Raw genomic sequence first — 144179 nt, 5'->3', positions numbered from 1 at the left:
GTTGATGGTGACACTTTGGGACAAATGTTCTCCAGTGCATGAGTATGGATATGTACTCATGAAGCAGCTGCTACATTAATTTAGCCAAAAGAATAGTGAGCAATAAGCTTAACAAATATATAGTGGCTATTGCGTGATATGGCTTAATCTGTGATGGGGCTTAAATCGTGAAAGTGCAAGTTCTTAAGCCGTGAGATGGAACTCCTTGAATTGTAATTCGGTGAGATGGAATTCTGTGAATTTACAGATTTTAACATTTAAAAAAAATAATAATTTTATGGGTCATCTATGTCATGATTTGCAAGCAACAGCTTCTTAAGTGCTCATTTCTTACTTCCAGAGGGGTGATAAGAGCATTGTTATTCTATTATTGATGTGCTCCTAAGTCTCTGTATTGCTTCTTGAATTTGTTGCTGAAATGATGTCGAGGTAGTAGGGAAGACTTTTGATTGTTTGCTTGAACAGACAAGCCTTGTGTTGGTGCTGAATGCATGAGAGTGGTTGAGGGATTTGCTTGTTGTTGCTTGGGCCTCCATTCTTGTCGAACTATAGGTGAAGTTGTTGGGGTTGAAGTCGGTGGTGAGGTTTTCTTCACATTGTTCAATTTTGGCACAACCATATGATGGAATTACTATCATAGTATCCTTGTTGTTGAAGTACATGCACAGGCACCCATCTTTGACGAACACTGTAATTTGGTTGCCGATGTGCTTGGTGTTGAGGCTTTCTTCTTTGTGCAAGGTTAGGGGACTTTGTGATGCGCTTAGGGACCCAAGCTTTGGTATTTCTTTGGTAGTGCCCTTGTGCTTGCAGCGTGTTTTTGGTACCCACACTTGTTACATTGGTGGAGTTCTTTGAGAAACTCGCATAGGTTTTTGTGGACGGTGTTGTGGAGTATTCTTCTTCCTTGGCTTCCGAGTGCTGCATTATTGAGGAAGAGGTTTTGACTGTCGAGGCACCCAAATTTGATAGGCACCTTCATAGTAGCCTTGAGCAACAAGTAGCTGCTTCTCCACCCACATTTTGAGACTTTGTGATGCGCTTCAGGACCCAAGCTTTTGTATTTGGTAGTGCCCTTGTGCTTGCAGCGTGTTTTTGGTACCCACACTTGTTACATTGCGGGAGTTCTTTGTATTTCTTTGGTAGTGCCCTTGTGCTTGCAGCGTGTTTTTGGTACCCACACTTGTTACATTGCGGGAGTTCTTTGAGAAACTCATATAGGATTTTGTGGACGGTGTTGTGGAGTACTCTTCTTCTTCCTTGGCTTCCGAGTGCTGCATTGAGGAAGAGGTTTTGACTGTCGAGGCACCCAAATTTGATAGGCACCTTCATAGTAGACTTGAGCTACAAGTAGCTGCTTCTCCACCCACATTTTGATAGGCACCTTCATAGTAGCCTTGAGCTACAAGTAGCTGCTTCTCCACCCACATTTTGATACTATTAAGATATTGTGATTGTGGGAGTCTTGGTGGAGTTTTCTTTAGGGTTGATGTGGAAGGTTTGGGGCCCTCCTTGACTTTGGCTGGTGCTGAGACTGCAGGTTTGAGACTCATGGGCATTGTTGATGATGATGAGGTTAGAGTCTCTTGTGGAGTGGTTGTCGGATGATGAGGCCTTTGAGCATGTGGTTGTCTCCTTTGATGAGGTTTGTCGATGAAGATGCATAGGATCCGAGGCCTTTCCATTGAGTTTCCTGTTAGAGATAAATAGTTGGCTCTGGGAACTTCTTCAGGAATAGCTATTGATTGCGAGGTTTCGGCATTGAACTTTGTAGGTGAGGATGGGGTTGAGGGAGCAGAGGCTTTATCGGAGTTTGTTGTTGATGCAGATGGTAGGTCATTGTGTAGAGGAGCTTTTGTGGAAGAGGCTTGTATCCTTTTGCGTTCAGCATCATAGAAATCCATTAAAGTTGGATCCTCTTCTTGGCAATATGGTATTGCCAACTTTTTGTCATTGACCATCATGATGACTCTATCGTTAGAGCAAAGCACAGTGGTGCTTGGGTAGTAGCAACAGTCCATTTATGCCCCAAGATTAAATCTACTTCCAACACATACTCAACCACAAAAAACTTGCAAGTAAGGGAGTTAGTTTCATTATACATTGTATATTCAAAGTACCCCAAACATGGCATGTTCAAGTCTTGTGTAAAGTTTATTCTTTCAGGATGGTGGGCCGTGAGTGTTGGTTGACCTAACAAATCCCATAGCTCTAGGGTCATGAGATTGTGTTCTCGCATTGGATAAAGCTGTGCTTGAGCTGTGGTGATTTTATTTGAAATTTCCAATCCAACGAAAATCCTAGGGATCTTTTTAGTAGTAAGATATGTTGGAAGTTCCAGCTCCTGCAAGGTTTCTTCCTCTCTCGTAATAGCAATTGTACATTGTCTGCAGGAGTGTTCAAGGTGATTGTTTGCATGGATTCATCTAATGAATACAACGATTCACTTATCCAAGGTCCACCAAAGATGCCATCATACTCAAGGGATTCTAGGGTAACATGGAATGTAAATTCCATATTGTCATCGATTGTTTGAGTAGTGTATCTAAAGGAACCTCGGACTTTAATGTTTTGTCCATTGGCTCCTCTTGCAGTCTTGTTTTATGGAGTTTGTTATATCCTTGTAAGTATAACTCAGGTTGAGCCATTAAAGGTGCAAGTGCTAATGTGATGCTGGCTTTATCAAGAAGAGCATTCCTCCGAATGAGGTTTTGAGAGATTGTTCTAATCTTGTAAGGTAATTATTGAATTCCTCATGTGCTTTCTCAAGCCTATAGTTCATACAATCTATCTCAAATGACTCTTCTGTAGAAAGTATGTCTTCCTTTTGAAAGGGAAAGCGATACTCTTCTAGGCTTTGAATCTTGGTTTCTCTTTATGAGGCTCAATCACAACCGGTGACCCTGTAGTAAGACATTTAACCAAGCTAAGCATGCTCTCCTGAGCTTGCTTTTTGTGTTCCTCATTATTATCCATTTGGGGTGGCTGGGTGGGTTCTAGTTTCTTGATTGGTCTATGTGGTGCACTGAGCGAAGAGTAAGAACTTGTTTCATCCTCACTTAGTGATGTACTAGAACTTGTTTCATTTTCTGACTTTCTTTGGTTTGTTAGTTTTTCATTATGTTTACCCATGTGACGAGATCGAATTTTCTTTTGGGTTTTTGTATTCCGTGTCGCACATAAGGGTGTTGAGGTTTGTGTGGTGGTCTTTGATATGGATGCTTCTACATCATGTATAGCTTTTGGCTCTTTCGTGTTTATGTCCCCTTTTGGGTTTATGTCCTTTACAGACTCTTTTTCCCTGTCTTTTAATTCGACCTTGGTTTCGATAGTTTATTATCCTTTGTTTTTCGTGGTTTTAGAAGGTTTTGTTTTCTCTTTTGGGTTCTGTTTTAAAGCATGTTCTTCTACCCATGTTGAGGTATTGTCTTTTACGTTCTTTTTGACTATTTGTCATACCTTGGCTTGTAAATGTGTAAGCACATCCAATGGCACTGTGGACAATTGCCCGTTTTGTACACTTAAGATATTAAGAGTTGTATTTTGAAAGACAAGTTGCATTGACACAACTCATCTTGGGAAATCTTGGAACATGTGATCAATGCCGCATCGTTCACACATTGGTCACACATTGGTCACAAGGTGTCAGTGACTATGGGCATGGAAGTATTCCAAACTATGCAGTCTGCCACCTTGTGAGATCCACGACAATAGAAACACTAAAGTGTCCAATTAACCGCTTCTTGAGCAGTTTTTACCCTTTGGACTGTTTCTGTTTGGTGCACGGGAGGTTTTGAGTCCGTTTGTGGATGACGTGGGACACTTTTTAGTATCATGGTCAAAGGTTTTACAATATATGCAGTATAGAAGAACAGGTGCCTTGTATGCACAATGAGGATTGGGATGGTCGTAGTGATTGCATTCAACACAAGGCATTTCGTTTCTCACTTTTAGAGGCATTAAGGATGTTTGGTTCTAAAGGTTTCCTTCCTCTCTTAGAGATGTTGGCTGCTGTATGGTTTTAAGCAAGGCTACATAAAATTCGGGGAGGAATGTCAATTCCAAGATCGATCTTTCTTTTGCCATTGCTTCACTTGGTTTAGATGAGGAACACCTCGTAGCATGATCCTCTTCTAGCATGCTGTCATCTAAACGTATTGCTTCTTTACAACATTGATCGAATGTTTCCGGATTGGATATAATGATCAAGTTGTGTAAGCTGTTATTCTTCAAGCCCATCATGAAACATCTCCTCAATTGAACATCATTTAAATTTTCCCATGACTCACAACGTAAGTCCAAGAGTTTTATCCGAAGGATAAAATCTCTAATGGATTCATTGGGTTGACGCTCAATTGAATAGAGTTCTGTTACTGCACTCCATCAATCACCTTGTCTGGAAAAGCCATGTATAAAGGTTGATTTCAAGGTTTTGAAGTTGGTCTTGATCACCGGCATCAATGCGATGAATCATCGACTAGATTTTCCCTCTAAGCATAAGTTCAACGTATGTACCTTAGTGGGACAGTTGGGATATCCAAAGGCTTCACATCTCTGTTCAAACATTTGATTGAACATTTGATTGTACCTTAGTGAGGCAGTTGGGATATCCAAAGACTTCACATCTCTGTTCAAACATTTGATTGAATTGAGCAGGGTCTGTTATTCCGTCATATTTGCCCATAATTTTAAAAATTTGTACGACCATATTTTTGTATAAATCATTGAGGCTGTTTGTGAGTGCTCTTGTTGGAAGAGACTCAGTGAGTCCTAGTAAGTATATCCAAGGTGTGGGCATCCAGGAAAGGGTTGGTTCTTATAGGGTTTGCGAGAATGTTAGGCAAGGGACCAAAGCCCAGTGGGATCAAGGTGCTAGGGGGTGTAAAACCCGATGACACGCTTGTTATAGGCATGGCCAATGGCATTGGGAGGTGACTTTGTGGCATAGATCTCAATGGCTCGAAGATGTCAGCCATTGGATTCAATCCTTGTGTGATCCCTGTCAATCCCTCTATCGTGGCCATGTCAAAGTGCCTAAATGCTCCTTAATGAGCAATCACATTCTTTTTTTTTACTTTTTATATTCTCCTATAGCCCGTTTTACAGCCTCAAGAGGCTTGGCGTACTCTTCTTTATGTCAAACGGGTGTCCGTTCGTCCCAATCAGCTTAGGCGCTATACGCACGTGAACATGATATATTTTTCCAAAAAAAACGTATACTAGGAACTTCCTAGATGGAAGAGGAGGTCCTAAAACCTATTTTCCATCACTGTCTCAAGACGAAAATTTTTTCTGAGAATTTTTCCCTGTTTTTGTAGCACGTTTTTGAGGGTGTTCCAAATTTTTTTTGAAAAATTCTGTATGAGAGAGTTGTAATATTTTTGGAGTACTACAGCTTTGTTTCCCTGAGTTGTTTGTGATTTTGTTGTTTAGACCCTCAAAAGTAGCCCGAATATGGCTCGTCGTCGTTTTCGTGTTGTTTTTTACAAATTTTCGTGGTTTTTGGGTTGTTTTTGCCTCGATTTTCGGGTCAAATTTTGAGGCTACTGGTCTCGGAGGCCAAAATGGTTGATTTTGACTTTGGACGACTGAGTCCAAAGTCGAAGACTCGATGTCAGCTTTTCGATGAGCCCTAAAGCGCCTTCATTGGATATACAGTTTAGTAGATACGGGCCTCCAAACAGGGGTATTTCCAGAGTTTTTTTTTCTGGCTCACGGCCGGACCTTTTCATGGCCTGCACTTTCACGGGCGAACCTTTTCACAGCCTACACTTTCACGGCCTGCACTTTCACGGTCGGACCGTTTCACGACCTACACTTTCATGGCCGGACCTTTTCATGGTCTGCACTTTCATGGCGGACCGTTTCACGGCCTGCACTTTCACGAATGGACTTTTTTCCGTTCACGACCGGATTTCTGTTTCATGGACAGACTTTTTTCCATTCACGATCGGATTTTCATTTCACGGATGGACTTTTTTCCGTTCACGGTCGGATTTCCATTTCACGAACTTTTTTCCGTTCACGGCCGGATTTCCATTTCACGGACGGACTTTTTTCCGTTCAACGGTCAGATTTTCGTTTAACAGACGAACTTTTTCCGTTCACGGCTAGATTTCCGTTTCACGGACACTTTTTTTCCGTTCACTGTCGGATTTCTGTTCACGGTCGGAATTTTTTCGTTCACGGTCGGATTTTTTATTTTTATTTTTGAAGTCTAGTGGGAAATACAAGTTTCCCTTTTTGGGGGGCGGGAATTTTTTTTGAATTTAAAATGAAAGGGATATGGGCATCTTCCCAAAAAGGTAAGTGGGAATCAAAAAAGTCAACCTTTTAATTACACCCCTTACACCCTTCATAAATGACCCCCAAAATGGATAAATTGACAACTCATGAGCATCTACTCATTGAATGCTCATTAGCCTTAATGAGTTATGTAAAAAAGTGATTAAAGATTAATCTTTTCACTAATCTTTCCCTCTTTTACACTAATCAAGGACTCTAATTAACCATTAATCCCTATTCACATAATTGCGCACATCATTGGATAGAGCAAGGAAAAACTAATCTTTGTGCATCAATAATTGTGTAAATTAATCTAAATTAGAAAATTAATTAGACTCTTAATTATAGTCTCCTCTTTAAGGCAAAATTAAGCAAAGAGAGTCAAATTTATCCAATTGATCAAAAAATTGATGTGATTAGGTGTTTTGATGTATCTAGATATTCTCAAAACACTCAAAAACCTCAATTTTGACTCTTATATGATCAATTTAGACCCCAATTAACACATTTTTTAAATTTTTAGCCTCTTGAACGAGATTAATCACCCTTAATGACAAAAACCAGTCCATTAAGAGAAATTAGTCAAATTCAAGGGTTTTTTTATAGTTTTAAGAAATTTTTTGAAAGATCAAGCTACTCCTAATGCTTTCTAACACTCTAATCCAAACAATTTCAACAAAAAACACACAATTAAACTCAAATTAATGATCTTAGATCTGTGCTTAAACTAAAGAGAGCTAACATTCACTAAGAATTGCATTCTCTTGCATTGTTTGATGCAATGGATGCAAACTAAGCCTAATACAACTATGTTCAAGCCCTAAGAACATGAAAAACCACAAAAACATCAAATTAATCTAAAAATTAAGCAAAAAATATTCTTTTCAAAAACAAAAAAGAGAGCTATTCTACACCAAATCTCACACAAATCACCATCAAATCCATATCTTTTTCATGAGGAACCATTAATCAAGATAATAGGCAATGGGTTATACGTAGATTAGAGGCAAAACGATGGAAAAAGCCAAGGGATGGCTCCCCGGCATGGCACCAAAAATGTTATGGCTCACCTTAATCCTCCTTGAAACACATCCAAAAAGAGATTACCTAGTGAACTGCAACTATTGTGTGAGGGTCTTTCCCAATGGCCGAACTCGTAACCCTTGAGGTCTCCAAGCTCTAAAACTCCTTGAGAAGCAATTCCACCACGTCTCCCGCGAGCGTTGTCACACCGCCGCGTTGCACTACGGGTCCTCGTCCCTCCTCTCATCTCAATTCACTCACACACACTCACTAGCATGCATTAGGGAGAGAGATTAGCAAGAGCAAGACTCAATTGCACAATGGGAGAGTATGTTGTATTATGAGAGAAGTTCACTTATATACATGGCCATAAGTGTTCACACACACTTAAACTGTGGTCGACCGAGCACTTTAGGCTCATAAGAGGCCTAATGCTATTACAATGACTACTCTCATAATATATCCATGAAGTACATCACTTAGGACTTTATCCTAACTTGCTACCACATGCTCTTGAAGGCGAGAATCACCATAAATACTCCGTCACACCATTACGGGCACCCGTCCAAGTTGTAGCTTTGGACACTATTGCTTCATATCATGAATGTATGACCCTTTGGTGTATCTATCGTGACTCCTTGATGTAAGATAATGGCGGTAGCTCTTGTTAATCCTAGAATTGGATTAACAAGTAGCTCGATTGATTTATAGTGATTGAGTTTGGCAAGTTCTAATCATTTCTAAAATTTTATCGTCCAGTTGTATGTGGAGTCGGATCCGTTTATCCTTCGTGCCTCTGGAGCTCGTCATTGGCAGGACTGGGAAAGGACTCCTTGTTGGGCAATTACCTGAAGTCCCTCAGATATGCCCAAGTGCTGGTCTACCATTCAAGGTTCTCGAAGGAGAACGTTACTTCTGTGCTTAATGTATTGAAGGTTCTTTCAAGCTATTTAGGGGGATATCCAATGAGGTGGAAAACAGACAAAGCTTTTCTTTTGGATAAGGAATTTGCTCTGCGGACCTTTGGACAGGGCCCCGGATACCTTTTTTTAAGAAGTAATTATTATTTAGCCTATGCAATGGCTTGTGGGCTGAAGGATCCCAGGATGCTTCCCCCCTATGAAAAACAAGAGCTTGTCCGTTTTCGGCAACCCGTTTCAAGAGCGCTCCCTCAACTAGCTATAGAAGATCCCCCTCCCCCCACTATAGAAGAGCTCGCTCCCCCCACTGTTGAAGAGCTGTCTTCCTCCTCAAAAAAGACAAGGCTTGATGTATAAATGTGATTATAATAAATCATGTCTTCCTTTGTAATTTCTACTTTTCTTAAGTTTTCAATGTGTTGTACTCAAGGTCTCACTTTACTTTTTCTTTTTCTTACATTTAGATATTTATGTAATCACATTTAGCGTATCTCTTCCAATTTGCGACAAATGAAAATTGAAATATCATTATATATGCATAAAAAACTTATTACAAACTCTCCATATGGAGGAGGAGTGATGAGCACATTGCGTAAAACAATTGTGACCTTGAAATATGAACAGTTATAGATAGCCATTCGAGGAGGGCAGCACAACAACCATAGCACTTCGCTCTGTGTGACAGCGAACCATCTCACCATGGAGCGGCCTTCTTTGAAAAATTGACGCAGATAGCTCGAACTTGCACCTTAGTCCATATCCCTTCCTGCATTAAAAAAAGTATGGTTAATTTCTAACAAAATCTTCGTTGACTATAGTTCAAATGAAAAAACAAATATGGACACAAAACAGCTACAAAAACGCGATGTGGGTCGAAAGTCCATGTAGAATGTCCCACATCGCATTGTTGTGGTTGTTTACCGAAACATGAGTTTTTGCATTCAAACATAAGATAGAGCAAACATAGTTTTAATGGTGTGATGAGGCGCTATAAAGTGCATTTTCTTTGACTCCCAAAACAACCACAACAACGTGATACGGGGTATACTTGTTGCCGGTAGAATGACCTAGTATCGCATTGTTGTGGTTGTTTAGCTCTTGAAGTGTATGTTCCAATTTGTTTGAACGTCATTCAACAAACAACCACAACAACGTGATATGACATAGAATCCAACTCCTAATGACCAATATCGCATTGATGTTGTTGTCTTCTTTGTTTAAAGTGTGTTTTGCAATTTTGTCTCATTGCCCTCCTCGGCCTTCTAGTAATTGTTTTGAAATGCACTCAAAGTCAAAACATCACAAAATAATAATAATAAAGGTCACTTACATGTTAGTGTCACCTATTTGTCATGTAGGTCTTTACAGTATATGCGTTGCTCACGTCTCAATGACACCTATATGCGTTGCTCACGTCTCAATGACACCTATATAGTAAAGAAAATTATTTTCAGAATTGTCACATTATGAATTTTGAGAGTATTGGATTTTTTACCTGCTTAATGGAAGTCAAAATGCAGTTCTGTTTGGCTCTTGTTCATGATATCTTATCGTAGACTGTAGTTTTCACCAATAGTTACCGTTAAAATCACTCTATCATTGAGTTTAATTGCAATTTCAATAAGAGCATTCCCATCCATCTCATCCATGTCTTGATCCATTGGCACTAATTTGTTATGTACTTTGTGCATAATTTGATAGTAGAAAGACATGATGAAGTTTTGACTACAAACAACATACCTGCAACACATTGCCTTCATTACCATAGAGCAAATTACATTTCTCTCTTCCTTTGTATCCCATCCTCTGTCAAGGATTTCAAGCATATCCATGTTTTACATGTTTTCACAGACAAACACTGTTTTTGTAACCCGTATTCTTGACTTTGCAAATAAATCCACAAATACCGTTACCGACATTGCGAATGCTACTCGAACGAATCTTGTAGAGATCTATGGTTTGAGATTACATTGCACCTCCTAGAAAAGTTTTTCTCGATAACTTTCACTTATCGTTGCACTTGGTAACTCCCACTCTGGACTTGTGAATTCGAGAAGAGGAGCCTTACTCAATGTGCCAAAAGGTGCCGTTCTTCCAGTATGAATCTGGAAATAGTGGTCGTAAAAGAATATACCTACCTCAGCCAATGATCTTGGAGAGTGACCTTTGTATTGCATGCAGAACATCAAGGATGCCAATTATTGATTCCATTGGTTGCTATTCAATATATGTTAAAGGATATACGTCTGAAAAATTAATCAAACAATCTGATTAAAAAAGCTGTGTTGAGTTAAAAATGAAGCTACAATGAATTAGAAGCTTATAATTCGGTCTGTGTCGTGGAAGATCGTGTGGCCAACCATCCAACCTTAACTCGTTATGCAAATACACATGTTAGACAAGCACCTCTTTAATACTTGATTTGTTGCTTCCGTGTCTGAATCCTTGGATTTTTCCTTTCCAGCATGATATAAAATCATTTACTGATGATTCTCTTTGCTTTCTCTTCCATGATGATTGTAGTAAAATCCAACTCCCCTTCAAAACCATCAGAGGATTCCATGCGTTTTGTGCATCTAGAGTGTTATGAATCATAATAGATTGGATTTGTGAAGATGGCCTCCTGGGGCGCGTCGACATTTTAGTCGGAGGGTTGTTTTGCTGGTGACGAGAGAGAAAAAAATTGAGAAATCACAGGTGAGATGGTATGTTGTCTCGCAAGGAGTGCGCGAGAAATTGGGTGTGTTCCCAAATGTATGCAATGGGCAAGAAAGACAAATTTATTGCTTCAAACGTTAATGTTGACAGCATCTGACATACGGAAGGAAAAAGAAGAGAGAGAATGTCATTTTCCCTCTTTTTTTAGAGCAACAAATTTGATCTTTTTCAAAATTTTAACTCTTTTTTGAAGAATTTCTACGTTATGTAGCCTTCGCGCTCATTGGCTGGGTGCCTATTTTTCCTTTCTCTAAAAGGCCCAATAATGAGTCCCGTTTTCCCCTAATGGGAACACACATTCCAATAAAGTTTAGAGGTTTTTGCCACTTAAGGTAATCTAACATGGGTTTTCTAATGGATAGTAAATGAAGGATAATAGCAAATTGTGTAAGAGTTGACTCACAATCCTTTTGAAGTTTTCTCTCAAACAAGCGCATAATAACCCCTTCACCATTCTTTGATTCCTCAAGTTGTAGAATGTGCTTTGTACAATGCCATATTCTATAGATGACACTGATCCTCAGATTTCCATCGCACACTAGTCTCTATCTTGCCATCAACCAGCTTTCTCACATAATCCTTACCTAGATGCTTCTCAATTGTGTCGATCTTCAACTGTAGCTTTATCTCTTGTCCTGCCTTCCAGATGCATGCTATGCATGTGGCAAAACCTGAGGGCTAGTCACCTTCACACTTTAATGGTTGAATAATAGGATACTTTTCTACCCACTCCACCTGAAATGCCCTCCCAATGTTCCACTGACCATGCTTTCTCTTCTCACTCTTTGAAGTACTAGTCTTCTTCACATCCATGGAACTTGTTTCAATGACAAGAAAGTCATCCCTCGAATTGCATTGCTTACCATCTTGAGATTGCGGCTCATCTTGCATAAACTCTTTTTGTTGTTCAATGGTTGTAGATGATAAAGTAGACTGATTTATTTCATTTGAAAGAGTGTTTATAATAGATGAGCTTGGGATTTCTAGCATAGCACAACCCATATTTTTGGCTGGAAAAAAGTCTACAAATATCGCTTCCCTCTTGATACAGTAGCCTCTTTCTTTCTAGACGACATGAGATATGACGTGGAGAAAAAAAGGCCTTTTTTTCCTTTCAATATCTGTAAAAGAAATATAGTAACAAATTGATTATGCTATGCATTTATCAAGCTAGTTTATTGTACATATTGTAAACATACTCTTCTTGATCTCCAGGAGCTTCTATAAATCATTTACAAACATTAGCATGTAGTATAGTGTACTTCAAGATTTCACAAGTGGTGAGCAATCAATATATATGTCAATACCCTCTAAAGCTTGTATGTAAAAAAGAGCATCTACAAATACAAAAGTGTCTTTTAAGCTTTTGCATTGATATGAGCATTTTGTACTATGCACACAAACATGCACAACATTTAGCAATGCCCTTCCACAAACTTTTTATGACTTAAGCATCATAAACAAAAGAATAGATCAAGACTATAACATTAAAAACAACCCAAGGCCACTGGTGTAAAAAGGATGCCTTTGATAGACTTTAAGGCTTTGAAAGTGATAAACATGCCTCTATAAAATAGCCATCATGTACATGTATACAAGCACGCTCCAAACCATCTAATATAGTAAGCATGTACCCATAGGTGTGCTCTCAAAATTATTTATGTTGAAAACGTCCTAAAGCACATATATTGCTCTCGAAAGCTTCAAGAAATAAGCTATAGAGCCACACATATACATTTCAAGAAAAAGAAAAACACAACACACACAGACACACACACATTTCAATGTCCTATGCAAAACATATAGACCCATTGTAGAAGGAGTACCTTTTGCGCATCAAATGGACCTTGAATGTGAAGGCTTGATTCAACAAAAAGAAAAACACAACACACACACACACACACACACACACACACACACACACACACACACACATTTCAATGTCCTATGCAAAACATATAGACCCATTGTAGAAAGAGTACCTTTTGCGCATCAAATGGACCTTGAATGTGAAGGCTTGATTCAAGTTGTTGTTGCCCAAGTGTCCATGCAAATAGCTGTGGAATCCTTTGAGATTTGACTCAATGAATGGCTTATATAAATCAATGTGAATGGCCTATAAAAGTTGTAAGTTACAAAAGAAACTCACCAAAGCATGATCTTAAGAAAAATAAATGGAGAGAGAGAGAGAGAGAGAGAGAGAGAGAGAGAGAGAGAGAGAGAGAGAGAGAGAGAGAGAGAGAGAGAGAGAGAGAACACTTTGTGTGTGTGTGTGTGTGTGTGTGTGTGTGTGTTTAATCTAGAGCTTGAGAAAAATCGATGGGTTAAAAGAGAGAGAGAGAGAGAGAGAGAGAGAGAGAGAGAGAGAGAGAGAGAGAGAGAGAGAGAGAGAGAGAATATATGAGAGGAGACATTGAATGTGTGGTAAAGAGAGAGAGTGAGAAAAGATTGTGTGAGATAAAGAGAGAGAGTGAGAAAAGATTCTATGCATGCGTGCATGCATGCGTGCGTGTGTGTGCGTGTGTGCGTGTGTGTGTGTGTGTGCGTGCGTGTGTGTGTGTGTGTGTGTGAGAGAGAGAGAGAGAGAGAGAGAGAGAGAGTGAGAAAAGATTCTATGCATGCGTGCGTGCGTTCATGTGTGTGTGTGTGTGTGTGTGTGAGAGAGAGAGAGAGAGAGAGAGAGAGAGAGAGAGAGCTCAGGGACCAAAGGCATTGACGCTTGAGGGAGATCTCTACTAAGGCAAATCTATGTATGCTCCCCGAGACCCTGTATAGTTGAAGGGGCAAAACTTCTCGCTTGTTGCTACATTCTCAAGTAAGAGAAGGGGGATAAAAAATTTAATGTAGGCATACACCTTCACAAAAATTTAGGCTAGAAAGTTCAAATTTTAATTATTTAAATTCGCCCTTACATTTTTTGGGTGCCTAAAATTTGCCATTTGGCTAAAATTCGCCTATAATTTTTACCCTGATCTAGATCTGTCATGCATCTCAAAACCTCGCCAAAGTTCTTTTGGAGCTTATCAATAAGAGGTGCTAGGTACATGTTCATGTTTGATACTTAGCACTTTCCTAACCTATCATGAGTATTTACAAGTTAGTTTTGCACCATCATACATCATGATAAATAAAGAAGAAAAAGATTCATAAAAATAATTACGAGCTATGATTAGGAGACTAAGAATCAAGTGCTCCTTTTTTCTCACCATGATGAAAGGTGGAATATTGTGATTAACCACACCTCAGGCCATGTTGACCATTTGGATGACTATGTGCAAAAAGACTTGATTCCATCAAGTGCTAATCCAAGTCATAGATTACAGGGTTCCTCTTTGAAGACCGGCCATTCTCATTCAATATGTTGAAATGCTTCACAATCTACAAGGATTTGCAACTTTCCATCGAAGCTTTAATTTTTGAAGACCGGCCATTCTCATTCAATGTGTTGAAATGCTTCACAATCTACAAGGATTTGCAACTTTCCATCGAAGCTTTAATTTTTGGCATGACCATATATTTTGTAAGCGATGGACATTTGAACATAAACTTTAGATGAGGTTTAAGAGGGAAATGTCATAGGACTTTTCTTGGCACATTGCCATTTGTGAATTCCTCTTTAAACTACGGCTCATTGCATTTAGGACAAAGTGTTTCATCTTTATATTCTCCTCTAAACAAGATACAATCATTCATGCAAGCATGAATACGTTTGTAATTGTGGACGATGCTATAATGAAGTGATGTTCCCAATGATGAAACTTCTCTCAATCAGATGGAATATCTTGTGCTATCCATCCACCTTTTTCTCTACACTCATAAGAATCTTGGACTAAATGTGGTGGTGGCAGAATATCTTTGTAATAATACTTGTCATGTCCCTCCTTCCTTAATCATTGTAGATAATCTTGTCTAGTTTGGATAGCAGCCGAGCGATGTGCAACATGCCATGTGGGGCAGGACACCTCCGTAGGACATCTCATCACCTTACTATCAGGGGAGGAGTCTGATGTTAAAATCTAACATGGCAAAGGTGGCCCATAACACATGATTAAACTTATAACTATATATTAGAATGAAAAAAAGGCTTGAAATATAATTAAGCACACTAAGAAAGACTAAAGGGCTCACAATAACACAAGAACACACAATTTCTCATTCATAATCAAACTTGATCCAAGTACATGCTTATATGCTCACAATATACTTGAAATATGATTAAGCACACTAAGAAAGACAAAAGGGCTCACAATAACACAAGAACACACAATTTCTCGTTCATAATCAAACTTGATCCAAGTACATGCTTATATGCTCTCATCCACATGCTCCATGCACCCTTGTGCCATCCATGTGTCCATAAATTCCCACATGCCTTGTGCACCCTTGCACTTTCCATGTGCCTACTTTTTGACCATTGACTCCTTCTTACGTTCATCCATTCACATGCCCAAATAACCTTAGCCTTCATCCATTCCTACTTCATGATATTCTAAGGCTCCATCTACCTTTCTCTCACATACATGTGCCCTATATATGACATGACGGGCACCATATTTCAACACCCCCCCCTTGGTTCCCAAATGGGTCTCATCCCAAGAAGGTAATGTGACATACATAGACATGACATTTTTCCCCCCTTAATGGAGACACAGACATACGTCACTTAGCCTATATCATCGGTGGCTAGAGGTGATTACATCATCATGAACATACATTGGCATAATTTCCCATTTCCAACTTGTCTCACTCACAGTGAGCTCAGAGGTTGGCATGGCATAGACATCATCATAGGACATGAAATGAAACATTGTCATATCCACATACATATGGGCACATGTTCACCAAGGGTTGCCCAATCCCAAGGTTGACATACATTGCCATAAACATTGTTGACATCCAACATAGTATCATTGTGACACCATCATATCATGGTACCACCATCATAACATCATCTTACATAAGCATAGACATGGCCTACATCTTGACATAGGCTTTCTTGGAAACATACATTGAAGCATTACATACATTGCTTCACCATAACATATTAAACCATCATCATTGATACATAGTGATGTACGTGGTCCTATGAGGACACCATCTATTGGGGGATATCTCTACTTTGTCACTTTTATTGATGATTACTCTAGATATAGCTGGGTGTATCCATTAAAGTAGAATTCAGAGGTTTTTATGTGCTTTAGGCACTTTGTATCCAGTCATTGATATAAGCATTTCAAGTGATTTTCCTTGTCATTAGAGCTCAAACAACACGTCATGTCACCTTGGGAATAAATCCACCACATTAGAGGTACCAACAAGGGTACCTTCAGGTCAAAGATCAACATCGACGTGGAAACAACACCGAGTAGTGCTCAACATTGGGTTCCAAACATGGACCCTAAATAGAGTTAAAGAGAAAGGCTCCCAAATTATTCAAGCAAGGGGACAAATGTGTAATGGCAAGAGATGACATACAAATTAAAATGTTTGAAGTGGTGAAAGATGTATTGGCATATGTCTACTAGATCTTCACCAACATCAATATCTCGGACTTCCAATCAAAATCCACACATCCAAGGATGTGGGGGAAAATTTTCTACGATCTTTTTTGACTTTCTAGCAAAAGTGCGAGCTTTATTTTTAGAAAAACAATGTTACAAGGGCTAACCATAAGATAATGTAATACATATTTCATCACAAAAATTATAACTTATTTAGAGAGGTTGTTTAGTCTTACTTGTATAAGTGATCCAACCCATATCTTGAGGTTGTTCATGTTTGACATCTTCTAGGCCTTGAGCTTAAGTAGAAATACGTTGTTAGGTAGTGGGGATGAGTGCAAGATAGAGAAAAGATAGAGAGATTGCTTGTGATGCTGAGAGATAGATTGTCCTTTTTGACATGAGATTTTTCTAAATTTCATGAAATTTGCAAGCTTTTCATTCACCGGGGGGAGAGGAAGAAAGAAGAGAGAGAGAGGGAGGGAGGGAGGGGGAGATAGAGGGGGAGGGGAAAAAGGGGGGGATGTGGAAGGTATGTTTGTTGTCATAGCATGAGAGAGAGAGAGAGAGAGAGAGAGAGAGAGAGAGAGAGAGAGAGAGAGAGAGAGAGAATGTGTAAGGTATGCAGAAGGGGAAGGAGAGGGAGAGAGAGCGAGGAATTTAAATATTATGTTCATTTTTCAGAATATGAAGGATAGGGAGGGAAAGAGTGAGGAATGTAAAAATTATGTTCATTTTTTAGAATATGGAGGAGAAGCGAGAGAGTGTGCAAGGTATGCACTTATTTTAAAAGTGTAAAATTTGAAGTTTTTGACCTCATATTTCCATTTCTTGTCGAATTTTGGTTGTTTTGAGTACCAACATGACGATATTCCGATACAAAATGCAAAAATGGTACATTTTTCATGAATGCAAATTTTGCTTGTTTTGAGCCTGCACAGGACGATAGGTACATTTTTCATGAATGCAAATTTTGCTTGTTTTGAGTCTGCATGCAGTACATTTTTCATGAATGCAAATTTTTCCAGTTTTGAGTCATTCATGAAAAATGTACCGCGTGTAGACTCAAAACAAGCAAAATTTGCATTCTTGAAAAGTGTACCATTTTTGCATTTTGTATTGGAATATGGTCATGTTGGTACTCAAAATGACCAAAATTCGATGAGGAATGGAAACATGAGGTCAAAAACTTCAAATTTTACACTTTGAAAACCGCACAGTCCCTCCCTCCCCCTCCACGCATTGAAAATGAACACATCCCCCCTTCCTCCTCACCCCCACGTCCCCCCTTCCCTCTGTGCATAACTTCCACACTCCCCCCTATGTATAATGTCCCACACTCCTCCCTCGCCTCCATGCTATGAAAATGAACATACCGTCCACCTCTCCAAAAAAAAACAAGAAATGACAAAAAGCTCACAAACAAAACTTCTCTGTGTTGATTTGTGAGAGAATAAGTTTTTAACTATGTTCAGAAAAGCTCACCTTTTTCGAATGTAAGAAAAGCTCGCACTATTGCTAGAAAGTCAAAAAAGCTCGCCAAGAGAAAGCTGGTAAAAAAATCATACTCCAAGGATTTCAACTAGGAAGTATGATATCCCAATAAATGCCTTGACTAAGTCAATGAGAGTCAATACAAGGAAACAAAGAAGTATGATAGCCCAACGAGAGTCAATACAATGCCTTGACTGAGTCAATGAGAGTCAATACAAGGCAACAAAGAAGTATGATAACCCAATCAATGCCTTGATGATTGAGTCAATGGGAGTCAATACAAGTCAAAGATCAACAAGGAAGGTAGTCACTGATGATGGTAAGGATTCATGGATTAGCTATCTTAGCAATGTGTGCACAGAAGGTAAAGCTTTAACATTGAGCATACGGGCAACAGCCTCTAACTTATGGATTGATGCCCAAGATGGGTCCACATGGCATCAAGTGTAATTACCAAAGTCCAATATGCTAGCTAGAGATGGATTGATGTTCTACAATACGGGTTCCCAATGATTGGAACATACAAGAGCATGATGGAAAGCCGTTTTTTAGCTCACAGCTTCATGGAAATAGGTAATTATACTGTTAGATGCTCACCATGATGGAAAACCATTTTCAGCTTGGAGCTTCATGGAAATAGGTAATTGTACTATTAGATGCCTATGATGGTACTAAGGTATGCCCAAGGATGTGCTTAGGCCTTATTTGCTAAATTAAGAGCTTAGGGAATTGGGAGTTAGAGACTAGACTAGTGAACAAGTGAGTTATAGCTATAGTAACGCCCATAATTGAAGCTGTATATAAGTCCAAATCTCTACACTCATTACACTTTCACATGCTCATTTTAACTTTGGGAGCTCTTGTGTTTGTAGACATTTATATGGTAGTGATGTGTGGGTGTAGGCTAATAATGGGGCTAGGGCACTTTTTCCTTCCTTACGAGGGTTTTTCTCCCTCAAGCGTGTGTACACACTCTTATGAGTGTGTGTAAGTGACCTTATCATGTCACTCCACTTGTACTTCACTCATTCTCATCAATCTACTTTGAGTGTTATGCTTCCCTCAATCTCTCCTTGCTTATTGTGTGTGTGTGTGTGTGTGTGTTGCTACCTTTGTCTCCACTCCAACAATTAGTATTAGAGCAAGTTCTCTTGGCCCTCACCCCCTCGTTTATCAACTCCTCGATCAACTCTATTGATTGCCTCAAATTGAGCTATCCTCCTAGGTGAAAAATGTTAACAAATTTTTGCACCTTTCAAGACATTTCGGATGCATTTTGGGGCTCATTCACATCATGTTGTAAGGTTTTAGAGCTCATCTAGGGGGAGTGTTAGCTCAAATGGTTTTGTTCAATTTTAGGTTTTCTATATAGCAAGGTGTGTAGATAGGGCCATCATCATAGCCATCTCTATCATCAAAGACATGACATCTTTGAGCTGATCATCAAACAACTTCATCAACATCATCATAATTGTTATCAACTTTTGCATCCTTGCCTAGTAACATCTCTACACTCTACAATTTTTCATACACTTTGCACGTTGAGCTACTAGCAACCATCTTGGTTGCTTTCAATGGGAATTGAGAGTACCTGCATGTAGTTAGGATATTTGCATTTTGTGTAAGAGATTTGTTATTTGAAGACAGACAATGGTAGCCATCTCGGTTGTATTGACAATGGGCATTGACAGGTAGTTGGGATATTTACATTTTGTGTCAGAGATTCGTTATTTGTAGACTAAAATGGCAGGCAGTGATGTATTCGGGATGCTTTTTGTTGAGGATAAGCTTGATGGGACCAACTATACCCATTGTGATCCTATATGTCATTATATCAACAAATGTAGAAAAAGGATGGAGAAGAAGAAGGAAAAAAAATTAGGCATGGCTGCTGATGTGTCAGTGCTACCAAGTGTTAAAAAAAGCTAAAAAACTATGCACAAGATGACTAAATGTATGCATATTAGTGATAAATCAGCATGTCTAATATTTTAATAGTAGTGCTAGCAAGCACTACTATTAAAAGAAGCAAGAAAACTATGCACAAGATGACTAAATGTATGCATATTAGTGATAAATCAACATGTCTAATATTTTAATAGTAATGTGCTAGCAAGCACATTACTTCTTAGTGTGATTTGTTTTTCTCCCTTGAGTCTGCTTCTCAAGGAGGCACAATCATTTATGCAAAAAACTCCTCATATTTAGTGAAAGGAGCTGTTAAGGTTGTGTTCACACTACTACGAATTGTGGGACAATCACTCTCTCAAAAGTCTTGTTTATTCTAAGAATTCAAAGGGACTTGTTGTCAGTTCTCTACCATTTCTAAGGCAAGCCTAATGGTCAAACAGGTGTACAATTCATGACCGGAATAATGGAAATATCATTGTTGTATCTGGTACTCTAAGTTATGGGCTTTACAGATTGGACATGTATGAGATTGAAGTAATGAAGATATCATTCTTGTATCCACCGATACTCTAAGTAATGGAGATATCATTGTTGTATCTGTTGATACTCTAAGTTATGGGTTTTACAGAGTGGACATGTATGAGAGATTGGCACATGTATGAGAGATTAGCACATGTATGAGAGATTGGCACATGTATGAGAGATTAGCACATAATTCCATTTCAGTTATTACTACCATACGTGCTATAAATGACGTAGAGCTATGGTATGCCTGCTTTGGTCACTTAAATTTTGACAGTTTGTTGTGCCTTAAAGATAGTGTCAGAGTTTCCAAAGCTTGAAGACCCTGTCAAACATGTATGTGAGGGGTGTATTTTGGGCAAGATGCAATGGGTATCATTTTTAAAAGATGGATCAGTTAGGGCTATCCAAAAAGTAAAGCATACATAGTGATGTATGTGGTCCTGTGTGAGGATACCATCGATAGGGGAATGTCTTTACTTTGTGACTTTTATTAATGGCTACTACTCCAGGCACACATGGGTGTATCCATTGAAATCAAAGTCTCAAAGAGGTTTTTACATGCTTATACACTATATTTCTATGTTGGAAAATGTGTCTACATGTAAAGTTGACATCCTCCATAACAAACCTCCCTGAAGTGATTATGTGAACATATACAAGGATGGCTGATCAATCCCTGAAAGGCAACAAGCCCAAAGATGTCAACAACCCCCCTGGAGCAATGATGTGAAGGATGGCTGAGCAATCCCTAAAAGCCAACAAGACCAAAGCTTTTTGGAAAGCTTCAAACTTATCATGAGGAAGAGCCTTTGTGAACAAGTCTACCATGTCGTCATGTGTAGGCATATAAACCAAGTTGATCTCCCTTGTAGAGAGTTTCTCATTAACATAATGATAATGCACCTCAATGTTCTTAGTGCGAGTATGAAACACTGGGTTCCTCGTACTACCATTGTGCTCTGATTATTAGTGAAAATAGTAGTGGGATCTAACACCCAAATCATCCATAAGGCATCTCCAACCAGACACACTCAACTATAGCTATAAAAACTACCTCTTGTATTCAACTTCAGAGTTGGAAGTGGCCACTGTTGCTTCTTTGCGGAGCCACGATATACATGAATCACCAAGACGAAAGAAAAATCTACTAGTGGACACTCATGTGACGTAACATCCAATACAAATTTGTAAACCCAATCCAAATTTGTAAAGGCATGCCACTATGAATCACCCCTCGGGATAGAATAATCCGAGATACTTAGTGTAGTGGCGAAAAAGACTACCATGCATGGAGCATGGGCTATGCATAAGCCTACTCAATTGAGAGACCCGAAACTAAATGACTGGCCTTGTATTACATAAATAAATCAAGCAACCAAAAACCTATTGATATAATGTTTGATCAAAAGGCACCTGTCTCAACTGGTGTAGACAAAGGCTTACAATCCTTAATATTAAACCTTTTAAGCAGTCTATGTATATACTTTGACTATATCACAACTATGTTATCATCACGCTGTCAAAAACTGAATGCCCGAGTAAAAATGCAACTAGCCTCGATCTAACACCTCAAATGATGAATGAAATTCCTAAAATATGTTCCTCATCATTAGGGCATGTGTGAGCATCATGTCATCAACGTACAAGACAATGACCAAGAAACTATCGTGAGTCCAAGTACTCTAAATAGGGACTATTGTAGAAACCATGTGCAACCAAGTATGCATGAATCTTTTCATACCAAGCCCTAACTATGTATGAGCTGCAATTTCCAGGCAACTCTCATTGAACCATCCTTGGAAAATGGTGCCCGATGCATTTTGCCTAAAATTCGATGTCAAGTACAAATGCAAGAAAAAGCATTCAAATCACATCAAACTATCAGTGTCCTATCTCGACATCAATTGGCCACACCAAAGGAGAATTCGGGCAAGTAAACCTTAAAGGTGCAAAAATCTAATTAGCAAGACATGTTTCATGAAGTTCGCTACATGCCAAAGTACAACAACGTGTGCATGATCATTCCCTCGTCTCATTGATAAAACCGTCTAGGTATATTTCTTGATGGGCGGACCATGGTGGATGAAATCTTGGTCCATGGTATAGAACCCATCGCCTGGGTTGTCTTAACCATTACATGCACAAATGGGTTGTCCTCAATAATACCATATCCATTATTTTTGACAACTCAACCTTGCCAAGGTAGTCAACCCCCTCAACAATAAACCTTTGCACATAAAAAATCTCATTAGAGTCTTCTCAAGACCTTGATTCCTCTACATGAAAAAGATCCTTAGAGTCTTCCCTTCGGAATAGGTACAAAACCCTTGAGAGGGGTACCACAAACACATCAGAACCTTGATTCCCCAAGAAAACAAAATGAAATGTAATTGTCGAGCGACAAAGTAGAATTAAGAGTCGACGAAAACAAAAAGTTAGAACTGTCACTTGTTGGAGTCATCCACATAACGAAGTGTGGACTGCAAATTAAGGAGTGTAGAGTGTAGAGTGTAGAGTAAGAAGTGCAAAGTGTGGAGTGCACAGTTTGGAGTAAGGAGTGTAGGGTGTGTAGTAAGGAGAGTAGAGTATAAAGTGTGGAGTGTGAAGTATAAAATGTGGAGTGCGGAGTACAGAGTGTGGAGTGTGGAGTGTGGAGTGCAGAGTATAAAGTGTGGAGTGTGGAGTGCAAAGTGTGGAGTAAGAAGTGTAAAGTGTATAGTAATGAGTGCAGAGTGGGAGCATGGAGTGTAGAGTGTGCAGAGTGGGAGTGTAAAGTGTGGAGTGTGGAGTGTAAAGTGTATAGTAATAATGAGTGCAGAGTGGGAGCATGGAGTGTAGAGTGTGCAGAGTGCAGAGTGCAAAGTATAGAGTTAGAGTGCGGAGTGTGGAGTGCAGAGTATCGATTCCAAAGTGTGGAGAGTGCGAAATTATCTGCCGCCGCCGACGATAGAGTGTGGAGTGTGGAGCGCAGAGTGTGGAGCATGGAGTACACAGTGTGGAGTGTAGAGTACAGAGTGTGGAGTGCGCAGTACAGAGTATGGAGTGCAAACTGTGGAGTAAGGAGTGCAGAGTGTAGAGTGTAGAGTGCAAAGTGCGCAGCAAAGTGTGGAGTACAAAGTGCAGAGTGAGGAGTAAGGAGTGCAGAGTGCAAAGTATAGAGTGTAGAGTGCGGAGTGTGGAGTGCAGAGTATCGATTCCAAAGTGTGGAGAGTGCGGAATTATCTGAGATAGAGTGTGGAGTGTGGAGTGCAGAGTGTGGAGCATGGAGTACATAGTGTGGAGTGTAGAGTACAGAGTGTGGAGTGCGGAGTCCAGAGTATGGAGTGCAAACTCTGGAGTAAGGAGTGCAGAGTGTAGAGTAAGGAGTGCAAACTCTAGAGTAAGGAGTGCAGAGAGTGTAGAGTGTAGAGTGCGAAGTGGGCAGCAAAGTGTGGAGTACAAAGTGCAGAGTGAGGAGTAAGGAGTGCAAAGTGAGGAGTGAAGAGTGTGGAGTGTAAAGTGAGGAGTGCAAAGTGAGGAGTACCAAGTCTGGACTGTGGAGTGGAATGTAGAATGTGGAGTGGAGTGTGGAGTACAAAGTGTAGAGTGAGGAGTAAGGAGTGCAAAGTAAGAAGTGTAGAGTGTGGAGTGCAAAGTGAGGAGTGTGGACTACGGAGTGGAGTGTGAAGTGCGAAGTGTGGAATGGAGTGCAGAGTGTGGACTGCGGAGTGCGGAGTGTGGACTATGGAGTGGAGTGCGGAGTGAGGAGTGCAGAGTGTGGAGTGTGGAGTGTGGAGTGTAGTGAAAAGCCCAGAGTGAGGAGTGCAGAGTGTGGAGTGTGAAGTGCAGAGTGCAGAAGTGTGGAGTAAGGAAAGCGATGTGAGGAGTGTAGAGTAAGGAGTGTGAAAAAAAGTGAGGAGTGCGGAGTGAGGAGTGGAGAGTGAGGAGTGTGGAGAGAGTAAGGTGTGGAGTGGAGAGTGAGGAGTACAGAGTGGAGTGCAGAGTGCAAAGTGTGGAATGTAAACTATGGAGTGAAGAGTGAAGAGTAAGAAATCTAGTGTGGAGTAAGGAGTGAGGAGTGTAGAGTGCAGAGTGAGGAGTTTAAAGTGACAACAAAGTAAGGAGTGAGGAGTGTAGAGTGCAGAGTGAGGAGTTTAAAGTGACAACAAAGCAAGGATGAGTAGTTTTGATCTTAACCTCTAAACCAAGCCAAAGAAAGCAGGCAAAGAAAGTGTAGTAAGGGTGAAACTAAGGTCCAAAAATCAAGATGGTTTGGACAAAGGAACCATACATTCAAGGTCAACACACAGTTTAGTGAAGAGGGTATGCTATTGTAAGATATGATGGAAAATATCCTTTAAAAAAGGATCAATGGGTCAATGACAAACCTGTAACTCCTCAAGGAGATGGTGAATACCTAAACACCAAAGAGAAAGTTTAGAATTTTCTAAATAGCCGAAGCCCTAGCAAAAAAATGTTGCATGAAACTTGAGAAAAACAAGGCACCGTATACATTATATCCATGTCATAAAACTATGAGCTAACAAGGCACTGTATACATTATATCCATGTCATAAAACTATGAGCTAACAAGGCACCGTATACATTATATCCATGTCATAAAAGGAAAGAGAATTAAATTTACCTAAGCTAATCCTTGATGAACAAAGGGAGGAAGAGCATAGATGTGAGCATGGCACATATGTTTGTAAATGAAGATATTCCTTTCCCAAGATCCTTAACAAATCACTAAGAGACCACATGATATGGCCACTCTTATAGCATTTCTATTATCACAAATTAACATGCCAATAGGGTCGTTGTGCTACTGTGAAGCACCCTACACTGTCTGGGAAGATGTTAAGGAGTGGATAGATGGTACTCCTTCAAAACAAATAGAAAAAGGGACATACCAAGCATGATAGTTAAGGCTTGCTCCAACCAAGGAAGAGTGGTAGTGTTCATCAAGATCCTAGTGAATCAATTAGATCACTACTACAAAAGCGATGAGAGACTAATGCCATAATTCCACTCCACCATATTGGATACCAAGTGACTATGATCTTGGATGGGAAAGCGAGAGTAAGCATTATCACCAAGAAATATTAAGAAAAATGAAAAAAACTTGCATTAGAACAAACGGATCTAATAGTAAAAGAGCTAAATCGAACATCAACAAGAGACCCATGGGAGTTTTGCAAAACCTAAAGATGCAAGGCTTTAAGTTCCATAATCACACATTCGTGGGGTGATGAACTTCTTGCACCAGCCAAATTCATATGATGTTATTTTGAGTAGACGTTTCATGAGAAAAGCCAAGTTGGTGCATGATTGGGCATTAGACCACATTTATTTAAGATAAGATACCTAAGTTCTAAAGGTACCCTACATAGGGCATGTCTTAGAATGAGTGGTCAGAGAAGAAGCATATAGCTTCTTGGATGGTTTCTTGGGATATAATCGAGTTTCTATTTTGCCAACATAAGATCACATTTACATTTATCACAATGGGTGGAACATTTGCCTATAGGGTCATGTCCTTTTAAACCAACAAATGCACCTATCATGTTTGAACAATTGATCTCCATTGCATTTAAGGACTACTTGCAAAAGTGGTTACAAGTTTTGCCGAAGGAAGGTGTTTCTAAGGTGTCGATTATATCAGATATCCTTAAACCCGTTGAAATGCTAGTTATGGGTAAACCATGGATGCATCGGCCAAGAATGGCATTTCCATGAGGTCAAACTTATCCTGGAATTACCACCCCCAAAAAGTAAAAAGGATTATAAAGATCTAAGGGCCAAGTTTGTTATTATCAAAAATTTATTATATTCTATGCCAAGATTGCAAGGCCATCATATCGACTATTAATAGCCTTTGAATGGACGGAAGAATGTCAAAACCATATGATGAACTTAAGAATGCACTGACTAGTGCACCGATCTTGAGACCACCCAACTCAGACTTGATCTTTTGATGGTTTCAATTTTATAATTGTGTTGGCATAACCTAGGGAATTCAAATTGGAGTACCCCATTAGTTTTGTTTTACTAGCAATAATGTTGAAATGAACTATATCACCCAAAAAAAAAAGGATTGGCATGGTATACACTGTGAAGAAGTATTGACGTTAAGTTTTGACTAAAAACTGTATTTTCTTCGTAGGACCATTAGACTTTATTGTACTTTGTAAACAAGCCTTGCACAACAGGATGCATCACGCGATGCTCGTACTCTTGGAATTTGACTTTACGGTTAATGTAAGAAAAGGATCCCAATATGTTTTAGCAGGCCATGTGTCTCCAAGTACCAATAGTGAAACCACAATCGGCATTGATTATGGCCTTCTAGATGCTTGCTTATTCATGTTAGATTTGGAAATAAGAAATTGTGTAAAATGAATTTAATGGACAATTAGTTGTCATTTGTCTTAAGTAGATGGGAATGAGTGAAAATACAGTAGCAACAGGAGAAGGAATAAGTAGTTTGTGGTATTGTCCCAGCACAACTTTTACGGGTGATATAAGAGAGAGGAACAAGTAGGTGAAATGGATCACCTCAAGCCTTAACAATGTCTTATCTCAATAGTGTAGTTACTTATGTAGCTAGTGATGAAAGCATTTGATGAAATCTATAGAGAATCTACATCAAGAAAAAGTTGTATGAATCTATGTCTAAGTACCCACTAAACCTATCAAGAAAACTTGCACTTCTTATCTTAATTATTGTCTAAAACACCTTTAGCGAATAGCCTTTTTTGTGTAAGCATTGAGCTTCTTAAAGATGTCATGCATACTTGACCTTTTATTTTTCCTCAATGTAATTACTATGTTACAAATGGTATATAGTTTGTGAAGCCCAAGACGCTCCTTGCTTCTACTGTTAATCGAAAGAATAGTTTGCATCACACAACTTTCATGTCCCCACACTCTATTTTCTGTGTCTTAGTCAATCCATCATAGGCCACTTCTTGAACTTGATGTAATCTTATGGATCTTGGCAGGGCTCTTACAACAATCCGTTCAATAGACTTTTTGAGGTATCCTAGGCATAGTAAGCATGCATGCATCCCATAATGATAATAGTGACGACATTGATGTTAATTAAAATAGACTCTTATCACACAACTGTTTGTACTCTTAAAGCTCTCACATGCCTTCCAAGTGTCCTTAGTGATGTGTCCTGCGTCTTTAGGTGAGATTCTTATTTTTATTTTGTCCATGCCTTTTTGAGTGCTTCAGCAACTGATTTTTTGTGGGTCATATGGCAAATCTTGCACTTGTACCTTCTTTGTCCATGGCTTTTGAGTGCTTCAGTCACTGATCATCTGTTTCTACTTCGGGGAAGTTTTTAAGAGATCTGCAAGTGGTCAGAACTTTAACATAAAAACAATTTACTTTTATTATGGGAGTGAGCATGCTTGGAAAGGCCTAGAAATTGGTAGTACTGAGTTCTAAGAATAGACACGGGCGCCACAGTAATTAGTAAAATCATTTTGATTATTAGGACAACGAAAATTGTAGAATCTACGGTAACAACAGCAGTTGACAAGAACCTGCCATTGCTTCATATACACTGATTGCATCCATGATATGATTTCACAACTCCATTGCTAATACTAAAGAGTTTAGTCTCATTGCTTGTAATGTCCAAGCTCCAATTTCTCAGAGGCTGCTTATCAAAAATTTCCTCTGCTTTTGTTTTACATCATGTTTGAGCCTTGAGGGCATGGCTCTTGAAGAAAGATTCTAGATGGTGAGTGCAAATGTAGAACATCTAGATGGTGGGTGCAATGTGGAACATCTAAGAGCATTTGTAACCCATAAGAGCCAAACCTGTTCCTAAGCAATGACCATGTTCATGAACCTTTTTTTTGAGAATGCAACCCACCATTTATTTTGTGTGCCATTTGGGTGATAGGCCCGTTCCATTAGTCTGCCACTTGTTTCTTCCCTCAATTGCTTCAAGTAGCTCCTAAGTAATTCTGAAAAGCCAAGCCATACTTAATCAGATAACACACACACACATGATTATAGACGTACACATACACATAACCATCACATGCACGTAAGAAAATTCAAACATATTCACATACACATATATATACACAACCATACACATACACATACAAAACGTAGGCAAAAGTGATTGCTTAGGATATGCCATGCTAATGCATGTGCCCCCCCCCCCCCCCCCCCCCCCCCAAAAAAAAAAAAAAAGAAAAAAAGAAAAAAACTGCCTATGTTGTGATCCTTGTTGATAAAGGGGCAAAAATGGGAAGTGTGGGGCCAGGAAGAAAGAGAGCAAAAATAGCAGACAACCAGTAGAAATTAATCCAAAAGGCTTGCTGCTTTCAGCCCATTTTGGGTGGACAACTAGCAGAAATTAGTGAAAAAAAACAACCAGCAGAAATCAATCCAAAAGACTTGCTGCCAGTCCATTTCCAGTGGACAAAAGAAGGAGCACGTGGGCAACCAATGGGTTGAAGAAGACCAACAAAGAGGGTGTCCTAAGCAATTCTAAACTCAACAATTTCTGGGTTGCCCAATTGGCTGCTGTTACGCCCTGGCCAGCTCAAGGCTAGGGACGTGTGCTAACCCAAGATTAGGGTTAGGATTAACCCGTGATTAGGATTAAGGCTTAGCCAAGAGCGTGGGGACTTGGAGGGTTCACACGTGGACTAAGGACGCTAGCAAGAAGCGGTCTAGATTGGCTAAGAGCTTCTAATTAATAGAGTAGGGCTGATAAAGCTTTATAAATAAAAGCAGGCCACTTACAGCAGGGTTACTGCTATATAAGGGACCTAGGGTCAATTATTAGACATAAGAGATCAAGGAGCCATGCGGTAGCCTGGGGCTACTACAAGATCTCATGGCCATGGAACTGTCAGCAGGTGGCTACAGCTTGGTGGTATGGGACGCCAAGTTGGGGTCATCAATGGCTGGTAGGTTCACGCGACAATCTGACCCCAAGCTCGGGGGTGGTTTGAGGTACCGAACCTACAATTGGGTGGTGAGTTGCTAGCCACAATTTATCGCCGTCACACGTGTTCGACATTCAGGTCTATGGAAACCTAACTATGGTTTCTCATGTACGTCCACTACCTTGATCCACAGTGTTTCTATGTTTGAGTTTGATTATCCATGAGCACGGTCTAGTGAAGAGCCTTCACATACCTTGTCATGACACACGTTTTTTCATACTTTTTTAAAACCCCTACTGAATATAATTTATTTTTTTAGAGATCTTTGCCGAATTGTGACAAAATTTTTTGTCTTGCACGCTTTCTACATAAGTAGATAGAGCCTTTTTTAAGGGATGTGGAAAGAATACCAAGATTTACCATGAACCCCTGGTGTTATCCAGATAGTGCCTTGTGGCAGGCAATCTTGTTGGGAGTTGACATAACCCACGATACTGTGCCGAGTCAGGCTGTTGTGTGGAGATGGTCATACTCTAGGATGCCTGGGCCAAGGTTTCCGGATGGCTTATAGACAGCCAGTGGAGTTAACTGCAGAAGCCAGGGACACAGATTGGGGAGTGAGCGTGGTGGTTAGGGGTGTTTTGAATAATATCTAGATATTTGTGAGTAGTTGACCTAAGCAGCGATGTCACTAAGGCAACCTTTGTACTTATAAAAGGTACTTGTACTTCATGGAATTAATCAAGCAACTATCACATCGTTTGAGTCGTGTACTTTCACTCTCTCTCTAGCTTTTACTCTCTTTCTCCGTCAACTACTTCAGCACACCATAGCCATGGCTGTAGTCTATGAGCCTCCCCTGCCTGTGGACTGTACCAGCATTTGGTATCATAGCATACGCTTCCTGTCCTTGCTGGCTGCCATTGCTGCAGCTCTTATGCGCACACCTTGCACATCCACCCAACAGTAGCCGCTTTAACGAAGGCATAGCAGCCCGCAACACACATTCAGCCACAACACCATGACGGTGCGCCAAATCAGCTGTGCACGAGTGTTTTCATCTCATAGCAAGCAGATGGCAGTGCACAATAGCACACAAAGGCAGTCCTCAAGAAGTGACCTCAACAACAGAGCAACAGTAGCATCATCAGCAAATCAAAGTTCAATTTTAGGGTTTTTGCATTTTCAAAACCAAAGAAAATAAGGGTTTTGGGCTGTTTTTTTCAAAAATTGAAAGTACATCTATGACATTAGGCTAATTCTCTACCCTACTAAAGCTTTAAATTAAAAAATCCCCTTGAAAAACTTTTTAAGGGTTTCATGAGCTGAAATTTTATTTTTTGGGGATTTGGGCATTTTGCATCATCTTTGTAAGCAAAAGCCCCCTGTCTCCATCATTATGGATTCATATTTGTTCATTGAAAAGTGTGACGGGGACAACTTCACACCTAGCAGACCAAGTTGAAATTCACCTTGATACGTGAAGGCCTATGGCCTTACATTAACGGGGAAGAAAAGATGCCTGAAGAAGGGGAAGATGCAGCACTAAAAGCCTGGAAGCTCAAAAAAAATCAGGAAGCCTTTGGGTTGATAGCCCTAGGGTTGTCCGAAAACGTCACGTGCATCCCGCACTTGGATGCCACATGGAATGGACATCTCTGAACAGAAGGTGCAGGACCTGAGTGGAAACTGGTCCCATGTGAGCCCAGTCCGGGATGAGTCACCCAGGGTTCCACTCTAAGCGTCCAAGGTTAGGTGTGCATTGTCCTACACATGAAGTAGTGCCAGTCCGTACTGTGAGTCTCCCTATGGAATGATGTCAGGTGTTCTGAGTATTTGGTTTGCAACCAATTGCCATAGCTGTACCATCCCCTCCATAGCTGTGGCGGTAGCCACTATAGAGGCTGGTTGTTTGCTCTTTTTCGCCTGCCATTTGGTACATCCTTCTTGGCATGTCCCGTGTGGTGGCAAAAAAAACAATGGTTCTCTTTGAAGTACCGTTCCTTCTCATCTGACTGCAGGAATCCTCCCTTAAGGCCCTTCTTGAACTTTTCTTCAAGAGTCTTCTTAGGTCCATCTTGTCGCTTCTTCTCAGAGCTATTCTGGCCCTTCTTCTTTTGGTCCTTGTTGTTGTTGTTGGTGGTGGTGGGAGCCCCCTTACCTTACTGTTGGTTAGACACCTGGTTCTGCTAGTTGGTCTACATCTGCTACTGAGGTTTGGGGATGACTGGAGTGGTCTTGGGCTTGCCTCCATTGAGCATCATCTCATGATTCTGTGCAAGAGTCAAAGCCCTATCATGTCTGAAGTTCAAAATTTCGAACAAGGAACCGAATGTTTGGATCCAATCCCCGAATGAATTGCCTGAGCTTCTCCTCCTCGGACTTTCCCAACTATTGAGCTGACGTGATCCCCTTGTTGGAATAACTGAGCACAAGGGAACTGTTCTAGGTGATCTTGTAGAACTCATCTTCAATATTTGTGATGTGCTGCGGAGGTGGGAACCCGGTCTTCAAATCTGACACACAAGTTTCCCAATCATAGTCCGGTAAGCCAGTGTAAGGATCTATATGCAAATGGGACCAATGTTGCCACCAAGTGACTGCATCACCCGTGAGGCGCAGAGCCGCCAGATGGACTTTGTCTTGGGTTTTTGTGATCTTTGAAAGAGGAAAGTGGGCAACAAACTGGTGAATAAACTCAATCACAACCGAATGGTCACACTTGCCGTCGTACTTGGTGAAGTTTGGTGAGGCACGGATAACTGTTGTCGAGGCTATGGCTGGGGTTGTGGAGGACTGAGCAGGGTGGAAAGAAGTTACCATAGTCCAAAGCATCTGTTGAACTTCAATTATACAACATGGAATTTTTCCACAAAACATTTCTTTATTTATAGAAAGGTTACAATATGTACGTAGAGCATCTCGGCTCCAAAAGTCAAAATCTCCTCGGGAGATGCATAAGACGACGGTACTAGGCTATAGCCATGCCTTGATACAAACGTTCCCTTACTGCTAAGGGAGCTACTATCTTCTCCTTAGGAATAAAGCGACTAAGGAGTCTGTAGATTTGGCATGAAAGTCTAAAATTTTGAGGCGTTGAGTGATATAAAATTACACCATGTATCACTTTCACCTTCATCAAAATCATGGTCAATGAGAGATTCTGACTCAGCATCGCATGCTAGTTGCAAGAGGTGTGGACATAGTGCCCTGCAAACCACTTGTGCTGCCGTCTCTCTGCTGGGTCAGGAAAATATAGATCCTCAAGCAAGTCTTCTTGGGCCTGTTGCTCGTGGTACGCCTTCGCTTCGAGCTCCGCCCGCAATCGCTCCTCTTTGGCCTTGCGTTTGGCTTTCTCCACTAGCTGTTCGACCAGTCTTGGTTCACAGTCACACTCATCCTTTTCAGTCATCCAACGACACCATTGTTCCATTGAGGAACTTTGTTATTTAGGTGTCTCTTGCTCGGCCAAGGTTGCCTAAAATTCTACCATTTTTTTTTCCATCTGCACTCTTTCAAATTGAATCTGGAGTTACCGTATCTACTCCTTTAGCTTTTGGTTGTCTTCGTCTTATTTTTGCGGAAGCGTGACTGGTTCTTCTTCAGTGATGTCTTCGGAGCTTGATGCCATTGTGGATGGGCGAGTGGTTTTTCCCGATCTCTGCTTTACCATCAACGGATGCCCTCACCCTAGGTTGCCTGGTTGAATCACGTCCTAAACTCTGATACCAATGTAGCATGCGCTGAGCTAGGACCGTGTGAAACAACGGGGACTTTTCTTTAAACCTGAGTTTAGTGAGTTTAGCAATCCTTTAAAACAACATACATGAAACTGAAAATAGATGTAGTAGAGTCGACAACAGATGGGGTCCCGAATTACCCACTAAACCCCCCACAAGCAAGAGTATTTGCTTTATTTCTTCTTTTGGAGAACTGTAAACAAGCTGAACTCTGTCCACAAGACTGAGCGAACTGAACTGACTGACTGACTGCCTGCCAAATGCAAGGACAAAGCAACCAAACGCTGGGCAGAATTGTGCATAAGCTTTAGGCGTCTGTGAAGCTATCTTCGAGAGTAATACACCGGCCTGAGACTGAGGGAAGGTGTGCTGCAAACTCCAGAAGAGGCTTGGCTTCTTTGCCTTGGGCTGAGAGCACAAGTAGGCTGAAAGTATGCACAGGCACAGGCCTAAGCATACATGCTTGAGTGCTGATGTTGATCTCTGAATTTCTGAGTGAATATTTGGGACTGAATTTCCTCTTGCCTTTTTATATGGCCTGTTGGTGCTGGTTGGCTGCCTGTAGAGGCTGTCAGCCTGCAGGACTGCTCACGACTGCTGAAAAATGGCATTAAATGCCTTAAATGCTCAGTCGACTGGATGATATGTGTCATGGCCCTGTGAAAATGGAGCAGGACAAGTGTGGGCATGGTGGTTGCAGAGTCAGAATATTTTATGATTCACATGGGGGGTGCCTGGACAGAGTTTAAGATGTGTGGACATCCCTAGGTGTGAAGGGGGGAACTAGAAACATTAAGTTTTAATGTTTATTGGAGTTTGCCCCTAGGCCTTAGTGGCCCTAGGAACTTATTAAGTTGGGGCCCTAGGGATTAAATTGGGGAGGAGTTTTCTCTCTCTTCTCTCTCTCTCATCCCTTTTTGGGGAATCGTGTAGTAAAAGGGGAGTTTCCTTCATGCGCTTGAGAACTAGCGTGGAAAAGCTCAAGAAGGAGGAGGCGGCTGCTGAAGACCAGTTTGGTTGCTGTTTTTCTGAGTGGAACCAGCCGTACAGCACTGTACGGCCAGAACTGGGCACACTCTCTCTCTCTCTCTTTCTCCTCTGTTGCTGGCGGCGCACAGAACTGCTGCTGGTTTGGCTGCGCAGAAGACCAGTACAGGCTGTGCAGTGTGTTTTTCAGCAAGTACTGAAACCGGCCTCTGATAGAAAACCAGAGTGCGGTAGGAGCAATCACCCGTCCACTTGTAGTCTAGATGAGAAACCAAACACAGATTGGGGCTAGAGTGCCCAAATCTGAAAACACAGCGACACCTGTTGGACCCAAAGCTTGGCGCCCCTTGCGGTATTTCTTTATTCAATTAAAATAATATGTATGGCTGAGTACAACACAAAGACCAGCCAAGAGTTTACACCTGTAAGTCCAATCTGACTGCCCACAAATCCTTCTCAGCACAGAGGATCTATGCACACAGATCTGTGTCCTCAAGCAACACACTGTGCCTCCCTCTGATCAGCCAAGATCACAAAGCAGGCCAGCCATGGGCATACATCTGGCATATCTCAAGAGCATGATACATCTTCTCAGCTCAAACATACATGTGCTGTTCAATCTCTGTCTTAATCCCTTGTCAATCTGCCAAACTCCTCCTCTCACAAGGAGCCAGATAACACATACCTGCAGCAGACATCAAGCAGTAGAAAGAGAGATGGATGAACAGAAACAGAGCTTACCAAGTTCAGCTCGTGAAACAACACTGGAGGAAGCAACAGCACCAATCTGTGCCTGCAGGCACTTGAATCCACAACCCTGCTTCACACGTGTGCTTGCACTTGCCTGAATCCTCCTCCTGATGCTCACTCCTATGCTGTCCTTGAAAAGTATGTTGGGTGTTGGACTCACACACTCACACACACAAACCTGCACATTAGGGTTAGGTGCAGGGTAGAGAAGCTCACACAGAGAAATGAGAGAGAGAGAGAGAGAGAGAGAGCCAAAAGTGTGGTATCCACAAAATGCAAGTCAACCCTTGCATGTGTGCCACATCCATATAATATAGAACTACAAAATATTATGTGTGTCCTTTCACACTTGATGTCCAAAGGGAAAAACCACATGGGAAAAAGTGCCCTTGGTTAAGCCCTGTTCACACATAGCACTACTATAAGTGAGCATATGCCTACAAATCCCCCCTGTAGTGGAAGTGTGAACCTGTACAAGGTAGCAGATCACTCTCTGTATGAGAGTAAGCCCAAAGCTTTGCGGAAAGCTTCAAACTTTTCTCGAGGTAAAGCCTTTGTGAATAGATCTGCAACATTATCCTGTGTAGGGCAATAAGATAAACTGATCTCCCCTGCATGTAGCCTCTCTCTGACATAGTGATAATGAATTTCTATGTGCTTGGTACGTGCATGAAATACTGGATTTCGTGCCACGGCCATAGCACTCTGGCTATCAGTGAGAATGGTGGTGGGTGTCTGCTGACACTCACGAAGATCAGCCAATAGTCTCCTCAACCATACACAATCTACTGTAGCTGTAAAGACTGCCCTGTACTCAGCCTCACAAGTAGATGTAGCAACAGTGGGTTGCTTTTTACTCAACCAAGATATGCATGAGCTGCCAAGAAAAGAACAATTCCCACTGGTGGATTGCCTGGTATCGTAATCACCAGCCCAATCTGAATCACTGTATGCATAAAGCTGCAAGCTGCCCCCCCTGGGATAGAACAAACCAAGATCCAGGGTACCCTTAAGATATCGAAAAATGCGTTTGACTGCTTGCCAATGCTTTGTGCCTGGGCTGTGCATGAATTTGCTCAACAAAGACACCCCAAAAGATATGTCTGGCCTCGTGTTACACAAGTAAATGAGGCATCCCACTGCCTGGCTATAAAGGCCGGCCTCAAAAGGCTCTCCAATATCATGCATAGTAAGCCGTGCACCTGGTTCTACCGGAGTAGAAATGGGCTTACATTCATCCATGTGAAACCTTTTTAGCAAACTTTTTATGTACTTAGTTTGCTGCATAACAATGCCATCATCTGTATGCATAAACTGTTTGCCGAGATAGTAGTGTAAAGGCCCCAAATCTGACATATCAAATTCAGCTTTCAAATCAGCTTTGAAATCTGAAATTTGTGCTTTGCTTGTATGTCATCTACATACAAGATGACTATGAGAATATCGGCATCGGTTTTCTTCACATACAATGTGCTTTCAGCTGAACTATTCTCAAAACCTTGGCTGGTTAGATGAGCATGTATCTTATCATACCAAGCTCTTGGAGCTTGTTTTAACCCATACAATGCTTTGTGCAACCTGCATACTTTATGTTCCTCACCAGGAACTACAAAACCAATGGGCTGATTTACATATACTTCCTCCTGTAAATCCCCATTCAAGAATGCAGTTTTGATATCCAATTGATGCACTTTCCATCCTTTATGGGCAGCCAATGCAATCACAGATCTTATTGTGGTCATTCTCGAAGTAGGAGCAAAAGTCTCTTCATAATCTATTCCCTTTTTCTGGGAGTAGCCTTTAGCCACAAGTCTTGCTTTGTACCTGTCAATAGTACCATCAGACTTTCTTTTGACTTTGTACACCCACTTTGTGCCAATTACATGCTTGCCTTTAGGCAATTCCACAAGATCCCATGTATTATTCTTCATGATAGAAGAAATTTCAGCTTGCATAGCTTGCAACCAATGCTCATTCTCATGTGCTTCTTCATAAGAAGAAGGCTCTTCTGAATCAAAGAGACCACCCATTGCAAATGCAGACTCCTCACGATGTACATTCAAGGCATGGCTGGAACTAGCCCTTGTTCTACCTGTGAGTGGAGCTGCAAGTTTGCTTTCTTGCAAAGTTTTCAGCAACCATCTTGGCACTGACTTGGCTGTGTCTATGGCTGTTTGCTCTTCCCTGACAAGATCTTCCACTTCTTCCACAGAAGGGGGCTGAATGGCTGGCTGGTCCACATGTTCTACATGTGGATTTTCTTGTGTAGGGGCTGGCTGATCTGAATTCCCCCTAATTGCAATGGGTAAAAGTCCATCAAACATGTCCTGTATGCCTGTATCATTGCTTTTATACAAGCTGACCATGGGCTGTTCTGAATTTTCAGCAAATACAACATCTCTACTCACAAAAATCCTTCGTGTAGTTGGATTATAAAGACGGTATCCTTTGCTTTCATTGCTGTAGCCCACAAAAATGCATTTAATTGCTTTGTCATCAAGCTTTGTTCGGAGTTGTTCTGGCACATGTGCATATGCCAAACACCCAAATGTACGCATATAATCCACTGTTGGCTTTCGGCTATACCAAGCCTCAAATGGTGTTATGGTTTTCAAAGCTTTTGTTGGACACCTGTTCAACACATGAGTTGCACACATTATAGCTTCCATCCACAATTTGTGAGGCAACTTTTGTGCTTTCACCATGCATCTTGCCATCTCCATGAGAGATCTATTTTTCCTCTCAGCTACACCATTCTGTTGCGGTGTATAAGGCACAGTACATTGGTGTTTGATGCCCTTTTGAAGCATATAATCCTTGAATGCATTTGACATGTATTCTCCACCTCTATCTGAGCGGAGTGTTTGGACTTTACATGTACACATATTTTCAGCCATTGCTACAAAGTGTCGAAAGCATGTAAACACATCTTCTTTTGCTTTCAAAGGGTAAGCCCAAGCAAACCTGGAGTAGTCATCAATGAATGTGACGAAGTAAAGATGCCCCCCTATGGATGGTGTCCGCATTGGACCACATACATCACTATGTATGAGCTGTAATTTATTTTCAGCTCTAACAGCTCCATCTTTGGGGAATGGTTTTCGTTGCATCTTTCCCAAAATACACCCCTCACATACATGTCTTGGCGGAGACTCAAGAGGCGGCATATTATCAACCATATGATGCTTTTGCAAAAGCATCAAACTCTGAAAATTTACATGCCCAAAACGAGCATGCCATAGCTCTGCATCATGCATAGCAGGAGTGTGGGCAGCCACTGTATTTGCATCATAAGTGCGCTTGTTATAGCTGTCCAGCTTATACAAGCCTTTGTATCGTGTTCCAGAAGTGACTATTTCATAACCCTTTGATGGGTCTTTTACCAAACACTTTCCATCTTCAAATTCAACCTTTAAACCTTGGTCGTTTATGGCTGAGACGGAGAGCAGATTTTTCTTTATCCCTGGAACATACAATACATTTTTCATACATATATTGGCACCATTGGCTGCAATAAGTATGACATTACCAATTCCCTTTACTGGATATGTGGTATGATCTGCACATGATACAGTGCGGCCATTTGAAGCATAAACCAAGTGCTGAAATACATCTTTGCATGAAGTGATGTGGCTCGAAGCACCACTATCAAAATACCATGATGCAATCTGTCTGTCAGATGCAATACAAGACATATCAGTGTCTGAAGCACCTGGTGTGTCACTAGTGCATGTGACCAAAAAAGTGTACTCTTCCTGGATTACATTAGCTGATTGCTTTGCTTTGTCATCCGAAGAGTCTGCTACTGCATTGCCTGCTTCTTTCTTTTTCTCTTTTGCAATCCTTTTCCTACATTCACTGATGTAGTGTCCAGGCTTATGGCAGTAGTGACATTTGCCCTTCTTTTTGGGCTTGTTTGCATCCCCTTTGTCAGACTTTTCACCACTAGAAGAGGGCTGTCCATGACCAGCCTTGCTAGACTGTTGTCCCCCATGCTTAAAGCTCTTTGCTTTACCCTTATCCTTGGCTGTAAATGCCTTTTCTCCACCACGGTTGCTCGATATGTTTGCTCTTGTTTGCTCTTCCTGCAAGAGTAAACCCACGAGCTCTTCAAAAGTGACGGGATCACCACCTCCTCTCATCGAGAGGTTGAGAGAGGTATGAAAGCCCAAGTAGGAAGGCGGTAAAGAATGAAGAGTGTTGGTGACCATCTGTCTGTCCGGGATAACCTCATCAATGTTGAGCAATTGTTCCTACAAATCTTTCACTTTGGTGAGATGATCTGCCATAGAGTCACCCTCATCCATAGAAAGAAGATCCAATTGCCTCTTCAAGTAGGCAACTCTTGCCTCGTTGCGTACCTGATACATTGCTTCCAATGTGTCCCATGCAAGCTTCGATGTCTTGCACGAACGAATGTGCGGAATAATAGTCCTTTTCACTGAAAGGGCTATCAATGACATGGCCTGTGCATCTCTAGAGTCCCATCTCTTCTGCTCTTGTGTGGGAGCAGGATCTACATCAGGAGCTCTTTGAGCACCTCCCCTTTGAGGCGTGGCTGGCTGAATGGTATGTGGGCGTGTGTCATCACACCACACGATGCCCCAAAGCCCTTTGGCTACCAGCAAATTACGGATCATAAAACTCCAGAGGGAGTAGTTAGATCCATCCAGCTTGTCCTCCTGGGTGAGCACACCAAATACATCCGTAGCATTTTGTGCCATGTCAACAAAATATAACTGCAAGCAAACCAAGCACCAATGTGCACTGCCAGGCAACCAAATGTCCTGCGCAAATGTATGCCTGCAAACCAAAGCAAGTGTAAACCTGCACCAAATTGTCCAATTACACTTAATGTGTATACATACGCGACAAATCGCAGCTGTAATGCCCAATTACATGCTCCAATCAGAAAATCCCCAATTTTTATGCACTCCAATCGCTTCAATGTGCATCTAATTTGCCAATTTCCTCAAAAGCCCCAAATTTCTGCAAATGTATGAGCTTCAATTTTCCAATTTTGACCTCAATTTTGAAAACCCCCAAATTTCTGCAAATTAGAGAGGTTCAATTTGCTGATTTTGACCTCAATTTCAAAAACCCCCAAATTTCATCTGCAATTTTCTTTTCAATCTGATTGCACAGTATTTGTTGTCTGCAAAATCGCCATATGACCTGCCCTGCAATGGCTGCAGATTTTGTATTTGACTTAGAAATTTTTACAGAAAAATACCTTCAGGCAAGGTGTCGTTGCAGGTGGCCAGTTGTTGCAGGTGGAGACGTTGGAGGGAGTCAAATGTTGTACGTTGCAGAGGACTGATGAGAGCAAACGTCTGACCAACCAGAGCGGGCGTGTGCTGGGTAGTCGAGCAGGCGGAATGTTGGGGAGCTGACGGGTGCTGTCTAGCGAAGAGGTAGGCGGACAAGCGGGAGACCTGCACTGGAGTCGCTAGTGAACGCGAATGGCCTGTAACGGGTGACGGTGAGGTGAGGACGGCAGGTATCGGGCGAGCAGCACGGCGGTGGAGTCGCTTGTCGAGCAGGCGGGACAAAGGCGATGGACGAGTCAGGCGCAGGCTCCCGGTGCTTGTGCTAGGTTGGACCAGCTGGGACGGAGCAGACGGAGGCGCAGGGAGGGCGGACGTGCTGGCTCGAACGGAGCAGGATGACGTGGGCGCCGTGGGTAACGGAACAGACGGACGGACCCCTTGGACGGAACACTGCGCTGGAGTAGCGCCGGCGGAACAGGACAGCAGCGCCGGAACGGAACGGAACGGTGGTAAGCGTCGGCCGTTCTGGGCAGCCGCTGGGGCGCTGACGGAAGAACCACGGGCGTCGACGGAAGAACCGTGGTTGCAGGTGGCGGCGCCGCCCGCGAGCTGGGCGGTGGTGGTGGGCTCCCCACTAGTGCCGCCCGTATTTGGCGGACGGAAACCTTTGACGGACGGCGACGGAAAAACACAGCGTCGACGGAATTTTGCAGTTTTTTCTGCAGTTTCTGCACAGCCACCACTCCAGGGCCAGCTCCCAGCTCTGATACCAAATGTTGGGTGTTGGACTCACACACTCACACACACAAACCTGCACATTAGGGTTAGGTGCAGGGTAGAGAAGCTCACACACAGAAATGAGAGAGAGAGAGAGAGAGAGAGAGAGAGAGAGAGAGAGAGAGAGCCAAAAGTGTGGTATCCACAAAATGCAAGTCAACCCTTGCATGTGTGCCACATCCATATAATATAGAACTACAAAATATTATATGTGTCCTTTCACACTTGATGTCCAAGGGGAAAAACCACATGGGAAAAAGTGCCCTTGGTTAAGCCCTGTTCACACATAGCACTACTATAAGTGAGCATATGCCTACAAAGTACAGATCTGAAAATCAGCACAGTACCCGTCTGTACCGCCTCGGGATACGTGACAGGAGTTGTACTTGCACAAACAGCCTGCTGTCCACTTCTGTACCTGCCTGAATTTGAGAAAACAAGCCTGTCCAGCACCTGTCCAGCACCTGTTAACACCTCTGCAGCAATTGTACTTTCTGTACCTTGCTGCCCGTACACTGTACGGCAGCTGTACAAGGTGTACTTGCTGAAAAACACACTGCACAGCCTGTACTGGTCTTCTGCGCAGCCAAACCAGCAGCAGTTCTGTGCGCCGCCAGCAACAGAGGAGAAAGAGAGAGAGAGAGAGAGTGTGCCCAGTTCTGGCCGTACAGTGCTGTACGGCTGATTCTACTCAGAAAAACAGCTACAGCACACAGCAAATCAGTCGCCTTCTCCTTTCTCTTGAGCTTTTCCACGATGGTATTCAAGCGCATGAGGGCTTCTCCACTTTTGCTACACGACTCCCCAAAAAGGGAAGAGAGAGAGAGAAGAGAGAGAAAACTCCTCCCCAATTTAATCCCTAGGGCCCCAACTTTAATAAGTTCCTAGGGCCACTAAGGCCTAGGGGCAAACTCCAATAAACATTAAAACTTAATGTTTCTAGTTCCCCCCTTCACACCTAGGGATGTCCACACATCTTAAACTCTGTCCGGGCACCCCCCATGTGAATCATAAAATATTCTGACTCTGCAACCACCATGCCCACACTTGTCCTGCTCCATTTTCACAGGGCCATGACATACCCCCCTCTTGAAAGATGGCAAGCGTCCTCGATTGCATTCTGGTGATGCATCAAAATATCCAAAGTGAAATATACAATATGGCAAGATCAGCGTCCCAATCTCTCTGAGCCATACACATGTATCAACATTCACTGCAAACCAATGGCATAGTAATAGTCCAAGTTGTATACCACTGTGAACCATACATATCCACAAAAATCTCCATGTGACTAGTACACATATATCATAGAAGTCCCATAAACAGATGTACTGTCAGCCTCAGTACCTTCGGATGAGATAAAATCTGCACCAAGCGACCTCTAGATGTCATCTGAGCCTGTCTGTATCAAGGGAGTGGAGGTGCTACCCCCCTCTTGAGCATCAGGTAATGCTCCAGACCCATGCTCTGCTGAACCTGAATGAGCCACAATAAGAGTCGGCTCTAACTCAAAGGCATCGAGATAAAGCTGCAAAACCTGAGGTGAATCTGTTAAGTCACCTTCCTCCATCCACTTCGCATCCATCGGTGAATAGTTCTTGAACTTCACAAGATAGCGACGGGAAACTTTACCTCGTACCTTCCTTTCTTTATGTGCCAGTATCTGCTCTGGAATCAGAACCTCATCAAGTTCCTCAACTTCTGGCTGAGCCTCATCTGATACATCCTCAGGCACATCCCCACGGAAAGGTCTAAGAAGACTCACGTGAAAAGCATTGTGAATCCTCCAGTGATCTGGTAACTTCAAACGATAGGTTACCTCACCAATCTTTTCCAAAACCTGAAAAGGCCCATAATATCGCATGCTCAACTTAGGGAATAAGCGCTCTTTACCCTTCATCTTCTTGAGTCTAGCCTTTTCAAAGCGCAAAAGAACCCAATCACCCAATGCAAACTGTAAATCACGTCTGTGACGGTCTGCGGCTTTCTTTTGCTTCTGCTGAGTTTTCTGGAGGGCCAACTTAACTCTCCGATAAGCTTCATCCAAGCTCTCCACATACTGATCAGCCTCAAAAATCTTATCCTTTGTATGCAAAATGGGTGGTACCTTCTTCCCTCCTTCTACAATCTCAAAAGGCGCCTTGCCTGTCGAGCTATGTACAGTGTTGTTATATGCAAACTCCACCAAAGGAAGATACTTTTCCCATTGTTGCTTGTGCTCTGCCACATAACACTTGAGAAGATCCAACACTGTAGAGTTAGCCTCTTCTGACTGACCATCTGTCTGTGGATGAAATGACGATGAAAACTTGAGAGTTGTACCCATGTTGTCAAACAACCCTCTCCAAAACAAACTCGTCATCCGTGGATCACGGTCACTAATGATAGACGTAGGCAAGCCATGATACTTGAAGATGTTCGCCATGAACAACTTCACCATATGATCCACTTTAATTGTCTTCCTCACGGGAATGAAATGTGCCTGCTTACTGAACCTGCATATGATAGTCCAGATGCCATCATTTCCCGTTTGTGTCCGTGGAAGATCAAATACAAAATCCATGGCAATGCTCTCCCAAGGTCTATCCGGAATAGGTAAAGGCTGTAATAACCCTGGTGTCTTCTGACGGTCAAACTTTACCTTCTGACATACGATGCATTGCCTCACAAAGGCATCAACATCTTTTCTCAAGGTTGGCCAATAAAAGAAAGTCTCCACTGCTTTGACCGTGGCGTCAATACCTCTATGACCTGCATACGGTGGAGCATGACTTTCAATTATGACCTTGAGTCGCAATGGCCTGGTAACACACAGTCTGCCATGCATCAATAAAAACCCATCTCTGAGAGTGTAATGCTCATGCCGCTGACCCTCAGACATCTGATCATACAACCTTTCAAAATCCTCATCATGGGCATACTGCTCTTTCATTTCATCAAGCTCATGATGATAAGCAAGTGAAACTGCAGAGACCTGTGGCTTGCGTGACAAAGCATCTGCTACTACATTCTTTTTGCCTTCCACATGCACAATCTGGAAGTGAAACATTGACAAAAAGTTTGCCCAACGCATATGCTTCTCTGAAAGCTTAGTCTGCGTGAGGAAATATCGCAAGGTCTGATGATCTGTCTGTACAGTGAAATCAGCCCCAAGCAAGTAGTGTTTCCATGTAGAAAGAGCGTGAATTACAGCCAACATCTCTTTCTCATACACCTGTAAATGCTTCTCCGCATCTTGCAAAACTCTACTCTCATAGGCTATCACATGTCCCTCTTGCATGAGAACTGCACCAATGCTACTTCCACATGCATCACACTGGACAACAAAAGCCTTTCGGAGGTCCGGTAACACCAATACTGGGTCCGAAGTAAGCTTTTCTTTGAGCTTTTTGAATGCTGTAATTTCCCGATCAGCCCATCTAAACGGAGTTGCTTTCTTCGTTAAAGCATGCAGAGGCGAAGCAATTTCAGCAAAGTGCCGTATGTAACGCCTGTAATAGGAACACAATCCTAAGAAGCTGCGTACATCATGCACGGTCCTCAAAGCTGGCCAATTAAGTATTGCTTCCACCTTTTCTGGATCCATACGGACTCCATGACCAGACACAATATGCCCCAAGAAATGTATCTCCTGCAAAAAGAACTCACTCTTCTTGCCATTAACCACCAATCTATGGTTTCTGAGTTCTGCAAACACAATGGCCAAATGCCTTCTATGCTCTTCCTCAGTTCGTGAATGCACAATCATATCATCAAAGAATGTGCCCACAAACTCTCTATGAGGCCTGAAAATCCTGTCCATCATTCTATTAAATGTGGCAGGTGCATTTGTTAAACCAAAGGGCATAACCAAGAACTCATACAACCCAAACGTGGTTCGGAATGCTGTCTTATGCACATCCTCGGGTCTAATGCGTATCTGATGATACCCGCTTTTCAAGTCAATACGACTAAAAACTGTGGAGCCCTGTAAGCGGTCCAAGATGTCATCGATCCTCGGTACGGGGAATCGATTCTTGATGGTATTCTTATTCAGCGCCCTGTAATCTATACACATGCGCCAAGAACCATCCTTCTTCTGCACTAAGAGCACAGGTGAGCAAAAGGGTGATGAGCTAGGCTGAATCAACCCCTTATTCAATAGCTCCTGCACCTGACTCATAATCTCTTCTTGTTGGGCTGCACTAACACGGTACGGCGGTCTATTCGGTGGAGTACTACCAGGAATCAGATCTATGGCATGATCTTCTGGCCTCTCAGGAGGTAATTCTCCTGGCAATGACTCGGAAAAACAGTCTTGAAACTCACTTAAGAAATCAGCCCTGTCCTTATCTAACATTGACAAATTAGACTTAGACTCATCATCCTGTGCATCCTTTACATAAATCAAGTACGTGGAAAGATGCTTTTTCATTACTGATGAAATCGCCGAAGCGGATACAATAGGAACAGATTCCCCTTTGAGTTTTACATCCAATACATGCTCTTTCCCTCTATGAGTCAGAGTAATTTTCCTATTGTAAGTATCCACCATCGCATGTACCCTGTGGCACCATGGCATCCCCAACAAAACATCACAGCCATCCAAAGGCATGATGAAGAACTCCTCGCTGTCCACATAACCCTGCAAATGAAGCCGAAGCTTCCCAATGATAGGAGTAACGGGTTCTGCATACCCTGGACAAGCCATATTAGCCTCATGTAACGGCCCCATCTCCTCTGCGCGAATCCCCAATCGGCCAGCCAAATCTGGTGAAATGAAGTTGGCTCTAGCACCTGTATCAAAGAAGATCAAGGCATTCTGATCTCTCACTTTGCCCCATGCCCTGCACAACTCTGTAGCTTCACCACTTAGCTGCTCCCCCACAAGATCAGGAACTAAGCCTGCAGAAGGCTTTGGTTTCTTTGGCTTGGGCTCTCCTTTATTGTCAGGGTCGTTCTTTTGGGACAATTGAATGACATATGCCCCTCTTCAGTACAGTAAAAACACTTTTGAGCATCTCTCAAAGCCCGTCTTTCCTCAGAAGTCCTCTTGGGCATTGGCAACTTCTTATACTTTGTCTCTAAAAACCCTTTAGCATCACGAGAAGCATGCCCAAATTTTTCAGCTTTCTTGCCCAACTTCTTACTGCCTTTAAATCCAGATGAACCACCTGTGAGTAACGCATTAGCTGTCATAGCATTTTCAATCATCTGTGACATGTTCGTTACTCTTGTCTTTATACAGTAATCTCGTACCTCCTTGGGCAGCACACAACAATACTTCTCAACCTGCTCAGATAATGGCACGGCACGATAAGAAGTCACTGGGAGTAGAGCTTCCCAAAACTTCTTGTTATAATCCTCCAAACTATCACACTTTGAAGCATCCAGCTTGTGCCATGCGGTCATAACATCCACCTCAAATGTAGATGTGAGCCATACGAAAGAGAAAACCTGTTTGAATTGGACCCATGTAGTGGGTGCTATGCCCTGCAAAAGAAGAGTAGACCACCACTGCAAAGCATTGCCCTTGAGAAAAGTGGCAGCTTTCCTCACCTTTGAGGACTCTGTGTAATTCCCACCAGAAAAAGCAGCATCAAACTGCTGTAAAAAGGTAAGTGCCTTCAATTTATCCTTGGCCCCACTGAAAGTGTCAAACTTCACTGCAGCTCCCCCTTCCTTGTAATCCTTCGCCTTTCCCATAGGCGTTAGATTATCATATGGAAGTGGTTTTGTAAGATTGCTGCCCCCAACATTCATACCCATCATTGGGTCAACATTTCCCATTCCCATGCCAGGCATACCATACATTCCAGCCATGTTTCCATACATTCCACTATGCATACCTGGCTGCATGCCACCAAACATATTGCCTTGCATCCCAGGTTGCATGCCTGCAAACACATTTCCTTGCATACCGGACTGCATACCACCATACATATTCCCTTGCATGCCAGGCTGAAAATTGGCTCCAAAAGGCCCATACATACCCATGCCTCCCTGAGGATAACCCCCAGTCATGGATTGGAACACCGAGCCACCACCAAAATACCCTGGATGCATGTTCTGCTGAGGAATAGGTGGCTGTCCATAGAAGGAACTCTGTGGGTTAGCACCAAAAGCATGCTGCATATTCGGAAACTGGGCAGGAGATGGATCCTGTGGAGTGGTACCACTATGACCTTGAGAAAGATTCTTTGAACGAACCTTCTTCTTCTTTTTCTGGGGCTCTGTGCGGGGCTCTGAGCGAGATCTCAAAAATTCAGCAAATCTCTCACTCTGTGTGAGCTGCATAAAAGTATCCATAACACTAGCCAAGCGATCTTTGAACCGAGCATCATCATCCTCTTTACCATGCACATCTTCTGGCTGTGTTACATCCTCATAAGGCTCAACATCTGCAGCCTGTTCTCCTGCAAAAATATCCTCAGATACATCTCTTTCAAGAGAAGACTCTTGCTCTTCTTCTTCTTGATAGAAGTACTCTTCCTCTGTATCAGACATGGTTGCTGAATTTTCAGCGATGGCTTTCTCCAAAGCAACCACGAGCTCACCCCCTTCAAAAAGTTGATGATTGGTCCCGGCAACGGAACCTTGAAACCGGCCTTTGATAGAAAACCAGAGTGCGGTAGGAGCAATCACCCGTCCACTTGTAGTCTAGATGAGAAACCAAACACAGATTGGGGCTAGAGTGCCCAAATCTGAAAACACAGCGACACCTGTTGGACCCAAAGCTTGGCGCCCCTTGCGGTATTTCTTTATTCAATTAAAATAATATGTATGGCTGAGTACAACACAAAGACCAGCCAAGAGTTTACACCTGTAAGTCCAATCTGACTGCCCACAAATCCTTCTCAGCACAGAGGATCTATGCACACAGATCTGTGTCCTCAAGCAACACACTGTGCCTCCCTCTGATCAGCCAAGATCACAAAGCAGGCCAGCCATGGGCATACATCTGGCATATCTCAAGAGCATGATACATCTTCTCAGCTCAAACATACATGTGCTGTTCAATCTCTGTCTTAATCCCTTGTCAATCTGCCAAACTCCTCCTCTCACAAGGAGCCAGATAACACATACCTGCAGCAGACATCAAGCAGTAGAAAGAGAGATGGATGAACAGAAACAGAGCTTACCAAGTTCAGCTCGTGAAACAACACTGGAGGAAGCAACAGCACCAATCTGTGCCTTCAGGCACTTGAATCCATGACCCTGCTTCACACGTGTGCTTGCACTTGCCTGAATCCTCCTCCTGATGCTCACTCCTATGCTGTCCTTGAAAAGTACAGATCTGAAAATCAGCACAGTACCCGTCTGTACCGCCTCGGGATACGTGCCAGGAGTTGTACTTGCACAAACAGCCTGCTGTCCACTTCTGTACCTGCCTGAATTTGAGAAAACAAGCCTGTCCAGCACCTGTCCAGCACCTGTTAACACCTCTGCAGCAACTGTACTTTCTGTACCTTGCTGCCCGTACACTGTACGGCAGCTGTACAAGGTGTACTTGCTGAAAAACACACTGCACAGCCTGTACTGGTCTTCTGCGCAGCCAAACCAGCAGCAGTTCTGTGCGCCGCCAGCAACAGAGGAGAAAGAAATGAAATGAAATGAAATGTTATATTAACGTCTTCAAAAGGCCATAATGACCTATGAGACCAAAAGTTACATCATGGTGGATCTGATACAATGTCTGGATAAAAAAAACCCAGAAAATGAAAAAATAAAGATGATACTACTGGCACCTAAAAAATGAAACTGGAACTGGAAGGTACACTATGGAGGTACCTCCATCTCATAATATGTGCCGCATCGGACACTGGCGGATCTCCTCAATATCCTGTGTGGTCAGCACCCTGACTGGGTGTCTCGCATGCCTCGCAAGAATAATCCGAATCTGCCGCTGCAACATCCGTCTATGCTGGGATGCCCTCCTCCGTGGTCGTGGGCGTCTGGACCACCCAAGCTCAATCGCACGATCAATCAGTGTACCTCTGGTGTGGGCGGTATCCATGTCCTGCTGCTGCTGTGGTCCATCTGGCGCAGTGATGGCTGGACTAAAGAAGTCTGTAATGTGCCTCTGAGTCTGGCTCTCTGTGCGCCTAAGCAGGCTATCTCTATGTCTCCGCAGCTCAAGCAAGAACAATCCCAAACACCTCTGGTCCTGGTACCCCATGACTCTGGAAAGTGGTCCAAAACCCTCTCTGAATAAACAGTGGAAACGACCACGTATCTCATAGTATGCAGTACAATGGCATATATAATGCAGCTCTGTCTCTGGCTCCCCATGGCATAGTCGGCATATCCTGGCCTCAGCTGGTATACCTCTATATCGGCCAATCTCAATCTCAAGCTGGTGTGAGGATGTGCGAATCTGACCAATAGCACATCGTACTGCATGAGACAAGTGTACATCCATGTAACTGGGTCTGATCACAAAACCATCTGCTGTGAGCTGAAGAAAATGTTCTCTGTAGAAAGCCATCTTCGTGCCCAGCTCCTCAGTCGGCTGTATCCATGTCCTCCTAATGTCCAGCTGAACTAAATCCTGACGGATGAGTCTGGTAATCTCTGTCCGTGTAAGAGTGAGAGAGGGTGCCTCCAGAGAATACTGGAAGGGAGGCAATCTGTCCATGCTAAAACCATGTGCCTGGAACCAAGATGTCATCTGTCCATACCAACAAGCCGTGTCTCCCTGTAAAGCTAACTGTCGGGAGGACTCCAGGGCGAGGCGTGCATATCTGTCTCGGGGGAGATCCCACAAGCCATGTATGTAGGAGACTGATCTCGTAAGAGCCTCAATCACCAGAGGGGCAGCCGCCAGCTCTGCTCGAATAATCTCATGAGGTACCACAGCCTTGGCTCTAATAAGCCTAGCAATCATAGATACCAAAGGCCTCTCCATACCTCTCCACCCGCCTGCGCTGTGATGGCCCACTGAAGGTCCCCATATCTGCACTCCATAAAGCATAGCTGATGTCACTAGAGTGTCAAAAAGCCAGAGTTTTGTTCGAGGTTCCTGAAACTGAACCTGCGAACACATCCTCTCCAAACCACCCAGGGCTGCATGTGCTCTAGTCAATCTAGTCTCTGCTGCTCTCCTCATCGAAAACACTGGCCCACTGAATACTACCCCAAGATATGTATATGCATCTGTATACTCCACAATCTCCTGCCCATATGTAAATGTGGAAGCTGATCGCCGAACCCACTGTGGCGTGGTGTTAAACACCATAACCTTGGTTTTGCCAAGGTTGACAGACAATCCACTATCATGTGCAAACTCATGTAAAGCATCCAGATGACGCTGCATACCCTCAGGAGAGTCAGAGATCAACACAATATCATCAGCATATAACAATAGTGGGATCCATGTACCTGCTAGCTGGGCTCCTCTGTCCCCCAATCTCTCAATGTAGTCAGAAGCCTCATCCACATACATACCAAACAGTGAAGGAGATAACGGGCAACCTTGCTTCACTCCTATAGTGGAGTGAACCAAAGTAGAGACCCCCTCTGGGGTGCGTACCTGTCCTGCAACTGATCTGTATAAAGCCATAATTCCCCAAATGAGCTCTGTGGGTACCCCCATCTCCTGTAATCGCCTCATCAATCTGGCTCTGGGCACTGTATCAAATGCTTTGCGGAAGTCCACAAAGCTACAATAAATCCGTCGCCCATGCGACCTGCCCTCCTCAATAATGGCCCGGAGAGTCAAGATGTGGTCAAGAGTAGAGAAACCTCTCCTGAACCCTGCCTGTCCCTCTGCTCGAATGCCAACTCTCTCTGCCCATCTACTCAACTGCTGCTCAAGAATGGATGCATACAATCGTGCTAGTGTGTGACCAATCATAATAGTGCGATAATTCCCTGGCTGCATAGGGTCCCCTGACTTGAAGATAGGCACGATGGTGGACCTACTCCAAGTCTCGGGTAAGCCTTCGCACATAGCACGTGTCACTATTTGGGCATTCTCTACGCTTCAGGCCTATGGACGAGTTCTGTAGGATGGACTGGCATCTTATGGTTGGGGACTTATGTCTACACCGAGAGCCAGTAGGCTGGATATATGGGTTGGGATTGTGTATCTGCGCCCAAATCCAGAGTGTGGTACCACGGACTACAAGCTAAATGAATAGGGAGACTGTTCAATGCATCCTTGCATAACATGTTTGCAAGTTTTAAAAAAATCCTGTCTTTGCATGAACTATTTGATTGCATGCAAGATTTGTTTGTGTAGTTCACATGTAGGGGACGCCCTCTTGTGAACCGTGCGAGTGAAACTGTATTCTGACCTCGTTTGTGGGCTGTAGACAGGTGGTAAGTACACCACTTTACTCTTTTATGAGTTAAAGCAATGTATTCTTTGTTTTGCAGGTCCACACTTTAATAAGTGTGTCCGCCCAAGTTATAAGTGAGATTGGGCGTCCACACTTCATTAAAGCTCGGGCGGACAAACTATAAGTAAGAATAGACTAGAATTCCCTTCCGGTCGGCTAGGCGAGTGTCCAGGCACCCTTCCCACTAAATTTGTGTGGAAAAGGGATGGTTATGGACTGGGTGGCAGTATGAGGACCTGCCACCATGCTATTACTCATTTTGAAAATTACCTCTCTCTACACTCTCTCTCTAGAAATAGGCGCCCCCCTTCAAGAGAGCCTATTTTTGTTATTCTCTCTAACTTTTTGCTTGGTGAGAGTGCTGATTTTCATTCCCTCTTGCTCCCAACTCCAATGGAAAGCTTGAAGATTCTTCCTTTCACAGTTAAGCCTCCAGTTGCTCACCTTTTCACTCTATCTCTCTTTTCTAAATGAATATGGAGTCTCCTAACCATTCTACCGCCCCCAAATTCTGCTGAAACCCTAATTTTCAGAAACCCTAATTCTACAGAAACCCTAATTTCAAAAACCCTAATTTTGGAGGAAACCATACCAAGCTGTGCCCCTTACTCATAGGCATCTAAAGAGCCCAAAATGCCCAATTTTGGACTCATATAACCTGCTTAAAACCCTAAAAATCAGAAACCCTAATTTCAGCCGGAAGTGGAAAACGGTCACATTCAAGCTGTAGTTCGTCCGCACGGAGGTGGAGCTCGACATTGATCGTCCAATACTTGGTAAGAGCATTTTGCAAGCAATTTTCAATTTGAGATTCGAATGCTTTGTCAATATGGTCTCCTATGTCTCGGTCCTGGCACACACGTGTATGTGTATGGATGCCAGTGGAGCATAGCTGCGTTTGACAAGCTTCAAGGAATCAAGGAACGAAGCTACTCCCAAGTGAAGCTATGGATTCCATCGTCTACGACAAATTTGTTTGCAATGCTGTTTTCATGATCATGGATGCACTTGAACAGTTTGGCATGTGAATGCCCGTGAGGCTTGTAACAGTTTTCCTTGATAATAAAATCTATTACAAGGGGGGTCGGCCCTTTCCGGCCCTAGTGCAGTGTGCAAAAATAAAATTCAGCTTCTTACTCTATTGTGTTGCGCCATTTAAATTGTTTAATTATGTTAATAGCTTAAGTGTTTGCCAAGATTGTGCTCAACCCCGACCGGGGGAATCTCATTGGTATCAGAGCCTAGGATCTTCCTCCTTTCTGTGTGGAAGACGGTCCTAATCTAGCTTACACTAGCTGTTAGCATTCTTAAGCATTATGGCGAGCCAAACAGGTACTTCACGGGATGTAAATCCAAGGAAGAGTACATATGTGAAGCCAAGAGGAGACAATGTGCATGATGATACTCAAATGCATGAACAATACACTGCTGAAAATGTTTTTCTTGGATCACATGATGGTATTGCACATGCCGGACAGCCATCTTATGTTAGAAGGGAAGGAAATGCAACTCATGTATATATGGGACAGCCATCCCGAGGTAAGGAGAAGGCTATACAGAGTGATGCACATGATGCTATGCAGGCTGAAATTGCAGACCTCAAAAGGCAATTATGTATGATGCAAAAACAACTCAAGGATATGCATGAAGACTCACAGTCAAGGCATGTATCTCGTGTGTCAAAGCATTCTCCTTTTGTGAATGATGCATTGGAAAATGTTGCCATGGAATTGGGGGTTCAACCAAGAGATATGGCTGTCTCTTACCTCATGGGACAAGGTGATGTAGTTACTCGAAAGGAAGGAGGGCTTAGGTTTAAAAAGCCTCCTCTTATGAATCAACATGCAGCTGAAACATCAAAGCTTAAATCTATTGTGCGACAGGAAAGAGAAGAGGCGTCTGCTACCTCTCATCATGCCTCTACCGCACATGTTTCTCCTCCCCACAGGTCATCTATTAAAGCTCATGAAAGTCTTCTCAAGGAACCGACTCATAAATCAGCCCCTCCTCATGATGGAATTGAGCGATATGTTCCTACTAATGAAGCAAATAAGCAACCAATCGAGAGAGATGAAGAGGAAACGCATCAACATAAGAAGAAGAAGACTAAAGAGTTTACTGCAGGTGACAAAACAGTTAAGTTTGAGTATTTTCATGGAGAATATGATTCTACCAAAGCTCTATCTTTTATCTCCCAATTTGAAATTGCTTTTCATGAGGGAGAATTTTCAGAATCATCAAAACTCAGACATGTGGGCATGTACATGAAAGGCACTGCTGCTCATTGGTGGTTGGCCGAGAAGCTTTCCGGCAACACCATTTCTACATGGGCTGAATTCAAACAAAAGTTTTATGATCAATTTTTGCCTCCAAATTTTACTCAGGATATATGCAGGAAGTGGGACAGGTTGGAGCAAAAAGAAGGGCAATCCATTACCTCTTACGTCTCCAAATTTTGGGAGGTATTAATGGAAGTGTTACCCTTCATGACCGTTACTGAAGAAGAAAAGAAGAGGAAATTTGAGTCAGGATTGCAACCCATCTTCCAAAGAGGACTACAAATCTATCCAAACCAAACTCTTCGTCAACTCATAAACTCGGTCTTGGCTTCCGAAGAGCTTAATGTCAAATGGGTGCAATCTAGAATTGACCAAAGCTTGGGCAAGGGTAAGGAGAAAGCTGGTTTTAATGTACAAAAGGGTGGACAGCCCTTTAGAAGAGATTTCAAAGCCATGCACAAAGCTGAAAATTCAGATTTGAAGGATGTAAAGCCCCCTCAAAGAGCTGAAAATGCAAAAGAAAAGAAACCGTGGCAGAAAAAGGGTGTTTATGGCTTGACTCCTCAACAAAGGGTACAATACATTCGTGAAGGCAAATGTTTTAAATGTGGTAGTAAAGATCACATCTCTCCACAATGCCCTAACAAGAATAAGAAGCCAGAAGAGCCTAAAGTGCATGTCAATATGGTATATGATGTACAGGGCAACACGGGACATGCAAACATGCATAGAATGGTATGCAAAGCATGGGGACAACTAAAAGACCAGCCAGCTTTATTCATGTTTGATGACTGCTCCACTGACAACTTCATCTCCACTGATATGGCTGCTGCCTTGGGGATTGAAGTAGGTGACATGGGACCCGAAATTCATGCATGTTCAGCTTTTCTGGAAAAAGATGTGAAGGTTACACCCCTTATTGGAAAGCTGCGAATGCATATCCAAGGATACCTCGACCACGAGAACTTTCTCGTTGCCCCTCTTAGTGGATGTGATGTATTACTGGGAAAACCTTGGCATGCACGCCTTGAGCCTACCAAGAATTACAAGACCAACAAAATCACTTTTATGTATAAAGGTAGAGAGCATCATTTAGATGCAGGTGTGTCGGGTGATACTATCCCCGTTGTATCTCATATACAAATCAATAAAGCAATGAAAAAGAGTGTTTCTTCGTACTTGGTTTTTGTACGTGATAATGTGGAACACAGTAATGTACATGTGGACACTCTTACTAAAGAGAGGCTGAAATTTTTAAGCGAATTCGGGGATTGTTTTGCTGACTCTTTACCTAATGTAATGCCTCCTTCACGGCCAGAAGATCACCGCATTGAATTAGTTCCAGGGAATTCACCTCCAAATAGGCCAGCATATCGTGTTAGTGCTTGCCAACAAGAAGAGATTATGAAACAAGTGGGTGAACTACTTGAGAAAGGCTTGGTGCGGCCTAGTTCTTCGCCATTTTGTTCACCCGTTCTTCTTGTACAAAAGAAAGACGGTTCATTCCGTATGTGTGTGGATTACAGGGCATTAAATAAGATTACCATCAAGAATCGGTTTCCCATACCGAGGATTGATAATATCTTGGACAAGCTGGATGGATCATCTTGTTTTAGTCGCATTGATCTTAAAAGCGGCTATCATCAAGTGCGAGTGATGCCACAGGATGTACATAAGACAGCATTTCGCACTTCTTTTGGTCTCTATGAGTATTTGGTTATGCCATTCGGTCTTACAAATGCCCCGGCTACTTTCAATCGCATGATGGACCGAATTTTCAGAAATCATAGAACTTTTACAGGTGTGTTCTTTGATGACATTCTTGTATTCTCCAAGAATGAGGAGGATCACAAAAAGCACTTAAGACTGGTCTTTGAAGAACTAAGGCAGCATAAGCTTATGATCAACGCCAAAAAGAGTGAATTTTTCCTTTCAGAGATTCACTACTTGGGACACATAGTATCAAAGGATGGTGTACGAATGGATCCTGCAAAGATCCAAACCATCAAAGATTGGCCAGAACTTAAATCTATTCATGAAGTCCGAAGCTTTCTTGGTCTATGTTCATATTACAGGAGATTTATCTTTCACTTTGCAATGATTGCTTCGCCATTGCATGAACTCACCAAGAAACGTACTATGTTTAAATGGACAGAGGTTGAGATTAATGCTTTCAATAAGCTCAAAAATGCCATTCTCACAGGGCCAGTCTTAATCATTCCAGACTTGCAAAAGCCATTTGTGGTAGAATGTGATGCTTGTGGCAATTGCATTGGAGCCGTCTTAAATCAAGAAGGACATGCCATTGCATTTGAAAGCAGGAGATTGCAAAATGCTGAACTTACTCTTGATGTTTATCAGAAGGAATTATTGGCCGTCATTCATGCTCTCACAGTATGGAAACATTACTTATTGGGAGCTGAATTTGTTGTCAAAATTGATCACCAAAGTTTGCGGTACTTTCTTACGCAAACTAAACTCTCTGAGAAACAAATGAGAATGGCCAATTTTCTCTCAATGTTTCATTTTCAGATTTTGCATACTCCTGGCAAGAAAAATGTGGTAGCAGATGCATTGTCCAGAAAACCATATGTGGCTGCAATTTCGGTTGCTTCTCATCAAGACTTGTCTACTATGCGAGAAATGTACCATTTGGATGCTGATTTTTCAGATTTATGGGCTGATTTAATGACTGGTCATACACATGCTTCTTATGTGGTCAAAGATGGTTATATCATGAAGGATAACTGCTTATGTGTGGTTTCAAACATGAGACAAAAAGTTTTGGATGAATGTCATGCACCACCTTATGCAGGGCATAGAGGGATACTCCCTACTACTCAAATGATTGAGAGATACTTCTTTTGGCCAGGTATGAGGAAAGATATAGAAGCCTATGTACGTGCATGTGTCACTTGCCAAAAGGTAAAATTTGATAGGCAAAAGACTCCTGGTTTGCTTCAGCCTTTGCCTATTCCGGACCAGCCATGGGAAAGCATTGCAATGGATTTTATTATGGATTTGCCCCGCACCCCAAATGGCAATGATACAATATGGACAATTGTGGACAGGTTTAGTAAACAAGCACATTTTCTACCTGTGAAAAAGACCATAAAACCAGAACATATGGTCAAAATTTTTCTGTCACAGGTATTTAAACACCATGGTATGCCCAAATCAATTGTGGGAGACAGGGATCCCCGAACAACAAGCCTCTTTTGGAGAGCTCTTTTTGATAACATGGGCACAAAGCTGAATTTTTCTTCAGCCTATCATCCTCAAACGGATGGACAAAGTGAAGCTGCAAATTCAGCTGTGTTGGATTTGCTTAAATGCTATGTGACAGATCAGAAATCTTCTTGGGAAAAGTATCTACCGCTTGTAGAATTTGCATACAATAATACGGTACATGCTTCTACAGGCAAGGCCCCATTTGAGATCATTTATGGCAAAGTGGTATTACCACCTATCTTACGCACAAAAGATGAGATATTTGCTGCCGATGACTTTGTCAGGGACCTTGATATTGCCTTTTCACAAGTTCGGACAGCCATTGCACGCTCTCAAGCAAAGCATAAGAAAGCTGCCGACAAGCATAGAAGGCAATTGGACATTAAAGAGAATGACTTGGTATTGCTAAAATTTGAGAAAGCTAGACTCAGGAAGAGGTCTGGCAAGGAGAGAGCATGCCCAAAACTCTCTACCAGGTATTATGGACCCCCGGTCGGGGTTGAGCACAATCTTGGCAAACACTTAAGCTATTAACATAATTAAACAATTTTAAATGGCGCAACACAATAGAGTAAGAAGCTGAATTTTATTTTTGCACACTGCACTAGGGCCGGAAAGGGCCGACCCCCCTTGTAATAGATTTTATTATCAAGGAAAACTGTTACAAGCCTCACGGGCATTCACATGCCAAACTGTTCAAGTGCATCCATGATCATGAAAACAGCATTGCAAACAAATTTGTCGTAGACGATGGAATCCATAGCTTCACTTGGGAGTAGCTTCGTTCCTTGATTCCTTGAAGCTTGTCAAACGCAGCTATGCTCCACTGGCATCCATACACATACACATGTGTGTGCCAGGACCGAGACATAGGAGACCATATTGACAAAGCATTCGAATCTCAAATTGAAAATTGCTTGCAAAATGCTCTTACCAAGTATTGGATGATCAATGTCGAGCTCCACCTCCGTGCGGACGAACTACAGCTTGAATGTGACCGTTTTCCACTTCCGGCTGAAATTAGGGTTTCTGATTTTTAGGGTTTTAAGCAGGTTATATGAGTCCAAAATTGGGCATTTTGGGCTCTTTAGATGCCTATGAGTAAGGGGCACAGCTTGGTATGGTTTCCTCCAAAATTAGGGTTTCTGAAATTAGGGTTTCTGCAGAATTAGGGTTTCTGAAAATTAGGGTTTCAGCAGAATTTGGGGGCGGTAGAATGGTTAGGAGACTCCATATTCATTTAGAAAAGAGAGATAGAGTGAAAAGGTGAGCAACTGGAGGCTTAACTGTGAAAGGAAGAATCTTCAAGCTTTCCATTGGAGTTGGGAGCAAGAGGGAATGAAAATCAGCACTCTCACCAAGCAAAAAGTTAGAGAGAATAACAAAAATAGGCTCTCTTGAAGGGGGGCGCCTATTTCTAGAGAGAGAGTGTAGAGAGAGGTAATTTTCAAAATGAGTAATAGCATGGTGGCAGGTCCTCATACTGCCACCCAGTCCATAACCATCCCTTTTCCACACAAATTTAGTGGGAAGGGTGCCTGGACACTCGCCTAGCCGACCGGAAGGGAATTCTAGTCTATTCTTACTTATAGTTTGTCCGCCCGAGCTTTAATGAAGTGTGGACGCCCAATCTCACTTATAACTTGGGCGGACACACTTATTAAAGTGTGGACCTGCAAAACAAAGAATACATTGCTTTAACTCATAAAAGAGTAAAGTGGTGTACTTACCACCTGTCTACAGTCCACAAACGAGGTCAGAATACAGTTTCACTCGCACGGTTCACAAGAGGGCGTCCCCTACATGTGAACTACACAAACAAATCTTGCATGCAATCAAATAGTTCATGCAAAGACAGGATTTTTTAAAACTTGCAAACATGTTATGCAAGGATGCATTGAACAGTCTCCCTATTCATTTAGCTTGTAGTCCGTGGTACCACACTCTGGATTTGGGCGCAGATACACAATCCCAACCCATATATCCAGCCTACTGGCTCTCGGTGTAGACATAAGTCCCCAACCATAAGATGCCAGTCCATCCTACAGAACTCGTCCATAGGCCTGAAGCGCAGAGAATGCCCAAATAGTGTTAAGATGCCAGTCCATCCTACAGAACTCGTCCATAGGCCTGAAGCGCAGAGAATGCCCAAATAGTGACATCCTCCCCTGCTTCTAAACAGTTGACCGCAACTGAAATGCTTCCAAATATGCTTGGAGGAGCTGCGGATACTCCTGGAAGTATGTTTCATCCATCCATTTTGCATCCATAGGAGAATAGTTCTTGAATTTCACAAGGTAGCGCCTCTGGAGTTTGCCACCTGCAAACTTTCGCTCCTTATGAAACACAATTTGCTCTGGCTGCAATACCTCTTCCAGCTCTTCCACCTCTGGTGGATCTTCCATAACCGGTTCCAAAGGTTCCGGTCCCACATATTTGCGCAAGAGGCTCACATGGAATGCATTATGAATCTTCCAATGATCCGGTAAAGCAAGTCGAAAAGCCACATCATTGATCTTCTTGATCACCTTGAAGGGTCCATAATACCTGGTAGAGAGTTTTGGGCATGCTCTCTCCTTGCCAGACCTCTTCCTGAGTCTAGCTTTCTCAAATTTTAGCAATACCAAGTCATTCTCTTTAATGTCCAATTGCCTTCTATGCTTGTCGGCAGCTTTCTTATGCTTTGCTTGAGAGCGTGCAATGGCTGTTCGAACTTGTGAAAAGGCAATATCAAGGTCCCTGACAAAGTCATCAGCAGCAAATATCTCATCTTTTGTGCGTAAGATAGGTGGTAATACCACTTTGCCATAAATGATCTCAAATGGGGCCTTGCCTGTAGAAGCATGTACCGTATTATTGTATGCAAATTCTACAAGCGGTAGATACTTTTCCCAAGAAGATTTCTGATCTGTCACATAGCATTTAAGCAAATCCAACACAGCTGAATTTGCAGCTTCACTTTGTCCATCCGTTTGAGGATGATAGGCTGAAGAAAAATTCAGCTTTGTGCCCATGTTATCAAAAAGAGCTCTCCAAAAGAGGCTTGTTGTTCGGGGATCCCTGTCTCCCACAATTGATTTGGGCATACCATGGTGTTTAAATACCTGTGACAGAAAAATTTTGACCATATGTTCTGGTTTTATGGTCTTTTTGACAGGTAGAAAATGTGCTTGTTTACTAAACCTGTCCACAATTGTCCATATTGCATCATTGCCATTTGGGGTGCGGGGCAAATCCATGATAAAATCCATTGCAATGCTTTCCCATGGCTGGTCCGGAATAGGCAAAGGCTGAAGCAAACCAGGAGTCTTTTGCCTATCAAATTTTACCTTTTGGCAGGTGACACATGCACGTACATAGGCTTCTATATCTTTTCTCATACCTGGCCAAAAGAAGTATCTCTCAATCATTTGAGTAGTAGGGAGTATCCCTCTATGCCCTGCATAAGGTGGTGCATGACATTCATCCAAAACTTTTTGTCTCATGTTTGAAACCACACATAAGCAGTTATCCTTCATGATATAACCATCTTTGACCACATAAGAAGCATGTGTATGACCAGTCATTAAATCAGCCCATAAATCTGAAAAATCAGCATCCAAATGGTACATTTCTCGCATAGTAGACAAGTCTTGATGAGAAGCAACCGAAATTGCAGCCACATATGGTTTTCTGGACAATGCATCTGCTACCACATTTTTCTTGCCAGGAGTATGCAAAATCTGAAAATGAAACATTGAGAGAAAATTGGCCATTCTCATTTGTTTCTCAGAGAGTTTAGTTTGCGTAAGAAAGTACCGCAAACTTTGGTGATCAGTTTTGATGTGGCTTTTCGACTTGCTTTACCGGATCATTGGAAGATTCATAATGCATTCCATGTGAGCCTCTTGCGCAAATATGTGGGACCGGAACCTTTGGAACCGGTTATGGAAGATCCACCAGAGGTGGAAGAGCTGGAAGAGGTATTGCAGCCAGAGCAAATTGTGTTTCATAAGGAGCGAAAGTTTGCAGGTGGCAAACTCCAGAGGCGCTACCTTGTGAAATTCAAGAACTATTCTCCTATGGATGCAAAATGGATGGATGAAACATACTTCCAGGAGTATCCGCAGCTCCTCCAAGCATATTTGGAAGCATTTCAGTTGCGGTCAACTGTTTAGAAGCAGGGGAGGATGTCACTATTTGGGCATTCTCTGCGCTTCAGGCCTATGGACGAGTTCTGTAGGATGGACTGGCATCTTATGGTTGGGGACTTATGTCTACACCGAGAGCCAGTAGGCTGGATATATGGGTTGGGATTGTGTATCTGCGCCCAAATCCAGAGTGTGGTACCACGGACTACAAGCTAAATGAATAGGGAGACTGTTCAATGCATCCTTGCATAACATGTTTGCAAGTTTTAAAAAATCCTGTCTTTGCATGAACTATTTGATTGCATGCAAGATTTGTTTGTGTAGTTCACATGTAGGGGACGCCCTCTTGTGAACCGTGCGAGTGAAACTGTATTCTGACCTCGTTTGTGGGCTGTAGACAGGTGGTAATTACACCACTTTACTCTTTTATGAGTTAAAGCAATGTATTCTTTGTTTTGCAGGTCCACACTTTAATAAGTGTGTCCGCCCAAGTTATAAGTGAGATTGGGCGTCCACACTTCATTAAAGCTCGGGCGGACAAACTATAAGTAAGAATAGACTAGAATTCCCTTCCGGTCGGCTAGGCGAGTGTCCAGGCACCCTTCCCACTAAATTTGTGTGGAAAAGGGATGGTTATGGACTGGGTGGCAGTATGAGGACCTGCCACCATGCTATTACTCATTTTGAAAATTACCTCTCTCTACACTCTCTCTCTAGAAATAGGCGCCCCCCTTCAAGAGAGCCTATTTTTGTTACTCTCTCTAACTTTTTGCTTGGTGAGAGTGCTGATTTTCATTCCCTCTTGCTCCCAACTCCAATGGAAAGCTTGAAGATTCTTCCTTTCACAGTTAAGCCTCCAGTTGCTCACCTTTTCACTCTATCTCTCTTTTCTAAATGAATATGGAGTCTCCTAACCATTCTACCGCCCCCAAATTCTGCTGAAACCCTAATTTTCAGAAACCCTAATTCTGCAGAAACCCTAATTTCAGAAACCCTAATTTTGGAGGAAACCATACCAAGCTGTGCCCCTTACTCATAGGCATCTAAAGAGCCCAAAATGCCCAATTTTGGACTCATATAACCTGCTTAAAACCCTAAAAATCAGAAACCCTAATTTCAGCCGGAAGTGGAAAACGGTCACATTCAAGCTGTAGTTCGTCCGCACGGAGGTGGAGCTCGACATTGATCGTCCAATACTTGGTAAGAGCATTTTGCAAGCAATTTTCAATTTGAGATTCGAATGCTTTGTCAATATGGTCTCCTATGTCTCGGTCCTGGCACACACATGTGTATGTGTATGGATGCCAGTGGAGCATAGCTGCGTTTGACAAGCTTCAAGGAATCAAGGAACGAAGCTACTCTCAAGTGAAGCTATGGATTCCATCGTCTACGACAAATTTGTTTGCAATGCTGTTTTCATGATCATGGATGCACTTGAACAGTTTGGCATGTGAATGCCCGTGAGGCTTGTAACAGTTTTCCTTGATAATAAAATCTATTACAAGGGGGGTCGGCCCTTTCCGGCCCTAGTGCAGTGTGCAAAAATAAAATTCAGCTTCTTACTCTATTGTGTTGCGCCATTTAAATTGTTTAATTATGTTAATAGCTTAAGTGTTTGCCAAGATTGTGCTCAACCCCGACCGGGGGAATCTCAGCACGATTGAACATCACTGCTAGAAGCTCTGCCAGCATGTCTCTCGCATGAATAAAGTGCTCAGCAACCAATCCATCGTGATCATATGCTCTCCCAGTCTTCATCCTATCAATGGCCTTCCTTACCATCTCTGCGGTAAAGAAAGTACATGTCTGTGGGCATGGTGCTGGCGGGTCAGGAAAAGGTGTCTGTCCAGGAACTGTATATAGAGATGCTGCATAACTACCCCAGACCTCTGTAGAAGTGATGGCCAAAGCAGGGGAGGACTCATGAAACAGACGCCAAGCCTCCCTCGAATCCTGGCTCAAGAACAGCTGGTATAATTCCTGCTCTAGCTGAGCAAGGAAGGCCCGCTTCTTCCTTCGCACAAGGCGTCGGAAGGCAATACGTGACTGTCGGTAAGTAGTGACTCCCAAAGCAACCTCCCGCTGCAGTCGGGCTCTGGTCTCTCTGCACTCCTCATCATACCAGCTGTTCTGGGGCATACATCTAGAATGCTGTCTCTGTCCAGGCTGAGTATGTGGATATGCCTCTCTCGCTGCATCATGTAAAGTCTCTGTCAGTATATGGGTCAACTCCTCCAAAAGTCTCCCTGGCTCCTCTGTGTACAGACGTCTATAAATCCCATCTGTGTAGACAGCATCAGTCTCTGAGGTAAAAGTATATCGAGTGTGATCTGCCCCTCGTGTCCTCTGAGCTGTGGTAAAGTGAAAAGAGATAGTCAATGTCAACAATGCATGATCCACTACTACCCCAATGGGCCGAGATCCAACTGTGAAGTCCTCAATGCATGAAACAAAGCTGGGCATAGCCATAACATAATCCACTGTGCTAGCACCATGTCTATGTGGAAAGCAAGTAAATCCAGCTGCTGACGGAAACCTCTGCAAGCCATTAAGTATGGCCAACCCATGCGCAGTCCCCATATCTACCAAATATCTCCCATACTCTGTGCACTCCACATCCTGTGAGCTTCTGTCTAATCCCATATCCAGAGTGTCCAACTCTCTCAGCATCTCCTCCGAGGTATCATAAAAGGCTGTCTGGCGGTTGCCCGTCCGGGCATTAAAGTCCCCTAACAGGATGATGTCTCCATCCCTAGAGAACTCCCATATGTCATCATCTAGCACAGAGAAAGGAGACTGCCCTCTAGGTGCTGCATATGTCGATGTACTAGGAGCAAAATAGCATATGGCAATATACAGGAATCTGCCTGTGTCGGCCCTCAGTCTCACCCACATATATCTGGCCTGATCATCTCTCCGAACTATGTGTATAAGCGGTTGCAGCTCCTCCCTGAAAAGAACTGCCACCCCTCCTGATCCTCTACTACTGTGTACCGATCTCGTCCCTACTCTGCAAGCTGTCTCCCATCTGTATCCTGTCACCTGTGGCATCATCTGACCAGGGGCCTGGTGAGTCTCCGAGTAGAAGACTATATCTCTATCTCTAAAGCTGTCCTCAAAGGCACCTACATCAAGTCTGAGGGATCCATTGCAGTTCCAGGCTGCCAGCTTTAATTTGGTCCCATAGGTCTCGCACCGTCATGTAGAGCGTCGCTCCACGATGACCACCCTCCCTTCTCTATAAAATGCTATCTTACCCTTTTCTCTTGCTGCTCTAATCTCTGGCATGACTTCCTTCATATGTGCAAGCTGTGAAAGAGTAAGATCATCACCAAGAAAAATGCCTGTATTCTTTAAAGTGGGTCGTCTCTTCAAGAACTCCTTCTTCGCCTCAATAGAAGGGAAGCGAAGTATGAGAGCTCTTTCCTTTGATGTTTCCCCGTTGCCTCCGCTTTTTTTGCCCACTCTCCAGGCTTTTGCGTGTGTCGGACTGTCAATCCCCATCAACACCATAAGCTCTTTCACCTCCTCTTCAACTTTATCCCCGTCTTTAAGGCCGGTAATCCTCACATGCAAAGCACGTGTACGTCTTCGTTGTTCCTCTTCCAAAGTCATATTAATGATTGTAGGTGTAGGGGTTGTTATCTCCTTACCTTTACCCTTCTTGGCGACCTCTATCCACTTCTCCGCTTCATCCATCTTCTTTTGCGTCTTGGTGATGACTTCCACCCATGAGGAAGTCTTTGCTTCCTGTTGCTTCTCTTCTTCCTTAATTGTCCGTACTTGTTCCTTGATAACCTTGAGCTCTTCTATCATGGATGGCTGAATTTCACCTTCTTCAAGTCCACCATTTGCCTTGGCCTCTGCAAGCTCCCTCTGAAGAGCTGAAATTACGCCTTTGAGCGTGTTGACTTCCCCGTGAAGGTCTTTGACTTCCACTATGAGGTCCTCCTTCTCCTCTTTCCACCGCTTACCCTCATTGAATACCATTTGGAGAAAGTTTGCTTTCTCCTTCCACCATCCCTCCATCTCTGCCTTCCATTCCTTCATTTCCTTTTCCACATTTGTTATCCTCTTGTTTGTGACCATAAAGGTCGCCTTCGTCGGGTTGCGCAAGGGTGAAGCCATGGAAGAAGTGAGAGAGAGAGAGTTATGCTGCTGCCTTGGGGGCCTGAGCAAGGGTGGGTGGGTAAAGGGCGCAGAGCAAGGGTGGGTGGGTAAAGGGCGCCAGACCTGTGCGGCGTACAGCGAACAGGGCAGCAGGCGGGGGAAGCGAGCAGGGCGGCGGCAGCGGCGTACAACGAGCAGGGCGAGCAGGGTGGCGGCGGCGGCGGCGCACAGCGAGCAGAGAGAGAGGCAGAAGCGAAATGGCGGGGAGGGAGGCAGAAGCGAAATGGCGGGGAGGGAGAGAGAGAAAGAGGGGGGGGGGGGGGGCGCAGGCGGAACAGCGGAGAGAGAGAGAGAGGGGGGCGCAGGCAGGTAGCGGGAGGGGTGGGCGCAGGCGGAACAGCGAAGAGCAGCGAAGAGAGAGAAAGAGGGGGGCGCAGGCGGAACAGCGAAGAGCAGCAAAGAGAGAGAGAGAGAGTGTGCCCAGTTCTGGCCGTACAGTGCTGTACGGCTGATTCTACTCAGAAAAACAGCTACAGCACACAGCAAATCAGTCGCCTTCTCCTTTCTCTTGAGCTTTTCCACGATGGTATTCAAGCGCATGAGGGCTTCTCCACTTTTGCTACACGACTCCCCAAAAAGGGAAGAGAGAGAGAGAAGAGAGAGAAAACTCCTCCCCAATTTAATCCCTAGGGCCCCAACTTTAATAAGTTCCTAGGGCCACTAAGGCCTAGGGGCAAACTCCAATAAACATTAAAACTTAATGTTTCTAGTTCCCCCCTTCACACCTAGGGATGTCCACACATCTTAAACTCTGTCCGGGCACCCCCCATGTGAATCATAAAATATTCTGACTCTGCAACCACCATGCCCACACTTGTCCTGCTCCATTTTCACAGGGCCATGACAAGTACACCTTGTACAGCTGCCGTACAGTGTACGGGCAGCAAGGTACAGAAAGTACAGTTGCTGCAGAGGTGTTAACAGGTGCTGGACAGGTGCTGGACAGGCTTGTTTTCTCAAATGCAGGCAGGTACAGAAGTGGACAGCAGGCTGTTTATGCTAGTACAACGCCTGGCACGTATCCCGAGGCGGTACAGACGGGTACTGTGCTGATTTTCAGATCTGTACTTTTCAAGGACAGCATAGGAGTGAGCATCAGGAGGAGGATACAGGCAAGTGCAAGCACACGTGTGAAGCAGGATTGTGGATTCAAGTGCCTGCAGGCACAGATTGGTGCTGTTGCTTCCTCCAGTGCTGTTTCACGAGCTGAACTTGGTAAGCCTTGTCCCTGTTCATCCATCTCTCTTTCTATTGCTTGATGTCTGCTGCAGGTATGTGTTATCTGGCTCCTTGTGAGAGGAGGAGTATGGCAAATTGACAAGGGATTAAGACAGAGATTGAACAGCACATGTATGTTTGAGCTGAGAAGATGTATCATGCTCTTGAGATATGCCAGATGTATGCCCATGGCTGGCCTGCTTTGTGATCTTGGCTGATCAGAGGGAGGCACAGTGTGTTGCTTGAGGACACAGATCTGTGTGCATAGATCCTCTGTGCTGAGAAGGATTTGTGGGCAGTCAGATTGGACTTACAGGTGTAAACTCTTGGCTGGTCTTTGTGTTGTACTCAGCCATACATATTATTTTAATTGAATAAAGAAATACCGCAAGGGGCGCCAAGCTTTGGGCCCAACAGGTGTCGCTGTGTTTTCAGATTTGGGCACTCTAGCTCCAATCTGTGTTTTGTTTCTCATCTAGACTACAAGTGGACGGGTGGTTGCTCCTACCGCACTCTGGGTTTCTATCAGAGGCCGGTTTCAAGGTTCCGTCCCCGGGACCAATCATCAACTTTCTGAAGGGGGTGAGCTCGTGGTTGCTTTGGAGAAAGCCATCGCTGAAAATTCAGCAATCATGTCTGATACAGAGGAAGAGTACTTCTATCATGAAGAAGAAGAGCAAGAGTCTTCTCCTGAAAGAGATGTATCTGAGGATATTTTTGCAGGAGAACAGGCTGCAGATGTTGAGCCTTATGAGGATGTAACACAGCCAGAAGATGTGCATGGTAAAGAGGATGATGATGCTCGGTTCAAAGATCGCTTGGCTAGTGTTATGGATATTTTTATGCAGCTCACTCAGAGTGAGAGATTTGCTGAATTTTTGAGATCTCGCTCAGAGCCCCGCACAGAGCCCCAGAAAAAGAAGAAGAAGGTTCGTTCGAAGAATCTTTCTCAAGGTCATAGTGGTACCACTCCACAGGATCCATCTCCTGCCCAGCTTCCGAATATGCAGCATGCTTTTGGTGCTAACCCACAGAGTTCCTTCTATGGACAGCCACCTATTCCTCAGCAGAACATGCATCCAGGGTATTTTGGTGGTGGCTCGGTGTTCCAATCCATGACTGGGGGTTATCCTCAGGGAGGCATGGGTATGTATGGGCCTTTTGGAGCCAATTTTCAGCCTGGCATGCAAGGGAATATGTATGGTGGTATGCAGTCCGGTATGCAAGGAAATGTGTTTGGAAGCATGCAACCTGGGATGCAAGGCAATATGTTTGGTGGCATGCAGCCAGGTATGCATAGTGGAATGTATGGAAACATGGCTGGAATGTATGGTATGCCTGGCATGGGAATGGGAAATGTTGACCCAATGATGGGTATGAATGTTGGGGGCAGCAATCTTACAAAACCACTTCCATATGATAATCTAACGCCTATGGGCAAGGCGAAGGATTACAAGGAAGGGGGAGCTGCAGTGAAGTTTGACACTTTCAGTGGGGCCAAGGATAAATTGAAGGCACTTACCTTTTTACAGCAGTTTGATGCTGCTTTTTCTGGTGGGAATTACACAGAGTCCTCAAAGGTGAGGAAAGCTGCCACTTTTCTCAAGGGCAATGCTTTACAGTGGTGGTCTACTCTTCTTTTGCAGGGCATAGCACCCACTACATGGGTCCAATTCAAACAGGTTTTCTCTTCCGTATGGCTCACATCTACATTTGAGGTGGATGTTATGACCGCATGGCACAAGCTGGATGCTTCAAAGTGTGATAGTTTGGAGGATTATAACAAGAAGTTTTGGGAAGCTCTACTCCCAGTGACTTCTTATCGTGCCGTGCCATTATCTGAGCAGGTTGAGAAATATTGTTGTGGGCTGCCCAAAGAGGTACGAGATTATTGTATAAAGACAAGAGTAACGAACATGTCACAGATGATTGAAAATGCTATGACAGCTAATGCGTTACTCACAGGTGGTTCATCTGGGTTTAAAGGCAGTAAGAAATTGGGCAAGAAAGCTGAAAAATTTGGGCATGCTTCTCGTGATGCTAAAGGGTCTTCAGAGACAAAGTATAAGAAGTTGCCAATGCCCAAAAGGACTTCTGAGGAAAGACAGGCTTTGAGAGATGCTCAAAAGTGTTTTTTCTGTACTGAAGAGGGGCATATGTCATTCAATTGTCCCAAAAGAACGTCCAAAAAGGACCCTGACAATAAAGGAGAGCCCAAGCCAAAGAAACAAAAGCCTTCTGCAGGCTTAGTTCCTGATCTTGTGGGGGAGCAGCTAAGTGGTGAAGCTACAGAGTTGTGCAGGGCATGGGGCAAAGTGAGAGATCAGAATGCTTTGATCTTCTTTGACACAGGTGCTAGAGCCAACTTTATTTCACCAGATTTGGCTGGCCGATTGGGGATTCGCGCAGAGGAGATGGGGCCGTTACATGAGGCAAATATGGCTTGTCCAGGGTATGCAGAACCCGTCACTCCTATCATTGGGAAGCTTCGGCTTCATTTGCAGGGTTATGTGGACAGCGAGGAGTTCTTCATCATGCCTTTGGATGGCTGTGATGTTTTGTTGGGGATGCCATGGTGCCACAGGGTACATGCGGTGGTGGATACTTACAATAGGAAAATTACTCTGACTCATAGAGGGAAAGAGCATGTTTTGGATGTAAAACTCAAAGGGGAATCTGTTCCTATTGTCTCCGCTTCGGCGATTTCATCAGTAATGAAAAAGCATCTTTCCGCGTACTTGATTTATGTAAAGGATGCACAGGATGATTAGATAAGGACAGGGCTAATTTGTCAATGTTAGATAAGGACAGGGCTGATTTCTTAAGTGAGTTTCAAGACTGTTTTTCCGAGTCATTGCCAGGAGAATTACCTCCTGAGAGGCCAGAAGATCATGCCATATATCTGATTCCTGGTAGTACTCCACCGAATAGACCGCCGTATCGTGTTAGTGCAGCCCAACAGGAAGAGATTATGAGTCAGGTGCAGGAGCTATTGAATAAGGGGTTGATTCAGCCTAGCTCATCACCCTTTTGCTCACCTGTGCTCTTAGTGCAGAAGAAGGATGGTTCTTGGCGCATGTGTAAAGATTACAGGGCGCTGAATAAGAATACCATCAAGAATCGATTCCCCATACCGAGGATCGATGACATCTTGGACCGCTTACAAGGCTCCACAGTTTTTAGTCGTATTGACTTGAAAAGCGGGTATCATCAGATACGCATTAGACCCGAGGATGTGCATAAGACAGCATTCCGAACCACGTTTGGGTTGTATGAGTTCTTGGTTATGCCCTTTGGTTTAACAAATGCACCTGCCACATTTAATAGAATGATGGACAGGATTTTCAGGCCTCATAGAGAGTTTGTGGGCACATTCTTTGATGATATGATTGTGCATTCACGAACTGAGGAAGAGCATAGAAGGCATTTGGCCATTGTGTTTGCAGAACTCAGAAACCATAGATTGGTGGTTAATGGCAAGAAGAGTGAGTTCTTTTTGCAGGAGATACATTTCTTGGGGCATATTGTGTCTGGTCATGGAGTCCGTATGGATCCAGAAAAGGTGGAAGCAATACTTAATTGGCCAGCTTTGAGGACCGTGCATGATGTACGCAGCTTCTTAGGATTGTGTTCCTATTACAGGCGTTACATACGGCACTTTGCTGAAATTGCTTCGCCTCTGCATGCTTTAACGAAGAAAGCAACTCCGTTTAGATGGGCTGATCGGGAAATTACAGCATTCAAAAAGCTCAAAGAAAAGCTTACTTCGGACCCAGTATTGGTGTTACCGGACCTCCGAAAGGCTTTTGTTGTCCAGTGTGATGCATGTGGAAGTAGCATTGGTGCAGTTCTCATGCAAGAGGGACACGTGATAGCCTATGAGAGTAGAGTTTTGCAAGATGCCGAGAAGCATTTACAGGTGTATGAGAAAGAGATGTTGGCTGTAATTCACGCTCTTTCTACATGGAAACACTACTTGCTTGGGGCTGATTTCACTGTGCAGACAGATCATCAGACCTTGCGATATTTCCTCACGCAGACTAAGCTTTCAGAGAAGCATATGCGTTGGGCAAACTTTTTGTCAATGTTTCACTTCCAGATTGTGCATGTGGAAGGCAAAAAGAATGTAGTAGCAGATGCTTTGTCACGCAAGCCACAGGTCTCTGCAGTTTCACTTGCTTATCATCATGAGCTTGATGAAATGAAAGAGCAGTATGCCCATGATGAGGATTTTGAAAGGTTGTATGATCAGATGTCTGAGGGTCAGCGGCATGAGCATTACACTCTCAGAGATGGGTTTTTATTGATGCATGGCAGACTGTGTGTTACTAGGCCATTGCGACTCAAGGTTATGATTGAAAGTCATGCTCCACCGTATGCAGGTCATAGAGGGATTGACGCCACGGTCAAAGCAGTGGAGACTTTCTTTTATTGGCCAACCTTGAGAAGAGATGTTGATGCCTTTGTGAGGCAATGCATCGTATGTCAGAAGGTAAAGTTTGACCGTCAGAAGACACCAGGGTTATTACAGCCTTTACCTATTCCGAATAAACCTTGGGAGAGCATTGCCATGGATTTTGTATTTGATCTTCCAAGGACACAAACGGGAAATGATGGCATCTGGACTATCATATGCAGGTTCAGTAAGCAGGCACATTTCATTCCCATGAGGAAGACAATTAAAGTGGATCATATGGTGAAGTTGTTCATGGCGAACATCTTCAAGTATCATGGCTTGCCTACGTCTATCATTAGTGACCGTGATCCACGGATGACGAGTTTGTTTTGGAGAGGGTTGTTTGACAACATGGGTACAACTCTCAAGTTTTCATCGTCATTTCATCCACAGACAGATGGTCAGTCAGAAGAGGCTAACTCTACAGTGTTGGATCTTCTCAAGTGTTATGTGTCAGAGCACAAGCAACAATGGGAAAAGTATCTTCCTTTGGTGGAGTTTGCATATAACAACACTGTACATAGCTCGACAGGCAAGGCGCCTTTTGAGATTGTAGAAGGAGGGAAGAAGGTACCACCCATTTTGCATACAAAGGATAAGATCTTTGAGGCTGATCAGTATGTGGAGAGCTTGGATGAAGCTTATCGGAGAGTTAAGTTGGCCCTCCAGAAAACTCAGCAGAAGCAAAAGAAAGCCGCAGACCGTCACAGACGTGATTTACAGTTTGCATTGGGTGATTGGGTTCTTTTGCGCTTTGAAAAGGCTAGACTCAAGAAGATGAAGGGTAAAGAGCGCTTATTCCCTAAGTTGAGCATGCGATATTATGGGCCTTTTCAGGTTTTGGAAAAGATTGGTGAGGTAACCTATCGTTTGAAGTTACCAGATCACTGGAGGATTCACAATGCTTTTCACGTGAGTCTTCTTAGACCTTTCCGTGGGGATGTGCCTGAGGATGTATCAGATGAGGCTCAGCCGGAAGTTGAGGAACTTGATGAGGTTCTGATTCCAGAGCAGATACTGGCACATAAAGAAAGGAAGGTACGAAGTAAAGTTTCCCGTCGCTATCTTGTGAAGTTCAAGAACTATTCACCGATGGATGCGAAGTGGATGGAGGAAGGTGACTTAACAGATTCACCTCAGGTTTTGCAGCTTTATCTCGATGCCTTTGAGTTAGAGCCGACTCTTATTGTGGCTCATTCAGGTTCAGCAGAGCATGGGTCTGGAGCATTACCTGATGCTCAAGAGGGGGGTAGCAACTCCACTCCCTTGATACAGACAGGCTCGGATGACATCTAGAGGTCGCTTGGTGCAGATTTTATCCCACCCGAAGGTACTGAGGCTGACAGTATATCTGTTTATGGGACTTCTATGATATATGTGTACTAGTCACATTGAGATTTTTGTGGATATGTATGGTTCACAGTGGTATACAACTTGGACTATTACTATGCCATTGGTTTGCAGTGAATGTTGATACATGTGTATGGCTCAGAGAGATTGGGACGCTGATCTTGCCATATTGTATATTTCACTTTGGATATTTTGATGCATCACCAGAATGCAATCGAGGACGCTTGCCATCTTTCAAGAGGGGGGTATGTCATGGCCCTGTGAAAATGGAGCAGGACAAGTGTGGGCATGGTGGTTGCAGAGTCAGAATATTTTATGATTCACATGGGGGGTGCCCGGACAGAGTTTAAGATGTGTGGACATCCCTAGGTGTGAAGGGGGGAACTAGAAACATTAAGTTTTAATGTTTATTGGAGTTTGCCCCTAGGCCTTAGTGGCCCTAGGAACTTATTAAGTTGGGGCCCTAGGGATTAAATTGGGGAGGAGTTTTCTCTCTCTTCTCTCTCTCTCATCCCTTTTTGGGGAATCGTGTAGTAAAAGGGGAGTTTCCTTCATGCGCTTGAGAACTAGCGTGGAAAAGCTCAAGAAGGAGGAGGCGGCTGCTGAAGACCAGTTTGGTTGCTGTTTTTCTGAGTGGAACCAGCCGTACAGCACTGTACGGCCAGAACTGGGCACACTCTCTCTCTCTCTCTTTCTCCTCTGTTGCTGGCGGCGCACAGAACTGCTGCTGGTTTGGCTGCGCAGAAGACCAGTACAGGCTGTGCAGTGTGTTTTTCAGCAAGTACACCTTGTACAGCTGCCGTACAGTGTACGGGCAGCAAGGTACAGAAAGTACAGTTGCTGCAGAGGTGTTAACAGGTGCTGGACAGGTGCTGGACAGGCTTGTTTTCTCAAATTCAGGCAGGTACAGAAGTGGACAGCAGGCTGTTTATGCTAGTACCAACGCCTGGCACGTATCCCGAGGCGGTACAGACGGGTACTGTGCTGATTTTCAGATCTGTACTTTTCAAGGACAGCATAGGAGTGAGCATCAGGAGGAGGATACAGGCAAGTGCAAGCACACGTGTGAAGCAGGATTGTGGATTCAAGTGCCTGCAGGCACAGATTGGTGCTGTTGCTTCCTCCAGTGCTGTTTCACGAGCTGAACTTGGTAAGCCTTGTCCCTGTTCATCCATCTCTCTTTCTATTGCTTGATGTCTGCTGCAGGTATGTGTTATCTGGCTCCTTGTGAGAGGAGGAGTATGGCAGATTGACAAGGGATTAAGACAGAGATTGAACAGCACATGTATGTTTGAGCTGAGAAGATGTATCATGCTCTTGAGATATGCCAGATGTATGCCCATGGCTGGCCTGCTTTGTAATCTTGGCTGATCAGAGGGAGGCACAGTGTGTTGCTTGAGGACACAGATCTGTGTGCATAGATCCTCTGTGCTGAGAAGGATTTGTGGGCAGTCAGATTGGACTTACAGGTGTAAACTCTTGGCTGGTCTTTGTGTTGTACTCAGCCATACATATTATTTTAATTGAATAAAGAAATACCGCAAGGGGCGCCAAGCTTTGGGGCCAACAGGTGTCGCTGTGTTTTCAGATTTGGGCACTCTAGCTCCAATCTGTGTTTTGTTTCTCATCTAGACTACAAGTGGACGGGTGGTTGCTCCTACCGCACTCTGGGTTTCTATCAGAGGCCGGTTTCAATATGCCTGGTCGGGCTACTGGTGTGTCTAGTCGGGCTGCTGCTGGCTGACTGGATCCCCAAGCCCATGAAGAGCTGCCCATTGGTCTAACAAGCAAGTCAAGGGGCTTGACTACCCCTTGCAAGGCTAGCCAACACTTGGGCTGTCTTGGGGCTGGCCTTAGGGCTGGCCCCCTTCTACATGTAATGCAACTGTATGATCCTAATGCAACTACTGCTATGGCTGACCTCTACATACTCCTGAATGATGAATACTTGCTGAATTCTCCACAGTGGGTTAAGAGAACTGACCTGACACTCTAGGCTAGGAGATTGACCTACGTAGCTCGTGCCTGACATGTCGCGGATTGGGCTCACAAAGGGGTCACGGCATACGACAAAATTACCCTAAAAGGTACTACTTCTATACATGATCCTTGCACTGTTGATGAGCCAGTTTGTCACTGTGTACCATAGTACATGGGTGCACATGACAGAAGGAGTTCACAGAAATAGAAATAGAGGGTGAGGAGGAGCTCACATGCCTAGAGACTAAGGATGTATATGATCGATGGGGACATATGGAGAGACCTCTTGTGATGCTGATCTCATGGATGATCAGGAGTAAGCCATCTACGCCACATGAGATTGTACGAAATGAAATGGGAGTCCTAACGATGGTAATAGAGGCCCTATTCCAAACAGTGACTACAGATCATGGGACCTCCCTCTACACAGATACCCTCGCTTAGCTTGTGTGTCCTCTAGACAGCTAACTAGGATGGGGATACACAGTGTTGGTATGCAAAGGTGGTTACACGGTTTGGACTTCATGGCATGCCGGCAGATGCTTTGCCGCCATTTCAGTGTAGTATAGAGGCCCCCACCTATGACCTCAGCCACACAAAGCGGAACAGAGTGATCCAACAGGATATCATCAACTTGATAGTCAGAGGACTTGGAGGTCACCCACACAACCACTGGGGACGAAGATGAGCTTCTACCGTAACCACATGCTTCACTTGACAGAGGATGGCTTCATCACATGGCTGCATACACACCTATCTTTTGGAGTGAGGCGTGTGATTGGCCAGATCCGTACATCCTCCCGTCAGCTACGGATAGAGACAGCCAGATATGGACCAGTGAGGATTGCACCAACAGATCAGATATGTGAGTTGTATCACAGAGGCTGAGATAGAGGAGCATTACATATGTAGGTAGCAGCCCCCAACGTATCACCCGAAGCCCAGGCAGCAGCAGCAGCAGTTCGAGCCCAATTGAGAGGAGTGCCATTAGACAGAGCCACTGAGCTTTGCAAAGCACGACACAGTACCCACGGCCCCGATACTTCAAGCAGATCGCGACTATCGTCTCCCACCATAGGAGGACCTTCTCTCACCAGTTTCGTCCCACCACCCGCAGCAGCCCCCGATGAGGGATATATTAGGATGAGGGTAGAGAGCTATACGCTCCCAGTTCTAGTACCAGCTTTAGCTTTTCATTTTTAGTTCCTAGCATTTCCAAAAAAAATATGTAACTCAGACATTGTATCACATGGACTTTGATGTGATTATTTTGGTCTCATAGGTCACTTTGGCCTTTTGAAGATATTAATTGTTACGTGCACTGAGGTTGATCATGATAACGCACAACAGGGCCTTGTTTATACCTTTTTTGCGGTGAGATTCTTTAGCATTCAATTCAGAGATTAGAGAGAGAAGAGAACGAGAGACTGAAGTAGACGACACCTTATTGGATCCCAAATACCCACTGAAGGGCCCCCCCTGCAAGCAGTAGTATTTGCTTACATTATTCTTTGGAGAATGTCTTCAGAAAACAAGCGCTATGAATGCCCAACACAAGGACAAGGAAGAACGTACGTTGGCGGAGTATCCACCAATCCGAGGCACTGCAGAAGACTCTTCGGCCACTTATGCAAGTCCAGTCAACTGTAGGACTGCACATATGCTGGCTGAATGTTGAAGAGGATCTCCAATGTTTGCCTAGAATGAATAGGATGACTAGCTGATGCTTGTACTGCTCAATACTTGCTGAATACCTGAATGAATTATGAGGAATGATGCATTTGGCTGTTATGTCCTCATGATGCTGGTCGGCCAGCAGAAGTTGACTTACAGCTTCCACCCCTCCTTCAGCAAAAAGCCATTGCTTATTTTAATGAAAAAAACATCTGCTTTTTCCCCAAAAAATTTGACGCTGCTTTTTTTCTAATTTGAGGTGCTGTTTTCCTCTGCTGCATGCGCATGCTTTTCTGCTGCAGATTTCTTCCTTTTGCACATACAACCTTGCAGCCTTCTCCTCCTGCGCACACAGCCTGTTGCCTGCCTTTGGCGCCTGCAGACTGGCTGCCTAGGATGCTGGCTGCGCTGCCTGGTCTGGCTACTGCACACACAACAACCGCCTAGGGTAGCCTTTCTTTGCTGCCCTAAGGCTGGCCACCAAGGCCTTCACCAGGCTGCCCTCTTGCCAACAGCCCCACAGCCTATTCAGGCCTTAAATTGGGTTCTCGTCACTACAGTCCATCACACATAAAAAAGCACTCACACGACTCATATGCAATCCTTGATGCCAACAAAAAACCTTGTACAACTTCAATAGAGCAAACTGCTTTTGATAGAAAGGGAAAACGATGAGGGGAATACCTAGGAATTCCGACATCTATGACACCTAGACACGCGTACCTCTTCAATCTTTGCGCTAGGGTTGCTCTCATACCAACGGTAAATTCCTTCCCAAATCTGCCCTAAATGATAGAATGTGCAACGGAAGAAGGGAAAGTGGAAACACAGGAGAGAGAGTGAGAGAGAAAGATGGAGAGGAAACACAGGTGAGAACCTGCTCTCAATATCATCACCAAAAGGAATACATGTCCCGAGCAAGAGGGGAGAACCTCGTATGTGAGGGACTGCAACTAGGCAAGCAGTGAAGATATGAGGGAGGCATGCCGGCTATATATATGCCTACATGAAGGCAGCTGACTAAAGATAAAGTGCCTCCACGACTGGGAAAATACCCAAGACCATAAAATGGGAAATAAATATGGGTAAAATATATGTGAGGGGTGACCAGCCCCTCAGACTAACATGGTCAGCCCTAGAGGCTAAAATAGGACACCCAATAGGAAGCCAGTAAGTAGGGGATGATGTCTAACACCCCCTCTCAGCACCGGATAATGAGCGAACTCCAAGAAGCCAGAGTCGTCGTCCTCGATCAAAGATGAAAGACTGTAGAAACAGGTACCAAGAAAGCTCCACAAGCAATCTCCTCAGCAACTCAACTGCAAAAGCAACAGAACAAGCTGCCAAGTATACCGCTCCTCTGGAAGAAAACAACCAAGCAGGTTACAACGTGCTACTCCAAATAATGGTTCCAAACCCAAGTGTAAGAATACTCCCCGAAGTCGAATGTCGTGTATCCAGCTTGGAGAAGGTATGAAAAACCTCATAACCAACCAAGATCAGATACTGTATATAATCAATCCTGGGAGAAGCAAACTGCTCCTCACTGGAACCCTCAAAAGAAAGAGTCAATCTGCTCCAACTCTGTACAAAGAGCAGCCAAGTGCTGTAAAAAAGCATCCTCTGAAAAGGTCAGCATCGCAAGATGTAAAGACTCTGTAGAAAAGATGGGCTCCATCTGCTCAAACTCCATAACATGAGTTGCCCAATGCTGTACATAAGTACACGCCACTGAGGTGGGCATTGCAAGATGAAAGAACTCCACATCCCCCTCTGAAAAAAAGATATCGTCGGATTGATATAAGCCCAACCTGATTTTGATCCAAATCCAAAAAACTCTGGAAGTACCACTGTGCCCCAAGCACAGTTAGCAACCACAGATCCAAAGCATCCCACCGGGTCCAAAAAACCATCCTCCAAAACAAACCTGCAGAACTGACAGGGGGAGGGGCATCCTCAGAAGCATCACAAAGAGAGGCAGAGGTAGACTCCTCACAATGAGGAAGGGAAGCAAGAATATAAACTGCAGTGGTAACAAAGTCCTCAAAAGCATCACAGGTAGCAGAAGACTGTTCTAGAAGTAGAACCAGATCCAAAGAATTGGCAACAAATAAATGATCCATGTGAAAGGATCACACCGCAAGGGCAAAACACGCTCCTTGTTCTGCAAATACTGCAAAGAACACAAGCTCGGACAAAATAAACTCTGCTCAGGATCTTTGAAAAGATCACTGCTCTCCTCCAAAATCTGTAAACTCCTGTCACAGAAGAAAGTCTCCACAGATACAAAACAGCTCCCAAAACTGATCCTCAAGTGAAGTAGCTGGAGATAGGTCCCCTTTGAGCGTAGAAAACTCCTGTGGGAAGCAAAACGCAACCAAAACACTGCTATCCAACAAAAATAGCACTCCACCGCCAACACTGCCTCCAAAGCCACAACCCAAACAAGAAACGCCCTCTGCAAGTGATCTGTGTCCACTGGAGAAGAAAACGCAGCCAACCAAGGGGCTACAAACCTGAAAATTCAGGTCAACCAGTGTCCACACCTCTTATGAGGAAAAACGCTGAAGAGAAGGTACCTTCAGGTCCAACAGATGAAGCCCAAGTGAAGGTAGAGCTACCAACATGATCTATTCAGAAAAACGCAGCAACCATGGCTGCAAATCTGAAAACGCAGAGGTAAAAGGGGCTGTAGAATAGGCTGAATATGGAAACGCTCGAGCCTCAGATCAAGAACTGCTGCAGAGAACAAGTACAATCAGGGGGGGGGGGACAGGCAAAAGGGGAGCCCAGAGAGCTCCAAGAATAGGGCGTGGGCAAGCCCAAACACGCCAAAAACGCAGCTTGTTGGGACAGCAATGTTGCTGCCCAAACCTGGAAAAAAAAAGTCACCTGAGAACCCTGGAAGGTGCCACCAGAAGGGCAAGTATGTTGTCCTGAAAAAACGCCCCTGTGAGGCTGCCTAGAGGCTGCCAACTAACGCCCTGATGAAGGGGGACTGCAGCCCACTGAATTGGGGATGAATCAGCCCTTGATTGACCTGAAAAACGCAAGCTTCAACGCATGAAAAACGCAGATTTGTCCACAGGCAGAATAACGCAGAAATCAAGAGGTAGAGGAGGGAGCATCCAACGCTGACGATGACCGGCACTCTGATACCATGATAGAATGTGCAACGAAAGAAGGGAAAGTGGAAACACAGGAGAGAGAGAGTGAGAGAGAGAAAGAGATGGCGAGGAAAAACAGGTGAGAACCTGCTCTCAATATGATCACCAAAAGGAATACATGTCCCGAGCAAGAGGGGAGAAACTCGTATGTGAGGGACTGCAACTAGGCAAGTAGTGAAGATATGAGGGAGGCATGCCGGCTATATATATGCCTACATGAAGGCAGCCGACTGGAGATAAAGTGCCTCCACGACTAGGAAAATACCCAGGACCATAAAATGGGGAATAAATATGGGTAAATATATGTGAGGGGTGACCAACCCCTCAGACTAACATGGTCAGCCCGAGAGGCTAAAATAGGACACCAAATAGGAAGCCAGCAAGTAGGGGATGATGTCTAACACTAAACACAGCTGAAAACCAAGCTTAGTCCTAAACCAAATCATGAGGTAGGCGGCTAGCTCACCTCCCAAGCACTACTAGCATCCACCGACCTCCCCCGAGTCAATGCTAGGGCTTCCTGCACAATCCCATAGGCCTATGTCTAACTCAAGCGTCCCATACCACCAAAGCTTGTCCGTAGGCCTCGACATGCCAACCTACGTACTCGCCATGTGCATGGCATGAGCATGCCTGCTCTCCTAGCCCAAGCCAGACCTTCAGTGGTGCATCTACACAACTATGTCGCACAATAACCCAAGCTAACTACTCCATAAATAGCTAACTTGCTATAAAAGGCCATAAAGCTTGTTTTATCAATCTAGGAACCCTCGCCAAGTGTCTACCTACTATTCCCTAATCCCAGGGTCCTAGATTAGATCCCTAATCCGTAGATTAGATTAATGTCCAAGTACAGAACATTAGTAGTACAACCCCACGGACCTCAAGTGATTAGTATAAACCCCCTAAAAGGGGTGCACGCTAGCTCACCTCCCAACCATAGGTTCTATGCTTTGAACCGCCCCCGGGTCAATGGATGCCGGTCGCAGTTGGGAGCAAGGTTGCATTTAAAACCCATTTTTTATTATTTAATACTTTTTGGACTTCCGGACGTTTCAAACTTCAAAAACGTTTGTGTTTTGGTTTCTTCCCCCATGTCCTTTTTTTGTTTATTATGTTCGGCGATCGCTTTGTATAGCCCGTTTGCGCTCATGACATCAAACAGATGTGACATTGTCATTTGATTTTGATTTATCATTTGTTTCTACTATCTACTTGAATTGTCAAATTCCAATCATGGTGTATTTGGGTATGTCTAGACATTGTTTATGTTGTGAGTGCTAATTTTGAAATTCTTAGATAGGCTGAAATGCTAGAATGTGACATGTGTTGACACATCACTCCTCGTCTATCAAAGGATATTAGATAGACTTCGAGCTTTCTTGACCAATATCTCACACACAGACACACACATATATATGATTTTAACATTGTAAAGTACGTAATGTTTTTGACGTACTTTTTTGGTCGACAACGTTCTATACCACGTACTAAACTCGCGCCGTTTCATACGTTTCATACATTTGAAACTACCTTGGTCGGGAGGTGAGCTAGCATGCTAATCCCTTATCTCGAGCCCCCCTAACCCACTCAATTGGATCCCTAGTCCATAGATTAGTGCCCAGGTACATAACAAGTTACCTCGGATCCAGTCGTGCCCAACGCCTGAAACCGGCCTCTAGTAGAAACCAAAGTGCGGTAGACTAGCAGTCACCCAATCCAATTGTAGTCCAGACAATTAATCAAATAAACAGGAGCTAGAGTGCTCCAAAACAAAAAGGAGAACGATACCTATTGGCCCCAAAGCTTGGCGCCCCTTTCGGTATTTCTTTATTCAATTTCAATGGAAAGATTTAGATGATTACAACATGGCCATCCATGGCTCGTATGTCTGCAAGTCCAATCTAGAAATCCTCAGGACCTCTTAGCATAGAGGTTACACAGCCTCGTGTCCCAAGAACACCACACTGTTATCACCTCTAATCTGCTAAGTTTGTACATCCATGAGCCTTTGAATAAGCATCTGACTGAACCATGCACATAGCCATAATCTCAGCCATGAAAACCAGTCCACAAACTCATCCAAAACAACCCACAAACTTGTCCTGTTTCCACCCTCTGAACTGCCAAACCCTTCCTCTCACAAAGGGCTAGAGAGAGTGAAAAGAGAGACTTCATATGACATCACCTGCAGTCCCACTTGCTCACAAAGAAAGAGAAACTTACAGTCTTGATGTCGGTTTCCACAAGGAAGAAAAGACTCGAGGAAAAGCCCCGAACTGTCCTGTCCTCTTGTCTTGCAGCCGGAAGAGGGAGAAAACTTGTGAGAGAACCTGCTGTCCAGCCTTGTGTTCCCTTCTCACAATTCACGCTTCCCAACTGACAACCATCTTCTTGCCAAAAGCAAAGGAGAGAGAAAGAGGTGAACCTGTAGGCACCTATTTGCTCTGCAGCCAGTAGCCGACCAGCTCTTCAAGAACTAGAGAGAGAGAGAGAGAGAGAGAGAGAGAGAGAGAGAGAAGAGTCTTGAATCTCTGTTCTGTAGCACAGCCAGCAATCAGCCTTTATGATCTCCCTCTTGAAACCAGTCCTGAATTCTGCGCTGCCTACCTACAGTCCCTCCAGAAGGCAAGCATAAAAGAAGCGCAGCCCTGCAGCCCCTGAAAGAAACGCAGCCCTGCAGCTATGTGCCTCTTTTTCAGAAAGATCTCCACTCCTGCAGCCTGTATGCGCTCTGTTTTCAGAAAAACTCTCCACGCCAGCAGCCTGTATGCGCTTTCCTCTTTCAGAAACTCCCACGCCTGCCAATCCACGCTCCATCCAGCCTCACTCTTTCCAAAAGCAAGAGAGAGAAAAAAAAGGGAGAGAGGCATGTACTTCCAAAAGTAGAGTAGCCCCTTCTCTCCATAAATATCCTAGGGCCCATTTAAGTTTATTAAAACCTTCCTAGGGGTGCCCCTGCCCCCCGGACATCAGCCACCATCCCCTTATTACCTCCAGATTCAAGACATGCTCCATCGCCATTGGGCTACCTTTCCACGAGACGTAGCTGCAGGAGACCTCTCAGCCATACTCATTAGCCCCATGATTGATATTTTGGAGAATGGTATACCATCTATTGGGGACTGATGGGCCTCTCATGTTTCATGTTCTTTTTTTTTTCTTTTTTTTTTTTCCCGGGAAAAGGATCCTTCTATTAGTTAATGAGAAAACGCCATAAGGCTACAAAGCTCACCTCGCAAGGAGGGATAAAACACAGTGAACTCCTGAGCTCCACCCCTGTGGCTGGCCGCTCTCTGGGGGGGGCTACCTAGTAGTACATGTGGGAGGTGAGAAAAGCCAGACTGGAGGCCTGTAGTGCCAAGTGACATCCTCGCCCCTCGCGGTGAGGAAAGGGCCAGGGTGCCAAGTGCGGAGGAAAGCCTTGCGGCGCCCTCTCATGCGATCCGAGTCGCCCTGGAGTTTCCCCCAGTGTCCTCTCAAGGTGTGAATGATGTCCACCCAGAGGGCCTGTATGACCTCCGCCGGTGGAGTCGCCTGGCGGTCAATGGCCTCCCTGCATCGGGCTCTCCATATGTGCCAAGCCGTCATGCTGCTGATCATCTCCCATCTGTGCCCGACCCCCTCCTGAGGGGTTGCCGATGAGAAGTCTGGCGTCGGAACCACCGCCATCGCCCTGTCAGAGACCTGGATGGTCGCGCTGCCAGGGACGTCCTCATATCCAAGGGCCGGGCCGCTGTCCGTGGCCCAAGCCACCGCACCCCACGTCACCAGCATCTCACCTGGTGAGCCTGCAAAAACCATCCTGAGAGCGCGCTGCCAGACCTGCTGAGCCTGTGGGCAATCCCATAAGCAGTGCCGCTGCGACTCCTGTGCATGGCCGCACCGAGGGCAGGACGCTGGGTGTCTGCCAAAAGCTAGCCATGCCCCCACAGCCAGTCCTCTATGTGCTGTGAGCCAGAGAAAAAGCGTCACCTTCCGGGGCCGGAAGCTGGCCCACAGGCGCTGCCAGAAGTCCCTAAGAAAGGCAGGGGAGAGCCCCTGTCGCCGCCAATGCTCGGCCGCCGCCGGGGTGCTCGCTATCCTGTGCCTCTGAATCCGCCGCCCCAGCCTCGCTGTGTACTGAAAAAAGGGGATGCCTGCGCTGGTAGGGGCCAAGTAGGGATCTCGCCAAAACCACTCACCTGGATCCCACTGAAGGCGAATAAGAGGCCTGCTGTCCCAAGCCCATAATCTCCAAGAACAGTCCTCTCCTATCGAGGCCGGTGAGGGGTCTACATGCCACTGTCTCTGATGAAAGCCGACCACCCGCACCCTCTGAAGAATACAACCCTGGAGCCCATCCAAATCTAGTCGTGTCCTCTGAAGCTGGCCACCCTCTCCCACCTCGAAAGTGAGTGGGGCGACTCCCTCCGCTGTGCCGCAGACCGCTAGAAGGATCTCATGCCGAGTAAAGACACCCATCCACTGTGGAGGTGGAGGGTCCTGTACTGGGGTCCGCCACTCCCGGGGGATGGCCGCCTCGATGTCCTGTCTCATCAACTCTCTGCCCCTCATCCCACTGAGTCTCCTCTCCTGGGCCTCAAGAGGCAGCTGCTGAAAACATATCCAGTCGTCCAGGGACTGGGCTGGGCCGGAGCTCAAAGGGCCCCACGACACGTGAGACCGCGATCCAACCATATGGCCACTGGGAAGTCGAATCAAGGGGTTCCAGATCAATGGCTGCCTCAGGCGCTCCTCATCGGTGCCCGGAGGAGACTGGAAGAGTGACGGCCTCAGATGCGACCAGGCCCTCAGAAGGCTAGCTGCAAAACGCTCCTCGAAGCCAAGGCCCACTCCTCTGGATCGCTGCTCTGTAAAGATCCACCTAATGCTGGGGGTCCAGGGGCCGCTAAGAGAGGGGGTGCGGCTGAGCATCCTGGAAACAAGAAACTCCTTCCACGGCTCAGCGCCTGGCAGGAGGCCACGAACTACCAGCTTGCCAAGCAATGCTCGGCTTTGGCAAATAGGATCAACAATGCCCAGGCCGCCTCTCTCCCTCGGCTGAGTGATCACCGCCCATGCCACCTTGGCCCTGGCGGGCCGCTCGTCGCCACCGGACCAAAGAAAGTTCCTGATGAGCCGCTGCACCTGGCCAATGCATGCCCGAGAGAAGGCCCAGCAGGAAGTGATGTACCACATAGTAGCAAGCAGAACCTGGTTGGCCACAACTACTCGGCCAGCCAGAGATAAACGAGTGGTACTCCAATACAGAAGCTTCTTCCGAATGCTCAGAAGAAGGGGGGCTATCTGCTGCTCCGGAGATATGTCAATGCCCACATAACATCCCAAATAACGCACTGTAGTGCCAGGGGGCAGCCACTGAAAACCGTCAACTGGCCTCCAAGTCGGGGGGGGCATAGAGCTGACCCACAGCCCACACGACTTGTGCCAGTTGATCAAAGCGCCCGAAGCTCTGCAAAACCTGTCCATGGCTAAGGCGAAGCGGCGGAGGTTCTCCTCACCTCCCTGAAGATAGACAGCAGTGTCATCCGCAAACTCCGAGTCTAGGAGCTCCTCCGAGGTACGGATGGGAAGCTGGAGGCCCCGCAAACCTGTATCCTGTGCCGTCAAAAAAGTGCTCATGGCCTCCGCCACAAAAAGAAAAAGAAAGGGCGCTAAGGGGCACCCCTGCCGCACCGAGCGCGAGAGCTGGAACCTCTCTCCGCGCACGCCCTGTATCAGCACCTGGCTATGAGCCGATGAGTAGAGTGCAGAGACCCCACGGATCCACTGAGGGGGGAAGCCCATCCTCTCCATAGTGCCTTCCAAGAAGGCCCAGTCCACCCGATCATATGCCTTCTCGAAGTCGAGAAGGAGCACTGCCAGATCCTCCTGTCGAAATCTAGCCAGAGCCGTAGCCTCCCAGAAGGAGAAAATGTTATCCAGAATGCTCCTATCCTGGATGAAGCCAGTCTGCGTGGAGTGGATGATGTCCGGAAGGTGAGGCTGAAGCCGCCTGCTGATCGCCTTAGCTAGGACCTTGTAGGCCGTGCCTAGCAAGGTGATCGGTCTCCACTGTCTAATCTCCAGTCTGTCTCCTCCCTCTTTGGGGATCAAGTGGATCAAACCCTCAGCCATGCTGTCCGGCATGACTCCTGACTCCATAATCTCCTGGAATGCCAATTTGAAGCCCCTGTGTAAGAGGCCCCAGTACCTCTGGAAGAAAGCCACCGAGAGACCGTCCTCTCCTGGGCATTTGCCCCGAGGTAATGCATGAAGAGCCTCCTCCAGTTCCGTATCCGAGAAGGGGGAGAGAAGGGAGTGCTGTAAATGGGCCGGCACAACCGGTCTCGTGAAGCTCCAGACTGCCTCCCGAGCCTCTCTCACCCTGTCATCTGCTGGCTCAGCAGAGAGAAGGTCCCTGTAAAAATCTGTGGCTATAGCCCGAACCCTGGGGGGATCCACCACAACCTGGCCATCAGCCTGCCGGAGACGCCTGAGACCCTCTCGTCTGAAGCGAGGCCCTGTCGCCTCAAAGAAGTCTCGAGTCACTCTGTCCCCAGCCTGTGTCCAAAAAGAAGCCCGAGCATGGAATCGGAACTCCACCCTCCTCTCCTCGATGGATCTGATCTCCGTGCGAGCTGACTCCATCTGCTCTGAGATCCAAGGGCTCGTAGGATCCCTCTCCTGGAGTCTCTGGAGGGACGCTAGACTCCTCCGTAGGCTCCTCTCCTGCTCTCTGAAAGCCTCCAGCCGGTCCAAGGCAGCCTGTCTGAGCATCTGGCTAATCTCCTGTAAGCCACTGGCAAGATCGCTGGCTGCCGATCCTCTCCTGAACTGCAGCTCCTGCCAGACCTGCTCAACTCCGATCGCAATCTCGGGCTCCTCTATGAGACAATCTGGAATCCGGACGCTCTGGCTCTGCTCTCCTCTCGTGGGGTCCTCAATCTGGAGAAGCACTGGATGGTGATCTGAAAACGAGGAGCCTGCAAGTATGCCCACTGTGCCACCTCTATCACAGGCCCACTCATCAATGTAAAACCTGTCGATGCGGGATAGGTTAACCCCTGTGGCCCGTCTATCCGAGCGCGAGAAAGATAGGCTCCCCTGCAACCTGCCAAACTCCGGGAGAGTCCACGGATCCTGGCCTCTCACCTGAAGCACTAGTTCCTCCCAGGCAGCTAGCTCCGGCCCATGAATGGTCTCCTGGCTGCCCCCCATCCTGTCCTCTGCATCCTCCAGCATGTTGCAATCCCCTCCGAGGCACCAGTGGTCTGCCAAGGGGAGGGACTGCCTAATGGTGCTCCAGAACTCGGCTCTCCCGGTCGCCCCATTAGGGGCGTAGAAGTTGAGGAAGCCAATGCGGTCTTCCCCAACCCGAAGGATGATCCACTGCGCACGACCCTGGACCAGAATGCCAGAGTCCACAACTTCAGATAGAAGCTGCTCGCTGACTGAGATGCATACTCCACCCTGGTTCCCCTGGGAGCCATATGCCGGTGACCAAAAAGTGTGACTCCTGCCAGGCAAGATCTTCCCGCAGGTGCGGGTACGCCCAGCAGAAAGGTGGTGCTCCTGGATGAAAAGGATATCGATGGGTCCTCCAACGAGAGCCCTCTGGATCTCCTGGCGAAGTCTGCCCCGGCCAATGTAGCAGCGATGTCCACCGAGACCCTGGATGTTCCATGAGAGGATCCTCATGGATGAGCTATGGCAAGTGAAGCAGCCTCCACTGGCTCACCCCTCTCAGCCGGCCCGGATGATCTGCCCTCCACTCTGTGAGTCTTGGGCGCCGGCTTGGAGGGAGAATAATCACAGTCTGTCCGGGTGCGGAGTCTCTCCAAAAAAAGGGTGACCTGTCTCTGTGTCCAGCCCCACTCCGCCTTCGCCCTGTCCAGGGCATAGGCGTGAGACCAATCCTCTGCATATATGTATCTAAAGGTAGGCTGCACCCTCGGGGCGGCATGGAGGAGAATCAGAAGCACCGCCTCAACTGAGGTGTGGACCGGATCCGCCCGCCAGTCTCCTATACCAAACAGGCTCATGCGGGCTGAGTGTAATCGGGTCTGCAATAGGTCCGTGAGCCCCAAGTCACTGAAGTGATGAGAAAACTCCAGTATCTGATCACGCAAAACTTCCTCTACAGAGTTGCAATCCCATGCTGTGTCTGGGGCAACACTGAGAGGAAAGGAGAAAGCCACCATGCTGCTCACCACAGAGGGAGAACGAGAGGGATGGCACACCACGCAAACTCGCAAGGGCGCGACCAGTGTCTCGAACGGGCCAGCATCCAGCTGGAGGCACCTGAAAAAACCGTAATCCACTGGTAGCCCCATCACTCGCGGGGGCCCCCCAGGGGAGGCTGGAGAGAACTTTGTGGCGGGCGAGGCGAGGATCGCCATCTCCACCGGCCCGGAGTGGCGGTGGAACAGCCGCTGGACTGAGCTCTGGCCTACCCAGCTGCGCTGCCCTGGGGCAGCGGGTGGTCTGGCGAAGTATCCTGGAGAGGCCGAGGGAGGGATGGGGGCTCGTGGCGAGGAGGGGGGAGAGCGAGGAGAGGATGGAGAGGCATCTGCCAGAGGATAGGTGTCAGGGGGGGCCGCCGGGGGAGGCGGGAGAGGGGGGGCTGGGGGGGGGAGAAGGAAGGGTGGAAGGAGTGCTCTCCGGGTGAGGGGAAGGGGAGCCGGGGGTCGAAGAGTGCGGCCCAGGATCCTCAGGAATCTGCTCCAAGGAGGGTGGGGGGGGCCCCCCGCGGGGGGAGGTGGGAGCGGGGTCTCCACGTGGGAGGCTCCACCAGCGGCCTCAACGGGCACTGAGTCTGAATCCTCGTCCATCGGGGTGGGACCTGCTGGCCGCCTATCCCTGACAGGAGCATAAGTGCGGGTAGGTGCCTGTACGCCAGCCGGAGTCGCCTGTCCGCCAGCCTGTGCTGCCTGCTGGCGTCTGCGACGACGGTCCCTGCGGGCCGGGTGTTTCCGCCGTCGAACCTCCTGCCATCCGCCAGCCTCCTGGGACTGCGCGGCATCCTCCGCCGGGGCCTGCTCGTCAGATGATGGCGCCTGCTGTGACGAGCCAGGGATGTCCGGTCTCTGAAGTGGATGGCCACCCCTCGGGTCTCCTGCTGCAGGGGTCCGGAGGCGGCATAACGTGAAGGATGAGCCCCCTTGCGGGGACAGGCGCGTGCGAGATGGCCCATCTCCCGACATATGTAACACTGGCCGGGGAGGCCCGAATACTCCACGCGCTGTATCATATGTCCTCCAGAAAGACAAGGGAGAAGGATCGTCTTCGGGAGGGACTCCGGTGACGGAACCACAACCCGAATGGCCGGGAGTCCTGCTGCCCGAGCAATCACTGAAGCCGCTGTCTGAGGCGTCTCCACCACCTGCCCGAACGCCTTGCCAATGGATGACAAGAGGGGCAAGTACTCCCTACGGAGTCCAGGAAAACAGATAGTGACGGGGAAACCTGTCGCGCCTGCTAGCGGGTCAGAAGCGGGGTCGAAACCATGAGTCCATCGCGCCAGGAACGCCCGGGAAGAGCGGAGGGCAATGGGGCTCCGAGCCAGCACCATCTGAGCTGCCTGTGGGGACTCGAAATCCACCTGATAGTAGCCACGTCCCAAAAAATCCACGCTGACGATCTTGGCGGGCACGCCAACAAGGCTACCTTGCAGAAGGTCGCGAAGCTCTCTCCGCATCGGACGGCTACCCACTATCTTGCAGACCAAGGAGGAGGCCTCAAGAGCGGAAACTGTGGAAACAAACAACTGAAGATCTTCAGCTGTGAACTCCAGACGGAGACCGGAATCGGCAGGGTTAGTCGGAGCGGCTTCCATGGAGTCCTCCAGAGGGAAAAAGCCAGAAACCGGGGTCACCAACGGGAGGGACACAGCCCTGCGAGGAAAAAAGAGAAGCGGCGGGTTACAGGATAGCGAGGGCGGGGCGCGGGGGGGGGGGAGCTGAGGCGGGGAGGAGTTAACGGTGGGCGGAGGGGCGGGACGGAAGGGAGGAGAAAGAGGGCGGAGGGGGGAGAGGTGGCGAGGGAGAGAAGAGAGGGGGAGGCTAAGGATGATAGAGAGGCGGAGGAAGAAGGAATGGGGAAGGAAGTAAACGGCGGGGGGAGAGGCGGGGAATGCAGCGAGGAGGGAGGCGAAGGAAGAGAAGGCGGGGGGGGAAGAAAGCGAAGAAGAGGAGGGAGGCGGGGGAGTGGAGGCGGGGGAGAAACGCGAGGCAGAAGGCGGTGGGGAGGCGGCGTAGAGGGGTGCGATGAAGAAGGCGGGGGAGAGGGCGGAGGAGACCGCGGAGGGCTGGCGGGGGGGGGAAGGTGAGGCGCGATGGCGAGAAGCAGCGGGGGGGGGGGGGGGGGGGAGAGCGGAGCTCGCAGGCGACGGGTCTTCAGTTGAAGACCATAATCTTAGTCTTCCCCCTCATGTTTCATGTTCATGGTATTCCATGATGAGATTTCTATGGACAGTTTTGTATCACTCCAGTGAGAGAGTTTTGATTTGTTCTATCTTATTTTCTAATCCATAATGAGATATGCCATGGACATTATTGTATCACTTTGGTCTCATAGGCCCATTGGTATTAGTAGACGCTTAATTCTCTCTCTCTCTCTCTCTTTTATGGGATACTCTACAACAGAGATGGAAGCCAGCACAGAAGCGGTCCAAGTTTGAGCATTATTGCATGCACGTTCATCCTGATTATTGGACCATGTACACACAAGAACATGGCGCACTCAACCAAACATTCACATACCCATGCCAGCACCAGCACAAAGAGTGATAACATTTCTCTGCACTCAATCGCATAGATTGGGCATTGAGCCGGATTCTTGTGGGGGGCAGTCCGCAGATGCTCGTATGTGCACTCTATGTCCAACCATTATGTGTGGAGGAGACCGAAGAGCATATTGCTCTCACAGGCTTGGCTTAATCAACCATTAGGGTACGATTCTCCCAGCTCCAGGGATGTAACAGCTTGCAGCAGCTTCTTCAGCTTAGCAAAAGGACCCATACGGCCTTTGGTACCTACTTGACCACCATGATTGATCACCGACAGTACCTCATGGATCATCAAATGCTTTAAATCGCTCCCCTCCCTAGAGAACAGACTATTTTTTTATAGCTTCGGTTGCTATCCTCTCTCTCTCTCTCTCTCTCTCTCTCTCTCTCTCTCTCTCTCTCTCAGGTTCGCTACTTGCCCGTCGCTTCACTCTCCGCCCTCTCTCTCTCTCTCTTCGCCGCCCACTGCGCCTTCTGTTGGCTGCGCTTGGGACACAGACCAAGCCACTGACAGAGATACACATGGCAGTATGGAACTGTAATGGTTCACTATGGGTGCAGCCTGGACGACTGGAGCATGTTATGGTGGGGAGAGACATCATACTTCTGACAGAGACACATCAGAGCCTAGAGAGAGGGCTACCTCGAGTAGAGGGATTCCAGTGGGAGTCAGCATACAGGAGGTCCACATGCCAGGGTACCTCGAGAGGGTCGGAGGGAGTAGCAGTTCTATTCAGACGGGAGCTACAGGGGAGACTGAGAGTGGTAGCACAGGATCCAGAGGCCAGATACAAGTGGATCAGCTTACAGCTCTCACAGGACAGGGTTATATATATAGCTCTATGTTACTTTTCTCCATCAGGATCCTCCTATGTCATTACAGAGGACATGCCACAGGAGGAGGAGACAGGAGCCTCGCCATACACTTGTTTGTCAGAGGAGATTATGCATTATGCCACACTAGGGGAAGTATTTCTTACGGGCGACTTCAATGCCCACACACAAAGCAGACAGTGTGAGGTGTATGACTATGATGACATGGAGATCCTCCACCCTGTGGATCCAGAGGAGATAGCGGCTAGTCGGGCATCAGAGGACACTGGACCAGACAGAGGACATTATGGGGACCACTTACTAGAGTTGGGAGCCAGGCATCATCTCGTTATTTATAACGGGATGCTACAGTGGCCGGGATCAGGAGGGCTGCCATGCTTCCCACATGGGGGTCATACACGAACCGGAGGCACGGTGGTACTATAATTGAGGAGATACCAAGAGTTGGCAAAGTGCCTATGACAGAATGTCTACCAGTTGGGATATTTTTAGAGAGAAAGTTTATGGGAGGACCCATCTCTTAGATTGGGACATGTGGCAAGAAAGTGGACCAAAGTGAGACAAGTGGCCTGACAATTGTTAGAAAGTGGATCAAAGTGAGACAAGTGGCTTCTTTTGGCTTCATGACCAACCTGGCAAAGAAAAGCTAAGTATACTTTGAGTTTGCAAAGTTGGTGCTTTGGCTATTTACTATGAAGTGTTTTTGATGTTCACTAACCCTTGTATAGCTACGCAAGGAGAAAGGTGTTGTTGTTTGCCTTGAGATGGTTTCAGGGAAACATTGTTTATGGCTCCCTTTAATGGGATGAATTCTTTTCATGGCTCCCTTTATTGGGATGGATTATATCCATGGAGATTTCTTTCTTGGACGAGATTTATATAGATATTGGGCTTCACAAGCAATTTCTATGGACGAATCTGTTCAAGTTTATAGAGAAGAAATCTTTGGATATCTCATGGATATGATGCTTTTATGGATAAAGTCCACCTCTACTCCAAGGTGTGTGGTTAGCACAGTGTGGTAAGAGTTATGGTATACAAGGATTATGGTATACAGGTCTATGGATTCTGTGATATGCAGCGGAAGTCTTTGTATTGGAAGATCCTGTCACACAAATGCTCACACCGTCTTCTGTATCCTGAGTTTCGTGAGTTTAGCAATCCATTTCAATACTTCAAACTTTAAAGAGATGAGAGAGAGAGAGATATGAGAACTGTACACCAGATTGGGTCCCGAATTACCCACTGAAGGGCCCCCTATCCCGATAACAAGATAGTATTTGCTTTATTTCTTTAGAGAGAATGACTGTGGACTGTAGATAAGCCAAACGCAAGATCTCGGAGGATCGGAGAGTGGCTGATCTGTACACGGCTATAGAAACACCTCGATGACCTGATCTCGAGCCTATGCACTCTTCCCAAGGGCATGAGGAAGGGCTGCACACCTGAGGCTGAGAGAAGAAGAAGGTGGACTGTTCTACACTATGTTAGAATGCTGAAAACACTTATGAATGCTGTGTTACCTTCACCAGATGTTTGCTACATGTATGGATGATGCACAGAAGGCTGGATGCTGATGCAAACTGTGGATTCAAGGCTGGAAACTGCTGTGGACAGAAACGCAGGTCTGTGGGGAAGCTGCTGAACTGAAACGCAGATATGCTGATGCTGATAGAAAACGCAGACTGCTGATGTTGACAGAAAACGCAGAAGTACTGCTGTACGGCTGGACAGAATCTGCAGAGGTACTGCTGTACGGCTGGACAGAAACGTTGAGGGACTGCTGCTGAATTCTGGCGTTGATCTGAGGTGGGGCTGTAGGCTGAATTAGGGACTGAAGTGATGCTGAATGCAGGCGCCTAGGGCTGACTGAAGCAAGGGGTTCTCAAGGACTGGAGAAGCAAGCTTATGAGCTCCAAGGGCTGGATTAGTCTAGGGCTGAAGGCAAGGATGCTCCTGGGGCTGAGGAGGAGAGCTCTTAGCACAATGAAGACTGAATGAGAAACTAAGCTCTATGCAAGCCTATTTATACTAACTGGAGGTTGGTCATTTAATAAAGTTTATATTTATAAATGCCCAATAATGCAAATAATGCTAAATAAATACTATTAAATATGAAAAAAATACCAGATAAATCCTAGTAAATTCCCTAAGGCTTCTGGGATGTTCTAAATGATGCACACGCATATGAATGCATATTATGCAGGATGCAGAGTGCTTTCTGATGCAAACCCTAAGGCTTCTACTGACTCTACATGCATGAATGATTCTCTCCAAGTGGGTTAAGGGACTTGACTGACTGACTGACCCGCTAAGGCTGAGGAATGACCTACGTAGCTCGTGCCTGACTTATCCTGGACTGAGGATGTACAATGGGGTCACGGCGTACGACAATTATCATCCTATTGGGTTCTAAAACTATACAACTGTTGCACTTCTGATGATGAGCCATCTTGTCACCATGCATTGAGTGCAGAGTGCATGTGACATTCCCTCCTGATTAGCTTGGCGGCAGGTTCATGGCTTCCAAGTAGTCCGCCAATAACTGGGGGTACTCCTGAAAGAACTCGTCGTCGAGCCATACGGCTTCGTGGGTGCCTCGATCTCGGAATTTCGTATAGAACTGACGAATCCGTCGACCGGAACCATGCTTCCATCGATGAAGAAGGATCTGCTCAGGCTCAATCACTTCTACCTCGTCTACCACGTCTGGCTGCTGTTCATCTGAAACATCAAACACTTCTGGACCAACATATGGTTTTAGCCAAGAAACATGGAAAACATCATGCATTGTCCAACTGGCACGCAACTTTAACTTCATTGAGACATCACTTATCTTCTTAACTATTGGAAAAGGGCCAAAACTATGGAATGAAAGCTTGGGACAACGTTTGCCCACTTGTTTCAATCTCTGCTTCATGATACGCAAATAGACCCAATCCCCTTCTTTGAAGTGGACATCTCGTCTAGACTTATTTGCCTGTCTACTATATGCTTCCTGAGCTTTGGTCAAGCGGTCCTTGACTGACTCAATGATCTCGGAAAATGCTTCCGTGGTTTTATTAGCCTCTAAAGATGGAGACACCATTCTCGTCAAAAGGGAAGAAAAACGGCAACCAAAGGCTGCTTCATATGGAGTCCGTCCGACACTGGATGAATGAGTGTCGTTTAAGATAGCTTGGACCAATGGAAGATAATGCTCCCATTTGGACTACTGGTCATGACTGTTGGGTTTTATGCTGTGTATGCACCCAGAGGAGTGCTAGTGATCATCAGTAGATTGCTGGGGCACTTTTTACTTCAGTTAGTGGAGGTTTTTTCCCCAGTTTAGCTTAGTTACACTTATAAATAGTTTATAAGTGTTTTGGTCCACCCGGCACATTTTATGGCCGGACATGTGAACACATCCTTTTAGGTCACTTTATTATGTGGCTATTGTACTTCACATTATCTATCTGAATACACACAGAGAGTCGTGTTCTCTCTCTGCTTCTTCACGCCTGTGTTTGCAGCACCTCCAAACCCTAACCCTAACAGTCCAAGGCCTTCATTTGGTATCAGAGCATCGTTGGCCTGTCCTTGCCCTGCCCGTACACTGCAGCCTTCCGTACTGCACTGACCGTACAGCCTCGCCAGCAACAGCCCGTACACTGCAGTCTTCCATACCAGTCAGCGCCGACAGCAGCTACTGTATTGTTTCCGTACACCTGTGCTTTCGTACAAGTCAGCGCCGCCTTCACTACCGTACTGTACCTGCATACAGTCGACTGCAGCTGACGTGTACCTGTTGTGTATCTGGTCGCCCTGCTCCGTACAGTCTTCTGTACACACCTGCGCAGACAGCCGTACACCTATCAGTACAGGCGACCAGCAGCATTTGGTGTTCCGTACCTGTTCCGTACCAGTCAACAGTACCTGCAGTGCATTCGATTGCATTTTCTCCTCCTGCTTCCGTACTGTACCTGCTCGCCCAGCTTCAGTACTGCTTCCGTACAGTACCAGTCGACTGTACCTACACAGTACAGTCAACTGTACTTTGCATTACAACTACCACAACCTACTCAGTACATTACAACTATGGTAAGCATTACAAGTTTTGAATATTGGGCATTTTTATTTTCTCTGTGAAAATCTACAGGCAGATACAGGCAGACTTTCTTGCAAAGAAATCTACAGGTTTTTTGCAAGGTTTTGGGTGCAGTAACTTTGGGCAATTTTTGGGCATTTTGGCACTGTGTAAGCCATTTTTGCTGCTCTACTCAGTTCACTGGTGCATTGAGCTGCACATTCAGAGGATTGAGAGTGCAGGCATATTTGGGTGAACTGTATTCAGTGGAGTACAGTTGCTTTCAGGGTTCTTGCTATTGGGTTTTCTGATACACAAGTACAACATTGTGCATAGGCATAATGGCAAATCAACAGCAGAGTGATGTATTCACGTATTTGTCTAAGGAAGACAAATTGGACGGCACGAACTACTCCTTGTGGAGTTTTATGCTGAAAAATGTGCTTGTGGCAAAAGGTCTTTGGGATTTTGTTAGTGGTGATGAACCACGTCCAGGTCCATTGGCTCCAGAGACTCCTCCCCAAGGGGGTGCTCGTGGACGAGGACAACAGGTACAGGCTCCAGGGCAGCCATTGCCTGTTCAAAGAACAAATGCTCAGAAGACATGGGATGCCAGGGATGCACAAGCCTTGTCACTCATTGCATTGTCAGTACAGAGGTCTATTATACCTCATATTCGTTCAGCTGGCTCTTCACAGAATGCATGGGTGACTTTGGAGCAGATGTATGCTGCTCGTAATGAGGCTCGGATCTCATTTTTGAAAAGAGAGCTAGAAAATCAAAAAATGCATGAAGGAGATGATATGTCTCGCCACTTAAACAAGCTGCAGGATTTGAGAGAGCAACTCATCAATGTGGATGAGATTATTCCTGAGACACAGCTTGTGTCCACCATCTTGCACTCTTTGCCAAGATCTTACTTGGCTTTTCATACCTCTTTGAACCTCAGCATGAGGAATGCTGCTGAACCCCTTAAGTATCAGGAACTTGTTGCTCTCTTGCTACAAGAAGAGCAAATGAGGAAGAATATGAATATGAACACAAGTGCTGAACAAGCATTTACTACAGGTCAAAAGGGGAAAGGAAAAACTCAGCCAAAGAGTTCAAATCAGAATTTAGGTGATGGCGGTTCATCTCAGGATACCAAGAAAGGTGATGGACAGCCCAAGAAGAAGGGCAAATGTCATTACTGTAAGAAGCCAGGTCACTACATCACAGAGTGTAGAAAGAGGATTGCCAAAGAAAAGGCAAAGGAATCTGGGATGTCTGTAAATGATGCCTCTAAAGCTCCTCCAGAGACTGCTTCTTTTGTTGAGGACAGGGATTACTGTTTCTATACATGCAGCTATGATGCCTCTTGGTCTTCACAGGCACTCAGTATGACAGAGCATGCATGTACTTGGTATTTTGATAGTGGTGCCTCAAAGCATATCACATCTCGCAAGGATTTGTTTCGTCATGTTGGCCTTGCGCCTGTTGGCAAAACTGTTCAGTGTGCCAACAATGCTTCATATCCAGTTCGTGGCATTGGGGAGATTCAGCTCACAGCCATTGATGGCTCCATTCTCCGCCTTACAGATGCCGTATATGTACCAGGGATAAAGAAGAATTTGTTGTCCATTTCTTCTTTAGCACATTGTGGTATGCAAGTCCACTTTGATGATGATAAATGCATGGTCAAAGACAAAGCTAATGCTTTGACCTTGATGCTTACTGGTACATTATGTCATGGACTTTATCAGTTGGATGCATTTCAGCCAGTGGATCAGTCTGCTTATAATGCATTCACTCTTACTCCACCTATGGTTGATGCGGAGTTATGGCATGCTCGCATGGGGCATGTAAATTTTGGTAGTCTTATGCTTATGCAGCGACATACCATGTTTACAGATCTACCTCTCATGGAGAAGCCTCCAGATCACATTTGTGAAGGATGTATTTTGGGAAAAATGCATAGGTTTTCCTTCCCACGTGATCAGGCTCTACGAGCAACTGCAAAGTTGCAGCTTATACACAGTGATCTTTGTGGTCCCATGCAGACGAAGTCATTGGGAGGTTGCTTCTATTTTGCAACATTTATTGATGACTTCTCTCGTATATGCTGGGTCTATCCTTTGACACAGAAATCACAGGTATATGATGCATTTTTGGCCTTTGTCGCACTTGCTGAAACAGAGTCAGGAAGCAAGGTTAAGACTCTCCGTTCTAACCGAGGGGGGGAATATATGTCACACATGTTGAATTCCTTTCTTGAGAGTAGAGGTATAAAACATCAATATACTACTCCTTATACTCCACAGCAGAATGGGGTTGCAGAAAGGAAGAATCGGTCACTCATGGAGATGGCCAGATGTATGCTAAAGGCAAAGAGGCTACCACATATCTTTTGGGTGGAAGCTGTCATGTGTGCTTGTCATATTTTGAATCGATGTCCCACAAAGGCATTGGTTTCCATTACTCCTTTTGAGGCTTGGCATGGCCGCAAGCCTTCTGTATCACATTTTCGTATCTTTGGGTGTCTTGCATATGCACACATACCCAAAGAGTTGAGGAGGAAGTTGGATGATAAAGCCACAAAATGCATTTTTGTTGGGTATAGCTATGAGAGCAAGGGCTACCGGTTATATGACCCACTATCCAGGAAGATATTCACTAGTCGGGATGTGATTTTTGATGAAAAATCAGAAATATCCATGGCTGGTTATGATGCAAATCAGGCTGAAAATGATGTGTTTGAAGGTCTACTACCTATGGAGTTTCATTCCACAGTTGGTGATCCAACTCATGAGGGTACAGGACAGCCAGCAAATGATGAAGGTGGTGCAGAAATTCAGCAGCAAATTGAGCCAGAATCTGAACCAAATATGGGGCAGCAAGCACCACAGGTTAGACACATACCTAGATGGTATTTGAGGACATTAAAGGACAGCCATTTAGAGGGTCCTCTTGCTGGTCGTACTCGTAGGGAGACACGGACCAATGAGCATGCACACATCTGGTTATGGCAGCCAGTTTACAGGATGATGATGAGCCTGATTCATTTGTGGATGCACGAGACAATGTGCATTGGAACAAAGCCATGCAGGATGAGCTTGATTCTATTAAAAGGAATCAAACATGGGATTTGGTTGATCTGCCCAAAGGCAAGAAAGCAATTGGTACTAAGTGGGTCTATAAGTTGAAAAGACATGCAGATGGATCCATTGACAGGTACAAAGCCCGTCTAGTTGCAAAGGGCTATGCACAAAAGAAGGGCATTGATTATGAGGAGACATTTGCTCCTACATCCCGTATGTCGACACTTAGGTGTGTCATTGCATTGGCTGCACATCGTGGTTGGGTTGTTCACCAGTTGGACATAAAGACTGCTTTCCTACATGGAGACCTCGAGGAGGAAGTTTATGTATATCAGCCCACAGGTTTTGCAGAACATGGTCATGAAGGGAAAGTATGCACGCTGAAAAAGGCCTTGTATGGTTTGAAACAAGGTCCACGAGCTTGGTATGCAAAGATAGATGCTTTCCTACTCACTCAAGGATTTGTGAACAGTCCATCAGAAGCCACCTTGTATGTAAAGAAAGAAGAGAAAGATCTGCTGGTCATCAGTCTTTATGTAGATGATCTCTTACTCATGGGATCAAATGATGACAAAATTGCAGCTTTTAAAGAGATTCTGCAACAGACATTTGACATGTCTGATTTGGGGCTTGTACACTACTATTTGGGCATACAGTTTGTGCAAGATAACAGAGGCATTGGGTTGTTGCAATCTCGGTATGTTGCTAAACTTCTGGAGAAGTTTAAATTTCAGGATTGCAAGCCTATTAGTACTCCTATGGAGCCTGGGATGAAACTGTCACTACAAGATGACAGTATTTCTTTTGATGCCACTACATATGCTCAGGCTATTGGGTGCCTTATTTATTTGTGTACTACACGGCCAGATATTCCGTATGCCGTATCTCAGTTAAGCAGATTCATGCACAGCCCACGGTTGTCACATTGGCAAGCTGTGAAGCGTGTATTCCGGTATTTGCAGGGTACCTTGTCTCTTGGATTGCTTTATCCCGAGGGGGGTGACATGCAATTATACGCTTACAGTGATTCAGATTGGGCTGGTGATTTTGATACCAGACATTCCACTAGTGGAAATTGTTTCTTTCTTGGCTCTTCATGCATTTCTTGGCTAAGTAAGAAACAGACCATAGTGGCCACTTCGTCTTGTGAGGCAGAGTACAGAGCAGCCTACACTACTACTGTTGAGTGTGTTTGGCTGCGTCGTCTCATGACTGATATGGATATTTCAGTGGAGGAGCCTACACCTATCTATACTGATAGTCAGAGTGCCATTGTTGTGGCCAGGAATCCTGTGTTTCATGCTCGCACGAAACATATTGAGATTCACTATCATTTTGTTCGGGAGAGACTCCAGGCAGGTGATATCAGTAGATCAGAATGTGGCAGACATCTTCACCAAGGCATTACCACGTCCGAAATTCGAAGCATTCCGCACTGCTTTGAATTTGTTTCCTTTTGGCGGATGATGTGCAGTGATCACATATCACTCCAGGGGGGTTTGTTGGGTTTTATGCTGTGTATGCACCCAGAGGAGTGCTAGTGATCATTAGTAGATTACTGGGGCACTTTTTACTTCAGTTAGTGGAGGTTTTTTCCCCCAGTTTAGCTTAGTTACACTTATAAACAGTTTATAAGTGTTTTGGTCCACCCGGCACATTTTATGGCCGGACATGTGAACACATCCTTTTAGGTCACTTTATTATGTGGCTATTGTACTTCACATTAACTATCTGAATACACACAAAGAGTCGTGTTCTCTCTCTGCTTCTTCACGCCTGTGTTTGCAGCACCTCCAAACCCTAACCCTAACAGTCCAAGGCCTTCAATGACAGTATGACTTGAGGACATCAAAGGCCAATTGGTTATAAATTTCTGTCTGGCCATCTGTCTGGGAATGGAATGCACTAGACAACTGCAACTTAGTTCCGAAGTTTTCAAATAATGCCCTCCAGAAATGCGAGGTAAACTTGGAATCTCTGTCTGATGTTATGGTGCTAGGCAAACCACAAATTGGATACCAATGCTTGAGAAACAGACGGGCTACGTCCTCGTCTGTGGCCGTATGCTTGCATGGGATGAGCATGCAGAATTTACTAAAGCGATCCACGATGGTAAAACACTGAGTGTTACGGGATCCAGTGGATGCTGGTAGAGGCCCTACAAAGTCCATAGATATGTCGATGAAAGGTCCGTCGGGGATAGGCAAAGGTTGAAGTAAACCTACCTTCTTTGTATGGGAAACCTTGACTTTTTGACAAATCTTACAGGCTTGTACATGTGCATAGACATCACGCCTCATCTTTGGCCAATAAAAGGACCGTTCTAATTTCTCGAGGGTACTGTTGATACCCCTACGTCCTCCAACTAAGGAGTCATGGGCATCGTGGAGAAGAGCAGAACGCTTTTCCCAAGTAACACAGAGACGGTTCTTGTAGAACAACCAACCGTTCTGTACTGAATAGTGGCCAGGCTCAGAAGTGAGGGCCAAACTATACTGAGTACCAAACTCAGGGGAGTTGACATATTGGTCTTTCATACTATCCAAGTCCTTCCCCGTGATTTCGAGAATGGTAGCTTCTTGGACTGCCTGGATGCTGGACTTTCGACTGAGAGCATCTGCTACTACTGGGTTATGCTTACCAGGGATGTATTCAATCATACCTCCAAACTATTGGAAGATTTGACTCCACCTGGCCTGTCGATCACTCCACTGGGCACTTGGCATAGTCTGAAGCCACTTAAGTGCTTGGTGGTCTGTTTTCACTGTGAAAGCCTGTCCATAAAGAAAAGGCTTCCAATGTTTGAGCGCTGTGATCACACCCAAAAGCTCTTTGTCATATACCGAATAATTCTTTTCGGCGACATCCAACTTTCTGCTATAATATGCCACGGGTCTATTGTCCTGCTGGAGGACTGCACCTATGGCTACATTACTGGCATCGATGATGACCTCAAAAGGTTCGTCCCAAGATGCTAACTTTAATACAGGTGCTTCTGAGGCAGCTTTCTGGAGTGCACGGAATGCATCAAGTGCCTTACCTGTAACTGAGACTTTCTGCTTGCGAGTCTTCACCCCCTTGAGCAAGTCGGTAAGAGGTGCTGCAAGGTTGGAAAACTGATGGACATGTGTGCTATAGGCCTGACAAAGACCTACGAATGAACGGATTTCTTGGGCGGTCTTAGGAATGTCCCAATCTAAGATCTCCTGAACCTTTGATGGGTCCAGTCTAATCCCATCGGAACCGATGATGTAGCCCAAATACTGAACTTCCTTAACACCAAAGATGGACTTTATGGCGTTAATGTAGAGCTGATTATCTCGCAAAAGTTGCAAGACTTTCTCCACATCTTTCTCATGCTGCTCCGCAGTGGCTGAGAAGACTAGTATGTCATCAAGGAATATGAAAACACACTTCCCAATGTGGACTGCGAAAATCCTAGGCATCATCTTATTGAACGTTGCGGGTGCATTTGTAAGCCCAAAAGGCATGACTACGAACTCGTAGTGACCACGCTCTGTCCGAAAAGCTGTTTTTGGAATGTCAGCTTCAAAAATGCAGACCTGATGGTAACCACTCTTGAGGTCGATCTTAGTGAAAAACTTAGCACCGTCTAAACGCTCCAAAATGTACTCTATCCTGGGCATAGGAAACTTATTCTTGATAGTGAGTTTGTTTAATGCCCTGTAGTCTACACAAAGGCGTGTTAGACTTGTTCTTCTTTTGGACAAATAGGATAGGTACAGCAAATGGGGAGGAAGAAGGCCGAATGAATCCGGCTCGGAGAAGCTCAAATAACTGCTTTTCTAACTCGCCCTCTAAAGTCTTGGAAAGACGATAGGGAAACCTGCTAGGAGGATCTGATCCAGGGACCAAATCAATGTGATGGTCCTCAAGGCGAGAGGGTGGGAGACTGGGCGGGAGATCGTCCCTAAGCATAATGTCCTGGTGTCTGGATAGGAGGTCTGCTAACTGAGGGACTGAAGATGTAAGGGATGCTACTAATGAGGGAGGGGCTGTTTGAGCACGAACATAAAGGAGTGCTCCTTCTGCTCCCTTGCGGATAGCTCGTCTGGCCTGGAGATGTGAAATCAATGGGATGCCAAGAATGCTTCTATCCCCCCGAATCATGACAGGCTCAGGAAAACCTTTACAAATAGTAAAAGTGTCCTGCCCCCAATTGGGAATAGGCTCATACTGACGGAACCACTGAATTCCTAAGATCATGTCACACCCCAACGGTGTCGTTGAAATGAGGCCTTCTGAACTTCAAAGGCAAATTGCTGTGCCTTCTGGGAAATGTGGGGGAAGATAACCTCCAGTAATGCCTGCTTTAGCCTTCTCATCAGGGGTTTTCTTAGGTTCTTTATCCTTCTTACGCCCTGAACTGGAGCTATTACTGCTGTCCTTCTTAGCATCTTTAGAAGATGCGTTACCTTTCCCTGTCTGTGCAGCTGATTGCTGCTGCTGGGATTTGGTACTGGACTGAGATGCCTGCTTGGGCTTGCCCCATTTAAGCTTCATTTCTTCATTCTGAGCGAGAGTCAGAGCCCGGTCATATGTACTTGGTTCAAAGTTACGAACTGTGAACCGAATGTTAGAGTCCAATCCACAAATGAATTGCTCCATCTTGGCTTGCTCAGATAACCCTAACTGCTTTGCTAAAGTAATAACCTTACCGGAAAACTGAAGCACTGGGGATCCGTTCTGTCTGAGTCCATAGAACACGTCTTTCAGACCGGTCATGTACTGGGGCGGGAGAAATCTGGTCTTCAGGTCATGGACAAAGATGTCCCAGTCAAAGGCTGTGACACCTGTGGCCTGGTCTGTATGAATACTAGACCAATGCTGCCACCAAGTGACTGCCTCACCAGTGAGATGGGGAGCCGCTAAGTGGACTTTGTCTTGTGGGTCTGTCCTAGCTAATGGAAAATGAGCATTAAACTGATGAATAAATTGATTAACTGATGAATGATCACACTTACCATCATACTTACTGAAGTTTGGTTGACTGCGAATGATGGTGGTTGATGCTGCTGCGGGCTGCTGGCTGGTGACACCTATGATATGACTTGCCGATACCTCAAGTGTATGGCCTCCTTTTCTCGTTGGTGTTCAAGTAACATACGTTCTCGATCAAGCTCACGTTGGTGTTCCCGAGCGGCGAGTTCAGCCTGACGCTGGTCTTCGTCAATCCTGCATTGGGCTTCCTCATAGTCCCGTCTTTCTTCTTTTTCTCTTTTCCTTCGGGCCTCGTCCTCTCTCCTTTGTTGTTCCATCTGAAAGAAGAGGGAGATGTAGTCGGGTGCTGCTGGAGGTGTAGAAGGACGTGCTGCTGCTGCCTCCAAGAGTTGGAGACGCTCCATGAGTAGCTGGTTCTGAGCTCTAAGAAGAGCTATGGTGTCTGCTGTAGGCGGAAGAACGAGGTCTCCTTCGGGGGAGACGTCTTCCGGCTGATGAGTACTCTCTCCTGTAGACATGATGCTGAAATCGGTGGTCGTGCCGGACCGCAATCTAACCATCCAAAAATGCCCCCACGCTAGGATACGATGTGTGTGGACAATCTGAATCTGATACCAATGTGATATGCAGCGGAAGTCTTTGTATTGGAAGATCCTGTCACACAAATGCTCACACCGTCTTCTGTATCCTGAGTTTCGTGAGTTTAGCAATCCATTTCAATACTTCAAACTTTAAAGAGATGAGAGAGAGAGATATGAGAACAGTACACCAGATTGGGTCCCGAATTACCCACTGAAGGGCCCCCTATCCCAATAACGAGATAGTATTTGCTTTATTTCTTTAGAGAGAATGACTGTGGACTGTAGATAAGCCAAATTCAGAGTGGCTGATCTGTACACGGCTGTAGAAACACCTCGATGACCTGATCTCGAGCCTATGCACTCTTCCCAAGGGCATGAGGAAGGGCTGCACACCTGAGGCTGAGAGAAGAAGAAGGTGGACTGTTCTACACTATGTTAGAATGCTGACAACACTTATGAATGCTGTGTTACCTTCACCAGATGACTGTTGCATGTATGGATGATGCACAGAAGGCTGGATGCTGATGCAAACTGTGGATTCAGGGCTGGAAACTGCTGTGGACAGAAACGCAGGTCTGTGGGGAAGCTGCTGAACTGAAACGCAGATATGCTGATGCTGACAGAAAACGCAGACTGCTGATGTTGACAGAAAACGCAGAGGTACTGCTGTACGGCTGGACAAAATCTGCAGAGGTACTGCTGTACGGCTGGACAAAAACGTTTAGGGACTGCTGCTGAATTCTAGCGTTGATCTGAGGTGGGGCTGTAGGCTGAATTAGGGACTGAAGTGATGCTGAATGCAGGTGCCTAGGGCTGACTGAAGCAAGGGGTTCTCAAGGGCTGGAGAAGCAAGCTTATGAGCTCCAAGGGCTGGATTAGTCTAGGGCTGAAGGCAAGGATGCTCCTGGGACTGAGGAGGAGAGCTCTTAGCACAATGAAGACTAAATGAGAAACTAAGCTCTACGCAAGCCTATTTATACTAACTGGAGGTTGGTCATTTAATAAAGTTTATATTTATAAATGCCCAATAATGCAAATAATGCTAAATAAATACTATTAAATATGGGAAAAATACCAGATAAATCCTAGTAAATTCCCTAAGGCTTCTGGGATGTTCTAAATGATGCACACGCATATGAATGCATATTATGCAGGATGCAGAGTGCTTTCTGATGCAAACCCTAAGGCTTCTACTGACTCTACATGCATGAATGATTCTCTCCAAGTGGGTTTAGGGACTTGACTGACTGACTGAGCCGCTAAGGCTGAGGAATGGACTGAGGATGTACAATGGGGTCACGGCGTACGACAATTATCATCCTATTGGGTTCTAAAACTGTACAACTGTTGCACTTCTGATGATGAGCCATCTTGTCACCATGCACTGAGTGCAGACAGATTCCTGGACTTCTTTTCTAGGGATTTGGATCCATCCTCAGGTTTATGGATTATGTTTATGGCTTCCTTTTACTGGGATGGATTATTCTTTTTGGCTCCCTTTATTTGGGATGCATTGGACTTATGAAACTCATGATCACATACCCTGTGTAGTGTTCTCTTGTCCTACGTGCTCTCTTGAAGATTGTTTCTACCATGTGAGGGTGGAACAATAGAGAGCAGATGGAAGGGAACATGGGCACTTCAAAGGGTAGTGACAAGCACAACATACCCTGTGTAGTGTTCTCTTGTCCTACGTGCTCTCTTGAAGATTGTTTCTACCATGTGAGGGTGGAACAATAGAGAGCAGATGGAAGGGAACATGGGCACTTCAAAGGGTAGTGACAAGCACAACATACCCTGTGTAGTGTTCTCTTGTCCTACGTGCTCTCTTGAAGATTGTTTCTACCATGTGTGGGTGGAACAATAGAGAGCAGATGGAAGGGAACATGGGCACTTGAGAGGGTAGTGTGAGTTGGTGGCCGAAATGCCTACAAACTATTGGTGGCCGAAATGCCTATAAACTATGTGTAGCAGAAATGCTTATGGAACACCAGGTTATCTATGCCTGCGAGTGATTGTTTTATCTTGTTACTTGAGCCCACCTCTCATCCAAGGTGTGTGGTCACAGTACCAACACGGAGTGCAAGTGGTAAAGTGGACATGACGGGACTTATGTCTATGCCAAGGGTCATGTGGACCGATGTCTTGTTGGCAGGAGACTTATTTTGTCTCGTCCATTTACTTGGGACATGGATTATGATATCTGGACTTATGGGACTGTTTTGTCTCGCCCATTTCCTTGCGACATGGATTATGATATCTGGACTTATGGGACTGTTTTGTCTCGCCCATTTACTTGAGACATGGATTATGATATCTGGACTTATGGGACTGTTTTTTGTCTCACCCATTTATCTTGGGACATGATTTTGATATTGGTATTATGGAGACTTATTTAGTCTCGCCCATTTCTTTGGGACATGGATTCTTCAGTTATATTGGATTTTTGAGACTGTCTCGTCTCGCCCAATCGATGGGACATGATTATATCTTGAATATATGACTTGAAGCTTAAAGTTGCGGACAACTTTTAAGAAGTTGGGGAGAATGTCACCAGCCTCGACATTTCCCAGCCTGAAAGGGGTCTGGTGGACTCCAGGATGTTTAAATATTTGGAAAGTACAAGCTTTGGGAAAGGGGGATTATCCTAGAATACAAAGGACCACACTCCTAAAATTTAGGAGAGTTGCTATTTTTGGCCCGACTCCAATGGAAATTCTGTTCGCGTCATTACATCTGGAATTGAGGAGATACCAAGAGTTGGCAAAGTGCCTATGACAGAATGTCTACCAGTTGGGATATTTTTAGAGAGAAAGTTTATGGAAGGACCCATCTCTTAGATTGGGACATGTGGCAAGAAAGTGGACCAAAGTGAGACAAGTGGCCTGACACTTGTTAGAAAGTGGATCAAAGTGAGACAAGTGGCCTCACACTTGTCACTTCAGCTATTGTGTGGCTCTCCACTTGTCATTGTAGCCTTCTCTTGCCATTTTAGCTCATGGGAAGTCCAAATCTATAAATTGGAGCCCTCTCTTCATTAATGGAGGCTCTCTTGCTGCACACTAGCCTCTACCATCGTTACAGGCTACCCTAATGATGGCTGCTCTCTTTCTCTCTCTTGAAGGCTGCCCATGAAGAATACCGGCTGTTGGGGACTGTTTTGGAGGCTTCCATCGCGAAGAAATACTGAAGGCAAGGGTATTCAATCATTTATTATGATTTCTAGCCATTGTACTTGTTGTACCAGCATTTGTACTTGTTGTACCTGCTGTACCAACCACCGTACCGGCTGTACCATCCACTGTTCTGGCTGTGTCAACCCTTGTACCGGCTGTACCAGCCATTGTACCTACTGTATTGGCCACTGTACATATTGTTCCGGCTGAATGGAGAGCTGAACCTGCTGTACCCTTTCTATTGCATGAAGACCCGTGGTTTTTCGAGAAGAATCAGTACCCACATGGAGGTATATGGATTATATTGTTGGCTCGGCATTTCTACAGCCTATGTTCCGGCTTGGTTGCCTCGTGTTGGGCTGTATTATGGCATTTGTATATGGATAATCCGGCATCTCCCGTGGGGAGAGTAAGGCCCTCAAAGCTTGTACATGATATTATTCTCCTTGGGTAATAAAATACTCCAAGGGGGGGGTCGGCCCATTCCGGCCCTGCACACAGAGGGGTCTTACTGTGAACCTTGGGAAAACCAAGGTTATGGTCTTTCATACATCGAGACAGGGCAGGAATCAGCTGACATTCACTCTCGCAGGACGCCAGGTGGAGGTGGTGACATCATACGTGTACCTAGGGGTTACCTTCTCTGCAGCAGCCACACGCTTCACCATGGGTTCAGCAGCCAAAGCTAGATTGACACGGGGATATGCAGCATTGGCTATGCTAGAGAGAGAGTGCCACCAGGCGCATTTTCACGAGCCCCGGACGAAGGGGTGGCTATTTGACACATTAGTCACACCGGCATTGATGTATGGAGCAGCGGTATGGGTGCCATGCCTTGCTACCCATTGGTGGACACAGATAGAGAGACCACAGGCCCTCATGATGGCACGCATGATACGCAGCAAACCGTCAGTACCTCATGACATTATCCGAGCAGAGTTTGCTGCGCCTCCTATGATGGTAGAGGCCATATTTCAGAGAGATGCCACAGGACAGATTGTCATACAGAGCTTTTGAGGCATCTAGACAGCTAGCTGAGGCAGGAGATAGAGGATCATGGTATGCACAAGTCACACATTGGTTCTCACAGCATGGCCTAGACATGGATCATCTACCACCATTCCAGTATGACAGGGATGCACCACATATCCGTCTCTCTCATAGTGAGAGGAACAGAGTATTGAGACAGGATCTATGGCAGCTCTATACACGAGAGACATGGATATCGCCTACACAGCCTCTTCCACCGAAGATGCTATACTACAGAGATCACTTCATGAGTATCACTGATGATGGATTTATAGAGAGGCCTAGATACATGGAGGGCTTTTTACCACACGGCTCCCGAGTGGCTATTGGTCAGCTTAGAGTTTCATCACACCGATTCGAGATTGAGACTGGCAGAGCAGCACAGATCCCCCGAGAGGAGAGGGTATGCAGTTTGTGCAGAGAGGAGGTGGAGAGTGAAGAGCATTATGTATGCAGATGCAGAGCATATACAGCCATCATAGAGAGAGATCCCATTTTATTCAGAGAGCCACATTCCCTACGCCACATCTTTGAGGCAACACACCAGCGCATACTGGGGAGATTCATTCTAGACATACAGCGCCACAGAGAGACATCATTACACGCTCAGACAGCTCCAGAGGGGGGACGACAGACACAGATTACTACATTTTTTCAGAGATCCATCCCACTCCCAGCCCCTACACGGCAGGGAATTACTCTCCAGAGAGCAGAGACACTCAGAGCCCGCAGGAGACAGAGGACACCTGGCTTTCGGACACCACGCCTATACCAGAGAGAGAGATGACAGACATCCGAGCTCAGTTTCATAGAGAGGGTGTGGAGCGACTGGCTCGCTTCAGAGCACACCCAGGCATGTTCTTCAGGGAGCTGTGGACACCCCCTTCATTGATGTATACCATTTTATACCCCCAATATAGTACAGGATGGAGCTAGCTAGGTTGCATATCATGATTGTATACTCCATGCATATAGCTTTGCATTCTCCTAGTAGTAGAGCTCCATCCCCTCCACCACTCATTGTACTTATTGCACACCCAGATTCAGCTTTTTAGTTCAGTACTTTTTCATTTTGTTGGGATGACAGAGGATACCCCATACAGGTACACTGATTTGTCTCATAGGCCGAGTTCGGTCTTTTGGAAGACGTTAATAAAATCTTTCTTTCTTTCTTTCTTTCTTTCTCTGGCCATACTCATTAGCCCTATGCTTGATATTTTTGAGAGTGGTATACCATCTATTGTGGGCTGATGCTCCTCTCATGGTCCATGTTCCTGGTATTCCATGATGAGTTTCCAAGGACAGTTTTTTTTTTTTTTTCCGAGAAAAGATCCTTTCATTAGTTATGTAAAAAACGCCCGTAGGGCTACAAAAGAGAGATCTCTCCTGCTCCTAACAGAGAGAAGAGCAGTGAATACATCATGGCAGCCCGGGAGACTCTCCCTAGGTGCTGCAAAATACAAGCATCAGTCTAAAGAACTGAGCGGCTAAATCATACAATAGGGGGGGGGAAAGAGCCAAACAGGTGGCCTGTAGTGCCAACGGGGGGATCCCGTGTGTAGGGTGTAGAACGGGCCGCAGCGCCAAGTGGTGTGAAAGGCCTGGCGCCGTAAGATCGCCTCATCCGAGTCTCCCCGGATGCGGTCGTACTGTCCTCGCAGTTTGTGGATCAACTCCTGCCAAATCCCCGGAACAGTCTCTGCTGGTGGCTCTAATCTCCCCTCAAAGGCCGTAAAGCACCGGGCCCTCCAGGTGAACCAGATGGTGAGGCTGCTGAGGAGCTCCCATCGTAAATCCCTCTCCTGTGTCCAGCTGGCGGACGAGAAATCCGGTGCCGGAACCAGGCGAGGCTGGCCCCTAATAAATCTGATGGCCTGACTGCCCTGCTCCATCTCATAGCCCATAGCAGGCCCTGACGAAGTCGACCAAGCAGCGGCACCCCACGTAAACATACCCTCTGAAGAGAGGGGGGCCAGAATACGCAGCATCCGCAGCCAAATCTGTTGTGCCTGAGGGCAGTCCCAAAGGCAATGTCTCTGTGTCTCCATAGGGTGGCCGCATCGGACGCAGGCCGCCGGAAGACCGCTGTAAACAAGCCAAGTGCCAACTGCTGAGCCCCTGTGGGCGACCAGCCACTGAAAAGCCGAGATCCTGCGGGCCTGTCGACTAGCCCAGAGCCGAGCCCAGAAATCCTCCAGGAACTCCTGTGATAGTCCCTGCAATCGCCAATGCCCCGCTGCCACTGGAGAAACCGTCCTCCTCGCCGTCAAAATATGCCGTCCCAGCCGAACAGTATACTGGAAAGGTGATCTCTGTGGCTTCAAGGGATGCATAAGGATCATGCCACTCGTACTCCCCGGGGTCCCACTGTAGCCGGGCCAAGGGGCGCGCTGCATATGCCCATATGCGCCAATCCGGGAGCACGTCAGCAGGGTCGGGGTCAATATGCCACTTCCGAGAAGCGGCAGCCACTACCCGAATCCTCTGAAAGGTGCACTCTGCAACCAAAGGCGACTCCACCTCCACTCTCTGGAGTCTGCCCTCATCCTGAATCTCATAATAGAGGCATCTGCCATCCTCAGTGCTAGCTCTGACAGCAATCAGGATCTCCAACTGTGTAAAGGCTCCCATCCACCGTGGGGCCACTGGCTCGAGAGGTGTGAACCACTCCTCTGTAAGTGCCTCCTGAATATCATCCCTCATAATCAACCCCCCTCTGAAGTGACTCAGCCTCTCCACCTGGGTCTCCTCTGGTAGACTACAGAAAGCCTGCCAGTCTCCAAAACTACGAGCTGGGCCTGCCGCTAAAGGTCCCCAGGCTAGACGAGGCCGAGAACCCAGCATATGACCCTGCTCTGTACGAACCGCTGGGCTCCAGATGAGCGGCTGCCTGGCCCGCTCCTCAACACAAGAAGGAGGCCGCTGAGAGAGCCCCGGTCTCAGCAGCTCCCAAGCTCTCAGGATACTCAAAGCAAATCTGTCCTCCCATCCTCTACTGAGGCCTGTCCTCCTCATCTCTATGAAGATCCAACGAATCTCTGGTGCCCAAGTACCCCCTGCAGGAGGCGCCCGGGCCTGCAGTCGCTGCAAGAGGAGCTCTTTCCAAGGCTCAGCGCCTGGAAGCAACCCCCGAACAATAAGCTTCCCCAATAAGGCTCTACTCTGATCGACTGGATCTATAATGCCCAAACCGCCCTGAGCCAGCGGAAGTGTAATAACTGCCCATGCAACCTTTGCCCGAGCTGGCTGACCGTCCCGCCCAGACCACAGAAAGTTCCTGATCAGCCTCTGTACCTGGCTGATGCAAGAGCTCGAGAAAATCCAGCAAGACGTAATGTACCACATAGTCGCTAACAGCACCTGATTTGCCACCACCACCCTCCCAGCCAAGGATAGTCGAGCTGTACTCCAATACAATAGCTTCTTCCGAATGCTCAGAAGAAGTGGGGCAATCTGCTGCTCAGGTGACAAATCGAGGCCAATCTGGCATCCCAAATACCGCACTGCTGTGCCTGGAGGAATCCATCTAAAACCGGGGTCCGGGCTCCATGCCGGAGTGGGAGCACTACTGATCCAAAAGGCCACTGTCTTGCGCCAATTGATCAATGCTCCCGAAGCTGCACTAAAAACCTGGAGCGACTGCTCTGCCCGAATAAGATTGGCCTCTTGGCCATGCAAAAATAAGCCCGTGTCGTCTGCAAACTCAGCATCAAGCAAATCCTCCCCCCGGACTAGGAGCTGAAGTCCTCTCAAACCAACCTCCTCTGCCGTCAAATACATACTCATAGCCTCCGCAAAGAAGAGAAAAAGGAAAGGGGCGAGAGGACACCCCTGACGGACTGATCTGGTCAGCTCAAAACTCGGCCCCCGAAGTTTCCAAGGACAGTTTTGTATCACCCCAGTAAGATAGCTATGTTTTGTTTCTATTTTATTTTCCATTCCATGATGAGATGTGGTCCATGTTCCTGGTATTCCATGATGAGTTTCCAAGGACAGTTTTGTATCACCCCAGTAAGATAGCTATGTTTTGTTTCTATTTTATTTTCCATTCCATGATGAGATGCCATGGTCTCATAGGCCCATTGGGTCTTTAGTAGACGCTTAATATGTATACTTACTCTCTCTCTCTCTCTCTCTCTCTCTCTCTCTCTGCGCGCACGCATTGCATGGGGGGGTGAAGAATTTCTGTCCACCGGTGTGTAGCCCGGTGGTGAAGGCCGGGCAGGAATGTATTCAAATCCCACCAGACTAAACCCTCTGGATGTCTATAGCTATATATTTCATACAACTCCAGATAAAAGAATTTATGATTCTACTTATGCATAGTAATGTGTTTGTATATTTTTATGTATGTATGTGTGCTTGTGAGCATGTACGTATGTATGCAAGTCTGTTTACATACATTCGTATATACATATTATATATAGCATGCATACATGGTAACACGCGTGTGTGTGTGTGTGTGCGCGCGCGCGCACGCGTGCGCGCTAGCAACCGCAAGAGTAAGAAAGAGTCGTAATAATACTTTCACTGAAATATGTGATAAAGAAAGGGCCGATTAGCTCATGGGCAATTTCGAATACACTATGGCAGAGCCAATCAGTGATAGCAAATTTGTAATAAGCTACACGGGTAGGCTTCAAAGAATGAAGGCTGATGATGATGGGACCTCATCAATACGACATTTCTCGCAATTGCGGAACGCCGGTTCTTCCTCGGAGCAAATGTTCCTTTAAGCGAGAAGCGTGATTCATATCTGTTAATTAAGAGAAAACAAACCCTGTCCTATGAAAATAAATTATTAGTTTCTGGACTTTTAAAGAATGCAATCTTACCGCCTTCCTGTTGAGAGAGTGGAGGTGTGAATAAGCCCCCGAGAGCGAAACCAGGTTCTCCAGGAATAGGAAACCTTTCAAGACCCAGGGTAATGATAGCTTTTGTTCCTTCTGCTTCAGTCCTGCAATTTTCTATCCTTTTGAGGGCCATATTGATGTAGAGTGTTAAGTATATCAAGAGTTTGTCAGCAGAGCTCTTGACATCAAACTTGCGGAAGAAAATGTTGGCCCGAAAAAAGGTTATAGCCTCATCAATAATGTCAACCTTTTCTGCTCAAAAAAAATAGAAATTATCAACAATGTGAAGTTGTCAGTCCACAACATTAAAAAAATGTGAGCACATGAAGCAAGTGTGTGCGTGCGTGCATGCACATCGTGTGCGCATACGCCTGCATGTGTGTTGTGCGGAGTAGCTTGAGGGAAGAGAAGAAAAGAAAGGGGGGGAAATCAACCTGATTCAGCTGCCGGTGCAGGTCCTCTGATGTGGCTCTTCAAGGGCAGAAGAGGGCATCCGCATGCTTGTTGAACCCCTTCTGTATTCACAAATGACGAGTGATAGACCTGAAAATTTGAAAAAAAATGTAAATGTAAGGATTCATGGTTTTGGGCGCTAAGGCTGAATGTGGTAGTATACAAGCAGTAACTCTGAGAAATTTCTAGAATGAAAACAGCATGTCCATTTACAACATTTACAACCCCTGTCATACAGAAAGCACGCACTAAGGCCTCCCTCAACTTACCAAACCAGCCACTACCTCATGTCTCCAATAATTTGCACCATCTTCTCATCCTCTTCTCTATGTATTTTCAGTTTTTTCTTCAAATCGGTTTCAAGAACCATTTAGCATGCCCTCACATTGAAAGCTATCTCCAAGACTTACTGAGGTCAAGGGCTCAACCCCACAAGAGTACCATTCACACCGTGTAAACATGTATTTCTTGCCTTCATTGGCCCAAAACATAAACGTGAGGTGTACACCTTTGGGTGCACAAAAGTCTTAGTCCCACATGGTAGGGGAGAAAGAGTAAGACTTACGTATGAACCTTCTTGATGCAAACCCCAAAGACGACTAGTTGCAAGTGTGGCCAACATACTGAAAGTGGTGCTACAGTTCGTCAAGGACACCCTAGACTCTCCCTTCTTGGAATAGCAGCCCTCCCACATAACCAGTCCAGGAGAGGAAGTCCTCTCAACAAAGAGTCTCATGGAAGCCATTTGATTCAATTTAATTGAATAGTTATGATGCATATTTATCAGACGCTAAGACACAACACTAGTTCCAGCCACTAGGAACAACCCAAACCCCAAGGGCCAACCCCCACCATGCGGGGATCCCCAAACTTGCCAACACCTGATTTTGCCAAAAAATGCACATCTAGAGTGTCCACATTTTCAGAAGAAGACCAAAGACAGGCAGACCAAGCAACCCAAGAAAGGCTTGAACGTGAAGCTATGAACTCCAGAACCAACAGTTGATAGCCGCTATGCAGGCAAACATGCTGTCTCTTCTCCCTACACAAGTGCACCAGGGACCGAGTTCCTCCACCACCCCAACCACCACCGCCATACGAGCTCAACCGAACTTTAGTAAGTATGATGGTAAGGTGATCATGCTGTAGTCATACAATTCATTCATCAATTTGTAGCATATTTTCCGTTGGCAAAGCTTTCAGATCCTCAAGATCACGTCCACCTGGCGGCACCTCACCTTTCTAGCAAAAAGGTCACCTCATGGAAGCATTGGTATCGACCCGATCACAGGGGCTCCGCAGTATGCACGGGACACCTTCGTGTCTGATCTCAAATAAAGGTTACTATGTTGGCGTTGAAATTCGCCACCCTTCTCTCCTACACTGCCACATGCTGGGCTTCTATCCCACATGCTGTGATTCGGTCTTCAGGGCCCTCCTATATGGGGCACTATGCCCGTGGTCTCCCTCATCGCCCATTTATGGTGGACACAGGGATTTGGGGGTGGGGAGACCATTTGGCCAAGCTAGGCCTCCGTCCTCTCGCATTGTTGGCGGTTCTCCTGGGCTGCTCTTCCGCGTTTCTGATATGGTATCAGAGCCTATTCGGCTCTTGGGCTCCTCCTCAAGTTCGCTCCCACTCGGCATCGTTCGGGCGCTGTTGCTCGGCATCATTCCGGCATCTCTTTCTAGGGAGGTGTTGGCGTTGAAATTTGCCACCCTTCGCTCCTACACTACCATGTCAACAGCTTCTATCGCACATGCTGAGATTCGTTTTTCATGGCCATCCTATATGGGGCACTACGCCCCGTTGTCTCCCTCATCCCCCACTTATGGTGGACACAGGGACTTGGGGATGGGGACACCATTCGGCTAGGCTAGGCCTCCATCCTCTTCCGCATTGTTGGCAGTTCTCCTGAGCGGCTCTTCCGCGTTTTTGATATTCTTTTTTTTTTCCGAGAAAAGATCCTTTCATTAGTTATATAAAAAACGCCCGTTGGGCTACAAAAACCCTCTCCTGCTCATAAGAAGGCAGAGCAGAGATCCAATCAAGGCAGCTAGGGAGACTCTCCCTAGGTGCAAAAAGGTACAAATATCAGTACAAAGAACTGAGAGGCTATATCATACAATAGGAGGGGGGAAAAGCCAAACAGGTGGCCTGTAGTGCCAGCGGGGGGTACCCGCGTGTAGGGTATAGAAGGGGCCGCTGCGCCAAGTGGTGTGAAAGGCCTAGCGCCGCAAGATCGCCTCATCCGAGTCGCCCCGGATGCGGTCATACTGTCCTCGCAGGGTGTGGATCAACTCCTGCCAAATCCCCCGAAGTCTCTGCTGGTGGCTCCAGTCTCCCCTCGAAGGCCCTGAAACACCGGGCTCTCCATGTGAACCAGATGGTGAGGCTGCTGAGGAGCTCCCATCGTAGATCCCTCTCCTGTGTCCAGCCGGCGGACGAGAAATCCGGTGCACGAACAAGGCGAGGCTGGCCCCTAATGAATCTGATAACCTGGTTGTCTTGCTCCGTCTCGTATCCCAGAGCAGGCCCTGACGAAGTCGACCAAGCAGCGGCACTCCACGTATACATGCCCTCTGGAGAGAGGGGGGCCAGAATGCGAAGCATCCGCAGCCAAATCTGTTGCGCCTGTGGACAATCCCATAGGCAGTGTCTCTATGTCTCCAAAGGGTGGCCGCATCGGACGCAGGCCGCCGGAAGACCATTGTAGACAAGCCAGGTGCCAACTGCAGAGCCCCTGTGGACAACCAGCCACTGGAAGGTCAAGATCTTGCATGCCTGTCGACTAGCCCAGAGCCTGGTCCAAAAATCCTCCAGGAACTCGTGTGAGAGTCCCTGTAGCCGCCAATGCTCCGATGCAGCTCGAGAGACCATCCTCCTCGCAGTCAAAATATGTCTCCCCAACCGAACAGTGTACTGGAAAAAGGTGATCTCTGTGGCCTCGGGGGATGCATAAGGATCATCCCACTCGTACTCGCCAAGGTCCCACTGGAGCCGGGCCAAGGGACGCGCAGCATATGCCCATATGCGCCAATCAGAGTCCACATCTGCAAGGTCTGGATCAATATGCCACTTCCGGGAAGCGACGGCCACTACCCGTATCCTCTGAAAGATGCACTCTGCAACCAAAGGCGACTCCGCCTCCACTCTCTGAAGTCTGCCCTCATTCTGGATCTCATAGTAGAGGCATCTACCATCCTCAGTGCAAGCTCTGACAGTAATCAGGATCTCCAACTGTGTAAAGGCTCCCATCCACCGTGGGGCCGCTGGCTCGAGAGGCGTGAACCACTCCTCAGTGAGTGCCTCCTGAATGTCATCCCTCATAATCAGCCCCCCTCTGAAGTGACTCAGCCTCTCCACCTGGATCTCCTCTGGGAGACTGCAGAAGGCCTGCCAGTCTCCAAAACTGCGTGCTGGGCCTGCCGCCAATGGTCCCCAGGCTAGACGAGGCCGAGATCCCAACATATGACCCTGCTCTGTGCGTACCGCTTGGCTCCAGATGAGCGGCTGTCTAGCCCGCTCCTCATCACAAGTAGGAGGTCTCTGAGAAAGCCCCGGTCTCAGCAACTCCCAAGCTCGCAGGATGCTCAAGGCAAATCTGTCCTCCCATCCCTCTGGTGCCCAAGTGCCCCCTGCTGGGGGAGCCCTAGCCTGCAGTCGCTGAAAAAGGAGTTCCTTCCAAGGCTCAGTGCCTGGAAGCAGCCCCCGAACAATAAGCTTCCCCAATAAGGCTCTACTCTGATCAACTGGATCTATAATGCCCAAGCCCCCCTGGGCCAGCGGAAGAGTAATAACTGCCCAAGCAACCTTAGCCCGGGCTGGCTGACCATCCCGCCCAGACCAAAGAAAGTTCTTGATCAGCCTCTGTACTTGGCTGATGCAAGAGCTCGAGAAGATCCAGCAAGACGTGATGTACCACATGGTCGCTAAAAGCACCTAATTTGTCACCACCACCCTCCCAGCCAAGGATAGCCGAGCTGTACTCCAATACAAAAGCTTCTTCCGAATGCTCAGAAGAAGCGGGGCGATCTGCTCATGTGACAAATCTAGTCCAATCTGGCATCCCAAATACCGCACTGCTGTGCCAGGAACCCATCTAAAACCCAGGTCTAGGCTCCATGCCGGGGTGGGAGCGCTACTGATCCAAAAGGCCACTGTCTTGCGCCAATCGATCAATGCTCCAGAAGCTGCACCAAAAACCTGTAGCGACTGCTCTGCCCTCTGAAGATTGGCCTCCTGGCCATGCAAAAACAATCCCGTGTCATCAGCAAACTCAGCATCGAGCAGGTCCTCACCCCGGACTGGGAGCTGGAGTCCTCTCAAACCAACCTCCTCTGCCGTCAAATACATGCTCATAGCCTCAGCAAAGAAGAGAAAAAGAAACGGAGCGAGAGGACACCCCTGACGGACTGATCTGGTCAACTCAAAACTCGGCCCCGTCCTCCTGCCATCAGCACCTGGCTACAAGTTGTGGAATATAGAGCCGCCACTCCTCGAATCCAAACTGGCTCAAAGCCCAGGCGAAGCATAGTGCGCTCTTAGAAACCCCAATCGACTCTATCGTATGCCTTCTCAAAATCGAGAAGCATCACAACCAGGTCCTCACCGAGAAATCTAGCTCGGGCCGTCTCCTCCCAGAAGGTGAAAATGTTGTCAAGGATACTGCGCTCCTTGACGAATCCTGTCTGGGTAGCATGAATCAACTCCCCAAGGAAGGGGTGGATCCTCTAACTCAAGGTCTTTGCTAAGACCTTGTAGACAGTATGAGGATCGTAATAGGTCTCCAATGCCGAATATCATCTAACACTCCCTCCCCCTTGGGGATAAGAAAGATTAAGCCCTCTGAAAAGCTCTGTGGCATCACCCCGGTGTCCAAAACATACTGAAAGCCCCTGCGGAGGCCTGGCCCCAAAAGGTCCCAATAGCGCATAAAAAAGGCAAGCGTCAATCCGTCCTCCCTAGGGCAACTATGGCGCGGAAGGACCCTCAAAGCCTTAGCAAGCTCAACCTCTGAAAGAGGCTCACCCAGAACTGTGCACATACGATCTGTGACCCTCCTCTGCACATGGGCCCACACAGTCTGTCTGCAAGCATCCCGTGCCTCCGTGGCTGGCTCCGTTGAAAGCAGGTCTCTATAGAACTCAGTGGCAATGGCTCTGATCTCCCCGGGCTCAGTGGCTAACGATCCGTCCTCCCTCCTGAGCTGGCATACTCCTGCTCGAGCATGGCGGGGTCCAGTAATCTCAAAGAACTCCCCAATCACTCTATCACCAAGCTGCATCCACTGAGAGGCTTGGCGATGATAGTAGAACTCATGTCTTTGCTCCTCTGCCTCTCTAACCTCCTGGCGTGCCTAGCTCAGCTAGGACGCCACCCACTCACATGTAGGTTGCTGCTCCTGAAGGCGCTGGAGCGAAGCAAGGCTACGTCTCAAACGACACTCCTGCTCTCATGTCTCTCCCAGCCGTGTCAAGGCTACAGCGTGCAAAAAAGAGCTGAGCTCGATGAGTCCCTGGGCACACTGGCCCGCTGCATCCTGGTCAGAGCTCTGGCTATCATGCCATATCCTCTCTATGTCCTCAGAAAGACTAGGATCTGTAAGTACCCTCTCTGGGATCCTCAACTGCAAGTTGGTATCCCGTGTCCTCTCCTCAAGTGTCAAAATAACTGGCACATGGTCTGAAAAAGAGGTGCCAGCGAGAATGCCAACGGAGCCCCCACGCTCCCCGAACCTGTCACCCACATAGAAGCGATCAATCCGTGATAGATTAGTCCCTCCCTGCCGGCTATCCGACCAAGAAAAACTAAGACTGTCCTGAGAGCGGGAGAAAGCCTCATGCTGCCATGCATCAGTGATCCGCAGTGTCCTGCAAAATCGCTCCCAAGCTGCAAGCTCCGTGCCGTGCACTGTAACATGACTGCCTCCCACCCTATCGGCCGGGTCCTCAAGCATGTTGAAGTCTCCCCCGACACACCAATGTGCGGCCTCAGGCAATGCATCCGTAACAAGGGTCCAGAACTCTGCTCTGGCACTAGCATGGTTGGGCGCATAGACATTGAGCATGCCAAAGAGCTCATCATGCATCCTCAGAATAACATACTGTGCTCTACCAGGCACAATGACCCCGCGATCCACAATGGCCTGCCGCCATACATCCATAATGACCATACATACTCCTCCCTGCCCACCCAAGGGGCCAAACCCTACAGACCAAAATGTGTCCCATCTACCAGGCATCACCGAACCGTATCTCCAGATCCTGCTCTCACTCAAATGGTGCTCCTGCATCATCAGAATATCAATACTGCCCCCAACCAGACATCTCTGAAGCTCCTGCCTCAAGCAGCCACGATAACGTACATAGTGTGCGCCTGTACATTCCATGAGATGATCCTCACGGATGACCTGCTGAGGTGGAGGCTGTCTCAGCCGTACGGCGGGCCTTCGCAAGCGGCTTGGATGGAGAATAGTCCCCATCCAAGCGGCTACGAATCTGCCCACCCGGTGTGCTGCAAGAATCTCGGATCAGGCGCCAGTGGCTGTCCCATGGCGACTGCCTCCCGCTCAGAGAGAGCAACCTCGTGTATGCATACATAACCAGGGTCGCGTGCTAGGTCTGCCACTATGCGAACCACCAAATGTCGAATCCCGGAGGCATCCACACTCCCGGTATCAAAGAAAAAATGAGCCAACTCCCAGAGTCAGCCTATCACGTCTGTCACCTCCAGATCGCTCACATGGTGCCTGAGTCTTCAAAATGCTAAGAGCGAGATCCAGAGTCCACTCCCGGTCGCTAGGGCCACAGAGAGGGAAGGAGAAGGCCACCGCTGAATCAAGTGCCTCCTCCCCTCGGGCCGGAGGTATCACTACATGAACTCTGATGGGTGCTGGCTGATGGGGACCCTCCGCTCCAAAAAGCCGTGTGAAGGAGTAGTCAAAAGCCTCCGAGCGCTGTCTAGTGTCGAGACTACACAGCCGACTGCGGATAGAGGATATCCGTGAAGCCTGAATCGGCATGGTAAGTCTCCTCTGCGGTGCTCGAGCAAGGTCGGTGCTCAGTGCCCGCCGGACTGCAGGTGAGCGCCAGGGTACTGCCAAGGCCTCCCGGGGAGTTGAGGCGAGCGGAGGGGGAGGAGGGGGGGGGGGGTGGAGAAGGAGCCGCTGACAAAACGGGAGCGGGAACGGGAGGAGGCGAAGGTGGAAGCGGAGGGGGGGAAGGGGGAGGGGGGGTGGGGGTGGGGGTGGGGGGTGGGGGCAAAGGAGGGGGTGCTGGCATCTCCTGATCCTCTCAGCTGCATCTACCATGGTGAACTTTGTCACAAAGAGGCCAAAGGGTTTGAGCATGTACAGGGCCAATAGTGATCTTGAGCTTCTAAAGCCCTCCAAAACTCGGTTTGCATATATGTTTATTGTGGTGGAGAGACTAGTGAGAGTGCGACGTGGCTTATGACGCACTGTTGTGTGTCGTGAATGGACAGCATGGGAGGACAAGGATGACCCCAAGTCTATAGCATTCTCTCGTATGGTCATGAGAGATACTTGGTGTATAGTGTCCTTCGGCTCACAGACATGGAGGGAAGTACCATTGGGCTGCTTTATGAGTTCATGGACAGAATTGGTGAAGCTCTCAATGATTTCACTACCTTGTCGCGTGACAGGTGCTCACCCTTGGGCTTTAACTTTAGTCTTTGAGTCTTTCTCTTGAGTCTTCCTATAAGTTATTTTATAAATCTTGATCTCTTATGTATGTCACATGTTACATGTAGAGTTCAAGATATTAAGGAGATCTGGAATCGGCGTTGGGATTGGTTTCATAGGCCAATCCATGCTATTGCTCACATTTTGCATCCCCTTTGGAGGAATGAGGAGCAATACCTCAATGAGGTGCTAGAGTCAGGATGGATCGAGTACATTACCAAGTTGGTGGGAGTGGGAGGTGATATACAGCTGATGAGAAAGCTCGAGGATGAGCTTCTCATTTACCGCAACGGTAGCCATATGTTTGGGCGAGCTACTGCATTGCTCAGGGAGACACAGTTGGAGCCAGTGTCTTGGTGGGAGAAATACGGTATTGGGACACCCAACTTGGTAAGGTTTCTTGATTCTTGAATCTTGTATCTTTGTCTCGTGAGTCCTACTCTTTCAAAATCTACATTCAAATGCTACTCTCTTTTTGACTCTAACTTAACATTCTTTTTTGTACAATGTAGAGACGGATCGCATTGAGAGTTCTCTCCTAGGATTGCAGTTGAGGGCCTTGTGAGAGAAACTGGAGTACATGGGCTCTTTTTCACACGAAAAAGAGAAAGACTCTCCTCAGCACAATTGGAGAGGCTTGTCTTTTGTCATTGCAATCTCCGATTGCTAGAACAAAAGGGTCATCCCATTGAGCCTCGCCAAGTGAATCCAGATAAGATTGATATCATGAAGTGCAAGGAGATTCCCGACATTCCTCAGGAGGAGAGAGACATCTATTCTATGCTCTATGAGGAGATCATGGCTCCGGCTCGCACTACACGATCTTCTCGAGAGGCTAGTACTAGTGGTGCACCTGCACCTCTAGAGGATGAGGCCTTTGAGGACTTGTGTCACAAATCCCTATATTCTAGGGACATGCGGATGCGTGTCAGGCCTAGAAACATGCGGATGCATGTATGTATTATACCTGGGCATGTGTATGGATCATATGAGTGGATGCATATGAGTCCAAGGACATGGCAGGACATTTGTGGACTTTCGGGCGGTGCCCGTGTGGATTCCGGCCATGCACACATGGTGTGTTATGATGGCAGGCGGAATATTTTCAAGTACAAGAATGATGATAGGTGGTTCTCCAAGTTTACATGTGCACAATGCATAAATGATGCATGCCATAACTTTATTTTACTTTGTGTGACATTGTCTTGCTGTCTGGACAATGCTTGTTATTTTGGCTTGTGAAGTCCGAGGGACCGGGGACGCCCGGGCACCTTGTGGACACGTGTGTGCACTCCTGCTTGGGCCTAAAACTGTGCGCTTATGGGTTTTGCAGGTGGTAAGTGCGTCCACACTCAATTTACAGCTTATTTCATTTACTACTAAAGTTTATTGGTTTGCAGGTCCACACTCATTAATAAGTGGCCGGACAACTTATAATGCGTTCGCATTTGGTTGGACCAAAATTAATGAAGTCCGGACAGCTTATGGCCATTTCCCATTTGGTTGGACCTAAACTTATACAAACAGGACAAATGGAGCACTATGGGCTGGACACCTACCTGGACACCTTATGGGGGACACATGTCAGCCAGTTTGTGCACCCACCAAGCCCCTTAGGTGGCACTGGAGAAAGGCGCCTCCCTCAAGAGGCCTTTTGGGCTGTTTTATTCATTATTCAACACATTGGAGAGCTGATTGAAGCTTTGGGAGTTGCTACAGGGCTGGTTGCTTGCTTCCCGGACTCACACAAGCTTGGATAATGATCCCCACACTCTTCTAAAGGGCTGGTTGGTAAATTTCAGACCTGTATTTTCTGGTTATTGCGAGTTTTGGGCTGGTTACAGGTGTCCAAAGTCAACTTGGACAATACAGGACAGCTCTAGGGACCTCCACAGGGCTATAGGACCCTTTTCAGGTGGATTTCTCGCGATGGAAAGCTGCTGTTTTGGACTGGTTATTGCATAAAACAGGCCGGACAGCAATGGAATATGTGAGCATGGATGTGTCTCAAGGATTCCTGGTGTAACAGGTGTTTAGGGCAAGCATTGGGAACACTTGCTCGCGGAGAACACAGGTTTCTGGATCAGTTTCTCGCGTGGAAACAGGGCCTAAAGATCCATTTACATCCTGTGCAGGGCGGAGTACCTGTGAGGATTGTGATACTCTTGTGCAGGGCGGATGTACCTGTGAAGAGGCTTGTGCAGGGCGGATGTACCTGTGTGTAGGGCGGATGTACCTACAGATTCTCTTGTTTGAGATGTATTCATACATGATGTCTATGGAGATGCAGGTACTCATGACACTATGCATTCTGATTTGGAATCTTTGAGGCGTCAAGTGCGACGCTATAGGGCTGAAACCGAAGAGCTTAGGTCATTGAAAAATGACCCGGATGTACAAAGGGTGTTGGCTGCGAAGGCAAAGGCTTCGGTCCATGAAGTCACTTTTGAAGCAATTGCAAAGGAAATGGATGTTGAGAAACCCCGAGAGCTTGCACTTGCATACCTAATGGTTAAGGGTGATGTATACACCGAAGCAGATGGTAGTTTGGCTTTCAAGAAGCCACCCCTCATGGCTGCCCGTGGTGATGCACATGATGCACAACAAGCAGAAAGAGCACAGCAAGTGCCAAATGCTGAAAGGACAAGAGTCCCTGGTGCTAGGCTTGATGCAGGTCAAGAGAAGAGTAAGGATGAGGGATCCTCTACTCATTCCCGCTTTGCTCCAAGAAGACATGTCCGTTCTCGTGTTGAGCTTTCCACTCATTTGGAGAGTGTGGCTCAAGAGAGAACGAAGAGGGATCGTGAATCTTCATCGCGGCATCATCATCATGCAGATGAACAGGATGTACACAGGGATGCATATAGAAGGAAGAAGCCTCGAGAGTTCAAATCCGGTGACAAGGATGTAAAGTTTGAAAACTTTCAGGGACGGATGGACTCTACCAAAGCACTTGCTTTCATTAGACAGTTTGAGATAGCTTTTTGCAATGAAGACTTTTCGGAAAAGTCTATGCTCAGGCATGTGGGAATGCATCTCAAGGATACGGCAAGTGATTGGTGGCTTGCAAAAATACTTGATGGAAGTGCTGCCCCAACTTGGTCTTCTTTCAAAATTCAGTTTTATGATCAATTCTTACCACCAAACTTTGCAAAGGATGTACGCAAGGAGTGGGATTGGCTGTCCCAAGATGAGGGAGAGTCCGTTGCTTCATACATAGCAAAGTTTTGGAAAGTCCTTCTCAAGGTTACTCCCTTCATGAAGATTGGAGAGGACGAGAAGAAGAGAAAGTTTGAATCGGGGCTCCATCACATCATCCAACAAAGCTTGGGAGTGTACCCAAATAAGACCATACAAGAGCTTCTACACTCAGCCATGATTGCGGAGAACTTGCACATAAAAGCACCCACAAATAAGCCATTTGCAGGTCAAAACAAGAGCAAATTCAGGGCTGGTTATGACCAGAAAAAGGGTGGACAGCCACCTAAGAATGCTCCCAAAGATGGCCGAGATGCAAAGGATGACTCCGAAAAGAAGCCGGGGGGTAAACGCCACAATTTTGGGCTCTCAAAACAGCAATTGGAAGAGTACAGGAAGGCTGGAAAATGCTTTAAGTGTGGCAGTAAAGATCATATATATCCTAAATGCCCACAGAATCCTAAGAATGCTGAGCCTAATGTGCAAAAACCTCTTGTGAATGTTGTACCCGATGTGCAGGGTAATACAGGGCATGAGCCCAAGAGTAGAGTCATATGCAAGGCTTGGGGCAAATTGAAGGATCAGCCCGCTTTGTTTCTTTTTGATGATGCTTCCACAGATAACTTTATATCCGTACAGATGGCTGCCGCCATAGGTCTCAATGTGGAAGACATGGGAATGCAAATGAATGCAGATGCCGCCTTTGAGGGCAAACAGGTTGATGTAACTCCGGTCATTGGTAAGCTCCGTGTACATATACAGGACTACCTCGACTATGAGAGCTTTCTAGTGGCTCCTCTTACAGGTTGTGATGTTTTGTTGGGGATGCCCTGGCATCACCGTTTAGAGCCTGTTAAGGCTTACAAAGAGAAGAAAATCAGCTTTGTACATAGAGGCCGTGAGCACTCTATAGATGCTGGTACTACTGGAAGTACCATACCTCTTGTAAGCCATGTACAAATTAATAAGGCAATAAAGAAATCAGCTTGTTCTTACTTGGTTTTTGTACGTGATACCATTGAACATTCTAGTGTTGATGTTAGTACATTAGATCAAGACAAGCTTAACTTTTTGAATGAGTTCAAAGATTGTTTTGCGAATGCTTTGCCAGCAAGGTTGCCACCAGAGAGGCCGGAAGATCATTGCATAGATCTAATTCCCGGTAGCTCTCCACCTAATAGGCCACCATACAGGGTGAGTGCTAGTCAACAAGAAGAGATTATGGCACAGGTGAATGAACTTTTGGAAAAGGGTTTGATTCGGCCTAGTTCCTCGCCATATTGCTCGCCGGTACTTCTTGTTCAAAAGAAGGATGGTACTTACAGGATGTGTGTTGATTACCGTGCCCTCAATAAGATAACCATCAAGAATCGGTTTCCCATTCCGCGCATTGATGACATCTTGGACAAGCTTGAAGGTTCGGCATGTTTCAGCCGAATAGACCTCAAGAGTGGGTATCATCAAGTGAGAGTGGCACCTCAAGATGTACACAAGACTGCATTCAGGACAGCCTTTGGTCTTTATGAGTTTTTGGTGGTGCCTTTTGGCCTTACAAATGCACCCGCTACCTTCAACAGGATGATGGACAAGGTGTTCAGAAAGCATAGAAAGTTCACAGGTATATTCTTTGATGACATTATTGTATTCTCAAAGAATGAAGCCCAACATCGTGAGCACCTGGCTATTGTGTTTAAAGAGCTTAAGGAAAATCAGCTCTACATAAATGCAAAAAAGAGTGAATTCTTCCTCCCAGAAATTCACTATCTTGGTCACATTGTATCAAAGGATGGTGTGCGCATGGATCCCGCAAAGATACAAACCATGCAAGAATGGCCAGAGCTGAAATCAGTCCATGAAGTGAGGAGCTTCCTTGGTTTATGTGCTTACTACAGGAGGTTCGTCAAGCATTTTGCTTTTATTGCCGCTCCGTTACATGACTTAACGAAGAAGAAAGCAATCTTTAAATGGACACAAGAAGAGAGAGATGCCTTTCAAAAGTTGAAGAGTGCAATCATCTCGGGACCCGTACTCATTATTCCGGATTTGCACAAACCTTTTGTTGTGGAATGTGATGCAAGTGGGGACTGCATAGGGGCTGTTTTGAACCAAGAAGGACATGCCATTGCCTATGAGAGCAGACGCTTGCAACATGCAGAGCTTCACTTACAGGTTTATGAGAAGGAGTTGTTGGCTGTAATTCATGCCCTTACTATTTGGAAACACTATCTTTTAGGGGCTGATTTTATGGTCAAAACTGATCATCAAAGTTTGAGATACTTTTTGACTCAAAGTAAGCTCTCAGAGAAGCATATGAGATGGGCAAATTTCCTCTCAATGTTTCATTTTCAGATTTTACACACTCCAGGGAAAAAGAATGTGGTGGCGGATGCCTTATCTAGACGACCACAGGTTCATGCTATTACAGTTGCATACCATGAGGACTTATCGGATATGCGTAATACTTATCATCTGGATGAGGATTTTGCACATGTATGGGCTGATTTGCAAGAGGGTATTGCTGTCCCATCTTATGTCATAAGAGATGGATATCTCATGATGCAAAATCGTATGTGTGTGGTAAAGAACCTTCGCCATAAGGTTATGGATGAGTGCCATGCTCCTCCATATGCAGGTCATAGAGGCATTTTGGCCACAGCACAAGCTTTGGAGAGGTATTTCTTTTGGCCACATATTCGCAAGGATATTGAAGCATATGTACGTGAATGTATGGTATGTCAAAAGGTCAAATTTGACAGACATAAAGCACCTGGATTGCTTCAACCTTTGCCTATACCAAATGAACCATGGGAAAGCATTGCTATGGATTTCATTATGGATTTGCCAAGGACGCCACAGGGAAATGATGCTATTTGGACCATTATTGACAGGTTTAGCAAGCAGGCACATTTCATTCCCGTGCGCAAGACAATAAAGCCAGATCATATGGCTAGGATGTTTTTGGCACAGATATTCAAACACCATGGCATGCCTAAATCTATTGTGGGGGATAGAGATCCTAGAACCACAAGTTTATTTTGGCGCGCATTGTTTGACAATATGGGTACAAAGCTGAACTTCTCATCAGCTTACCATCCACAGACAGATGGGCAAAGTGAAATAGCAAATTCAGCCGTCCTCGACTTGCTGAAATCTTATGTATCCGACCGCAAATCGGATTGGGAGAAGTATTTGCCACTTGTGGAGTTTGCCTACAACAACACGGTACATACTTCTACGGGCAAGGCGCCCTTTGAGATTATCTATGGCAAGGTGGTACTACCACCCATCCTTCGTACAAAGGATGAGATTTTTGCAGCAGATGAGTATGTCAGAGACTTGGATACTGCATTTGCACATGTACGGACAGCCATAGAGAGGTCTCAAACCAAGAATAAAAAGGCAGCTGATAAGCATAGAAGGGGTGTACAATTCAAACAAGGTGATTGGGTCTTGCTGAAATTTGAAAAGGCACGCCTTCGGAAGAGGCCAGGAAAAGAGGGAAAGTATCCTAAACTTTCCAACAGGTACTATGGACCTTTTCAGATCTTGGAGAAGATCAATGATGTTGCATTTCGGCTTGTACTCCCATATCATTGGAACATGCATAATGCTTTTCATGTGAGCCTATTGAGGCCTTATGTGGGACCGACACCGTTTGAGCCGGTTTTGGAAGACCCACCCGAGGTGGATGAGCTGGAAGAGATTCTTCAACCTGAACAGATTGTTTTTCACAAGGAACGAAAGCTTGCGGGAGGCAAACTTGTTCGTAGGTACCTTGTGAAGTTCAAGAATTATTCAGCTTTGGATGCGAAATGGATGGATGAGCCCTACTTCGAGGATTACCCAGATCTTTTGAAGACCTATCTGGAGGCTTTTCAGTTGCGGTCAACTGATTAGAAGCCGGGGGGATGTCACAAATCCCTATATTCTAGGGACATGCGGATGCGTGTCAGGCCTAGAAACATGCGGATGCATGTATGTATTATACCTGGGCATGTGTATGGATCATATGAGTGGATGCATATGAGTCCAAGGACATGGCAGGACATTTGTGGACTTTCGGGCGGTGCCCGTGTGGATTCCGGCCATGCACACATGGTGTGTTATGATGGCAGGCGGAATATTTTCAAGTACAAGAATGATGATAGGTGGTTCTCCAAGTTTACATGTGCACAATGCATAAATGATGCATGCCATAACTTTATTTTACTTTGTGTGACATTGTCTTGCTATCTGGACAATGCTTGTTATTTTGGCTTGTGAAGTCCGAGGGACCGGGGACGCCCGGGCACCTTGTGGACACGTGTGTGCACTCCTGCTTGGGCCTAAAACTGTGCGCTTATGGGTTTTGCAGGTGGTAAGTGCGTCCACACTCAATTTACAGCTTATTTCATTTACTACTAAAGTTTATTGGTTTGCAGGTCCACACTCATTAATAAGTGGCCGGACAACTTATAATGCGTTCGCATTTGGTTGGACCAAAATTAATGAAGTCCGGACAGCTTATGGCCATTTCCCATTTGGTTGGACCTAAACTTATACAAACAGGACAAATGGAGCACTATGGGCTGGACACCTACCTGGACACCTTATGGGGGACACATGTCAGCCAGTTTGTGCACCCACCAAGCCCCTTAGGTGGCACTGGAGAAAGGCGCCTCCCTCAAGAGGCCTTTTGGGCTGTTTTATTCATTATTCAACACATTGGAGAGCTGATTGAAGCTTTGGGAGTTGCTACAGGGCTGGTTGCTTGCTTCCCGAACTCACACAAGCTTGGATAATGATCCCCACACTCTTCTAAAGGGCTGGTTGGTAAATTTCAGACCTGTATTTTCTGGTTATTGCGAGTTTTGGGCTGGTTACAGGTGTCCAAAGTCAACTTGGACAATACAGGACAGCTCTAGGGACCTCCACAGGGCTATAGGACCCTTTTCAGGTGGATTTCTCGCGATGGAAAGCTGCTGTTTTGGACTGGTTATTGCATAAAACAGGCCGGACAGCAATGGAATATGTGAGCATGGATGTGTCTCAAGGATTCCTGGTGTAACAGGTGTTTAGGGCAAGCATTGGGAACACTTGCTCGCGGAGAACACAGGTTTCTGGATCAGTTTCTCGCGTGGAAACAGGGCCTAAAGATCCATTTACATCCTGTGCAGGGCGGAGTACCTGTGAGGATTGTGATACTCTTGTGCAGGGCGGATGTACCTGTGAAGAGGCTTGTGCAGGGCGGATGTACCTGTGTGTAGGGCGGATGTACCTACAGATTCTCTTGTTTGAGATGTATTCATACATGATGTATTTGGTAGAATCAGGTGCAGGCTGGTGGTGAATCCCCAGGCACCCATAATCTTGTACTTTGCAGACTCTTTTGGTAATATAACCTAAAGGGGGGGGGTCAGCCTATCATCGGCCCCTTTATGTGGTATACTGTCATTTTCAGCTTTGTGGTTGTAATGCTCAATTGTTAAGTGCTCAGAATCTTGTTCACATTTATACGATTCCAATTCACGCTTCCGCCTCCCGTTACAACTTGGCTACCGGCAGTGACCTTGAGAGTGAGGCTGCAGAGGCAGAAGATGCCGATGAGGATGAGCATGAGGATGCAGATGAGGATGCAGATAGTAGCTAGCAGCTGCCATTATCATTTTATTTGGACATGTTATTTAGTTTGAACTTTGGACATGTTATTTATTTTGATCTTGGATTTTGAGTCATGACTCATCACCCACGTGGTGATCCTTTTGATTTTTGTTTAGTCATCAGTGATCACCCACGTGATTTGTGATATCATCATATCTTACATGTATTTTGTTTTTATTGAAATGAATTCAATGTGGTCTCTTATAAGTTATGTCAACAGTTTTTTCTTTTGTATATTTAAAAAATATACATGTTTTTTCTATTTTGTATGAAACCTTTTTGTACCCGTTTCTTACCTTTTATGAAACGTTTCAAAACGTATGAAACCCGTTTCATACCTGCCGTTTCTGAAACGCCTGGCAACTATGCTCCTGCCCCACCTCAGAGGGACTCTTCCGTAGCCCCCTCGCCCGCCCCTGAGGATATCCCCATCAGGCTTTCTCTTTCGCCAGAAGAGGAAGCGAGCCTCACCGCAGAGGTGGAACGCCTCCAGGCACATTCCACCATCTGTCGTATAGTCGGCACTCGCCCCAGCAGAGGGGAGATCCAGGATCTTCTCCAAGCCCGCCTTCTTGCAGATGTGGGCAAGATCCTGGACGTTCAGTTACTGGGCCGTGGACACTACCAGATTGAGTTCGAGACAGCCCAGAGCGTGGCCCAGGTCCTAGCCATGAGTCCCCTTGACATCAGGGGCGCTCGGGCATTCTTCAGACCTTGGCAGCATGGCTTCGACCCAGCAACGGCCGAGCAGGGAGAGCGCCTATTCCATGTCACAGTTTGCTTCCCTGGACTCCGCCGCGAGTACCTTCTGCTCCTTTCTAGGCTAGGAGCATTGGTGGGCTCGGTGCTTGAGACTGGCCCCACAGTAGCTTCAGTGGTGGCTAGAGCAGCTGGTCTACCTTCGGTCAGAGTTTTGGTTCCTGACATCTCCTCCCTTCCGAAGGTCATTCAGCTACCTAGGATAGGGGGGGGGGGGGGGGGGGGTGGATTGATCAGAGAGTGGAGTTTTCGGGGCTCCCGAACCAGTGTTTTATATGCAGGGAGGTCGGCCACATGGCCAAGGCCTGCCCTCGCAGGAGACCCCGTCCTTCACCGCAGCAGCAGGCCCCCGATGGCCCGCCCACAGATGCGGCTCGGCAAGCAGCCTCCAGGACACCTGCTCAGCCCACAGAGACCTCAGAGTGGCAGCCTAGACAGGGGTGCCATAGAGGGTGACAGCCACAGCAGCACGCCCAGAGACTGATGTAGCAGCAGCCACCACAGTCTCGGCATCACTGGGTTCCAGTGAGGAACAGCTTTGCTCCCCTCCAGGAGGAGACCCCAGCGCAATACATGGCTCACCCAATCAAGCTTCCCCACATCCTCAATCATCAAGTCAAGGCTGTGTGCTGCACAAGGTGTCCACACAATCTTGGGGAACTCCTCCTCTAACATCCTGCCCATGGATACACAATTGGACCCATTGTCCGTGATCACCTGCACAATGATATCAGGCCCAATTTCATTGATTGCCTGGCGCATGTGGGACATAATGAACTCCCCTGTAACCACTATCCCTGGCACCGATGCATCTATGGCACGAATGAACATTGTGCCTTTGCAGGACGACACAAGAATGTTGTACACATTTCTCTTCCACACATCTGTCCATCCATCACAAAGCAAAGTACAACCATACTTTGCCCAAGTGGCCTTGAGAGGCTCCATCTCCATCTCCACAGCCAGTTGCTCCTTGCGAAGCTCAGTAGTGCGCAATGTCTCGTAGGAGGGGCCTGTTGGGGTAAAGGCGTTATGCCCACCCTTATAGTGTGTACAAGCCCATAAGTTATAGTACATAGTACACTTAGTACTTTTAATGTACTAAGTGCACTACGTGTACTAGTGCAATATACATGTGTGATAGGGGAGTCACACACTCATGCCTCATGAGTTGACTTATCCCCACAACTCTCACTCTCTCCCTTCCTTGTTCTTCTTTGTGTATGTCTCCCACACATGAATCTCTAAACCCTAATTATTCCTGTTTCTCCCACACAACTGGTATCAGAGCTTAGTGATCCCTCCCTCTTCCCTCTTCTCCTTGATAGCAAGCATAGAACAGTGAAGCTTGCTCGCAGCAATCGCAGGCAGACAAGGCGTGCAAAAACTGTGCTGAGCGTGTGGGCGACTGGGTTTGGCATGCGTGTGCTGATCGCAGTCAAGGAGAAGGGCGTGGCCTACGAGTACCAAGGAGCTGGTAAAGCGGGTAGCTCTACACGGCGTTAGACAAATAAAGCCTTGGCGAACAGCGTGGAGCGAGTGGCGAAGGCAGCAGCCGTAGGCGAACGAAGTCCACAAGCCACGTAGCGCTCAGCGCATATAGCCAGCGAAGTGGCAACTCGACCACCTCAGCAGCCGTAGGCGAACGAAGTCCACAAGGCGGGTTGATATGGAGTCGGCTGGCCACCCACGCGAGTGGCGAAGGCAGCAGCCGTAGGTGAACGAAGTCCACAAGCCAGCGCTCAGTCACGTAGCGCTCAGCGCATATAGCCAGCTAAGCGGGTTGATATGGAGTCAGCTGGCCACCTAGGCGAGTTGCTGCAAACAGGAGCCCTCCATTGGCTCAGTCTTCTGCAGTTTGCCTGAGGAGTCCTTCACCTGCACAACTGCAGCAGCATCAACACGACCCTCCTCTTTCCTGCAAACAGAATTTTTTTTTTTCAGAGGTACATGCTTCAATTTTTTTTGGGATTTGCAATTGAGCAAGTACAGTAATCAATTGAGCAGGTACAGGTGCCCAATTGCTCAATTTTTTGAGCAAAATTGGCAAAATTGGGTGACATTGGTCACAATCAGGATCAATTTGCAGGAAATTGGTCACAATCAGGATCAATTTGCAGGAAATTGGATGTCGAAATTTGGGGCTTTTGATGTAATTGTGCAATTAAGCACTCATACATGCTGTATGATGTGAGAAATTGCACATTTGGGCAAAATTGCAGCAAATTGCAGTGCAAATCAAGGGGCTTTTGTGCCGATTTGGTTGATTTGCATGCAGGCAATCGCATTTGATGCTGTGGATAATGTGTTGATGCCTTACAAGCACTCAATGTGCCTGTAAATCAAGGGGCTTTCATGTATTTGATGTATATGTAGCCAGGGGGAAGCATCGTGAACACTCTGGATACCTTCATGTGCGTCAATGTACCATGTATGATCAGAAATTGATCTTAAATCAAGGGGCTTTTCAAGTTTGTATGCTTGTTGAGCTTGGCAAAGCAGTAGGCAAGACATTTATGCCTTGAATCCTCAAAAATCAGCTTGCAGTCAAGGGGCTTTTGCCCAATTTCTGTTCGGAACTGTTGTATGCAGTGTACAGGACTGTAAAAGTCTGATTTTCACTCATTTAGACAGCCAGGAGAGCATTTATTGCTTTTGTACCTGCTGGTACAGATTTGGCACAGCTTTGTGCAAGTTTTGGCATGGCTGTACACTGTTTTGAGTGACCAAAAGGTTCAATTTCAGCTGCTGTACTTGCCGGTACAGGTTTGGTACATCATTGGTGAGCACTTGGTACTGCTGTACAGTACTTTGGAAGGGCAACAGAGCACATTTAAGGTGCTGTCCAAAATCTGCAGCAACCAGATTTTGGTGATTTCATCACAAACAGTGGAAGATATAGCTTAGGAGAACAACTGTAAGCACTTTGTGTGCTTTTGGTGCAGTGTTTGCACATTTTGCAGGGAGTCAGGCATTGACAGGTTGCATTTTGCTATGGCAACCACAGGTGAGAGCTCTTCATTGCTTCACATCAAGAAGCTTGAAGGCTCGCATAATTATGATATTTGGCAAACCCAGTGCTACAATGTGTTGCTCCAGAAGAAGCAGCACAAGCCTATCAAAGAAAGGGGTGTAAAGCCCGCTTCTCTTACTGCTGAAGAGTGGGAAGATATGGATGAGCTGGCAAGATCTACTATCATGTTGTCTGTGTCAGACTCATTACTTTTCAGCATTCGTGAAGAGAAGACAGCTTGGGGAATGTGGCAGAGATTGCAGGACTTGTATGCCCAGCAAAGTGCCTCAAGCAAAGTGTATTGGTTGAAGAAACTCATAGGTCTTCAGATGAAGGAAGGGGCATCTATGACAGCCCATCTCAATGAGTTTAATGGTATTGTCAGCCAAGTTATAAATCAAAAGTTGGCAATGGACGATGAGTTCAAAGCCACTTTTTTGTTATGCACTTTGCCAGAGAGTTGGGACACATTCAAGACAGCCACTAGCAATTCGAATGCTATGCTGTCATATGCAGATGTTGAGGGTGCTCTTCTTCAAGAAGAGATGAACAGGAAAAACAACTCTGTTGGAAAGTCCAATGCAATGAATGCACGTGGGAGATCCCAGCAAAGGGGAAAAAGCCAAGAAAGGGGAAGGAGCAAGTCTCGCTCCAAAAAGGATTTGGAATGCCATTATTGTGGCAAGAAGGGACACATTAAAAAGCAATGCTACAAATGGAAAAATGATCAAGAGGAAAAGGGAAAAGGCAAAGACAAAGAGAAAGATGAAGCCAAAGATGTAAAGCCAAAGGGCAAAAGTGGAGTCAAGATTGAAGAAATCAATGTGTCACATGCAGGTGGCAGTGAGGATGAGGTCCTATTTACTTCTTCACTTGATGCCCATTCACTTCTTACAGGTGGTCATGGTATGCACTCATGGATCATTGATTCAGGTGCCTCCTTTCATGTCACAGGTTGCAGAGACTTGTTTGTCAGGTATACTGCTGGCAATGAAGGAGTGGTTTATTTGGGTGATAACCATGCATGCAAGATTCTTGGTAGAGGTGATGTGAGGCTTGTATTTTCAGATGGCTCACAGCTTATGCTCCATGATGTCAGGCATGTGCCTGAGATCAAGAAGAACCTGCTTTCTACTGGACAGCTTGATGATGCTGATTATGTTACCACATTTGGTAGTGGAAAGTGGAAAATTAGTAAGGGCTCACTGGTTGTTGCCAGAGGCTCTAAGGTGGACACTCTTTACTTCATGCATGCAGGTGTTTGTCACCATGCTAATGTAAATGCAACCGAGCTGCCGGAAATTTCTATGTGGCATAGCCGGTTGGGACACATGAGTGTCAAGGGAATGGAGCAATTGTCTCGTTTGGGTTACTTGCCTTCTCTAAAGTTTTCAAGTTTTCAGTTTTGTGAGCATTGTATATATGGTAGGCAACTACAGTGCCCCCACAAGAAAGCTCTTGGACAGAAAGATGCTCAGTTAGAGCTTGTGCATAAAGATGTATGTGAGATGCCTCAGCTTTCTTTGGGAGGGGCAAAATATTTTGTGTCTTTTATTGATGATGCCACACACAAGGTGTGGGTTTATCCTCTTCGTTTGAAGAGTGATACATTCTCAGTGTTTGAGAAGTTTGTTGCTCTTGTTGAGAACCAAACTGGCAAAACACTGAAGGCTTTGCGTTCCGACAATGGTGGAGAGTACATGTCCAAACAGTTTCAGGACTTTTGTGATGCTAAAGGCATCAAGAGGGAGCTCTCTACTCCTTATGATCCTCCACAAAACGGGACAGCAGAGAGGATGAACAGGACCATTCAGGAGAAGGTCCGTTCTATGTTGTCACATGCTGCATTACCTCATGGTTTTTGGGCTGAAGCTGTTATGACAGCCGTTCACCTTATAAATAGGTCACCTAACACGAGGCTTGGTGGGAAAGTGCCAGAAGAAGTATGGACAGGGAAGCCTCCGTCATACAAGCACTTGAGAGTGTTTGGTTGCGTTGCGTACGTGCACATACGCAGGGAAATGCGCACCAAACTTGATCCAAAGTCTCACAAATGCATATTCCTAGGATATGGTGACAGAGGTGAAATGGGGTATAGACTTTGGGATCCCGTGAATAGAAAGATTATACGCAGCAATGATGTCATTTTTGATGAAACATGCATGTACAAGGAGCCTACAAGGCAACAGGAGCCTGGCAGAGTCATCTTTGATGATGATGGACATCATGGACAACAACAAAGGGCTGTAAATCAGCCATTACAGCAGGAAAACCAGCCCTTAAATGGTGCTGAAAATGGTCCAAATGGACAGCCAGAGATGGCAAAAGATATCCCTATGGATATACCACAGTTAGAGGAGATACCGGGCATGATTTTTCAGCCTTATGGCATGGAACAGGAGCCACCAATGGGTGATATGCAAGCTGGACAGCAACCTGCAAATGATGGTCATTGGGTACGGAGGTCCACTAGACCCTCCAGAGCCCCTGACAGGTTTGTTCCAGGGGTTGACTACTTGATGCTCACTGACTGTGGGGAGCCCTCATGTTATAAGGAGGCTTTACAGAGGGCAGACAAAGCTCTATGGGAGCGTGCCATGAAGTCAGAGATGGATTCTCTGCATAAAAATGGAACTTGGAAGTTGGTGCATTTGCCTGCAGGAAGAAGGTTTTGCCATGCAAGTGGGTTTACAGGCTCAAAGTTGCACCAGATGCAAAGCCAAGATACAAAGCCAGGTTAGTGGCTAAGGGCTTCAAGCAGGAATATGGTGTGGACTTTGAGGAGATCTTCTCTCCAGTGGTCAAAATGACCACACTTAGAGCTGTGTTGGCTTTGGTTGCGCATGATGATCTGGACTTGATTCAGATGGATGTGAAGACTGCTTTTCTTCACGGTGATCTCCATGAGGAGATATATATGCAGCAGCCAGAGGGTTATGCAGTAAGTGGAAAGGAGAAGCTTGTATGCAAGCTGAAAAAGAGTCTTTATGGGCTCAAACAGGCACCAAGAGAATGGTATCATAAATTTGATACATTCATGAAATCTTAGAAATTCAGGAGAAGTGACATAGATCACTGCTTGTACACCAAGAAAGCTTTGGATGGCAGTCTATTGATCCTCATCTTGTATGTTGATGATATGTTGATTGCCGGGAAATCTCGTAAGGAGATGGATGCCTTGAAGCAGAGGCTGCATCAAACCTTTGATATGAAGGATTTGGGTGATGCAAATCACATTTTGGGTATGCGGATACTTCGGGACAGAAATCAGCATGTGTTGTATTTGTCTCAGAAGGAATACATTGGCAAAGTCTTGCAGAGGTTCAATATGGACGGGGGGAAGAAGGCTAGTACTCCTTTGCCTCCATATGTGAAACTCAGTGCTATGGACAGCCCACAGTCAGATAGAGACAGGGCTGATATGGCCAAGATTCCGTATGCTTCAGCTTGTGGCAGTCTCATGTATGCCATGGTTGCTACTAGGCCGGACATTGCATTTGCAGTGGGAGTGGTTTCTAGATACATGGCCAACCCTGGCAAGAAGCATTGGGAAGCAGTGAAAGGTGTCATGAGATACCTGAAGGGCACACAGGATTTGTGCATTTGCTTTGGCAAACAGGATGCATTAGTGCATGGTTACACGGATTCGGATTATGCCGATCATCCAGATAACCGGAAGTCTACTACCGGTTATGTATTTACATTCACAGGAGGTGCTGTGTCATGGATATCCAGGATGCAGAAGTGCACAGCCTTATCTACTACAGAGGCCGAGTATATTGCAGCCACAGAGGCTTGCAAGGAGGCATTATGGCTATCTCGGTTAGTGGTTGATTTGGGTTATACAGGGGATATTCCATTGTTGCATTGTGACAGTCAGAGTGCCATCCAGTTGGCAAAGAACCCTGTTTTTCATGCAAAGACGAAGCATGTGGATGTGAAGTATCACTTCATCAGAGAGGTGATAGAGAACAAGCAAATTCAGCTTGTTAAGATTCACACGGATGACAACCCGGCTGATCTGTTGACAAAGAGTTTGCCTCCGGAGCGGTTTGCTCATTGCAGACACTTGATGGGCATTGGATGAGGCCAGTTTCAGCCTTGATTTGGCCTTGTATATTATCATGTACATGCTGATTTTTTCTTTTCCTTTACTTAAGGGCACTTTGCCTTTAAGTGGGAGGTTGTTGGGGTAAAGGCGTTATGCCCACCCTTATAGTGTGTACAAGCCCATAAGTTATAGTACATAGTACACTTAGTACTTTTAATGTACTAAGTGCACTATGTGTACTAGTGCAATATACATGTGTGATAGGGGAGTCACACACTCATGCCTCATGAGTTGACTTATCCCCACAACTCTCACTCTCTCCCTTCCTTGTTCTTCTCTGTGTATGTCTCCCACACATGAATCTCTAAACCCTAATTATTCCTGTTTCTCCCACACAGGGCCATCCCACTCACACCCAATGCGGGAGATAGCTCTCATTGCCTTCTTCCATCGAGGAGTCCTGACAATGTGGAAGGATAATCCACATTGAATAAACAACTTCATCAACTCCCTCGTTGCCTCTTTCATGGCAGCCTTTTGCATCCATGCCTGTACATGTCCTTTCTTGAACACTGGAAGACTAGTTCTTTTGGCTCGAGGTGCCGAGCTAGAACCACCTGCAACACCACCTGCAACCTCACCACTGGTATCTTCCTCTCTGATACTGCGAGTCCTCTTGGAGACACTTTGACGTGCTTCAGGCTCTCCCAGATTGGGGATATCCTCAAGGGGGATACCTAGCTGCATGGCCTTCCAAGCCTTGAGGCTATCATAGATTTCTTGTGGCACATGCTTACATGGCCCAATGCCGAAACCCTTTGTTTGTGACAAATGTGCCTTCAGCCTGGTGACACTGCCATGGTGCTTATCAGCACAAAAGTTGCATTTCCACTTTCCGGAGCCTCAGCCACCATATCTAGACTCGAAGGTGACATTGTTCCAAAGAGAATCACCTGTTCGAGGCATCCTGCAAGGCGGGGATAAATGCAGATTGTTGGCCCTGCAAAAGCGACACATAACATAAACTAATCTCAATAGAGCAAGGGTGGACCGTGGAAGATATGCCATAAATATTGATGGAAGAGAAAAAAGTGTGCTGCTTTGTGAGTTGTGCAGAGAAAACCAACTTAAAGCAAAACATGACATTACCCCTTTGGAAGACCTCCACAAGGCCCAAGGACACCAAGGAGCAAGGGGCCGACACAAGCGATGGAAGGAATCGAAGGATGGCACACAAATCGGCAAACTCACAGGCGGCCGCCCACTGGGAAGCGTGAATGAACTGTGCCGTACGATTCACGAAAGGAAACGTTTTTTCTATGCAACACTGGGCGGGAGGAGCCTCCATCAGTGTCTGAAGAAGCTAAGTCGAAGGCGAAGCGAAGGCGGAGAATCCTGCAAGAGCCGAGCTGCACAAAAGGCGGAGGGGGAAAGGCGGAAGACAGAGAAACAGAGGGGGGCGAAAAAACACCCAAAAAAAAAGGGGGGGGAGGGACGTAAGGCGGCGGCGAAAAGGCAGAGGGGGGGGGTGGAGGAAACGCGAAAGGGGGTGGGGGAGAGAGGGCGGAGGCAGGCGGAGGGGGTGAGTCGCTGAGGAAGGGGAAAGCAGGGGGGCGCGAAGGAGACGGAGCAGGGGGCGGCGGGCGCTACAGAGCAGGGGCGGGGGGCGCGAGAAGACCGGGGGGGGGGGGGGGAGCAAACGCGAGGGCGGAGAGGACAGGGCAGGCGGGGGGAACAGTCGCGAGGGCGGGGAGGGAGGTGTGCGTGCAGGCGGCAGCGGTATTTCCAAGAGTAAAAATGTCCCAAGTGGGGAGGAATGTTACGTACCTAACACTAACCCTTGGGATTAGGGTTAATCCAGCAAGGTTAGTTGAGCCCTAGGATTAGGAAAAGCAAGCGGATTAAGGTGGCTAAGATTCAAATTTAATAAATCCTAGGTTATTCGCTATTTATGATTGGACTATTATTTATAGCAGCAATAAGCACTATATAAGTGAGTCCTGCGCTATTATTGATTCATTGTTGTCTGGACCTCGAAAAAGAGGCTTACTCTTGCCATGGACATGATAGATCACGAGTAGTCTTGCCGAGGGCCCTTGTGGGTAGGCACTAGTGGTATGGGACACCAGGGGTTGACTGGCATGGACTCGTGGGAGTGGAACCTTAGCCCCTAGTTCAAGGAAGGCTTGCCGATGCGAACCAACGGTTGGGTGATAAGCTTGCCTGCATCTCCTTCTGGTTTCTCTAATCTTGTTTCTGCTTGTGTATTAGGTGATCCTCAGGAGGAGTCCCTCACAACTCAATAGGCTCACCCCACTTATATAGCCACTTTACACCTATAAATAGTTATAACTTATGGGATAACACTAATTAACACCCTAGCCCATATGATTAGCCTGCTAATCTAATCTTCAGGGTCTCCTAACCCAAGATTAGGCTGACTAACCCTACGGTTAGCATCAAGTACGTAGCAAATAGTCTATGTGAAAACTTCGTTGAGTATCACCAAGATCTTTTTCCAAACCCATGGTCAAATCTATGCAACATTTTTGCTCACGAACCAATCTTCGTTGTCGCCTAGATTTGTCATGTGCATCCCGCACTAGAATGCCGTTGGGCATGACTGTTATAGTCACCAGAAAAACGAGTGTCATGTGCAAGTTTTGCCCATGGACATATCCTAAAGCTAGTCCAGAAGGGGCAGCCAGAAAAAGATGACTAGAACCGTTTTGGAGCATGAAGTGCAGTTTTGGCCAGTGTTGGACTTGGAGCAAGGCATGGAAGACATGGAAGGATGCTGTCGGCTGCATGGAGAACAGGCGGCGCAGCATTGATGATAATTATGCCCAGTTGGCCAGAGTCAGCTGGCCGACTGCTGTTTGTCCAAGAGGCCTATAAATAGGCATGTTCCCTCATTGTTGTGGTCATTCACTCCCTTGTGGAGTGGGTCCATTATGTAGGACTGTTTTGGGTGTTTTCCACCTTTTCATGAAGGCAGCCCATGGCTGTAGATTTAGGGGTACTTTTTGTACCATATGAATATACTGAATTTCCAGCTCTCTCTCTCTCTCTCTCTCTCTCTCTCTCTCTCTCTCTCTCTCTGCGTTTTTGCATCAGCACGTTCTAAGTGGTGTTTAGGGCTGAAAGAAGACTCTCAGAGCTTCCGCGTGTTACAACGAGAAACGGGAACAGGAACAGGAACGTTCAAGGAATGGAAACAAGTTTTTAGGGGTGGAAACAGCTGTTTCCTGTGACAATATCACTTGGAAAATGAGAAACAACCATGGAAACGGATGTGGTCGTGAAATGGAGAAACGCACTTCTAGGGACTAAAACGGCCGTTTCCTGTGACGATGATGACTGTACAAGACAAAGCACAAGGCCCAGAGGCCGGGCACAAGGCAATTTGTGAACCCTTGTCCAAGGACGAGTCGCCGGTGTACCACCTAGGGGTGGTCAGAGTCGGTCGTGCACGTCCCGCACACGTAGCTGTGCCAATCTTCCAGAAAGATGTAACCCTCTTGTATCAAGTAATGATGTTCCGACGTCCCATACACTTAATAGACAATTTGGTTGGGTGGACGGGCACCTATCAAAGTCAACGTCTAGGTGTATGAACTCATTAAATTGGTACTAGAGACACCATGGAAAAGGAAAGATGGATAGTGTGCAATCCATGAGCAGTGGGCAGCCTTTTGGACTGTCCAACGCTGCCCGGGTTTGGTAGGTGCCCAAAGGGACCATGGAAGGCCGCCAAGATGGAGAGGCCTAGCCCTAGTCAGCAGCCACCAACACCTCTATAAAGGGGGTTTGGGGGGCAGCCAAGACAACATCTCGTACTCGCAAGAACCCAGAGCTTGTGTGCATGCCAAAGGTAGGGCCCATAGGCCAGAAACGCAAGTGCAAGTAGAGAACCGGGCGACCAGCATGCATGGCCTAAGGTCAGTAAATCAGGGCCTGAACAACCCTAAATCAATCCCTTCATTTCATCTACAGCAATAAAGCAAATACACCTTCACGACGGTGGGGGCCCTTCAGAGGGTTAATTGGGACCCAATCTGGTGTTCTCTGTGAATCTCTCTCTCTTCCTCATAAATTCTGGTTTATGAATGCTAAATTCTGCTCTAACCAAGTTAACAATTCCATCTCCAAGCTTCCGCATGTAACAAAATTAGTTGCTTTTAGACTTTCTACCTTGTGCCTAGAGTGCACGTCCGCTGTAGAGTCACATGGTTTTTACTTTCACCCCAAAGCCTCGAAAGTATGGCACAGATGTGATGGTCCCTCCACGCATCAAAATCAGAATGGACTGTCATCTCAGTGTGTACGACTTGGCAGAACTGCCACATGTCCCCTTTTTTGCGAGTATTTGCAAGAAGCTTCTTTACTAGAGCACAAGGTTGTGGTAAATCAGGTGCCCTTAGCTTCACCAGCAAAGCATCATCCCTCGTTCCCAACAGCATTGGCTAGCTCATGGAATTACAGGACCTATCCTTTTCAGTTTCCTGGTGGGCTCGCTACTGCAACGATCTGCCACTCCTCCAGCAGAGTATGGGCCGACCTCATTCACACCCTCCATGGCTGATGGGAGTGCCGTCATGGCAGTTCCCGAGCTATGCAGGAACAGGGGTGCATCTGAACGATTCTGAAGCCCCAGATGAAGCCCCTGGAACCTAGCAAGGATGGGATCACTTGGCACTACGGGCCCCAACACAAGCAACCTCTCCAAATGCATGCTGACATGTGATGATTGAGATCAAAATCAAGATATTACTAAAAAAAACACATTAACCTATAATCCATGCGTACATGTGATGAGTAAGATGAGAAGGTTCCACAGATTGAGACCTAAAAAACGTCAATTGTGCATGTGTCTCTAATAATTTTCTCTGTGAAATGCTCACCATTTTCAGGGCTGCAGTCCTTGAGGAAGTCCACGAAACTGTATGTCTGATTAATGGAAATTTCGGCATGCCATACCTGGTTAAATTAAAATGCAGTGAGTAGCTTCGCGAAGAAGCCGAGATTGAATCATTAACGGCATCATAACATGCAAGATTACCTGCAACAGCACTGCACGGTCTTAGATATACGTGTAACACTATAATGCTTCCTTGATTTGCCCGGCAAGTAAGTCCCACGGGCATTTCACACCTGAAAGTGTTTTTGGCTCCCTTTCATATTGGGGGCCAACGTCCGCGGACAAGAGCCCCCGGTCGGACACCTCACTCCTTGCCCACCCCTTATTAATAACATTACGTCAGCTTGGTGCTGAGCCTAGTGATTAAAGCTTGGGTATCTCTTGGAGGAGGAATGGTTCTCAAATCTTGGCAACCCATTTCTCAAAGATTTCAAAGGTGTCCCTGGGTGCGCTCACTCACCAACATCCTAAATTGTCTTACATCGGATGTGCTCCCTTGATTTGCACAAATAAAAATTCATCGTGTAAGGAAGGGTCATGCCCCCCCTCCAAACACTATTGTTCACATTTTCTTTGATAGGGAGCATATCAGTTTGCCCTCCACACAAATGAGCTATTGTTGTCAACAAACAGCATGACATAAACCAAATAGCCTTGCCTTAGGCTAGGTTCACAACTGTCCAGGACTTCCACACACACACACAAGTTTCAAAGGATGAGATGCCTTGAAGCATTTGAAACGTGCTTAGAGATTGATTAGTATGTTGATGAAAAGAAAGGGTGCGTCAATTGTAAGATGCCACATATAAACTCGTTTATGTGAGTTGGCATGATAGTTCATAAATAACATTAAAATATTGGTGGGTTTTGTATTAAAAAAAATTAGTGTCGTAGTGGAGCAGAAACTTGGGAAAGAGAGCACTTGGATGCATGATTTGGACCTTTGCTTATAGAACAACAGATCATTTTGTTTCCATTAGAGGGAAGTCATCTTAATGGCAAGGAGCTATTGCACTATTCTAAGGACTTCATAAAGTCTTTCAACATTTCCCTGTTAGCAGTCATCTCCTGTCTGTATATTTACACCAAGGCCTCTGTTGTGGATGTGCCCGCCCGATTTAGGTGTTTTCTCATTTTTCCCCACTCTCCATATTTTTCCCTATATTTTCCAGGTGTGGGAGGCTGTATTGGGGACCTGTCAGCTGTAAAAGATGCTGGTCGACTGGTCACTGGCTGCCCCGACTTTCCCCTGTGTGCTGGCCGTGGCCGACTGTATATTGTTGGCCGATTGGAGGGAAAACTAGTCGTGGGCTTTTTGCTTATTGTCGGTTGTCTATAGCAGCAGCATGGGCCCCTTGCCCCACACACATCTTATTCTTGTATCCGGGATTTCTTGTGTATATAGCAGAGTTATACGGTTCTCTCTCTCTTCTCTTCTCTGCGTTTTGCTGTTGTGCACTTGCTCTAGTGTTTTTAGATCTTGTCTTCATCTCCGCTGCATATTCTAACATGGTGTCAGAGCTCTAGGCTCTTGGAAGATCTTAGGAACCATGTGAGCAAGAGGGGGGCTGTTTGTGTTACTGATTGGAGGACTGTTTTGGGCCGTACGAGAAGAGGAGAAGCAAGTGGAAGGCGGGCTGATTTGCTGGACAACCACTTGCAGGTTTAGTTCTTCATTTTTTCCCACCCACCCTCCCTTTTCAGTTACACCCCCCACAATGGCAGATTTACTTGAGATGGCTGAGAAGCACGTGAAGATCCCGACACTCCCCACATTCCCAGTGGACCGTCAGTTGGACGGGAACAACTACGGCATATGGAAGGTAATGATGGAATCTGTTTTGGAGTCTTACGACCTTGCTGATTTCATTGTTGTTGGGGTTCCATGGCCAGAGTTAGAGGAAGGGGAGTTACCCTCTATTCGGAAGGAACGTGAGGCACAGAGGCACAGTTATGGCATTGTGTCAATGCCAGAGTCCGTTCTTTCATCTTCCTCAATTGCACACCACAGGTGATCAACCACATAAAGCATATGACGCTGGCCAGAGGTATTTGGTAGCATTTGGCTTCTCTCTATAACAGGGTATCGCCCATGAAGAGGATCTCCTTGGAAGTTCAGATGTGGGGTGCTGAATCCTGCAAAGTCGTCAACGATGTGGGAGCACATCAACAAGCTGGAGGCTCTTCACAGGAAGTTCTCCAAGCTGGGAAAGAGATATCATGGGAGGATATGGCCATAACGTTGCTGTCACACTTGCCCTCTCAGTACTTAGCCTTTTACTCTTCATTGATTACCAGTGGTGGCAGG

General features: G+C 45.9%; 2 protein-coding genes across 2 annotated transcripts; one reads left to right on the top strand and one right to left on the bottom strand.

Annotated features, from left to right (window-relative positions):
* Positions 1-27835: 27835 nt before the first annotated feature.
* LOC147619590 (actin-related protein 2/3 complex subunit 3-like) lies at positions 27836-142083 on the bottom strand. Its single transcript, XM_086773258.1, has 5 exons — positions 142013-142083; positions 141855-141930; positions 112565-112673; positions 112113-112382; positions 27836-28341 (listed from the first exon to the last, which is right to left on the bottom strand). Exons 2-5 carry the CDS (start codon positions 141921-141923, stop codon positions 28199-28201), a joined length of 591 nt encoding a protein of 196 aa, XP_086629384.1. The 5' UTR covers positions 141924-141930; positions 142013-142083; the 3' UTR covers positions 27836-28198.
* On the top strand, positions 120145-120802 carry LOC147619591 (uncharacterized). Its single transcript, XM_086773583.1, has 2 exons — positions 120145-120249; positions 120358-120802. Exons 1-2 carry the CDS (start codon positions 120161-120163, stop codon positions 120698-120700), a joined length of 432 nt encoding a protein of 143 aa, XP_086629709.1. The 5' UTR covers positions 120145-120160; the 3' UTR covers positions 120701-120802.
* Positions 142084-144179: the final 2096 nt, after the last annotated feature.

Source organism: Cibotium barometz, chromosome 33 (genome assembly GCF_041138505.1).
Source record: "Cibotium barometz isolate CiBa-2024 chromosome 33, ASM4113850v1, whole genome shotgun sequence".
Classification (NCBI taxonomy): domain Eukaryota; kingdom Viridiplantae; phylum Streptophyta; class Polypodiopsida; order Cyatheales; family Cibotiaceae; genus Cibotium; species Cibotium barometz.
This window is presented reverse-complemented; position numbering and strand designations above follow the sequence as displayed.

Bases quoted from the DNA above. Each gene is read 5' to 3' on its own strand.
- LOC147619591 (XM_086773583.1), top strand. From the start codon at position 120,161: ATGGAGGGAAGTACCATTGGGCTGCTTTATGAGTTCATGGACAGAATT. The intron at 120,250-120,357 runs GTGCTCACCCTT...TGTTACATGTAG, and splicing joins ACTACCTTGTCGCGTGACAG to AGTTCAAGATATTAAGGAGA.
- LOC147619590 (XM_086773258.1), bottom strand. From the start codon at position 141,923: ATGCCGAAATTTCCATTAATCAGACATACAGTTTCGTGGACTTCCTCA. The intron at 112,383-112,564 runs GTTGATTTCCCC...TTTTTTGAGCAG, and splicing joins TGCACCGGCAGCTGAATCAG to AAAAGGTTGACATTATTGAT. The intron at 28,342-112,112 runs GTAAGATTGCAT...TTGGCTTTTCAG, and splicing joins ACTCTCTCAACAGGAAGGCG to AATTACTTAGGAGCTACTTG.